The 122,061-nt window shown below is 38.6% G+C and overlaps 10 protein-coding genes and 2 non-coding genes across 16 annotated transcripts in view; 10 read left to right on the top strand and 2 right to left on the bottom strand.

Annotated features, from left to right (window-relative positions):
• The first annotated feature begins 608 nt into the window (after positions 1 to 608).
• On the top strand, positions 609 to 15,113 carry chp1 (calcineurin-like EF-hand protein 1). The gene is made up of 7 exons (XM_057342662.1): positions 609 to 935; positions 6,481 to 6,553; positions 8,819 to 8,899; positions 10,430 to 10,557; positions 12,208 to 12,269; positions 13,048 to 13,170; positions 13,573 to 15,113. Exons 1-7 carry the CDS (start codon positions 869 to 871, stop codon positions 13,624 to 13,626), a joined length of 588 nt encoding a protein of 195 aa, XP_057198645.1. The 5' UTR covers positions 609 to 868; the 3' UTR covers positions 13,627 to 15,113.
• Positions 15,114 to 18,035: 2,922 nt separating this feature from the next.
• khdrbs1a (KH domain containing, RNA binding, signal transduction associated 1a) lies at positions 18,036 to 25,785 on the top strand. Of its 2 annotated transcripts, XR_008963571.1 has the most exons (11): positions 18,036 to 18,292; positions 19,959 to 20,083; positions 20,385 to 20,501; positions 20,601 to 20,747; positions 20,872 to 21,002; positions 21,199 to 21,451; positions 21,675 to 21,748; positions 21,964 to 22,022; positions 22,548 to 22,719; positions 24,857 to 24,910; positions 25,561 to 25,785. XR_008963571.1 is itself a non-coding variant. In XM_057342501.1 (9 exons), the coding sequence occupies exons 1-9, from the start codon at positions 18,184 to 18,186 to the stop codon at positions 22,649 to 22,651; spliced, it is 1,119 nt and encodes a 372-aa protein (XP_057198484.1). In that variant the 5' UTR covers positions 18,036 to 18,183; the 3' UTR covers positions 22,652 to 24,850. The 2 variants fall into 2 exon arrangements, 1 of the variants encoding a protein (XP_057198484.1); XM_057342501.1 differs by lacking the exons at positions 24,857 to 24,910; positions 25,561 to 25,785 and having other exon boundaries at positions 22,548 to 24,850.
• A 3,442-nt stretch (positions 25,786 to 29,227) lies between these two features.
• On the top strand, positions 29,228 to 39,974 carry LOC130559096 (butyrophilin-like protein 1). The gene is made up of 4 exons (XM_057341984.1): positions 29,228 to 30,082; positions 37,526 to 37,873; positions 38,210 to 38,482; positions 39,811 to 39,974. Exons 1-4 carry the CDS (start codon positions 30,034 to 30,036, stop codon positions 39,969 to 39,971), a joined length of 831 nt encoding a protein of 276 aa, XP_057197967.1. The 5' UTR covers positions 29,228 to 30,033; the 3' UTR covers positions 39,972 to 39,974.
• Positions 39,975 to 42,900: 2,926 nt separating this feature from the next.
• zbtb8os (zinc finger and BTB domain containing 8 opposite strand) lies at positions 42,901 to 48,936 on the bottom strand. Its single transcript, XM_057341986.1, has 7 exons — positions 48,745 to 48,936; positions 48,042 to 48,066; positions 47,829 to 47,950; positions 46,882 to 46,964; positions 46,740 to 46,792; positions 45,793 to 45,829; positions 42,901 to 43,012 (listed from the first exon to the last, which is right to left on the bottom strand). The coding sequence occupies exons 1-7, from the start codon at positions 48,824 to 48,826 to the stop codon at positions 42,926 to 42,928; spliced, it is 489 nt and encodes a 162-aa protein (XP_057197969.1). The 5' UTR covers positions 48,827 to 48,936; the 3' UTR covers positions 42,901 to 42,925.
• A 97-nt stretch (positions 48,937 to 49,033) lies between these two features.
• LOC130559097 (gastrula zinc finger protein XlCGF49.1-like) lies at positions 49,034 to 51,191 on the top strand. The gene is made up of 2 exons (XM_057341985.1): positions 49,034 to 49,332; positions 49,726 to 51,191. Exon 2 carries the CDS (start codon positions 49,756 to 49,758, stop codon positions 50,572 to 50,574), a length of 819 nt encoding a protein of 272 aa, XP_057197968.1. The 5' UTR covers positions 49,034 to 49,332; positions 49,726 to 49,755; the 3' UTR covers positions 50,575 to 51,191.
• A 920-nt stretch (positions 51,192 to 52,111) lies between these two features.
• On the top strand, positions 52,112 to 55,598 carry glo1 (glyoxalase 1). 2 transcript variants are annotated; one of them, XM_057342798.1, is made up of 6 exons: positions 52,112 to 52,263; positions 53,838 to 53,920; positions 54,032 to 54,172; positions 54,299 to 54,366; positions 54,854 to 54,943; positions 55,270 to 55,598. In XM_057342798.1, exons 1-6 carry the CDS (start codon positions 52,195 to 52,197, stop codon positions 55,359 to 55,361), a joined length of 543 nt encoding a protein of 180 aa, XP_057198781.1. In that variant the 5' UTR covers positions 52,112 to 52,194; the 3' UTR covers positions 55,362 to 55,598. The 2 variants fall into 2 exon arrangements, with proteins under 2 accessions (XP_057198781.1, XP_057198782.1); XM_057342799.1 differs by lacking the exon at positions 52,112 to 52,263 and adding an exon at positions 53,191 to 53,379.
• Positions 55,599 to 55,735: 137 nt separating this feature from the next.
• On the top strand, positions 55,736 to 62,819 carry btbd9 (BTB (POZ) domain containing 9). The gene is made up of 11 exons (XM_057342797.1): positions 55,736 to 56,535; positions 57,012 to 57,215; positions 57,359 to 57,722; positions 58,198 to 58,465; positions 58,595 to 58,817; positions 58,908 to 59,027; positions 59,112 to 59,221; positions 59,855 to 60,044; positions 60,126 to 60,233; positions 60,315 to 60,393; positions 60,573 to 62,819. Exons 2-11 carry the CDS (start codon positions 57,031 to 57,033, stop codon positions 60,750 to 60,752), a joined length of 1,827 nt encoding a protein of 608 aa, XP_057198780.1. The 5' UTR covers positions 55,736 to 56,535; positions 57,012 to 57,030; the 3' UTR covers positions 60,753 to 62,819.
• An 818-nt stretch (positions 62,820 to 63,637) lies between these two features.
• LOC130559609 (uncharacterized) lies at positions 63,638 to 65,404 on the bottom strand. Its single transcript, XM_057342800.1, has 2 exons — positions 64,897 to 65,404; positions 63,638 to 64,780 (listed from the first exon to the last, which is right to left on the bottom strand). The coding sequence occupies exon 2, from the start codon at positions 64,662 to 64,664 to the stop codon at positions 63,702 to 63,704; it is 963 nt and encodes a 320-aa protein (XP_057198783.1). The 5' UTR covers positions 64,665 to 64,780; positions 64,897 to 65,404; the 3' UTR covers positions 63,638 to 63,701.
• Positions 65,405 to 65,853: 449 nt separating this feature from the next.
• trnav-aac (transfer RNA valine (anticodon AAC)) lies at positions 65,854 to 65,926 on the top strand. Its single transcript has one exon. It is a non-coding gene; the product is annotated as a tRNA-Val (tRNA).
• Positions 65,927 to 66,129: 203 nt separating this feature from the next.
• trnav-cac (transfer RNA valine (anticodon CAC)) lies at positions 66,130 to 66,202 on the top strand. Its single transcript has one exon. It is a non-coding gene; the product is annotated as a tRNA-Val (tRNA).
• Positions 66,203 to 77,033: 10,831 nt separating this feature from the next.
• zfand3 (zinc finger, AN1-type domain 3) lies at positions 77,034 to 99,352 on the top strand. Of its 2 annotated transcripts, none has more exons than XM_057342547.1 (6): positions 77,034 to 77,373; positions 93,210 to 93,250; positions 93,359 to 93,538; positions 93,819 to 93,881; positions 94,979 to 95,140; positions 97,878 to 99,352. In XM_057342547.1, exons 1-6 carry the CDS (start codon positions 77,303 to 77,305, stop codon positions 98,030 to 98,032), a joined length of 672 nt encoding a protein of 223 aa, XP_057198530.1. In that variant the 5' UTR covers positions 77,034 to 77,302; the 3' UTR covers positions 98,033 to 99,352. The 2 variants fall into 2 exon arrangements, with proteins under 2 accessions (XP_057198530.1, XP_057198529.1); XM_057342546.1 differs by having other exon boundaries at positions 93,816 to 93,881.
• Positions 99,353 to 119,521: 20,169 nt separating this feature from the next.
• LOC130558992 (MAM domain-containing glycosylphosphatidylinositol anchor protein 1) overlaps positions 119,522 to 122,061 on the top strand; it is a 161,204-nt gene continuing 158,664 nt past the window's right edge. For both annotated transcript variants that reach the window (XM_057341788.1, XM_057341787.1), the window contains exons 1-2: positions 119,522 to 120,273; positions 121,540 to 121,629. In XM_057341788.1, the coding sequence (XP_057197771.1) occupies positions 121,563 to 121,629 (67 nt within the window). In that variant the 5' untranslated portion in view covers positions 119,522 to 120,273; positions 121,540 to 121,562. The remainder of the gene's footprint in view (positions 120,274 to 121,539; positions 121,630 to 122,061) is intronic.

Raw genomic sequence — 122,061 nt, 5'->3', positions numbered from 1 at the left:
TACGCAAATAAAAACTTCTGGCAAATGTTGTTTTCTATTATTTCATCTGTTCCCTTAGATAATATCGTAATAATATCACTTGTGTATTGTACTATTGAGATTCAACTTTGATACTTTTATGTTTATAAAAATGTAAGATTTAAAATTTACAAAAATTAGCGTGTGCAGTAGTTAAAATCAGTTGTTCTCTTTTAATCCAGCAGATGGCGCTGTTGGAAAACAGTTAAAACGATGCAAAATCTAGCTTTGATGAAAATGTTACAACACTCCTTGATCTTCCCTGAAAAAATAAACACAAAAAAGTCTATAAAAAATGTTTTAAAGCATATAGTTTAACAGACTTTAAAGTTTGTAATGCGTCTTTGTATTTTAAAAGGTTTTCTTTTATTTCCGGCAGTAGTTATGTTGTTGTATGTCGTATAGTATCATTTTCCGTTCTATTATAACTTGTATCCGTTTTATTGTATTTTTAATTAATTGCCTTATTTTCCAATGTCACCGGAAACCACACGTCTTTCTCTTTAAATCCCACCCACTGTACGCACCGCCACGCCGGCCAATCCCAACGCTTTATTTCTCAGCAGGCGTGTCCACGGCCTCGTGAGTACAGAACTGACGTGCGTGCTGATGTCACACAGTTTATTCTCCGACCTGTGCTTAGCTTCAGAAACTCTACCTTTATTGATCCAGTTTTGATTTCGACAACGTTTAATCCGGTTATATTTTATAGACAGGCGCAAAATAAAGCCGGACGAACACCTGCGAGCGCTGACAGTTCACGTCATATCTTTATAGAAGGGTTTTTTTTATCGGTTAGCGGTGAGTTTCTTGTGTTAGCTTGAGCTGATCTTCAGTCAGAACTGCAATCATGGGCTCCAGAGCTTCATCTTTACTGAGAGAAGAAGACATTGAGGAAATAAAGAAAGAAACTGGTTGTGAGTATCAGTTTAGCGTGGGGTTTTTTCTATTGTTGGTACACATATGAATGCCATGTGCACTGATGTGGTTTTATAATGTTGAATGTCTCATGTGTGCAAAGTTGACATGTTGCAGTGGGATATGGGTAACGTTACACTTCTCATTTATTCATATTTACATGCATTCAAATTTTAAAACATTGTACTGTTTACTGACATGTTATGTGTCATTTACCCTTATAACCAAACTGATTCAACCTCACATGTCTAAATTTACATCACTGAGAAAATGAGTTGTGCGTGTGTGTGATATGAGCCTGTAGGGGTAACAGATGCATATCAGTGATTTTCAGAAGCTGTTGCTGTCTTTGGGTGTGTCAAAGGTTATTGTGATTAAAATAAGTTTCAAACAGCAGACAGGACATATTTACAAAGCAAACATATAGCATCCTCATCTTTTACATGTAACATTGTGGCTTGAAAAACCGAAGTGTGAAATTGGGTATGATTGGGCCTAAAAATGTTAATAAGGTAAGGCCACTAATTGCCAAATGAGCAGGTGAGTCAGTTCTTCTAGCACCTTGCATCACACAAAAGCAAAGATTCATTGTATTATCTTTTCTTTGGTCATTTTTTACTGTACTGAATCCTATAAAAATTCCCTGAGCTTTGATACATTATTCGGCCATTGAAAAGACTAACCTTAAAGAATACGGTTTTTACGGTTAAACCCTTAGCTTTATAGGGATATGTCACCCCATAATGAAAATTCTGTCATCATTAACTCACCCTCTTGTCATATTAAACCTGAATGACCTTCTTTCTTCTGCAGAACACAAAAGAAGATATTTTGAAGACCGTTGGTAACCGAACATCGGTACTCATTTACTTTTATTGGTTTTGTGTCAATACAATAAAAGTGAATGCCAAGTACTTGCTATTGTTTGGTTACAATTGTTCTTCAAAATACCTTCTTTTGTGTATGTCTTATGTACTTATGTACAGCTGCTTTGTAACAAAGAAAATTGTAAAAAATTTGTAAAATTGTAAAAAAAAATGTAAAAAGCGCTATATAAATAAAGTTGAGTTGAGTTGAGTTGTGTTCTGCAGGTGATAAAAAACTCTTACAGGTGTGTAATGCCATTTTTGGGTGAACTATCACTTTAAAGAGTAAGTAGTATGAGATCATGTAAATTACATTTCATGCAGTGTGTTATGTTGCCGTGTTTGAAAGTAAGCTGTCTGCCAAGTTGTAAGTCTGAAGGTGAATAAATAACAAAGTTATTGGCTTGTAAAAATGGGAGTCGACGCTGAATCATGCAAACAAGACATGAGCTAGTCCGAGTCTCTAACCGCCGCATATCTACGTCACTAGACATAGTCCCCGCCTACGTTTTGCTTGGACTGCCGCGAAAACGTCACTAGTCTCCTCCCCCAAAACACTGTCGCTCGTTCGTGATGCGTGTGTATCATGTCTAGAACCTGTGTTCTACGTTGTGAAACTAAGTCTGTCTTATTTCAACTACCAAAGGAAGAATGCATATAACGCTATCATTAGCATGTACCGTTATTTCTGGGGTATTACAGTTTGTTTGTCTTGCTATTAACTCGGCTAATTTAATTGTTCAATCTATTAACTCTCAAAGTATTTATTTCAAAAACTGAGTCGAGTACTATCTGTATTGTAATAACATCTGAAGATACGAACACCGTACACTGTATGCCGTGTCAACTAGTCCAAGTATAATACTGTTACAAGAGAATTGTAAATGTCCTTTTTCTTACTGGCATCTGCAGAAGGATCAATTAATTTTCCAAATACTTTCAACGTTTATGAACTTAATAGAATGTTTTATGAAATTTTTATGACGTCCAACCACCTGTAAACCGTAATCTAGTAATGATGGTAGGCGTTCCATTTGCGACACATGATGAACGCGTTTGACCAATCACAACAGACTACACCATCTGACCAATCACATGACACTAGGCTAGCAGATAGGAGGGGATTAGACAGATGAATCGCGGAACGAATCATTTGAGAGTCAGACAAGAAGTATGGTAAGAATAACTGCCTATTATTACGACATAATAGTGTTTTTACACCTTGTATGTACATAAACTTGTTGTTGGACACTCCATAAACCAAAGTAGGACCTTAAAAATCATATGCTACTTACTCTTTAAGAGTGTCAGATCATTTTTGGGTGATATTTTAAAAATCTTAAAGATGCACTGAATCACCTTGGAGCGCGCAGCGTTATTTGATGTTTTGACATAATATCAACAGAGAGTGCGATACATATCGAGTGGCCGCTCCCCCTTTTAAAATAACCAATGGCGTTTTGTTTACAGCACAGTCAGCCTCAGCCTGGCAAAGCTGCATTTAACAGCATGATAGCCACAGTGACAGTGGTGTATAAGTCTATTCAAAAGAACAGGAAGATCAGTAATACCAGTGATGTGTCATTTGAAACTTGTTTACGTTGGTGAGTGACACTGGTGTTTGTCTTCTCCTTTACTCATCAAGGCTGTGATGTCTGATCTCTTCCATAGAGCCTTAATATTCAACATAGTACTGTATAGACTTTAAAGGGGTCACGTGCACTTTTTCTCAGCGGATTTGCGCGTATGATTGTGCATATGATCAGCTCTGTGTTATCGTGTCTCTTAACCGGAGCACACTCATGTGCAACTTCTCGCGTGACACTGATGTGAAATTACGATTTTAATGTTAATGTTTAAACTGTCTGGTTCATCCCTAATCTCCCATCTAGTGTATTATGCCTCATTCACATGTAGGACATACTAAATGTGCGAACAAGTGGCTGATATGAGGCGCCACTTCAGCAGCTCTGCTAGTGAAGGGGGCGGGACTCTTCGGATTCTAAAGCGGATTTGATTGGACAAGAACTTTGACGAGAGGCTGTAGTGTAGCGTGATGTCATGGAATTTCTCGTTTGATTCATCGTTTTTGCCGATAAATCAATAAAAAAACTATCGATAATTAATCGTTATTGGCAGGTACTGACAACCTTAGTTATCGTTATTGGCAAAATCCAATATCCGTCGACCTCTAGCTAGGGCTGTCACGATTATGAAATTTGGCTGACGATTAATTGTCTAATAAATCATTGCGATTAATTGTCTGTTTTAGGGTTTTGACGATTAATTGTCTGTTTTAGGGCTTTGACATTTAATTCTCATACATTTTTGATTCGGCTTTGAAACTTCTGCTTCTAAATATAAGACTGTTTTTTTTCTTGGAAATAGATCAGAAAATTTATATCATATATTTAAGGTTTAGGCTTTTACGTGTCAATAATACAACCACCAAATACTTGTAAATTGGGTAAATTGATCAGGGCTGAATTGAAGCCACCATGCTATCAGTCATAGAAAAGCGTCTAGTCTGTTTTTCTCACTTGCAAGACTACAATAAAATTTTACTTCTGTTAATAATAATTTTGGTTTTCACTGGTTTTCACACTGAGATTAGCTGAAATAATATTAAATTGTACTGCAGGTAATTTTTATGGTATATGCTTTAAAGTTTTTTTTTATAGTGTCAGTGATGGTGTTGTGGTGGTACATTTTACCAGTATTCCCATACTTAAGTTACTATATATACACTAAAATATGCTATATGTCTTCTATAGAGATGGGCAAAAATTGCAATGATCTGAAACCATTGCGATGAGGTCAAACAATTGCGATTAGAAGATTATTCAATAATCGTGACAGCCCTACTTTAAGCGTTAATAATTTTAAGTGTGTCATATCTAGATCTGTTTCATCTTTAATTTCAATAAATAGGTATTTAGAATGAAATGACCTGGGCTGCGTTTCCCGATAACGTTGTCTCTTAGCGCGCTACGAAGACTCTAAAGGTACACCTTGACTCAAGTTATACCATATGTTCCCCGAACTATACCTTTTGAGGTTACTTAAGGTAAACCTTCTTAAATGCGACGTTAGCAGGTGCTGTCCATGGCGGTGGTGCTGAATAGGTTGATATCGATGCCTCGAGAATCGATTGTTCGCTCTACCTTGCGTTATAGAGTGGGTAAAGTATTGAGAAAACAATGTTTATTATAAAGAAACGCTTTAGAAATAGTAGAAATTGCATTTATCAGGGCTCACTGAAATAGTATAAAGAAAGAAAGAAGTGCGTGCGTGCGTGCGTGCATGCGTGTATTTATAATTTTGCAAGTGTCCGATCCCGCACCCTCACGGCCATACGTTTTCTGCGTTAACCAGCTACATTAACTGGCTGTTTGGCTTCGCTTGTTTTTGAAAGGGTCATTTATATTCTCATAGTTTGCCATCGTGTGTTAATGTTCTCCACGATCTATGTTGATTCACATTATTGGCGTGAATCACTCATTTGAAGCCTTGATGTGCCTCCATCACGTCGTGCCTGGCGAAAGGCATACGTGTGTAATCGGTGGCATGACGGAGCAGGATGTTTGTCACTGAGTGAACGCACCGCAACACCGAGGTCATTTTATTTGTAAAATTAAAACTAAGTTAAAGTAAAAATGTAAATTTAATACTAAATAGAATTTATATTAAATGATTATATTAAATTTTATATGTGAAATTAAACTGCGATGTAGAAAAGCTTTTTGCATAGCGGTATGAACCATCAAAGCGGTCCAGACCAACCTTACGAAAGTATGACTTACAGAAGGTATACTTAACTAAGGTTTCGGGAAACACGTATTAACGATAAGGTACAGCTTAAGGTATAATTTAAGAATGACGTAGCGTTAAGAAGGTTTCGGGAAACGCAGCCCTGGTTTGTTTCTGTGCCCCTGTAATATGTATTTTAGACATTATGCAATAAATTGTGTCAGGCCTACAGACCCTGTTTTCCAGTCCCTGTGGCTTTGGCCTTCTCTACAGATGAACCACAGGGAGAAACGGCCACCCCGCAGGATCTAGAAATAGGTTATAGGTTAGAGTTATTGAAAACCTCCAGATGTTTTCTGTACTGCTTCTGAACCCAAAGGGTCGGTTAAACTGGCTTTTTTTAATGATTTGATTTAGGCTATCAGAGACATTACACTAGAGCTGTATGAAAGCTCTGTAATCTTCATTCGGTATATCTGTGTTTTAGCTCTCTTGTGTTCACTATCATGTGTCCAGTGGTTTGATTGATCACGTGGAAAAGTTCTGTGTTCATTCATTTGACTAATCTAAGCCATGTTTGTTATAGCCTGGATTGTTGAGGTTCACACAAGTTGGCAGATGCTTTTATCTACAATGCATTCAAGACATGAAGTCAAGAGATAAACTCCCTTAGGTTTGAGTGTGATTGGGCGTATGTATACTTGATCTAGGTCAAGGTCTCCTCCCAGTTTAAACCGTTGACTACACACATTCAGGAATCCAGTAAATCCAGTAATCTAACCCATCAGCTGACAATAAATAACAGTGTTGCTGTAGTAGAATAATGCTCATTATCTGTTGTCTGGACTCTGTGAAATGTGTACTGTTATCTGTCTCAGGTGACATAAAGCTCTGTGTCCGGCTAATGAATGTTTACTGTGTGTTGCAGTTTCCCACAGTCAGATCACTCGTCTCTACAGCCGCTTTCACAGTCTGGATAAAGGAGAGAACGGAGCGCTCAGGTATCACACGCACACAGTAAATACAGAACCTGTATTGTGTAATACTGTACCAACGTTTGACCTCACGGAGGAACCGGACATTGCAGAAGGAAAGCATTTCAGCTGCGTGTTCTCGGTTATTTAAGCGTTTAAGTTTAAACGTATTAATGCGCAATGGTTAACATTCATTCACACACGCCTCAGGCTTTAAACACGTTAACTTTTGTCTGGGAACAAAAACTATTACAGCTATTACACAGCTGCACAATATTGAAAAAACTTTGACTATACTGATAGATCCAACCGTGGATATAGCTTGCAGATCTTATAGATCCAAAATTACAGTCCAGTTTCACTAGTTTCACTCTCCCCGTCAGGAACTTATTAACTCTGAGAATATCACAAAAATGTAACCAATAAAATAAAAAAGAGTGAATAATAAAATGATAAAATAAGTGAATGAATATATATATACAGTATATATATATATACTGTATATATTAGGGCTGTCAAAAGATTAATCGCGATTAATCGCATCCAGAATAAAAGTTTGTGTTTACATATTATGCACAGTAAACAGATAAATATTAATTTTGTATTTATTAACACATACACATCCATGCATGTATTTAAGAAAAATCTAAATATTAATAAACATTTATATATAATTTCAATTATTGGTAAATATAAATAAATACATGTAAATATTTCCTAAATATGTATACTTGTGTATGTGTTTGTATTTATAAATACAAAATTAATATGCACAGTACATAGACATATGTTATGTAAACGCAAACTTTTATTCTGGATGCGATTAATCGCGATTAAGTAATGTATACAGACCGGCATACATTCATGAAAGTGTCAAAAAAGACAGAAAGTTAACAGCAACAAATGATTATAAGTTTATGTGGTGAACCCGGCATACTTTTGAGAATTTAAGCGTTTAGTCGATCGTGAGGAATTCTTATTGAAACCGTTGTAAACACGACAGCTTATTCATTAGATCAGACGGCTTCGTGTTGATACCAGGCGGACCGTTAACGAACGTGACACGCACGTCTCCCGTACATCCTGTGAAATTCAACCAATCAGATGACGACTTCGAACGTGCTGAAGTGTTTCCAGAAAAGTGTGCCTTATGGATCAGACGTTTAATCTTTTTTTTCATGTTAATTTCAAGAAAAACATTACAGTTGTCTCACTCACATATTTCATTATTTTACAATACAGTTGACATTACGACAAAGTGCGATCGTGCCTAGTGTTTGCGCAACAGCTGCTGCGTGTCCTCGCGACCTGGGGTCACCTCTGTACCGATGTATCTTCTCATTTGAAACAGACACGTTTGTGAAGTTTCTGTGCTTCTGTGATGTGTATTATTCTTTCTGTTTACCACATACACGGATGTCACAGCTTGTCGTGCTGTTATATTTGTGTGTTTTTAATGACAACATCATGTGTGGTGTGAAACCCAGTGAGATGATGGTCAGCCAAACAAACACAACCTGCAAGCTCAGTTGAGAACGGCTGCGTGTGTTGTTACTCCAAACATCTTTCAGACTGTGGCAAGTGATGTGGCCTGTGTTTAAATAATCAATTCAAAAATCAGGGCGATGAGGTGCGTGTCCTTCCCCTGAGCATGAAGGTTACACTCTCAATCTCACATTCTCACGGTCTGTTCAGATCATTTCTTCAGAAATCCAGCTCTGGAAAAGTTCGTTTCCAACTTATGATCTACAACTGCTTTTTATTCTGTTTGGTTATGGGGTTATTTCCCCAGTTGCACTGTCTAAACATTCATCGTGTTATTGTTACTCATATCAACTACTTAACCAGATGTATTGTGTCAGAATGTCTGTCCAACAACTCACGGTTTCTCCGAATGAAAGATTGTCGGTAGTGTAAAGCATGGCTGTATTAAACATTATATGATGTTAACTCAAGAATGCTACAAAAACAAAGAAAACCCAAAACAACCCACACAAGAAACCAAACGATGTACAATGAAGTTTGAGGACATTTTAGGGGTTCAGATTGCTTGTGCCGTACAGCACAGTTACATCTTAGTGTTATGTTTAAATTGAGAACTGTCATTTAAGCACCGTTCATTGAAATCCTAAAAGGTAAGGGCACCATTGTAAAGAAGTATCTCTTACTTTCTCTCACTATATCAATACAAGACGTCTGTTTTTTTAAGGGAACATGATGTACCCAGCACTTGTTTCCATAGAGCCTTGTGTATGTGTAATAATCACCTCTCTCTTTTTCTTTCTTTATCAGTCGAGAAGACTTTCAGAGGATTCCCGAGTTGGCCATAAATCCTCTTGGTGATCGGATAATTAATGCCTTCTTCCCAGAGGGGTGAGAACCGTCTCGTAACATTTGAAACATCGTGCAAGTCTGCTGCTGTTTGTTCCAGCGCTTATCTCCACATCCAGATATTTGAAATGCGTTCTGCACACCAAAAAGATATGAAACATTGAGCAAAAGTAACGATAAAAACATCAATTGGATGAAAACGATTTAATGATTAATGTTACAAAAAATACAAAAATATGTGGTGTGCCGTGTGCATATTTGTTTTTCTTTTCTTTTTTGTGGTCAGTCTTACGAAGACTTCAATGGGTCATATGACACGGCTAAAACGAATATTATGGTTTGTTTTAGATGTAATGCAATGTGTATACACGATTTAAGGTTCAAAACGCTGTATTTTCCACATCCCGTGCATGTTTGTATCTCCTCTTTGCCCCGCCTCTCTGAAACGCGCGGATTTTTTACAAAGCTCGTCACTCTGAAAAGCGAGGTGTGCTATGATTGGCCAGTTAACCAGTGCGTTGTGATTGGTGGAATACTACAAGCGTGTGAGGGAAATGTAACGCCTCTTACCATATTTGGAACATCAGGTTCCTCTTCAATTGTGCTGACAGGTACGTCCACCTTACTTGCGTATACATTTGGGCGGTCTTAGTCAAACCAGACCACCAACTGATGTAGATTTGTGGGGGTGTGGTTACACGAGGCGTTTCAGGCAGGTCTGGGTGAGCATTCGCTTTTAGATAGAACGCATCTTTTGTTCCCACACTTTCATTTGTGCAATTTTACGTGTCTAATACATGCATGGGCAACTTATAACACACCAAAGACACAGAAAAACACGTGTTTGCGCCATGTGACCCTTTTCAAGTTTACATATGGTTTCCATTTGCATATCTCACAAGATATTTTATGCAATTATTTATTTGGTTGTTGGTTATGTATCATGTTTTGAGTGAGTTTTATGATATTATATAAGCACATGACAGGAGCGCCTGAAGTTTGTTCATGACTCTCTTGGTGTTTCTGTGGGCTCTGATTCCTTGAACAGTCTGTAAAAAGCAGAACTTTTTTGGTTTTAAAAGTTCCCCGGACTTGTTTTTTGCTTGATGTCCCAATGGATGTTATGTAATGGTAAGACCGTTCCAGACTGATGTCTGTAAGAACTTTCTTCATGTCAAAGCCAGGCTTATGTGCTGTAGAGTAAAAGTTTTTTTGCTGGAAAGTTGATGGTTTGATCCTTGCGACAAGCAAGTCATTAGACACCAAAAACATGCTAATCTACGCAATGAACTTTAATAAGTTAATGGCCTTGTTCCCTGGTGTGAAAACCTTAGTTCATGTGATACTAGATCTAATATCATGATTGAAATAGGTGCCGGGGGGATTGTAAACATGGCCGCCGAGTGGCACAGCTTCCGTAAACAGACTTTGTGCATATAACTGATGGAAAATTGTGTAAAAAAAAGTTATGCATTTACCCTTTAAAAACCCATCTCAGTAGAATCAGATTCTAGATAGAATGCTTTATCTTTAAAAGTATTCCTTCTCATTTCTGTCTCTCGTGCGTTACAGTGAGGATCAGGTGAACTTCCGAGGTTTCATGAAAACGCTGGCTCATTTCCGTCCCGTGGAAGACAACGAGAAAAACAAAGGCCTGAGTTCAGGCGAGCCTCTCAACAGCAGGATGAACAAACTGCTCTGTGAGTTCTTCTCAAACATCTGATGATAATAACAAAGTATTTGCTAAAGCAATCATCTGGAAGACGATCTGTTTTGTAAGCATTGCGTGTGCGGGATTTTCCCCAACCGCAATAGTCTCTCATGTGTTCGAATATTTTACAGCCTCGAGTCCCTTAGCATTTGTTTTTACAATGTTTACTATGGATACATTGTAAACACAGTGTTTTAATTAGGGCTGCAACTAACGACTATTTTTATATCGACTAATCTATCGACTAATTTATCAAATAATCGATTATTCTAAATGAATCATTTTTCATTTTGAAAGTTTTAACTTTTAAATTACAAAGATAGCCGTTTTAAAGAAAAATATATACTTTTTGTAATTTATTAATAAACGCAGAACGACAAGCAGCAATGAGTTTAATATTTTTAAAAAAGGACAACAGCCATTTTAAGCTAAATATACAGTAAATTGTCAAAAGAAAATAATTAAAAGCTAACTTTTTGGGCTGTTTGGTGCAAATGAACGAAGCCTCAATACAAATTACAACGGAACATATCTGCGTCTAAATTAAATATAATTGACCAGTATATTTGTATATTTGTGCGTGCTGGAACTGCAAAACAAATACAACAAAATCTGTATATATTAGTCTAAAATATGGCATTTTCAGAAATGAATTACTCGTCGACATAGTTCTATTACTTATAATAGGTATTCACAACAATCCTACGTTATATCCTGAGTTTCTTAATCGAAAATATTAGGGATGCACCGAATGTTCAGCCACCGCAAATGTTCGGCCACCGAAAATAGCCGAATATGTGAAGTGGCTGAATAAATTTTACCGAACATGACTTGTGATACGATCAAGCAGCAACCAGCACAGAGAGAGAGAGACAGAGACAGAGACACGCGTGCGCTTTATTACTGCCGCAAACATTTTGGCAGTGCGTGTGTGTGAGTGTGGAGCGAAGACAAAGTGTCAGAGAAAGACACAGCACGGGACTTGCCGCACGGAAGTAAATTTCCGAATGAAAGCGTCTTTACCGGTCGGTAACTTTACTTCAGACGGAAGCGGGCTGTCTGACAGTAGCCCCGCCGCTCGCGACATCCTTTGACATCATACAGTGGTCACGCGTGCACACAGTTCCCTGTACTAAACAACTTGTCAAAGTATGTTCTGTGCATCCACGAGTGCACCTTCTGAGAGAACAGTCAGCTTTTGTGGGTGGAGTTTGGAGGAGAGACGTGAACTGAAATTGTTGTCAGTCAGCATCAGTCAGAATTGCTTGCATTGGATGTTTTTTTTTTTCTCAAATCATTTTACAATGTAGCCTATAATAATCCAACAGTTTAGTTTATTCGTATTTTTTATTTTATAGGCCTAATGTGGAATGACACTTTTTAATGAAGTGTTTTGTCAAAAATATTGATGTCGACTAATTATCAGCGTCGACGCAGTCGACCAGTTTTAACCAGCCCTAGTTTTAATCCTCCAAGTCTAAAACCTTCAGTCCACAGCAGCTAAATGAGTCTTCGTTCAAGAAACCAGTTTTCTTGTAACAGCCCTTACAGTGCTTCCTCATCGAGTGAGTTTACTGGTAACAGTCGTTGTTGCGATTGAAAGATTTTCACATTTGGTTTTGTCCTTATTTCCTCACAGTTGCTTTCCGGCTATACGACCTGGACAGAGATGATAAGATCTCCAGAGATGAGCTGCTGCAGGTGAGAGGATGACGCGTAATGATGTACAACAGAACTCCTTTGTGTTAGAGACAGAGAACAATCTGTACGCTGTCGCCGTGACTCACCTGCACTCGCTACCTGAAACCAGATTTCTTGGCATTTCACAGAAGACGACACTGTTAGAGCGGGTCACGGCTGAGTCATTTCAGTACATCCGTGTAGGAAATATAGATTTTCAGGATGAGTGGTCAGCTGATCGGCTGTGCAATGAATAACTGCTGGTTTGACCGCTAAGTGCTTGACCTTAAATGAAACCATTTTGGTCTGTAAATTGGGATCTCCAAAAGATTTAATCTACGCCTGTCTACTCGAATTACCCTGTTGAGTAGGCTTCAAGAGAACGCGATCACTAGGGGGCAGCAGTTAACAATGTACCATTAGCTGTGTTCGAAAGCTAGACATTCTGCGTTCCAAGGTAGGAAGGCGTCAAGGCATGTCCGAATCTAATGTTTGCACAGTTTAGATGTATCCTTCACTGCCTTTCATTTCCCATGATCCTTTTCACATGAGTCCATGGGAAAGGTGATTGATGGCGCAGGGTGGATCTTGGAAAAATAAAATGGTAGTCGAAAAGTCGGAGCACACTTTTGACGATAGGCTTTTGGTAATCACCAAGATGCTCTATCCATATACATTTTTCAACACTGTCTTTGTGTTAAAGCACTGCCTTCTGTCATTGTGTAAGAACTAAGAATCAGCTGAATAAACTTTGGGACATGTTTGTGATAAGTGACCTTGAACTTGTTTGTGTGTTCAGGTGCTGAGGATGATGGTGGGGGTGAATATTTCGGATGAGCAGCTGGGCAGCATCGCAGACCGAACTATCCAGGAGGCGGACACCAATGGAGACATGTGTATCTCCTTTAGTGAGTTCACTAAGGTAACGCATCAAAAACAACATGATCCAAAATGAAACCGCTGTCATATACTGAGAAGTGAGTGTTGTTTTAGGCCCGTGTCATCCTGAAACACAAATATTGAGCTTAGGAGGAGAATGTATGAGCTTTTGTTTCTAGTAAATGGTGATTTTATGCTGTCACGGTCAAAAAGGAAAGTAAAACACCATAACAGTCTGTATTCCTATGTTCAACATGTTTTAAATATAAACAATTGAAATATACACATCAAATCTCGTTTACACTTTTCGGAAGTAAAACCTTTAAATGTCTAAGAATGCTTCAAAGATGTTCAAAGATTCTCTTTTTGTATTTCACGGAGCGACGAAAGTAATGCATGTATTGAGTGAACGATCCCTTTAATCTGATCTCCTCCCTCCCCTCAGGTGTTGGAAAAAGTGGATGTCGAACAGAAGATGAGTATCCGCTTTCTGCATTAAAGACCGAACATGTCCTACACGCTGATTGGACAATATCCGTGTCGGTATAAATAAGACACACCCCCTGACTCTACTCCCTGTGGGCTGATTCGTCCTTCACGCTGGTCTCTCAGCCAATGTTAATCGCGGTGTTAAACGTGATCACTGTTATTTCTCAGATCAGCACTCGCTCTTTATCTTGCGTTGCTTTGGCACTGAAGGGAGTGTCCAGGTGCCTTCATGTCACAGAAATGTCTTTTCTCTCGTATGTTAAAATTGTATTTATTTCAGATTTAAGTTGATAGATGTCGTTGATGTTGGCTGATGTAATGTACCAATGATGTCATGTTTTGCTCACTAAAATGCCAAATTTGATGCTTCTGTATGAAATGCGTTCTTGAGAATTCCCATAAGAAACGGCTCTGCTTTGATGTTGATGGAAGTCAAGCATATCTCGCACACCGTTGTTGCTTTTTAGCAGGGTGGTGTGAAAGTCAGCACATGAAATGGCTAAACAACTTTTAAGCTCAAGAAACGAAGACCAATCGTGTTGTTGTATGTCTTTAAATAGATGAAAATCCAATCAGTTTTTTAGGACAAAGAGTGATTGTGTGTGCACATTTCCTTTTGAACGTTGAGCCCCTAATTCGCTGCAAAAATCAATTCTAAAATTACATCTTTAATGGTGAACTGTGTCATTTCTGAGTCGCCCACATTCATGGTTAGGTGGTTTGTAATTAAATTTGGGTACATGGCGTGACAGACATGAATAATACCTTAATTGGAGAAGAGGTGTATATTGTTTTTGGGGGGGGGGGGTTGGTTTTTTGCTATTTATAATCCCATAGATTTGCATTTACAAAGAGAGAACTGACTCATATTTAGGGACCCAAACATTTGTTTTACTTGCTACTATGAACAAACTACATAGCAGGGGCATATTTTGCTTAGACCACGACGACCATTTACATTTCTGTCATTCTTTTAGATGCCTCTGGCACAGAAATAACACATATTTATAGCTCCATTATAGTCCTGTTGATTTCATGAAACCAAACAAAGGTTAGGTGTTGTGCGTAATATCCTCTGTATGATTTGATTGAATTGTCATGCGTCATTGTTCCATGAGAAGCATCCTCGGAGCCAAAACTATTCCACATTTTTGTGCTGTCAGGCTCACAGCCTGGGATGATCTGAACTGGGCTGGAATCAAGTTTGAGCAAAATCAAAATTGTGTGCGTCTGTGTCCTCTGTGAATGTAAGCACTGTTGATTATCTGATCATATGATAATAATGAAATCTATGTATCATTTACAGGTACTCGAAATAAAGTGCAGCATTTCTTGCAGATTCTTGTTTAATGTTTGAAATACTGAATTCTAGTGCGACAGCTTCATGGACCTGCTGAAAAAATACAAATGATTAATAAGCTAATCGAACACTTGCTATGTGAAGTCTGTGATGTGTCACGTATGATTGTCATTCAAATAAAGTGCCATGAAATTATCTTTGTGTGTGTGTGTAAATGTTTCAGACCCAAAGCGCTCACGTGGGTTTAATGCTGAACAAAACTCTGGTGCTCTAACTTCATCACAATCCAGCTGTTTAGTCTGTTCCCTTTAAGCAAGCCGACTAAATGGAAGCTGTAAGGATAGCACTGTGTACCATTATATTTGTATATTTGAAATAATTTTGACGGGGTTTTGATGATGAAGTACAAAATATGAAGATTCATTGCTAAGGAGTTACTGTTATTTAGGCTACTGTAAAAAACAACGTTGCTGTTATCTTTTGTTTCTATGTATTGGGTTGCATTCCAAAGCAAGGTTTGGAAAAGTTGTGCCAAAACAAGTTGTGTTCAGCAGTGGCTAGGACAAGAAACTAATTCAGCTTCAGTCACTGGACACCATTCAAAAGTTGTATGAATGTATTGTGAGAACATTTAAAGGCACTGATATATTTCAAGATATGTCAGGCCAAGCTATTTTCATTTAAGAGAGCTCAAACATTCATTGAAATCTGGGACTAGCCTCAAGCCTTAATTGTGAAACTGGGCACTAGTGACCTAGTAATTTGCTTTCATTGCCCATTCATCATTGTACTCTCCCAGACATGTTGCAAACTGCCCCATTCCTGTGTCTTTGTCTGTACCCTGCTCACAGTCACACTCCTGTCCTGCGTGAGTTTCATCAATATGCCTCCAAACATTATTCTTTTGTCTTCATTCTACACACATTTACACATTCTTCCCCTGAATGCCACATCATGCCCCATCACCATTCTATTTTAACATCTACCCCCTCTTGGCGCTTCTTGTCTCCGGCACCTTTAAAACCCCACGCATAGAACAACTTCTTTTGCTTGTTTTATGTGCATATTTCTTGTAGAAAAAGGTCAGAAAATATATTACTGAGTAGGAATGCCTCTTTAGCATTTGCTAAAAACAGTCTTCTCTTTGAATCTTTTATTTTGCCTTTCTCTGAAAAAAAATGTGTTCAGCTGTGGTCATGCATTCGCACACTCACATTCTGTCATTGATCTGGAAGTATAATATATAAGGACACTGTACAGACCACAATCTGTCTGCATGAATGAATAAGAAATGACAAAACTACTTGCTCTTAATTCAGAATGAACTCTTTTCATGTAAAGATTTCTAATGATTTAATATTATGAAACTTGTATGTAATGTTCATATCGTTGTGTTACATTTAAGATATTTCCTTACCATCAACCATCAATATATAAAATGTTACATTTGCCACATTTGTTTCAGGTATATAGCTATAAATGACCAAATGAACTCTTAGGGGCGGTTTCCATTAGATTAGGTCAGGACTAGGCCTTAGTTAATTAAGAAATTTAAGATGTTTTTACAAACATGACTTACGAGAAACAGTACTTTTTTATTATTTTTATTGAACTTCACTATAGAGATACAAAGATGATATGTTCACATACAATGTATAAATTAGCTTAACATTTTCATATGCACAGAGTGTAAACAGTATGCTCAATATCATCAGCATGGAACATGGAAATGGCTTGAACGAAATTAAAGCAAAAAAGTAAGAAAAAAGAAAAGAGAGAAAAAGAAAACAAACAAGAGGGTAAGAATTTAAATTATACATCAGTTGCAGTACATAAATTAAAGTGCTTGCAAACTGAAATTATAATTTATATATAATAAATAATTGAAATAGAATCCAATCCAGATACATCTAAACATCTTTTAGGAAGACCAAAAACATTGGTTTGTTATTGGAAAATTGGCAAAGAAACATTTACAGAGAAAATAAATTAAATCAAACCAAACAAATATTGTTCTTAAAGGGATACGTCAACCAAAAATGAAAATTCTGTCATCATTTACTCACCTTCGGGTTGTTCCAAATGTGTATACATTTCTTTGTACTGATGAACACAGAGAAAGATATTTGGAAGAATGATTATAACCAAACAGATCACCCATTGACTAGTAGGAAAAATTACTAGATCATTTTTTTGTTCTGTTGAACACAAAAGAAGACATTTTGAAGAATGTAGGACAGCAAACAGTTCTGGGGCACTTTTGAGTACCATTGTTTTTTTTCCTACTATGATAGTCAATGGGTGTTGAGATCTGTTTGGTTATAAGCATTCTTCCAAATATCTTTCTCTGTGTTCATCAGAACAAAGAAATGTATACACATTTTAAACAACTCGAAGGTGAGTAAATGATGACAGAATTATATTTAATTTTTGGGTGAAGTATCCCTTTAATAGAGTCAGAATTGTAATATCTCAAAACAATAAGGTATTGATAAACCATTCTCAATATTCTCATTAATAAATGCACTAATATATTTCCAAAATTGTTCTGTATTATGACAGTACCCAAAATAAATGAAAGAGCATCTTTCAATATCACGTTTATATTTCACCATGAAGTGATTGACGGGGTACATTTTAATAATTATTTTGAATGACACTTCCTTTACTTTATTAGCGAGAAAATATTTCTGTTGTAAAGACCAAATCTTTTTCCAGTTTAAATTTTAATAAACTTTTCCAGTAGCCCAATAAACTATATGAGGAGCAGAAACAACATTTTGAAGAAAAGGGATCTGCCAGAAACATTACTTGTGTAATGTGTGTATGTATGAGTAAAGTACGTAAAATGGGCGGGGCCTTCCTGGACTATTGCCACATATAAAGAGAGCGGTCACATGGATACTGTCACTTTTCGCTGCGCTAAGAGGCTGGACCAATTATCGCGCATGGTTATAGGTTAAGATTTTAGTTTTTAATTATTTTATTCCTAGAATTATTATTTTATATTTAAATTAATTTCCACATTTATATCAAGATACCAAGCTTTGTAATTAATTTTTTTAGACTATTTATGATTTACCGGAAGCTTTCGTTTTATCCCTGCAAAAGCTACGTCACGTCCGTCTCTGCGAACATCCGCCGTGTTCTTTGTTACGAGAAAGACGCTTCAACACGCTTCTCCGCTTCCATTTTCCGACACATCCAACTGCTTGATTAAGTTCTTTGTGCTAATTTGTCATTAAATCTTTGTAAACCTGACCAACAATGGAAGACAAGAAAGCCAATGGCGACGGTAAATATCTGCCAGAGTTATTGGCGGAGAAAGACAGCCTGGACTCCTCGTTCACCCACGCCATGAAACTGCTTGGCGCAGGTTAGTTATTCTTCATCAGTGATGAACAGTAAACTCAATATGACCGATCAGTACTGTTTCTGACCATTATTATCTTCATTGTTTTTGAGCAACTGATTGCAAATCAGAAGTTTTATAAAGGAAACATATAACGTTACGTGCGTTTTCTGAAATGCGTGTTGCAGGCCTAGTGTCGTATTAGGTCCTTTGTTTTAAATACGCCCTATATTGTTCTGTTTTACGTTGTGCATTGCTTTGATCGTTGAATTGCGTCATTCTGCGTCATTTTATGTTATAAAGAATGTAGCAAAACATGCTTTTTGTAAATGTAATTTGTTAGGTCAGTCCACTCCAGGCCTGTGCATGGGACGAGTTCTCCGTTACATCATACATTTTATTGGTTACGATAAAGAAATCATTCAAATAATAATTTCACCCCTTTTGTGTGCACATTTTGATGGTTTAAAAAAAGCATGTACTCGTGTAGCCCAATATTTTTTTGATGCAGCCAGAGACGGGACATGTGGCCTTGCTATTAGACAAAGATGTTGTGAGGGGGTGTGTCTAACGTTACCTCTTAAAAAACAAAGTTCGTTGTAAAATGAATTTTAATCTAGCTAATTATTATTAATCATCCTGTTGCTGATGTTACAAGTTAAATTTCGCGTTTTTCAATAATTGTGTCCCTCTAAAATAATCGAAGTTGTACATTTTGTCTGTATTACGGAAGAAATTAAGACAAACGCACAAAATAAATTTTCTTTCTCAAATCTCCTTAACCACAATCAAGAAAGATTAAATACACTAGACGCCGAAGCCGTTGAATGTGAGGGTTACGACACTCGATCTCGCCGCCGTGTGGTCACGTGGTTTATGGAGCCCTTAATAGTTCCTAACAAATCGGTGCCGTCAACCTGCTTAAACGGATTTTAGCGGGACAGATAATAGCAACTATATTTGCATAAATTTTTGCTAAATATATTAGCACATTGTGCAAACTGAATACTACGTTGACTACATTTGTAGCAGCATTTTGTCTGGCGAGTAATATGAATATAAGGTATGGCCGCCAACTCGTTCAAATGTATAAACTATGCCGTTATTTCACCAACTGTACAGAAAATGCGTTTGGGAGATATTGAAATGAATGGGCTTAAGTGCAGTATTTCGAACTAACGGTCGCGCCATGACACGAGTTACTTCCGCATTCCATTCTTCCAACAGACGTCTATGTGAGTGTCGTCACTCTGTTTTTCATACCTGTACTCCACGCAAGTTGTAAAGTATTGAAATCAGTTGAGAATTTGTGTTTTATCCAGAAAAAACACAGCACCACCATTCACTTGCATGTGTTTGTATTCGAAGCTTGCCACCCCTAATATGGCGCGCCGTTGACGTAAGATCCAGCAGCCAATGAGCGGTCTAGTTATGTCTTATGTCTGTGTGTTTCTGTACAGAGTGTTGTGAACCGTTGCGCATGCGCAGAACTAAAGCGACCTGAAATTTGGGACATTGTAGGGCAATTTCAGCTTTAGAATCAACATGTATGGTGCCGTTATAGTCAGAAGAATAAACATCTGGTTAATTTTTATTATTATGTACAGATCCCTTATTGAAAGTTTTAGCACCGATGTTGGACATTGTGTGATTGATGTTCATTGTTGTTGCTCTATTTTGAATATTACAGAGATCGAGAGGGTTCAAAAAGGCGAACCCAAGAAAGAGGCAGGAGAGACGTATCTAGATCTGTTCACTGCCAAGAATGTCCGTGTGAAGGAGCGAGTGCTCATTCCTGTCAAGCAGTACCCGCGGGTAAGTGTCACCTGAGCGGATACACAATGTATGGCCCCTTACACAGAAGTCTTAAAAAATTGTGTTTTTTTGCCACTGATGAACATTGATATCTTTGGGGCTATTTTGTTTAATACTGTGATGATATGGTTTATTGAATTGTTGCCTGTGCAAAACGAATACTTGCATACTAAAATCATAAATGCCTGTGTATATTATGGACTGACGCCAATAAACTTGGTTTGGTAAAAAAGGAGCCTCGCAGTCTCATATTATCTTTAGCTGTTTTCTGTCTGCGCACTTATTTTGTATTTTTCCTCAGTTTAATTTTGTAGGCAAGATTCTGGGGCCGCAGGGAAGCACAATTAAACGTCTGCAAGAGGACACGGGGGCCAAGATTTCAGTGCTGGGGAAAGGATCCATGAGAGATAAGAACAAGGTAAACAACTAAGTGTATATATAACTAAACATGAATGCCAGTAACGGCAATCAAATTACTGTTAAGTTGTACAGTTACTAAGATCAGATATTTTTGTAGGAAGAGGAGCTGAGGAAGGGCGGAGATCCAAAATATGCCCATTTGTCCATGGAGCTGCACGTTTACGTTGAGGTTTTTGCCCCCATTCCGGATTGTTATCTGCGCATGGCACACGCTATGGATGAGGTCAAGAAATTCCTAATGCCTGTAAGTGTGAACACGGGTTAACTTGGGTTTTTTATTAGCAGTGCAGATCATCCCAAGCGTTAGTGCTTGCTCTTTTGAAATCATTTGTTGAGCACCGAATTTCATCCTTTTTGTGCCGTTTCAGGTGGATAACATTGATGAGATGCACCAGGATCCTTACATGGATCCAGGGTATCTGAATGGATCTCAGGATGTTCCTGGTCATGCCAGAGGAGCCCCTCCAGGCAGGGGGCGTGGTGGACCACCACACCCTAGGTGAGAAAACGTTTATATTATAGTTGCTTATACAATTTTGGTTGAAAGTAGTGTTGGGCGATATTCTCTATAGTCAGATCGTTCTATCGGAAACAACCCTAGTTGAAAGGCAGTATAGTTTTACTTTATCATGAGTCTTGAATACTTCAAAACCTGATCAAGGATGCAACGTTAACCTATTTGTTTTGTTCTGCAGGGGACGCGGTATGCCCCCTCGTGGCGGAGGACCCCCTGGCGGAGCTCCACGAGGAGGTCCAGGACGAGGAGCTGCAGCGAGGGGGGGCTCTGCACAACGTGGTGGTCATCCGTCCGCCGGACCAACCAGGGGAGGAGCATCCACCCGGTCGAGACCGCCAGCATCTGCTCAGAGAATGACACCTGCACCTGCTCTGTCCCACCAACAGCAGCATCATCAACACCCACCGAAACCCGAAGGCTACGCCGAATACGTGAGTCCTTCACACCAACAAATCTGAACCTCTGCTTTTATTTATTGTGTGTGGTTTTATAAAACTTGCTTTGACTCTTAAAATCTTTTTGATTGAAAGCTAGATTTATTGTTTGATGTTTTGAAGTGATGTGTTGTTGAAATAGGTTACCCTGAACATCCTGTATTTCTTTTGCATGGCTAGTCTTGGTAGCTTATGAAGCTGAACATGTTCTGTTTCTCAGGCCTATGACGAACCGTACCCAGAGGCATCTTATGAGGGATATGAAAGCTACTACAGCCAGCCTGCTTCTCAACCGTAAGTGTTTGTGGCGTCCGCCTCCATTTGTCCTGTTGACGAAAGTTCATCTGCACTGCTAAAACAAATGCTTGACACTTTAGGAATGTTTATAAGGTATTGTTACAAAGTGACAGATGTTTGCCAAGACTGTGTGGTATTCATTATTTTCGTGATTTCTGTACTGCCAATTGTAATGTTGATCCTGACAAGAATGACTTTTCCCTTGTTAACAGAGACACAGAATATTATGATTACGGTCACGGAGAGGCACCAGAGACTTACGAGTCTTACGGTAAGACGTCCTTCAGTTTCGCTTTTAATTTTGTAATGCTTTCCACAATGTGCACATGTGAGTTTTAGCGTCAGTATCCTCCCACGAATGCAACGGGGGTAAGGCACAAAGAAATCCAGTGTTTCAGAAAAAAACTCTGCTAGGAAGGTCAGTTCTTCGGCAGAACTTAAGCACTCCTTTTTTTGTAGTTTTTATTGGAAACATGTGTTAACATGTAAGCAGAATTGAATGGCATTGCAGTAAACAGGAAAGCTATTTCCAACATTAGCTAATGATGTTGTTTTTCTGAGTAAAACCCGTTTGGGTCTAATAAACATTAGGTGTGGTCGTTTTTATATGCCATGCCACTGCTCTCAAGGTTCTTTGATGTACGGTTAATTTAAGATGGGAATATTTCAGAGAAAATAGACTGGAAGTGTTAATGTTTATTGTAAATATTTGAATTAGACATCAAACCTCTGCACATTGGTTTTCTCAAGTCTTCAATTTGTAAAGAGATGTTTACGAGTATGTTTGTGTTTACAGCTGAAGATGATTGGGAAAACAGTGCTTGGAGTGGCAGTGGTGGAAAGGCAGCAGCATCCCGCCAGACTAAATCTTACCGGGAACACCCATACGGCAGATACTGAATGCTGCTCGGCACTGTGGTTGCCTGGGCAACCCCTTCCTCTTCTAACCCCCTGTAACCATCAAAAAAGTAATTCTAGTTGTTTTTGTCTGTATACCGTTTTAGTTCATATGCGTTTGGTTACTCTTATATAGAATGCTAAACAATAATTTTTAGGTTTGTGCCGTGCTTAAATTCTCTTTACCTTTGTTTTTCTCATTGTTTTTTTAAAAAATGTTTGCTCGCTGAAAAATGGATGATCGAAGGCTAGATAATTAGCAGATTACCACATGTAAAAAATGATTTGCTTTAAAAAATAAAAAACTGCCTGGCAATGTTAGCTTGCTTAGATTTGTTTCGAACACAATTTTTGTTACGGCAAAACAAAAAAACACTTAGAACCGGATGCATAAAAATACTAGTTCCTGTACAAACCAACCTGATTACCAATTTAATGAAAAATCTCATGGTTTAAAGCTAACATTTTCTTTATAAATAGTCCAAAAGTCATTTTCCAAAACCTTTTAAAATGTCAATTATTTTCCATATGCAATAGTTAGTTGTCTTTACAGGAGCAAAACCAGTTGAGCTTTGTCGTTTTACGTTAAGTCAAGTAAAAGTACAGGCCACTCAAAGCATTGTGCATACTCTATCCGAATATTAGAAAGTTTTTGTTTTGTTTATAACTTGGCTGTTAAAATATTAGCATATTTGTGTGCATTGCCTAACTAGGGACCTAAACATGTCAAAAAATGTTTCCCTATCAATGTCAATAAAGCATAGTTTTCTTTTACAGCCTTTAAAACGTTGTATTTGACTTTTGTTATTATCAAAACTGAAAACTGCATGAAAATTCTGCAAAAAAAGTTTTACTGCCCTCATGCATAACTGTTCATCATGCAAAATATATTGTGTATAAACCGTTGCTAAATACTATGCAATTACCATGAGGTTATTTGTAATCTTTTAGAAGTCACACAATGATGTCTTGTACAAGAACAATTGACAACAAAATCGAGAAAGTTTATTTGTTACGTTTGTCTCCAAATATGCAAAATTTCTCTGCAATATATGATCTGCAAAGAACTTAAAGGGGTCATATCATAGTTTATTTTTATTAACCCTTGAGATACGAGGAAAAAAATGCTGTCGCATTATAAACGTCCTTTACTTTCAACAAAGCGGCAAAAATAGCTTGCGTGTTTGGTGACATCTGGCAGGTAAATGTGTTTGAACAGACGTGTTGTTCATGCCGGTTTGACCCTGACAGTTTGTCTGCACTGTTTTGTGATGCAGGCATTGAAAACTTAAAGGTAGAACTCCAAATCCTAAAGTAAATGCAAAGAGAATGTTTACATAATTCTTGCAAGAATGTGAAAGGTCCTGTATAACAAAATTAGTAATGGCTGACATTTGAACTGATATGACCTCTTTAAAATAAGTTAATCTATTGAAAGTTAACAACGATTTATACACAATACAAGAAAACCCTGTAAATGCAATGTGTTTATACCTGTTCCAAAAGCGGCTACATCGTATCAGTCACTAAAGGCCTCTGATGTTACAGAGATTGATCTCTCCTCTTGTCTGTCATCTATTGTGAAGGATCTTGAGGTAAGACCTGCCGAGTCCCCTCTAAAAGCACAGATAGGTTTTTTTAAAGGTAAAGTATACATGCAAATGACAGGTGTATGGTCCTGATCTGTCCCTGGGCGTGTGAAATAAAACAGCGCGAGCAAAAGAAAACCGCATTAGATATTGTGCTCAACCCACAGAGACGTGCTTTTGAGTTCAAGACAAATGTTACTCGACTCTCGCTGGCTTAATAAAAAACAAAACCAGGGAAGAAGGCGTAAAGTGTAACGCAAGCTTCAGAAAGGTAATATCAACCCTAAATTTCCTCTCTTAGCACTATGTTCACACATTTGTATACAAATTAAAATGTTGTTGTTTCCAAGGTTAAAACTCACCAATATTACTAAATATGGTTAATGGATATAAAACGTTAACTTATTAGTCGGTTTGTAATCAAACTTTAGCTTTTTGGTCAAAATCTTACTGTACTTAAAAAGTTTTTACTAAATTCTGTTTTAGCTTTACAAAAAGACAAAAAGTATCCTCAAATCTAACAAGCTCATAATATGTGTAGTATAGGATTTGTTGAAATGAAACGTGTTGAGATTGTAAGCTCGGTGTATTAACTTTTAGTCTTTCTTGTGTTGCTCAGTGACTGACACGGAGAGCTTGTCTCCAGATTGACCTTTACCAGATGCTGCCACAGGTGGAGTATTTTTATCTTTTTTTCTCAAAATTAAAGAACTCTATACACACACATTCATGGGAATGATAGGGTTTTTTTTACATGCATTGGTATTTTAGTTAAATGCCTGTGGTTCTTATGGATTTAGTATTGAAATCTGGAATCACTCATGTACATCTGAACTGAAGTCTAAAGTTAACTGTATAGGTTATAATTTGTTGGTCTCTGTTATTTTGACTTTGGGATATTCACGTGGCACAGTGCTTTAGGATGTAGGCTGTCTCAGTTTTTCCTCATGTAGGGTCAGACTGACTTGATGAAATAAGATTTCTCTGTGTTGGTCATACCATTTGTTGGAGGACTTATTCATACAATTGCTTTTTTTACAGTCAGACATTTATATTGATATTTCCTACTAACGAAGTAAAGCACAAGTAAAACCTTTTGCACGAGAAAATTGACGTATTGAAGTTTAAATGTTGCTGTAAATTGTCTTTTTTATCCTTGTCATAACTAAATGCAAACTGCAGAAAAAATAGGAGAGGTTTTTAAGTTCAAGCCTTCTAAAATGACCTGTTTACTTGCATTTCAGTTTTTAACTATACAAACTATTCCATGTAATGTTGTCATGATTGTAAATGCTTAGTATTAATAGATGTTCTCTGTTGCAGGCTTTTGTTGCCGTTCACTTTGTACTGAAGTGGGCAGTGGCACGTCTTCCTTTTATGACTGAGCGATGGGTGTAATAAATGAGACAAGTGTTTTTATCAGTGATGGATTTAATGAACAAGTCTGTTTTTATGAATCTTTTAATTTTGCTACTGTTTTTATGTAAATGTGGTGAGACCTTAATAAATGATTTCATGCTCCTTTACTGGCATTGTTTTATTAACTTTCCCATGAACAGTATAACTGTAGTCACGTTATACATTTAGTAAGTGAGAGAAAAGTCTGTAGGTGCATCTCTAAAATGTGTTGATATAAGATCTATGTCATTTGCTCATCTCGGTGTCATCAAATTGCAATAAAAATGTGCTGTAGAAACTATTGCTGTTGATTAGTACATTAGCTAGCGTAATATTCACTTAAAGTTCAGTCACAAAATTTGGACTGACAAGTGTTCTCCTGTAATTAACCTAACAAGCTAAAGATCATTTGTGCTCAAGCCAGAATGTTTCTAGAAGAGACCAGTTGCTAGTTGATATTCAGGTGAGTCAAGTGTTCGCGTGCGGTATGAATGGAGGGTATGCATTGACGTCACTTTCCCACGTGAACACGCCGGGACGCTCCCTTGAGTGATAAAACTATGGCAAAATGGCTACGGGAGGAACAAAAGACCGGGGCTGCGTCCGAAATCGCCTACTTCCATACTATATAGTAGGCGAAAATGAGTATGAGTCATGAATAGTATGTCCGAAACCTCAGTATGCAAAATACAGTAGGTGAGAAATACCCGGATGGTCTACTACTACCGCCGAGATTTGTGAGTGTGGATTGGATGGACACTTATCTATCCCATGATGCCACGGGAGCAGAGCAACGGTCAAATTTCAAAAGTAAATCAAATAAATATAGCGGAAAATTTGAAGGCGGACGTCCGTTTTTAATGTAAGTGCCAATTAATTAATTTCTCGTGACAAAATTATGTTTTTATCAACTCTGACGTGTAGGTTGTTGTTAATACGTCATAGGTCAAAGAGCATACGGGTCACATGACCATAAAACATGGCGGACGCAGTATGTCCGAAATTTATTCATACTACTCACACTCATGCTATACAGAACGTACTGTTTTGACGGCCGATAGGTAGGCACTTATTCAAATTCACTACGTACTGTCACAGTATACGATTTCGGACGCAGCCCGGGACTAAAACACGCAATTATTTACTGAAACTACAAGCAGCTGGACTCGACGGTGATCCTTACGACTACCTTGACTTAGGTATTGACTTATGACTGATATTGTAACCATTCATTTTGCCAGTGTTTTACCACTCAAGCAGGCGCGTTCCGGCGTGCTCACGTGGGAAATTGACGACACGTGCATACCCAGCAAACACAGAACGTTCCCCTAACGTTAGTTTTTGGTTCCCTTTTGGTTATTTTTTCGGTAACCAAAAAATAACGTTCTAAGAACGTTCTTTTCAGGGGGGTTTTGCAGCCCGAAAATAACGTTCTCTGATGGTTATTTTTTGCAACCAGAAAACAAAGTTCCCTGATGGTTCTTTTTTGGTTCTTTTTTTGCAACCAGAAAATAACGTTCCCTGATCGTTCTCTTTTGGCTATTTTTAATGGTAAAAATATTCAAAACTGGTAAACGTCAGTGACATATGCAATACAGAAATTATAAGATCACATTAACACATGTTATACTGACCAAATGAAATGAATAAATGTGCCCTTTAATGGCTGAAAATAATAAACTAGTTAAGCTAAATGAAAATACAATCATATATATCCATGTGTATTTCTTTAGTGTGGTTATCTGTTACTGTATGTGTGTGCGCTCGAGCACGTGCATTCTCCGCTCTGCCGCGCACTCCCGTCATTTAAAAATTAAGGGTCATTTCTTTTAACACATTAGTTTAGCGGTTTATTTATTTTAAATTTTTATCAAAAAACGTACAGATTTGAGAGTAAACTTATATTTTCGTGATTTTCGATTGATTTGACACATCTAAATCAACAGACCATGATGATGTAAGGATTGAACTCAGGGCTTTTGATTATCTAAAGACTGAGCCGCGCTATACTTCTGTGGTGAGACAAGAATATTGTTAGCTTAATTAAATGTTTACTCTTCTGTCAATAAAAATCTGCTTTAAATATTGTGTTGAAGTCATTGGTTATTTTATTTCAATATCTATAATGTCTGATGTTGAGGTAGGCCTATACACATAGTGTTTTTTTTTATTAGAAATGATATACTGTGCTGTTAAAAATCGAAAATTAGGCTACTTCAGTAATGAAAAAGGAATTATTAGGCTAAAAGAATTATCTAATGCATTGATTTCATCTTCCATATTGTGTGGGATGATGTATTTTACTTATTTTAATTAGATTAGACAAGCGATGGATAAAACACAGCATGGATGTATTCATTACTGAATGAGGCCAAACGGACCGATAAAAATATTTAGGCTAACGTTCTTGGAACGTTCCCCTAACGTTAGTTTCTGGTTCCCAGAAAGTTTTTTTTAAGGTTTGTTTTTGGTTATCTTACCAAGATGGTTTCATGGTTTCTATAACGTCAGGGTAACGTTCCCCTAACGTTAGTTTTTGGTTCCCAGAACGTTATGGGAACTAGAAACTAACGTTCTATTAACATAAAGAAAACTTTCCTGGAGAACCAAAAACGAACCTTAGTAAATAACGTTCTGGGAACCAAAAACTAACGTTAGGGGAACGTTCTGGTAACCAAAAATTGTTAGCTCTGGCTGTGTCTCATTTTGTAAGGCTGTGTCCTCCAGGTCTCATTTGAAGCCTGCTACGTCATCAAGGCTGTCTCGTTTCATAAAATCAGGTAGGACTCTCCAGACACATGAGCCGGTGCTCTGCCAATTTATGCTACCCATAAATTTGTGCTACCCTCGTGTTGTGATTGGGTTGGGGGAGGGGTTATTTAGTGTAAGGGTTGGGTTGGGGGAGGGGTTAGTCCTGTTTTGTATGAAGGTAGCAAAATTTGATAGGGATGCATAAATTGGAAGAACACCGTATCCTTCGTTGCTAGAGATAACCCACAATTCTTTGCGTCGGCCAACGTCTGTTATTTGAATAAACGGCAACAGCTGCACATTCAATCAAATATGTGGTGTTTAAATGTTAACAGTTTACAATTTGTGTCACGTTTTTTTAATCTTAGCAGGCATATGTAGTAAATAGGTTTACAAGTGTTTAGTGATTTTTAAACGTTTTGAAAGAGTAAGGCAAAAATTGTATATTCGTTTAACTCTTTTGGAATTGTTTAGGGTAGAAAGTAACCAACTTCTTATACCTCTTAAATCATGTAGAAATCATTTTAATTCATTTGACAGGTGTGCGAGTGCAACGTGTTGTCATAGAATACATCCTTTTCTGCCAATATGTCCTACGAAGGATGTCTCGTTTAATTCTAAATTGAGAATCTTCCGTATACCGCATCCTAGAGGATGATGCCTCTGGAGGCCTTACGAAACGAGACACAGCTTCTATACTCTCATCTGTTCACCATGTGCGCCGACAAAAATACGCGCTGCACGCGAGGGGTGCTAAACTCCGCGCAATTACAGAAATAGTCCAGTACGGAGCCCGTCTGGTCACCAACCAACTTTATGCCAGTGAAACGAGTCAATGAACGCATGCTTTATATGCGCCACGCGCTCGTGTGTAAACACATTAGGACAATTTATATATAAAACAGTATACAACATTCGTTAATGGTCCTGTAGGAAGGAGCTTGTTCTGTTGACAGACAGAGGCTTCAATTCCGCGAGTAGGCTACAGTTTGCAAAACTGTGCGAACGGATTGCGAAAGCGTGGGCACAGATTATGAATTCGTGGGTACAGATTTCAAAAACTGAGGGGAAGGTTTACAAAACCGAGAGCTCGTGGGTACAGTTTATTAATCCGAGAGCACGGTTTTGTAAACTGTGGGTACAGTTTATTAATCCGAGAGCACGGATTTTTAAACTGAGGGAACGAATTACAAAACTGTGGCCACGGATTTGCGGGTCTTGTTTTCTTTTCTCCGAGGGGTGACCAGACGGGCTCCGTACAGATGGGCTCCGTAGTACGGAAAGTCATGATTATCCGATTAATTTAAACATTGTTGATCCCACAAAGTTGGCTAACAACCAACTTAGGCTCGCGCATACTCCTCTAAACATTGGCAACGAACTGAGGCGGGACCACCTCGCTACCTCCCACCATCGAGCTTCGGTTAAGTGGTGACTGGCTGCTTTTAAAACATTTCGGAAATACTTCTGGTGTTGCCGAGGCTGATTCTCTGACATTTTTAAACAGAGAATCCGTCTGTTCTTACGTTAAAGGAAAGGTTTATTAGTTTTAAAGGTTACTGCGCATTGGCATCGGCTGCGTGGTTGCAAGTGCGCACCTTCGAGTTTGATGTCCGTTTGTAGTTTGTTCACTTCACAGTTGTTACGATGTTTTTGGCGAATTATCTGTTCGTCTGGAGCACGCTGCCGTTTGCGGGTAAGACTTTCCTTGCTTTATTCTCGCATGTAAACAGCCCACGTAGTTTATTTCATTAAAAATGTAGGTAACTTTGATTTTATAATAGTAAAACTATAGTAACTAATTTTTTGGCAGATTGATAGTCTTTGTTATTTGTTATCATAGTAAAGTTAAACTATGGTTACTGTATTGAAACTATTCGTGGATTACTCTGGTTTTACTCCAAAACTGTAGTTACACTCGGGTCCACATGTCCTGGAGGATGCAAGTTGTTCCCACTTATTTAAGTGATCACATCTTTTTGAAACTTTGAGCAAAAAAGATAAATTGTACTTTATTTCTGGCCACAATTGTAAACAGTGGGAAGCAAAGCCATAACATTTGATGTAATTTGATCAATCAACTGTTAAAACGGTAATACTGCATAGCTACATTAGTTAACAGAAACTAACATTAAAACTTAAAGGGACAGTTCATCCCCCCCAAAATATTCTGTCATCATTTACTCTCCCTCGAGTTTTTTCAAATCTGTATCAAATTCTTTGTTTCGATAAATACAGAGAAAGATATTTGGAAGAATGCTTGTTACTAAAAAGTTCTCGGCCACCATTGACTAGGAAAAATTACAATGGTAGTCAAAAATTCCCCAGAACGTTTTACTTTCCTACATTTTTTCAGAACAAAGACATTTTTAACGAAGTTTTTCTTACTATGTTAGTCGGTGGTGGCCAAGAACTGTTCGCTTGCAAGCATTCTTCTAAATATCTTTCTCTGTGTTCATCACAACAAAGAAATGTGTACAGACGTGGAAAAACTCAAGAGAGTGGGTAAATGATGGGTTTGGGTGAACTGTTCCTTCAAGCATTATTTATTGATCTTAATTCATGTTTATGAATACATTTTTAAAATCAAAAGTTGTATCTTAATAAGTAATAACGAACAGCCAACCTGAAGGGGTTTATTTGCGATAACAACTGACTGGATGTAAATGGTCCCTCACTTAATGAAGAAGACTTTTGTAAAGATGTCAAGATGACTCAGACAGTGTAAACATGTCTAATTTCACGTCAGTGGCACTCGAGCAGTTGCACGCAAATGTGCTTTGGTTCAGAGACTGAGCAATACCATTTTCCTCTGGGTTGATTTCTTTACAACAGTAAAGTCAAAAGTAAAATCTGAAGTGTTTGTGTTTTCTCAGGGGTCACAGTTGTATCTGACACATGACCTTCCCGTGTTCCACCCATTCCAGCCCCATTATCTTGCTTTGGACAAATGACCATTGTCTAAACAAGGAAGAGGCTGCAACCATTCAGCTGAGCCGTGATACAGCACATTTACTACCAAAATATATATATTAATATAATATATATTCACCTGTATAGGTTTATTTGATCTAAGGTGACATGGCTGTGGTAATATGTAGAAAATACTGACGGCAGGTGGTTTAGAGAGTGTTAGATTTCACAGTCAGTGGACACAAACACAGGGTCCATTCATGTGGACCGAAGGTAGGAGACTGTTTTTTATGGTCTGGTAGCTGGCAGTTACTCACGTGGTTCTTTGGGTGAAATGAGTTTGTTTAATCACGGTGGAATTGTGGCCAAAAATACATTGTATGGATCAAAATGATCTGTGTTTCTTTTATGCCAAAAATAATTAGGATATTAAGTAAAGATCATGTTCCTTGAAGATATTTTATAAAATTCATAGCCTAAATATATAAGAATTTTATTTTTGTGAGTGGATGGCCTGCTACAGTGCCTCTCATTACCAACTTTAAAGACAATTTTCTCAATATTTAGATTTTTTGCACTCTCAGATTCCAGAGTTTTAAACAGTTGTATCTCCGCCAGATATTGTCCTATCCTAACAAACCGTGCATCAAAGGAAAGATTAATTATTCAGCTTTTAGATGATCTAAAAATCTAAATTTTGAAAAATTTACCTATAAGACTGGTTTTGTTGCGGGTCATATTTTGTTTTTCTAAATCTTTCGTGTAGTCATTCAAAACTGATAAATTGTGTTTTTTTCCTGTTTTTGTCACTTGTTGCCCTGGTCTTCATCTATAGCTGTTGTCCGGCCGAAAATGGATTTATTCCTTGTTTTCTGTATTTAAAATGGTATTCTGCATTTGAAACATCAAAATAGTGAGCAAGTCTGGCTCTGTAATATTGACTTTGGTAACGCCTCTATCCTGCCTTTGATCCTTGGAGATTTCCCCAAGTGTCTGGGCGTTATTTACATCAGTCTACGTAGATGACTTGTTTTTTAATTGCATATTACAGAAGCCCGTCTGGAGCCTTGGGCCTCAACAAGAGTTGATTTATGTGGGATGTTGCAAACTTGCAGTACACAAATCTGCACTCATTACCAAAAGTCTTTAAGTCAAAAGATATTGCTTCAGATTTCACTGGAAAATCTAGACTACAAAATCATTAGCGGTTCTAAAAATGTAGTTGTCTGGTTGCTGTCAGATTTATTTCCATGTTTTTCCCGCTAGTCTTAGAAATCCACATCTTTCTGGTAATGTGTTTCACATGATGAGCTCATGACATCTTCATTTGCTGATGCAGAAGCTGTTTACCAACAGCAGGTTTATGAGTTCAGAAAAAGCTTTTTAAGAGTAAACAGGTAACTAAACCCTTATAAATAATAATTGTTTTCGTATTTTCTTTAGATATTTTTCAGACATTACATAGACATTTCATTAAGCCAGCTGTGGTAGTGTTCATTTGAAGGATATATGGTCAGGGATATTATTACACGGCTCGTTGGAACGCTTGATTCTGATTGGCCAGTCGCAACATTTGCAGGTTCGTTATTCCCAGATAACAACCGCTCAAAACTAATGACACACAGTAACCTGGATGCAGCAACTCATTTTGACAAGTTAAATATAAATATGTCTTTTAATAACATATATGACATTAAAATTACAAATGACTAAACCAAATTACCTGTTTGTGACATTTGAACGTCGTTTCTTACCTTAAAACCGAAAGTAAACAGTTTTTCCTCGCGGAAGGTCTGCATTCTGTAAAAATGAGCTAATGAAATATTTAAAATTCACATTTCTTTTCCAGTTTTTTACACCCCTCCGAAGAACTGATTGCAAACTCAGATACAGTTAAATACCGTATTTGTTTTGGCCGTTTTATACTATTGTCTGAGGTCTACTTAAGACGTTCATGTGATTTGTACATTGGAAAACATCAAAATCAATAAGTAATGGGCTATTTTCTCCCCGGGTTTTGAGGCCGGCTGGAGAAACGCTCAGTTTTTAAGGGCGGGCCGCATAGAAGACTTGGGAGTAAACGCCCACTGCTATGATTGGATAGCAGCTTGCGTAGTTGACTTAGTTGGAGCCTTCTGTGAATTTGGTTACACACGTAACGTTAGGTAACTTGATTTTACTCAAATTTATGGACTTATTTCCCGGATGTGATGGCAAGGCTTTGCGTATAGTTTGTATAGCCTATAGTTGTATGGTGTTTAGTGATATATGACCGTACATGTCAGCAATTAAGACCCGCGAACCGGACAGAAGAGTTTTCATGATAAATAAACAAACTGTAGACTCCCGGCCAAAACAACAGTGTTGGCAGATATGGATATGACCCAGCACCAGAAATAATATCAAAACACTTCAAAACAGCCTCCATTATTCTCAAACGGTGGATAAAACCTTGAAAAATGATATATGAGCCCGCCAAATCACAGAGATGCCGATTACAATTAAAAATGACTAGAGGTCCCCAGGTAATACTATCAGGGCATATCAAGCGATCTCTAACAAAGCAATAGTGACGCATAGTACAAATATGTTTTACTCGCGTAAGATTGCTGCGCCATTCCTATCGGATCCAATATTGACGGCACAGCACTGCTTTGCATTTGCTGAAATGAATCGAACAAACGCTAAAAGTTTTCCCCACGTGAGCTGGATCGTCTTTAAAAATGAACTTCAACCACTCTTTCCTACTGTCGGAATCCGAAGGAAGGTTAAGCAGCGATTGTGTTCTTCCACAACCAGATACTGCACAATATTTTGCGATCTTTAACGGCATGATGCTTACACTCGCTCTATCTGGTTCCGTGCAGCTTGTGTTCAGTACTGTCATGCGTGAACCAGTGGGCGGGGCTTGAGAAGTAGGCGTTGATATTCTTCTGTGGAGGCGGTGTGCAACCTATAGGTGCATTCCAGGACCTGGCGTTCGCTGAGCCTCGTGTCAATAACAGTCGTTATTTCAGTAACAAGAGCGTTTTCAGGTCTGACACTTACAGGACGTTCGCTTGAATACGATTCCCTTACACAACAAAAGCTCGGGTTAAAATTGTGGTCCTAGTTCACTGCACCTTTAAACTGAATGAATTGTCAGATCTTAAAAAAGATTCAGTCACGTAAGCTGTATTCTCTGAAGAAAGTGTTTAATAAACCACTGGACCATAACAACAGGACGTTACGGGCGCCTGCCAGTGTGTTGCTTTTTAATTAGTTGAGATGTTTGCTACTCAGTCCTTTGTTGCTTGGGTTTCTGCCTCATTTTAGATGATTAAGGATCTTAGGAACAGAGTAGCATTTGTGTGTGAATTATCTGGCTGGCTGAAATACAAATCCAAGTCGGTGTTGTTTTTCATTTATAATTTCTTATACAGATGGTTTCAGCGTCAACAACATAAACAAACTTAACTTCCGGTAGTTTGAGTATAGTTTTAATTGAATTGAATACAATTAATATACAACAAAATATTCATCTAAATTAATATTAATGTAATATAAAATACAGTAGAAGGTAACTTCGGGCCAGGCACGTGCGTCCAAAGAAATCGTCTGTATGTATTAAACCGTTGTTTAATTTCTAAGAAGTGCTGGGTTGTTATTGACCCATGCTGGGTAAATATTGAACAGAACACACTGCTGGGTTAAAATGACCCAATGCTGGGTCAAAAACAACCCAGCACCTTTTAGAGTGTATGGTAAGTCAGAAAGGGGAATTTCTAAATCTCAAAATGTTCACTGTCTGTGTTTGGTAAAATAACACCTGTGCATATTTTTCTTGTTCTTGTTCAAGCATTGACACGCAAGTAAGATTATTCAATAAACTCTGCAGCGCGTCTCGGGCCTGCTGTTCTTCTTCTCCATCTCCGCATCTGCCTCGTGCTTGGGTAGAAGCATCACATGAGTGTTGAATAACAGACAAAGTCATTTTTCCAACTAGTGGATCTAACTTTGGATCTGTAGGACAAAGTCACAGCTGCGTATTCTGTTCTTATATGGCTTTCGTTCCTTCTTCAGTGAAGTCGATCATTTTTTGTCATATTCTGAATATAAATAGCAAACAGCGCTAACAAAAGCAGCAGAATTGTAAAGTGCATCTTTGGAATGTCACTGTCAAGTATTTTTGGGAAATGAGTCTTCCTGTTTCCTGACAGCCCTCTAAGATAACAGTGAATTCAAACTTCCACATAATTAAATGTTTGCTTAGTTCGGCTTGTTATGAAGAGATGATCAAATGGTGAAAACGGTCAAAAAGCCAACACATGAGCAAAGAAAGACATGAAACGTGTCAACATAAGTTGGCTCAACAGTGTCAAGAGGCTGACACGAGCAACGTGTATTCTATGACTCTATTCAGTTGATTTCGGCACAGAAACATTTCCTGCAGTTTTCTGTGTTGATAAACCGCTGTAAATGTGGGCTCTGGGCTGTACTGTGTATGTACTGGCTTTTTCCCATTTCAGGGATATTTTGGAACCAAAAATTAAATTTAAACAGACATTTACAGACAAGGCTGAGTAAAATTCCAGACAGTATCACGTGTTATTTCTTGGTCCTAAAATAAACCAGTGACCAACTCAGACTGTACCTGCTGTGTAAAACTCATTGCTACAATGCTCAATATAGAATACTACCGTTTTGTACATGGTTGACAACACCCATGTCATCTTATGAAATCAATGTGACTATTACTATTATTATTTTCTTTAGTTTTGCAATAATAGTGAATCGCAAGTTTGCTCAGCAAATAAAACATAAAGGTGATTCTAATTTCATGTACATTTGGTGTCCAAAGTCATTTTTAGTCTGGTTTGTTCAGATGGTGATTATTTATTTTTTTCGAAGAAATGGTCATGGATCACAAGATGTTTCAGGCCATAACATTATATTTATTTTTTAATTAGTGTCTTATAAGTCAAAATCATGATCCATATTTGTCAACTATGTTTTGTGGCATTCAACAGGGTGAACATATGATTTCCCATCATTTACCAGTGTGAAAACCAAATATACAGCCACGAAAAAATAAAGAGACCATCTCAGGGACAGTTTTTCTGATTTTAAAATGCACTATTTTTAGGTATGTGTTTAGGTAAAATTATCATTTTTGTTTCATTCTGTGAATTACTAACAACATTTCTTCCAAATCTCAAATAAAAATATTGTTTCTTTTTTGCATTTATTTGCAGAAAATGAAAACTGGAGAAACGGAAAATAACAGAAAAGATGTGTTGTATTTTTCAAATACTGTGAAAAAAAGAACAAGTTCATATTCACTTTTAAGCAATACAACAGTCATATTTCACCTGTATTTAGGAAAAGTGTGATGTGATGACCTTGACTTTTATCACAGTTTTCATGTGTCTTGTCATGCGGTCAGTCTTTCACATTGCTGTTGGATGACATTGTCACTCCTGAGGTTTGATTTTGTTGAAATTAAACAAACACTGGACTGGAATGACCAAAATACATCTAGAAATGGTGATTTGAAATGAAAATTAGGAATGGTCTCTTAATTTTTTGTATAATCCTGCTTTTCTTTTGGTGATAGATAGCTATGTTGTTTTATTTATTTTAAAGCTAACTAGTCACTTTCCACAGCATGCCATTATAAAAAATAACTTTTAGATGTCCATAAATCTTGAGTCAACTCTGTTACCGTACTCTACGTTACCTTTAAATTTGTGGAATTACAGTATCTACCACAACTATGTAAACTACCTTAAAGGAAAATCACTTTCTCTAACCGACAAGATCTAAAGCCTTGTAAGGCATGTGTGCTCTTTTCTAAAAATATTTTAATATAAGAAGTACTGGCGCCAAGAGTTTTTTTCTAATATGCCAAAACTGTTACCTCTGTTTCATAGGAAAAAAAGAACAGATCATTGATCCCAATGTAGATTATTTAAGATATTTGAACCACAATTTAATATCACATGCTAGCAAGTGGAGTTTCTGAGTAAAAAGCTTAAAAAGGTCAATTCTGTTACCAAGGTGGACATAACAGAATTGACAGATATGTGTGTATGAGAGAGAGAAAAGAGGGCGAGAGAGTGTTTTTGAAATGGAAAGTGTATATCCAATTATACAATCACCCATAAACACATTTTTAGGAGCATCTAATGTGCCTAAAACGTTTGGATAGTACTGTAAACAAATCCTACTCTCTTCTCATTTCCAGCGTCTTCAATTGTCAAAGTGCCATCCGGACCTGTTACGGTGGCCCGTGGGGCAACAGCTTCTCTTCCTTGTGAATTCACATCAGACCACGACCCCTCAGCACTGGTGGTAACATGGCAGCGAGTGGAGGACAACCGTGTTGTTCACAGCTATTACTACCAACAGGACCAGCTGGGCCGACAAAGCTCAGATTATAGAAACCGCACAGAGTTAAATCTCAAACAGATTGTGGAAGGAAATGCCACTCTGGCAATATCAAACTTTGGACCGGAAGATGACGGCGAGTACCTGTGCGTAGCAACCAACAGCTTGGGATCACATAGAGGAGTGGTGCGGCTGATCTATGCGGGTGTGTAATATAAGTTTGCATTTGATGTTAAGATAGTTGGTCTTATCTAAACTTGCTCACCGCACAGACAGCGATGGATGTCTCAGATAGCGATGAATAAGCTGTCAAAACATTGCTTTGTTTGACATGCCAACTGGCTACATAACCACATTGTCCTTTGACTCCGAATAGGACACGAGTCACACGACCATGCAGTTGTAGAAAAACAAGAGTGAATATTTAGACTATTTCACAAGTGATTATTTGGAACTTTTTTTGCCGTTCCATGTTACCGCCACAGAAATGACACGGTTCAAAACGAAAGTGTTGACCGTAAATTCTTTGTGGTTTCTTTAGTCTACTATTCAGAGCCGAGGTTAAGCATCCATCTCAACTCCAACGATGTGACCATCCAATACGAGACTGAAGGATTTCCAAAGCCAGAGGTGGTGTGGCAGGACTCAGGAGGCCAGAATCTCTCTGACCAGTCGGAGGTCTTGTCTGAAGATAAAAGGCTTTACTTCTTAAGAAGCAGTTATGTAACAAAGAATCCAGCATTTAACATCACCTTCACTCTGAAAAACCCTGCGGTTCATCAGGAGATGCAGAGACATGTGATTTTCAGCAAAGGTGAGCATAACCACATCGTGCCAAACCGCTGCGAGAGAAAAGAAACATTTGTGTAGTTCAGGGGAGCCCAATTCATGATCCTGGACATCTGCTGTTCTGCAAACACACATGGCGGTTATTCTTCTAGTAATCCTGAACGACTTCATAACCTGTTTGTCTGGGAGCTAAACTCTGCAGGACAGCAGATCTCCAAGAGCAGGAATGGGTAACCCCGGTGGAGTTGATGCCAGGCTGGTGCTTGTGTGTCTGTGTACGTGCGTGCGTGCGTGCCTTCCTGAGGTCATTACTCTATTTTCGATGTGCTGGATCAATGATGGCTAAAAGATTCCTTTTAGTCTACATCATGGTTTCCCTTATTTGGACATTTTTTGAAGTTGTCCTTTGAATGATCCTGGATTCTATGATTCTATTCATACAGCAGAGGTAATTTTAGTTCATGTTGTTTGTGGGATTTTTACCAGTTCTCTCTGTGAAGCTAGGAATAACTTTGAATAGAAACATGGAAAAAAACTACACTACATCAATCAAGGCACAAATGCTGAAAAAAGTGTCCAAAGGGGAATTGTCAAAGCGTGAAAAGTAAAAGCCTAATAGTTATTAAAGGGACAGTTCACCCCCAAAAAATCTGTCATCATTTACTCACTCTCAGATTGTTCCAAACCTGTATAAATTTCTAAAAAAGGAAGGAAGATATTTGGAAGAATGTCAGTAACCAGGCAGATAACGTCCTCCTTTACTGCCATAGTAGGGAAAATAAATACTATGGGGGTCAATGGAGGATGAGATCTGTTTGGTTATTCTTCCAAGTATCTTCCTTTGTGTTCGGCAGAACAAAGAAGTTTGAACAGGTTTCGAATAATCTGAGGGTGAGTAAATGATGACAGAACTTTATTTTTAAGTGAACTATCCCTTTATTTCTCAACAAGCTGGAACAAGAATGACATCTTTTAATGTTTCTCCACGCTTTAGAAGTCACATCTGGATGCTTGAAATGTAATTTGTGGGTTGATGTTAAGTTACTGGATGAAATAATAGTCCCACCCAGTCTCAAAACACAAGAACATAGACTGAAGGCGTGCAATTCTATTCACCGCTTTCTCAATTTACTGTATGAAGACCGCTTCAGAACATGCTGCAAGCATCAACTTGTTCAATTATGCATGTTAGGCCAGATCCAAAACAGTTTTCATGTGCTTTTATCATAGGTCTTGCCCAACTTAGAATTTTTCATGACTCAATTCCCAATATTTATTTTTCATTTAATTTTCCTTCTGTCTCGGAAGTGAAAGTGTTCATTGTGTGTGATATTCTTTCTTTTTATATTGCAGATGGAAGCAAAGGCATTCATATACCTGTTGTGATTCTTGGCATTTTGTGTGTCACCTTCATGTGCTCTACATGCGTTCTGTTATGGTTACATTGTCATAACAAGCAGAAACCACATGATGATATGATGGTAATGCCCAACTCAAATAATCATTGTAAATGAGCGAAGACATTCCTTCTTGATTCGTTTTTTGTTTTCTGCTGCTGGTCATTCTCAAACAACAGTGCCTTTCTGACCTCAAAAAGTAAAAAAGTGTCATTCAGTTTTCATGCCTAAAAATTTATGATTAGTATTCACCAGCAAGATTACATTGTTAGCAATAATAATGGGAACTTGAATCTTGTTCCTTATTTAATGATTTTATTTGACTTATTATTTGCATATTCACTGGGAAAAAAATAATAGTTCATTAAATTATGGACAGTGCTTCCACACAACAGAAATATGTTATCTCTATTCAAATAATGTATGATGACGTAAACTGAACCGAGTAAACTTAACCATGTCCAAATAACTTGAATCATTCAAGTTCATCCTACTTAAAGTATTTAAGTAGAGATAACATGTTTCCATTATGTGGAACCACTGTCCATAATTTAATTAGGTTAGTTTAAGGTAAGATACTTTCTGATATACATAGCTGTTGTTTTTAACACACACTAAATAAGATAAATATAGCTCTTATTACTAGGAGTTAGCCAGAAGTTTTATTAAAGCAACTAAAAATCTGGTTAGCAGGTCCTCAACCCAAGCACATGCTCTACACTTTACCACAATGGTAACCCCCCAAAAACATGAACCTACCAGAAACTCTTTTAAATACAAACATTAAAGAGTATTAAACATGAACAAATATCCCCATTTCATAATTTTGATAAAAGATGTATAAAATAACATTTTATTGCAACATTTACTCTCCATATTCAGCCCCGTGCAAAGCATGATGGGAAGTGGAAATCCTGTTCCTAGTTTCTATAACGCTACTTTAAAACAACTAAGCATCAAATATTATGTTGATCTACTTGATTGAAACATGTTAATTTAAAATGTAAACATTTCATTAAGCCAAAGCATTACTGTTTTTAGTCCGTTTAACACAATGCAATTGTGTTCCTAATACAATGGTGTTAAAACCAAATGAACTGTTTAATTAAAGTGAACAGTATCGTAAAATCATTTGTAACACCAGTGACAATAACACCAGTGACAAAATCCCACGAAAGGCTAATTTTCCAAAGCGATGGCTAAGTCACCCCAAAAGCACACTAAAATCTATGCATTATAACGATAAACATGTTTTTTTACAATAAAAATCCTTCATACTGACACAAACCAAAGCAAAACACCAATGATGCGTTTAAAGAACCACACCAAAAACCGACATTGTAAATAAAATGTCTAACTTATATTAAGGAAAGAGACACTCAATGGTAGTGTCACCAATGACACAAAATCAAAGGACAGATATATATTTTTTAATTATTTGTATTAATAATTATTTTGGTTTGCATTTTTATGCATTTATTAGGCCCTATACTTGTGTTTAATTGGTTAACTCAATTAAAAAAATTAATGAAAAGGAAATGTTTGTACACCATACAAAAGAGTTAAACATAGGGAGGGGGACATTTGTTTTTTTTCAAATACATATGAAATTCAAATTAATTCAGAAAAAAAAGTACAAAACTATAAAGACTTAAATAACAATCATCATTATAAAAAGGCGCAGAGTTGCGTATAAATGGCTAAATCGTGTGGATTTTTTAATTTGGAAGCTTTTTATATGCCTGTAAAGTGTAGGGACAGGTCTGTGACCATATTTTGAAAATGACCCAGCTCTTTTAGACACTCTGTAAGTGAGATCAAGTATGACACATTCCCTGTTGATTTGCATTTCACTTTTGTTTTCTGCTGCTCTTTTAGACACCCTGTAATTGAGATCATTCATTTTTGTTTTATTGTCTGCCGTGTTTGTGTGTATTTGTGGCATGGATGAAAAATATTGATGGAAGCCTTTCCGAAGTTAAGAAGTGTCATTTCAAGACCACAAACACTGCAGAAATGACACCCTTTCCTTTTAAAGCGTACAGTATTAATACGACTGAATGTACAAATGTTTCTTTTTGTCTGAAAAGTTTAATTTATTGAATGATTATGTGACCCAGACTGTAGCTGATCATGTTGGAAAAAGTTAATTGTTTCAATTCATCGTTGAAAGATTATTTTTCAAGTAAGGGATAATGTACAGACAGCCGAGGGTCTTGTATCGCACTGAAGGGGCTTATTTCGCGATAACAGCCGGCTGTTTGTACATTATCAATCAATCAATCAAAATTGATTTATAAAGCACAATAAAAACAACAGTAGTTGACCACTGTGCTGTACAACATTACTAAAAGGACAAGAATAAATTACAGGTTTTTTTTTGTATTATCCCGCTTATTACACGGCTACTTACCACATGAGAAAAAACTGAATTTGAAATATTTTATTAGCTCATTTTAAACCGAAAATGCAGAACTTCCGCAAGGAAAAGCAGTTTACTTTTCGCTATTCCGATGTCCCGAACAGGAAATTTGGTTTAATCATTTGTAAATATAATGTCATATGTTATTTAAAGACATATTTATATTTAATTTGTCAAAAAAACTTGTCAAAAAGATTTTCTGCATCCGGGTTACCGTGCGTTATTAGTTTCGAGAGGTTGATATCTGGGAATAACGAACCTGCAAATGTCACGACTGGCCAATCAGAATCAAGCATTCCAACGAGCCGTGTAATAACCTAAAATAAGTCTCAACTTGCCGGACAGGTTTGATTAACAGTATGAAATGAGATTAGAGACACGTACATTTTATACCTTCGACTTTATTAACCTCATTACAAACAATGTCTGCGACTGAGAATATAAAACTGCTGCTTTGTGAAACGTGTTTATACATATTTTTAAAATGAAATAAACATTTTAAGTTACCTTAAAATAATCAAAAGCACATATCTAAAATGTTAAAGGTAGAAAGGTTACCTTGTGTAGTGCAAAATATATTTTTTATGAATAAAGTCAACCTAAACATACAGTATTTCAGGTGTCCATTCTTCGTTAAAGGTAGACGACTTTAAATATCAATAATTACGAAGATCTCTGGTTTCTCCTTGTCATGAACCTGCATGGCAGAGTAGGTGATTGCCTTCACTTCTGTGCCCTGTGAAACAGAAATGAACTTGTCATGAACTTAAAGGTGAAGCGAGTTCAGTAACAGCAAAAATGGCAACATGGGCTCAACCAAAGGCATTCAATAGCGGAGGAATCATCTGTTTAAACACAAACTGTCATCATTTATACAGTTGTGTATTAGCTTTACCTTATAATAAACACTGTCTGTATATAACTTGAGTGTTTATTTGAGCATCTAAACATCCAGGGATATTTACATCAAGGAAAGTGAGGTCTTGAAACTAATAAATGTGTTATCAACTGCTTTAAAATGTCAACCGATTACAATGTAAAATCATTCTCACATGTGATTCAAATATGTTTTCTCGATATGAGTGCTCGAGTATCCTAATGTCTTTGTTTCAGCTCTAACCTTCAGAAAATTACTGCTTAAATATAACGACTGGTTTCTGACTGTGGAAAGATAATTCTCTACTGTTTGCATTTGGTTTGTCAATAAAGTTACATTAGTGAACGACATGTAAGGGATAATGCACAGGCAGCCGGTCAGTATCAGAAATAAGCCCCGACAGTGTAATCTTGTATCGCACTGAAGGGGCTTGTTTCGCAATAACAGCCGGCTGCTTGTACATTATCCCACGGCTACTTGCCACATGAGAAAAAAACTGGACATGAAATGTGATTTTGAAATATTTTATTTGCTCATTTTTACCGAATGCAGACCTTCCGAGAGGAAAACGTTTGGTTTTAAGGTAAGAAACGACGTTCAATGTCACAAAAAGGCAATTTGGTTTAATCATTTGTAAATATAATGTCATGTATGTTATTAAAAGATACATACATTTAATTAGTCAAAAAACCTTATCAAAACGATTTGCTGCATCCGAGGTTTACAAAATGACCTCTGCAATGAAATTAACCGGTTGAAACATTGTTACATTATTCGTAAAACCATGTCAACAAATGGTTTTAATGTTCCAGTGTCAATATTTATTCAAGAAATATGTGTCATCACATAACTAATCTTGGGAACATGTTGAAATTACAAGATAAGCCAAACCGCTCTAAAATAAAACATGCCCCAAGACCAAAAATATGTTTGAACATAAAACACTTGATAATGTTCATTGGCAAAAACTACTCTTATTCGAAAATTAAAAACTGTAGGATGCTATAGGATGGCGTTCTATACTCGCTGCCTTCAAACAGTGTGAAAAGTGATGGTTGAATGGAAATTTGCTGAAGAGAAACACCGAGGCCCGGTTTCACAGACAAGACTTACAGTATCTCACAGAAGTGAGTACACCTCAAACATTTTAGTAAATATTTTATTATATATTTTCATGTGACAACACTGAAGAAATGAAACTTTGATGCAATGTAAAGCAGTGAGTGTACAGCTTGTATAACAGTGTAAATTTGCTGTCCCCTCAAAATAACTCAACACACAGCCATTCATGTCTAAAAAGTGAGAACCTGTAGGGTTGGTAAAAATAACAGGAATTTATTGCTGATCAAATCAAAAATCAAATTTGTCTGGAGCTGCAAAATATATGTAACCTTTAAATTACTGTAACACAGGTTATGCATGTATGGTAGTAGTTACCCAGTTGGACCACTAGGTGGCAATATAGTGCGATTTTTATTGTACTTTGATAAGCAATTTATACATTTTTGTCCCTGGCAAGAAGTGAGAGTGTTGCAATAGGAGAGTAGCGTCGCGATCTTGCACGCGCTACTTTAGTTAGACTTCAGATTTTTTCGGTGAACTTTTGTTTTGCCGGCGTTTGATGAACAGCCACAAGAGACCGTCGACTCTCCGCATACAGACATCATGCATGAACATTATGAGAAGCGCGCTAGCCAGACAGGATTTAAACTATGCCGGCTAAAAACCTAAAAGTTTGGTTTAAAGACGAAAAACGTACCAAGCAGAATGTTTTACGCATACAGTCACGCAAACGCATCTGTCAAAGCAGAAATAAAGCCGTTGCTCTCTGTATGTTTTTGGGGATTTTTGGGATAACACACCTGCTCCCCATTCACACCTGAGACCTTGTAACACTAAAGAATCACATGACACCGAAAATGGCTAATTGGGCCCAATTTGGACATTTTCACTTATGGGTGTACTCACTTTTGTTGCCAGCGGTTTAGACATGAATGGCTGTGTGTTGCGTTATTTTGAGGGGACAGCAAATTTACACTGTTATACAAGCTGTACACTCACTACTTTATATTGTAGCAAAGTGTAATTTCTTCAGTGTTGTCACATGAAAAGATATAATAAAATATTTTGAAAAATGGGAGGGGTGTACTCACTTCTGTAAAATACTGTAGCTTAAGTTAAATTAGGACATTTAAGCCACTTTTAATAAAATGCCTTAGATAAAAAAATCCCTGATGTGGACCTTGAGACATAGCAGTGCTCATCTGTTCTCCCCTCATTTGGCTGAAATGTAAACGTTTTTCATCTCTTTTACGTTTAAACAACTACATTAATGCAAAGACTATTGATGCTGTTGAAGCAACCTCAGAAAACTGAAGATACCCCCACACCAATGAGTGACGGTTCACAACTAGGTATTTCTGCTGGCTTATTTTATTGGGAAATTTCTTAATAAAACTTGTGCAAACCATCAGAAATTTGACATATTATTGACTATACACCGAAGCAACCAGTTTCTCAACACGTGCCAGAAATGTCAACCTGAGAGCTACTGTTGCACCAGATGTTTCAACAAGAACCTAAAAGTGAAAGCATGTTGTAAATGTGAAACACATGTTTTTATAACAATGGCTGGTTACCTGAGGATGTTTACTTAGACTGAATTCCTCTCCCCATCTGCAATAAAAGAATGAGAGGAAATTTGACATGGAAAACAAGAGTCAGTATCACATTTTCCTCCCTTTACAGTGCAAATCAGTTTAAGAAAAGATCACAAAAATCATGCCAGTCCATTCTAAAGGGTGTGAAATATCTCTCTTTGATGCACATACTTTCGCACTATTTTCTGTCTGGCGTAAATGCCAATATTAACATTTCACAAGTGAACACATTAACCAGCGCAGGCACCCAGTTACCAGAAATTCCCGACTACACCCTTAAATGGGCACTAGAACAGCCAGGCTGGGCCTCTTCTATGGAAAACAAGTCAAAGTGAAAGCTTGTTCTGTTCTGATGTTTGTTTTGTTCTGATGGCCAGAGTAAGTTTATAGCCACAATATCAGAGAGTTTCATTTGAAGGAATCTAGTTATCTTATCTCAATAATACCTCGCGAATGAGGTGTAAGATCATATTTGTAGAGCTGCATCAGACCGGTCTATTGACTGAAATGAATTTATTCATTAATCAAAAGAACAGATGAAAAATAACAGTATTGTTCTATTTGCTGGCAGTGATCTGCATTGCTACTCAAATTTGAATGAGCTTTCAGTCCGGCTATGCAATGAATTTGAAGAATGAAGTATTTCTTCCCTGGATCATATTTGGCTTAAAACAATTAAAAATTTGCTTTGATGTTTTGACAAAATGTAATATGAATTTATACAGATTGTTGAAGGCAGATTATTTGAAGGCAGAATGAAGGTTAGAGTATTTTAGTGTTGGACAGGAAAACCTTTACTAAGGTTTCTGGAGCTATACAGGAAATATGCCATTGTTTATCCAACGCCTTTCCTTTTCCCTGACACTTTGTGCAAATTATTACCACATCACGTTATGATTGATTTTTTAAACGAGTTTACCACTTACCCTATAGAGCGAATTCTGTAGCGCATTCGGTCTATGTGCAAGACCTTCACTTCCTGTAGGATAGAGAATCAGCTTGATAAATCCCTGGAGTCATGCGATAGGAAATAAAAAGAATGACTCTCTGTCTGTGTGCGTGCATCACCCTTGGAATGAAGAAGATATCAGCGCTGAACTTAAAAAGCCAGTCATCCAAAAAATGAAAGAGAAGAGACTCAAGATCCTCTCCTGAGAAGAAAAACACTCTCCTGTGTTATGTATTAACTGTTTATATACTGTACGTATCTATACATCTTGATATCCTCATCAGACAGGGACTCATTTAACAAGCATTTAATGGGCTTATTCCAAGATTTAGAATTTATCATCTTGAAACTACATAAAAATATTTTGTCTGGTCTTTAAAGCTAAAAAAAATATTACTGCTTAAACTTTTTGTATCATTTTTCATTTATTCGTTATTGTCATTTGTTAAAGGGATAGTTAACCCAAAAATGAAAATTCTGTCCTCGTTAACTCACCCTCAGAATGAGATTGTATACATTTCTTTGTTCGGTTTAACACAAATAAAGATTTGGAAGAATATCAGTAACCAAACAGATCTCATCCCCCACTGACTCCCACAGTATTCATTTTCCCTACTACGGCAGTAAATGGGAGATGACAGCATTTTCATTTTTGGGTTAATCATCCCTTTAAATGATTTAAACTCCTAGAATTTGTTCAGCCAGCCTTACATCTGTACAGGGTTACCGTAGGGAAGATAAGCCCCAAACCATACAGAAGCTTTAAAGGTACAATTAATCTAAAAATAAAATACTTTTTTTTCTTATCCCTATTTTGGTCCTCACAAGTCCAGGAAATGTTGAGACAAATTATTACAGTGGTGTATTTAACTATGAAATTACAGGTCACAGAGCATGCCCACAAAGATGAAAGCAAGTGCCTTTCCCAGCTGTCAAAAAAGGTCCACGACAACATCTTTCTTATTTAATCCGAGTTTCCACCAGGCTGTTTAAATTGGACTTATTTAAATAGAATTCAGGTAAATTGTGTAAATATGGTTTAAATGCGTGTCATTTTCTCTCTCACCCTCTGACTCCACTTCCAGGGTATCAATGGGTTGCACAGTTTCTGTATCCGTCATGTAGCCAAACATGCCCATAGCACACTGCTCGAACGCTTCCTCCAGTGAATCACCCCATGAGTGAATCCTGCAGTAGTAAACAGGAAAAACACATTTAGACAATATTTTATCATTAACCACCACAGGAGACAGTACACGAGAAGTCAACACATACTTACTGGACATCTGCTGTGTGGTCGAGATCTAAATCACACAAAGCATGACATGATGTTAAGTCACACTCTATAAAACTAGACAAAACAGCAATAAAAAAGGCAATAAAATAAATGTCAAATGAAATAAACTGCAAACTGTGACAGTGGACAGTCACACATTAGAAAAGCACTATTCAGTTTGTATTTTCTTGTACTTTATTAGAGGAATACTTTCTTTCTAATAAAACTTCATAACAAATGTGTGCAAACATCTAGAAAAGTTCAACATAAAATAACCAGATTACTTTGACTATTTGCTTTAGTAATTTAGTGTTTTTAAAGAATATGATTAATAATTACAGCAGCAGTACCACTGCTTTACTATTTATTTACTACTATATTAATAATCTCATGAATTTAGCCTCGCGAGGGACTTTGGCTGGTCCTGGTCGTGCTAACGTAACCCGGAAACGTGTGTCACGTGACCTGGTGAATCGTAACGAGCAGAATATGAGAGCTCACATGACAATTCCCCAACAAACGTATATATTAAAATAAATAAATGCTGCTTTAAGTGAATCGTCAAACTCCTCCACAATCTTCTACTTATCTACATGTAGTGTCTATAACAAAACTTTTACGTAAATCGAGTTAAAGTTTCGTTCGTGTTTGTTATTGCTGGATTTACATGACACATGCGGAACAGACAGAGTTTGATTCCACTTACACTCGTATTTCTTGGTGATTGGAGGATATTTTGATTTTACTGCTTTTTGCGCCTCAGTGAGGTCCAGTTCGCGGTCATCCATTATTTCGACGTGAGCGATTCTTTAAGCTTGAACGCTATTTTCGCACCGACAACATGCTGTAGCGCACTTTTTTGATGCTAGTGTAGGTAGCAGTCTAGGGCATTTCAAAATAAAAGTCCCTTACTTACGACCATAGATATGTGCATGCTTACAGTGCCCGAACACGTAACGTTAATGCAAAATGAACGCTCACGCGCAACGTATATTTCTTAAGCAAGTTAAAATGTTTGAATTTGAGAATGTTTAAATATTAAATGTTTAGAAACTTCTGACGGACACTCGAACTGAAATCAGACTGTAACGGAAATAGTATTTCGCTTAAGCAAACTTTAAAAAACGTTACTATTTTTATTTTGGTATCATAATTTCCGGTGCACGCAGGAAATGGCAACATCAGTCTTCGCTCACGTCGAATGTTGCGCTAACCTTGAAATAAAGCTCAAGAAAGTGTAAAGAAAGTTGCTGAAATAAAAACCGTTTTGGACAAAAGTGAATATTGATGCCTTGTAAGTACTTAACTTTTCTGTTCCCTAGTTTCTAACTAACGTTAGTATCTTTAGCTCCAAAGGGCTTTAGTACACAAATAGCCGTAATAAACTCTTTAGCATAATTTTAGATTAAAATCTGTGTAAATTCCTACATTAACAATGGTAAAAGTGATAATATTTAAGTTCTCAATGTTGGAATGAACTCTTAGCATATTGCTGTGATGCGGTTTTAAAAAGCAAGAAGCCACTGAAAGCCATATGTTAAATGAAAGTTACCATGAGTAAAAAGGATTTTAGGTAACGTTACTCTGCTTTGAGTTAGGTTTAAGAACACCCCTTCTAAGGTATGTGGTAAAATGTACAGCCTCTCATTGCTTACTGTTAGTTAACGCTCTGATGGCTGTTTTTTAGCTGAAATCTGTGCATCCTGACCTTACTGATATGAAGTCTGTGACTAGAAAGAAGGAGCTAGATTATGGACCAGACAAATCATCACGTTTGACGCTTCAGGAGTCTTCTGTGGGAGTTCCAGGGTCAGAGTCAAGCGAGGAGGGGCCATGTCCTGCCAAAAAGAGTGTAGAAATCTTGCTACTGAGCCCAGTGGAGGAGGCAGTCAAGGGCTTTTGCTGTAGACTGAAATATGAAAAGAAATCTAATCACCTGTCAGATAAAACTCCTTCAAATCCTGATGCCAAACTTTTCATTTCTCAGCCTTCCAGCAGCAGCAAAACAAAAAAATTCAGGTGTAAGCTGTGCGGCATTGAGTATTGCCGCAGAGCAAACCTGGTGTCTCACATGCGAATACACACAGGTGAGAGTCCATACTGCTGTAAATTCTGTGGCAAGGCTTTCCGACGTTCAGACCACCTCAAGTTGCACGTTAAAATCCACACAGGTGAGAATCGACTGAGACCCAAGCCCTTTGTTTGCGAACAGTGTGGGATGAAATTTGGTTGCTCAAAATCACTTCAAAATCATATGTGGAAACACAGCGGAGAACGGCCGTACGCCTGCTCGGTCTGTGAGAAAAGATTTTTCAATGAAGGCATTCTTCTTAGACATGAAAATGACTGTCACTCATTAGAAAAAGCATTCGTTTGTTCTCTGTGTGGACATGGCTTTGCACGCTTGTATACACTTGAGAAACACACACGAATTCACACGGGAGAGAAACCTTTCACCTGTTCACAATGTGGAAAGGTGTTTCGTTATAAATACTCACTGTTTATGCACAATAAACTGCACTCGGGCAAAGAGTGACGTGTGATGCCATTTATGCATACAGAATAAAATGTATTGCCAAAATCTTTCTAGTCCTTTTGTATTGCTGAATCTCATTGCACAAAAGGAGGATTTGTCATGACAGAAGAAGAGATACCAGAAAGGAATGACAATGTAATTTTTGTAATTTCTTTTAAAAATATTTTTTTCTTTTTGTCAGATATTTAGGTGTAGTCAGTCAGGCAACAAAAGACAACAAGGGTGCGACGAGTGACTGTGTTAGTGGCTAAGTTTGATCTTTTCAGTTCAAAATCTGTTAAAAAAATTAAAAGGAAGAACAAAGTGACGTTTTCTAGGGATCAGCTTGAGGTCTTATAGGATTTTTATATGAATAATAAACAAGTCCGTAAATGGCAAAACAATGCAACGTTATGTCTCTTTTCCAAGGCTAAAGCTTATCATAGAACCGGTGTTGTGACTTGCTGCTACAGAGTAAAGTGAAACAGAATGAAGAATTTGCTAGCCAAATGAAGCAAAACGAGCACGTTTGAGTAAAAGCAACTTTTTGACAAATAAAACAAACATTAACATTTTATCAAGACTGCAATTTTTTTATTGATATACAGTACATAAGGGAAAAGATGTGCGTTTTAATCACAATGGGGTTTTTAACAGTACAACTCTTATCAGTTCTGGATGTGACAAATGAGTTTATGAGAGTACCAATGTAGTCTCTCGATTAAATTGAGATTAAGTCAAATTAATGGCATGGTTGACATTAAAAGCCTTTTTTCACCATTTGGGGTATGTTAAATCCACTACATCTATCACCTTCCCTACATGACTTTTCTCTAGTTCGTTTCTTTTTATTAATGCCAAGTAGTTTTGAAAAATTCCTAAATTGGCAGTTACTGTATTTTTTAATCAACCACAAACAACCTACAGTTGAAACAAAGAACCGCAAAACTTCATAAAAATATTATGTTATTATATTGTTGCAATGTTGTTTTATAAAAGCAACAAGCCACATAAAGCCACAGCGATTTAATAAAGGGGTTTACTTCGTCAGGTCATGCTTCAGGGTTTCTGCTTACCTCATTCTCTTATTTGATAATGTTTCTTAAACTGGCGGCCAGACATCCTGACCTCATCTAGATGAAGTCAGGAGGCCTGACATTTAAGGAGTCTTGTGGGAGTGGCTACGTCAAAGTGAAGAAGAAGGTGAATTTGGTTTTACTGCAAATAAAACTAAACAAAACACTGTTATTATTATAGGTAAACCATAGTTAATTCCTAGGGAACTAATCCAAAATGCTGGACCCCTTTATCTTTGGTCCTGCAAATTTCAGACTATCCGCTGCTAAAGAGATTGCATTCACATTTCTAAGCTTCTACATTTCTAGAACTGAATTTGTACACTATGAAAATGTACAAGTAACTTTAAACGTTGGTCATGTAAATGTATTTAGACTAAAACAACTTTGAGTTTAGCTTTAGCGCGCCATCTGGCTGAAGATATGAAGAACTACTTCTATGACCGTGCCCATACTGTCGTCACGTCGCTGACGCAGCTCGCGTGACCACGCCCCTTCGTTGTGTCTTTCCGTCAGAAATTCAGCCGTCGGCTCTCGTGATCACCTGGCCGAATCACACCGCAAAATGTCTGACCAAGGGCTGACGGACGAAGCGGCTACCGCGGCGTGTAAAGACGGAAACCCCATTACTAAAGTAAGACGATTCATTTGAGCGCAATAATTTGGGAAAAGGGCGAGGCCTGTCAATCGAACGCAGAGACGGTGGCGTCTCGCAAACCGATCGACGTATGACATCAAGGTACCGCGAGAGGGATTGGAATGCGATGCTTTCTAAACCGTCTCGCGGTACTTTGTTGCCCTATGCCGACAAGTCTGCACAGCGCCGCACGAAGTCGAACTCAGATATGAAGTTTATCGGTATTTCTGCTCCATAACTCACGCTACTGTAGGCGTTATGATCAATCACATTTCACTCATATAAATGCGATTTTATAGAAATCCTTTAGCTTTCCCTGCGTATCTTAGTTAATGCAATTTGTTTAGAAGTTTTTTGTTTGTATTGCCGAGTCATTTTGAGGAAAACATAACGTGAAATGTTACGTGTGTTGTAACTTAGATTGCTAGTTGTTAGAATGGCCCTTGACATTTTGTTGACCTGGGACTCATTGAGTGTCACTTGATATATCAAAAGTAGATGATACATGTGAACTTTTGCCTTTTATTTCACGGCTGGTAACATGGTAAAAATCATTTAAAAAGTGTGCAGAAGTGCTTTTTCTGTTATGACAGTCGATACTGGAGAATGTGTGACACCTACTGTGACAGTAGGAACTGTGATTGATGTTATTGGCCTATATGTTATACACACACACATCTGTAAAGGTATAGGAGAGATTTCAGTTTATTACTGTTTATAAATCTTAATACCTCTGTGTGAGATATCCTAGATCATGTACAGCCTGACAGATGTTTGAAACTGTATTGAAAGCATTAATTTACTATTTCAGGGTTTCCAAAATCATTCAGATCTGAATTGTAATACAGTCACATTTAAGTGATTTGAACATTATGCATTTGGCAATTGCTTTTATACAATGACGTGCATTCAAAGTATACCTTACTACTTTTCAGTTTCTGTGTTCCTGGGGCATTGAATGAACCCTCAACCTTTGTGGTGCCAACACAAAGCTTTACCAATTGAATAGGGGTGGAACGGTTCACAAAATCCATGGTTCGGTTCTATTACGGTTCTGTGGTCACGGTTTTCGGTTTGATTCGGTGAATTGAACTACAGGAATATATCTACTGTGTAAGGGTGCATGACTTTTGATTTTTTTAATTTGAGATCGCAACAAATTTGGTAATGCAGTCAAACTAGCATGGCTTTCACAAGTCTGGTGATCCTCGTTCAGCAACTGGCGTGTTTCAATACAAGCAAGAAAATATGAAATTTTGTACAAAGGATTTTATCACAAATTTGTTTACATGTGATACAATTCTTCTCATTTTGCATCATAACTAAGAATCATAAACTTTTCTGTTTAAGAAAAAAAAACAATCCTTAGCTTTGTATACTGTGGTAGGCTATATGAGACCAGTTTTACTGCACTTATGCTTTTGTTGTCCTTATGTTGTTCCAATTGCTTCTATTGTTTACCTCATTTGTAAGTCGCTTTGGATAAAAGTAAATGTAAGTTTAAATGATGGCACAGTTCAGCACTGTTGAAATTATTTTCTAACTAAAAGTTCCCCTTCCCTCTGCTGTAGGACTTCATGATGCAGCAGACAATGTTGCGGGTTAAGGATCCTGTGAAATCCCTGGACTTCTACACACGCATCCTCGGAATGACGTGAGTGCTTGAGTTTAATAGATAGACTTTTTTCCCTTTTTAAGTAGCTCACTTTAAGGAGCATTGCAGATACTTGAAATTCTCGACAAACATGAGAATGCGTTGTTGTAGGTTGCTGCAGAAGATTGATTTTCCTGCCATGCGATTCACCCTGTACTTCTTGGGTTATGAGGACAAGAAAGAAGTCCCGGCTGATGTGAAGGAGAGGACAGCTTGGACGTTCTCTCGTCGAGGCACTATAGAGCTCACCCAGTAAGAGAATGCATCAACTCCAAGAACACACAGCTGTACCATGCTCAGTGAAATATTTTGGTCTAGTTCGCAAATCTGTTTTTATGTGTTTCTGTTAATGTCATTTGTCTTTTCTTTCTTCATCAGTAACTGGGGCTCAGAGACAGATGACAGCCAGACTTACCACCACGGCAACTCAGATCCACGAGGCTTCGGTAAATACAGCATGAGCAGAGCCGGTGCTCTCTTTAAAAAGTCATGTCTTGACTTTGAGCTGTTATAAATGGTATAAAACATGCTTTTTAAATTAGAGGAACCATCAGTTCGACCAACCATTGTTGCAACGGATGCAAAGTAGATTTAAATAATTTTAGGAACTAAAACAAAATAAAAATCTAGTTTGCATATAATCAAGGTGTATTTGATGATACATGTCTTTCCATAAAGTGAACACAAGAAGAATTCAGGCAAATATTGAATCATTTTAATTGTTTTAATGATGAACACTGCACTAAAATGACAGTGATAATTTCAGTGAATTATCATCAGTGAGACATTTTTCAATAATTTTCATACTTGTATAAAAAAAATCAAAAACTGATATATTCAATAAAGTGTATATTTAGTATACGGCCAAGCCCTACATAGAGACATTTTTAGAATGAAAATAAACAGATTTAATGAAATGCATTTTTGTTATAGGCCACATTGGAATTGCTGTGCCAGATGTCTATGCTGCTTGCAAGCTGTTTGAAGAGCAGGGAGTGACCTTTGTAAAGAAACCTGATGATGGTAATTTCTGTTTCCATATAATCATACTTTATGTGATTGTTATTATATTTAATTACACAATGCTTCTAGACCAAAAATAATTAGCTAAAACTAACTTAGTTGTACTGGAAGTACAAATTTGTGTATGTTTACTGTGGCTGCATTTAAAATAGTATATTACTGATGCTCGATGGGCAGTTTATTGTGTGTTGGATCATTTTTTGTATTAGCCAAAATCTGCAGAACATATCACAAAGCATAATGTCCACAATAAAAAATGAGCAGTTCAGACAACTCTTTAAAGTCAACAACTATGTTGCTTATTATGTTGGCTTTCTGTCCTGCAGGTAAAATGAAAGGCCTGGCCTTTATTCAGGATCCTGATGGTTATTGGATAGAGATTCTCAGCCCCAACGGCATGGTGCCCATCACATCTTAAAGACTGTTCTAATGCTGTGACCTAAACATAAAACTATAGTTATAATAAATTGACGACAGTTGGTTTTTCAGAAAGGATAATTGCTCTGTTGACAACATAGTATGGAAAGGTAGACAGAAAACCCTGTCTAGGGCTGAAATATGAGAATGTGTTTTTGTGAATTCAACACTTTTGAATGCCTTCTTTGTAATTATACTTATTTGTTTACATACAAAATAAAGTGTTTATGTTGAGTAATTTTTGAGCACTTAACTCAGATTTTGTTTTATGATAAAAAGGTTTCGGAATGTTGCCTATGTAGATTCAAGTATCAAGTATAGACATGATAAAATAGAAATGTGTGAACTGTCAGTTATACATAAGCCTATACAGTATATCTCACATGCGCCGGAGTTCGTGAGCAGCCAAATACCAACAGCGCTCGCGCTCAAGTGCGGTTTGCGCGCGGTGGAGCGGAATGCGGAAAACGAAGTGTATCCGTGTCGGTGTAATGAACAGCGTAATAAAGCACACTTTTTGTGAATAGCTTATTCAAAAGTCAATACAACGGCTCAACATACAGCTTACTAATAGGGTTCAACTAAGAAAATAAAATGCACAGTAAGCAGAAAGCGTGGACGTTGGGTATAAAAACGTAAGCATGAATGCAAAATAGGGTTGGTCAAAAATGTTGCTGTGTAAGAAACAGCCCTTTGTTTTTAGTGTTGTGCAATGAGCGTGAAGCATTCACTAATTTCAACTGGAAGCGCGGGAATAAATTTCGTTTAAAGCGCCGAAATAAACGAGCAATATCAGGTGGTAGATTGACAAGGAAATAAGTAAAATACGTTGTAACGCATTTAAGACAACTGTACTATACATTTCAATATAAATGCATTCAATATGACAAAAGACTTCCCGAGATTACATTTTGTAGTATTCGGCAATTTTATCCTGGATGACTAGGACAGTAACAAGCTCTGTCCACTAGAGGCGCTGTGACGTTCACACATTTCCGGGTACTTTCCAAAACATCCGGTATCTGTTTTACAGTGGAATACATGGAGTTTTCGGCATGTACATTCGTCTGTAACATATTTCTTTATATCCTGTGATCCACTGTAGTCAAAATATCCTCGTGGCCAGATCAGACTGCTTTAGGTGGAGACGAGTTTCATCTAACTAACTTCTGTCGGTGAGTGGTGATTTATGACTGATGGTACATATGTCAGTTGTCATTATCTTGTAGCTTACAAATAACATTATTTATATAAGTATTAATGCTTTATTTCCTACAAATCATCTTATGATTAACGTTTATGTTAGTGTTGATTATGTGATTGACATGATGATTATTCATAATGATGATAATAATTCTTATTGGAAACCAGGTGCCTAGATTAAAGGATTTTCTATATGTTTATCTAACAGAATGCAAACTCGTGAGAAAATTAGTCTTGGATTTACTACAGTAACTATAATGCAACTATTGAACTTACTATACAGTTACCATAGTTTAACCATTTTGTTGTCAACCTATGGTGACTTTTACTATAATAAAATCCTGGTTAATTTTTCAAAACACCCCAGAAATAGCCATCAACATAACATCAATGTTCAAAAAATGCTCCTTGGGCTGTTCATCATTGATGAGAATGTCATGTGCCTCAGGTGTCCTCCTGCTGTGGTCATGAGTGACGGTCATCCTCTGCGGCCTGTGAGCTCTGCAGCTGAGATCGACCACCTGCACCTGCTGTCAGAGCAGCTGGGTGCTTTAGTTCCTGGTGAAGAGTACAGCGATGTCACCTTCATAGTGGAAGAGAAGCGCTTTCCCGCACACAGAGTCATTCTAGCGGCCCGCTGCCAGTATTTTAGGTTACTACTGATATCTTCTTTTCAATTAGAATTTGTTTATTTGTTTCTCAATCTCAGTAACAATGGGCTTCTCCAATCCTGTTGAAACTTCATTTTAACCCAAACTGCTTTTTTTGTCTCTCTTTCCAACTTTTCCTCTTCAGAGCTTTGCTATATGGGGGGCTGAAAGAGTCCATGCCCCAGGCTGAGGTTCGGTTAGAGGAAACACATCCTGAGGCTTTTTCCATGTTGTTGCGGTACCTGTACACGGGCCGAGCCACCTTGAGCGAAGCCAGAGAAGAGACTCTGCTGGATTTTCTGGGACTGGCGCATCGCTATGATCTTCAACCACTAGAGGCCTCCATCTGCGAGTTCCTCCGCACTTTATTGAGCACGCGAAATGTGTGTCTGGTTTTCGATGTGGCTAGTCTTTATTGTCTGAGCGGGCTGACTGAGGCCTGCTGTGCTTTTATGGATCGACACGCCAATGATGTGCTCAAGTCGGATGGATTTCTTACTCTTTCAAAGGTGTGTGTTAAAATCCTAATCTTAGATCAACTGTGGACATTTAGTTATCTACCTGAATGATAAAATTCAGATTTAACAGCCAGACATTTGAAGGCAACTCCATGCTCTCCTTGTATACTTTGCTTTGTTACTCATAGGGACAGTTCACCCAAAAATGAAAATTCTGTCATGATTTACTCACCTTCGAGTTGTTCCAAATCTGTATAAATTTCTTCCTGATGAACACAGAGAAAGATATTTGGAAGAATGCTTGTAACCAGACAGATTCCCCCCCCCATTGACAATCTGAAGAGGAAAAGTTGGGTAAATGATGAGAGAATTTTCATTTTTGGGTGAAGTATCCCTTTAAGCATGTAAAATGTGACAAAATGTGAACAAAACCTCCTTAACCGTACTAAAGCGATTAATTGCTTTTGTAAGGCGGTGACATCAACAACAACATAATAAAAGGTTTGCTTTTTATTCCTCTCTGCAGTCTGCCCTGTTGACCATGGTGAGAAGAGATTCTTTTGCCGCGAGCGAGAGAGAAATCTTCCAGGCCCTCAGCCGCTGGTGTCACCAGAACGGCGAGGGTCCTGACGCAAAGGAAGTGATGTCAGCAGTGCGGCTGCCCCTGATGACCCTCTCTGAAATGCTGAATGTGGTCCGTCCAACTGGACTCCTCAGCCCAGACGACCTGCTGGATGCCATACAGACCCGCTCGGAGAGCAGAGACATGGATCTCAACTACCGCGGCATGCTCAGTCAGTTCACACACTCTAGATACGCGTAATGCTTACAGTGTACCTAGTAATGAGCGAAAGAACTTGAAAAAGCAGCAGAGCATACTAAATCAAATTTTCCAAATATCTGTTTTATTCAAAAACTTCTAGTTCCAGAAGAAAACATCGCCACTATGAAGCACGGTGCTGTGGTGGTAAAAGGCGAGCTAAAGTCTGCTCTACTGGATGGAGACACACAGAACTATGATCTGGACCACGGCTTCTCAAGGCACCCTATTGAAGAGGAGGGACGAGCCGCAGGCATCCAGGTCCGCTTGGGACAACCCTCCATCATCAACCACATACGGCTACTGCTGTGGGACAAGGACAGCAGGTAAAGTGACATTGAAAGAATAGTTGTTCTTAAAAAAGTTCTCATTATTTTCCATACATCATTGTCGTTGCATCTTTCTTCCTCCTGCAGGTCATACTCGTACTATATTGAGGTGTCGATGGATGAACTAGACTGGGTTCGTGTTGTGGATCATTCCAAGTTTCTGTGTCGCTCCTGGCAACACCTCTATTTCCCAGCACGGGTCTGCAGGTACAAATAGTAATGTGGAAACTTGATTAAAACTTGTATATTTTAACGCAATGCTAACTGAAGTCTTTGTCTGCCCGAGCGCAGGTTTATCCGTGTGGTGGGCACACATAACACTGTCAACAAAGTCTTTCACTTGGTGGCTCTGGAATGCATATACACACAGCAGTCTTTCACCCTGGAGAAAGGCCTGCTGGGTAATGCAAATTTCCTAGTCATTGTTTTAATATAGATATGGGTCAAAGATGAAAAAGGTTTTAAGCATAAAAACAATAAGTGTAATACTGCTTTAAAAAAGTTTTTTGTTTCATTAAATTGCAATTTTGTTTTTGTTTTTATGAGCAAAAAATAAATATCATACATGTTTCCCTGATTTACAGAAGACGCCCACTAAAATGTCATTCAGTGTAACAATCTTGTCAGGCATATTTACAACAAAATTCAATTTATGACATATTAAAAGACTAATTACTTTCACACCAAATGCTAATTCGTTACATTTTTTTTAAATTTGCCACTATCCTAGGTTTTGCCCATTTGTCAATAAGAATTTTTTACTCATTTATAGCACAATAAAATATAATATGCTGCCTTATTCTTTTATATATTTTAATATGTACAAGTCAGAATAAGCATGTTGTTTGAATTTGTACATAAATATTGTGTTACACGGAATGACAATGTAACATTATTTCAACCAAATTTGGACATTTTATTCTCCATTAACTTAGTTGAAACCATAATGTAGACATTTTACTTGCATTTAATGTGTTTTTCTATGGACATAAAATCACTTTTGTACATTTCTTTTGATGGGGACTCTCCTGCAGTTCCCACAGAGAACGTGGCGACCGTACAGGCGTGTGCAAGTGTGATAGAGGGCGTGAGTCGCAGCAGAAACACGCTGCTGAACGGAGACACTAGCCATTACGACTGGGACTCGGGGTACACCTGCCACCAGCTGGGCTCTGGAGCCATCGTCATCCAGCTGGCACAACCATACATGCTGGGCTCAATGCGGTATTAGACGTTGTGTTAAATCAATGTCTCTTAGTATTTCTTGTATACATGCTGATGCTATATGACTTTTTCTGTTTGTAGATTGCTGTTGTGGGATTGTGATGATAGAAGCTACAGCTATTATGTGGAGCTTTCTACAAATCAGCAGCACTGGGTGAAAGTCGTCGACCGTACTAAAGTTGAATGCAGGTCAGCATCTGCAACTTTATCTTTTAGCAATTGTCCCCCAGTTTTATGATGTGTTAATGTTCTTGAATGTAATTCTTATAGGGCATGGCAAACTCTGGTGTTTGACAGACAGCCTGCATCCTTCATACGAATTGTAGGAACTCATAACACAGCTAATGAGGTGAGAGCTCTCAGCGGCCTTATGGACTCTATAACATGCTTTATTAAAATCTAAAAGGTTGTGAAAATGATCCCCTTGTGCAATATGTGCAGACTCCAAAAGAATGCATACGTAGCGCTTAGTCTGCTATATGACTTTTTGTGATGATTGATGTGATTTTCTCACTCTGTCTCCGCTAGGTGTTTCATTGTGTTCACTTTGATTGCCCAGCACAGCTGGACACAATTGTCAGAGAGGGAAGTCCTGGACCGGATAAGCCAAAACCGGATCAGCCCAAACCGGACTACAGCACGGAGAATTCTGTTACTCAGAGCCCGATCAACCATAAATCCCCCTCGTCCTCCTCCTCTCACACATAGACTGTGGATAAGTGTTCTGTGCTGTTCACTTGCATAAGTATGACAAAACACACTTGAAGCGCTCATCTTATGAGCTTGTTTTCTTATGTGCTGCTAACTAAAGAATTCTGTGTATTTATGAAAAAGATCTATCGTTATATAGTCTATATATAGTAATAACTTGATGGTGAGGTAATTGACTGTCACGCACACCTATTTTCCTATGTTCAGATAGCTGCAAGACCATAAAATAAATTTAAATATCACTTATTCTTTTGCAATACTGTCTTTTTTGTAAAAATGTTTTGACTGGTTTTATTTTGAGAACCAGAACACAGTCCAAAAATGCCTGTTTTAAATGTATTAGTATTAAAACGACCTGCATCTGTATAAACCTGCATACTATGCAAAATGATTAACCTGAATGGGAAGATTTTGTAAATGGATGAACAATAGCAGACGGGTTACTTATCAACTTTAGCATTTGCGTGTTTCGTATTTTGATCCAATTTTGTGATCTCACGGCACATTATTTTAAGCACAAGCGGTTTTTATGTAGCCATCGACCTAATTTGGCAGTGCCAGATTGTTTTTTGTCTACGTACATCATAGATACACAGACTTTTATGTCCACAAAAATATATAAGCATTTACTCCTTACTTTTTTTAAAGCTGAAAGGTCTATTTACTTTGCTTTCCTAATGACATTCGATTACGTGGTTGCGTTCTAGTCATATTTTCAGTGTGTCCCACAGTCAAAATTGATTTATTTGCAGGTGATAGCAAGACAGATATTCAATGGACCAGATGGAGAGAGTGTGTGCAGAATAGCCTTTTCAGTTAAATGAACATGCCTCCATCTCTAAGGGGTACAATAAATCCTGAGTTTCAATCAGCCATAGAAGGTGACTGACACAATAATACCACCTTCATTAAACAACCAGAAACAGACGCGCGCTACAAAACTTCCTCACCGCAATCACGAGAGCTCCCTGAGGACTGAAAGAAGAGAGACAAGCAGGGAGAGTTTGACGATGGGGAGGAAAACTGGGACACTGCTGTGCTGAATTTCAAGGCTGGTTTATGCTGCTCTGGATGTTAGGTCAGCATAGCTGGTTCACAATCACCCACTGTAACCATTTTAGACCTTAAACAAAGAATCTAAATACCACAGTTTATGTACTTATGCATGTAGGATAGCAACACAAACAGTCTCATTACATTTACGGTGTAAATACCACAGTTTATGTACGGTGGCCCACACTCCAGTACAGTAGGTGGCTGATATGCACCTCAAACGTAAGTTGCCACCCGCCATTGAAAAGGAACAGAAGAAGAATTATGTCACATGATCACGTCAATATGCCGTACGACGGCCGCATTCAGGCAAAACATTACGTACCCATTTAGCCTTGTTAAGTAGGTACTTACTGAAATTTAGTACCTAATCATTGAGTATGCCATTTCGGATTCAGTCACAGTGTTTGGGGGAAAAGAGTGAAGTTTTCGCGGGCAGTCCTAGCAAAACGTAGGCGGGGACTATATGTAGTGACGTAAATCCGCGGCGGTTTGCGAATCGGACTAGGGGCGACTCGTTTGCGTGATTCTGAGTCGACTCCCTTTTTTCCAAGCCAATGACTTTGTTATTCATTCACCTTCGGATTTACAACTTGGCAGACTGCTTACTTTCAAACACGGCAACATTACACATCGCACGAAATGTAATTTTCATGATCTCATGTTATGTACTCTTTAAGAGAGCCACATCATACCACGTCATCATTAACGTCAGTTAACTTTTAGAGTCATTACATCACCCCGACAGAACAGGGCCAGTCGCACGTAGGTGTAGAGCGCTGACTAGCCAATAGGAACAGGGGAATGTCCCGAGAGGCGTGACGAAAAAAATACACACAATTAGAGGTTCGAATCCCACCTCGGCCACAAATATCAAATGAGCTTGTGATCATTTTTCTTATCTCTATGCACTCAATGCATTAAAAAAGTAACATTGTGCACAAGACTATAAGTAATCTTGTAAAAACTACTTGTGTATGATGTCCCAAATGTAAAGGAAATTTATTCTGAATAAACTATTACATTATAATAGGGGTTAGTTATTATTGTTTATTTTCTATAAAATATTTGAATGTGAATAAATGAAATGATTGACTGAATGAACATTCTTATCATGTTTTAGAAACATCAGTCATCTTTATTTGTAAATATCCATTCACTTTATTTTGGATTCATTTGTAAATGGTTTTTAAAAAGAAATATGTACAAAAAACAAAGAAAATGTGTTTTTTATTAACAATATTAAGGAATGCAATAGAATATTAGGTGATCATGGTTTCCTGTCTTCCTGTGCCAAATTTTTATTTTGATAAGTAATTAAAAAATGATCATTATCCATTCATTGTGGTTCAGAACAAAAAACTCTCTCAGTTTTGAGCTGCATTGGGAGAATGGGCAGTGGTAGTGTTCTCAGCATCTGAATTACTTGTTTAACTGTTTTTGTGTATTTGGAACGGCACTACAATGCTCTGTTCCCTTCCATGCCTACATGAACACATTGAAATAAAGGAAATAAATAAATATTACAAGTGTAACAATATGTTTATTTATATATACTGTACATACATACACAAAACCTTGCACAAGCAATGCCTTTACAGTGTACATGAACAACTTGAAATAAAGGAAATAAATCAAAGTAAATAAATAAATATTAAGTGTATAAATATCAACATAAGTGTAACAATATGTTTATTTATATATACATACACAAAACCTTGCACAAGCAATGCCTTTAAAGTGAACATGAACAAATGGAAATAAAGGAAATAAATAAATATTAAGTGTATAAATATCAATTTAAGTGTAACAATGTGTTTAACTATATACATAAACTTAGAGTCTTTGGCAGTCTGATATGACATGCCCAGACTGTGTTATGTAGCAGTCAAGTCATTTTTTCTTATCCTCTATCCACCTCTGCTTCTCAGCCTCATAGAATGGAGACTGCTGAAAGTCTCTCCATGACATTTCTGCAGTCATTCCCTGAGCCTGATACAGGGAAAACACTTTAGCAGGACAGTAAATGTATTTGCCTGCCACTCCAGGGAAACCAGTGTGAATATGAGGACTGTTCGGTCCTTGTTTCAGTGGCTGGTGGCAGAATCTGCAGAGACGACCAGTAGGATGCTCCACTACTGACTTCCTCTTGCTTCTCTCCTCAATCACCCTCTTCCTCTCTGCCCCTCTCTGTTTTGAGGCCTCCAGTTCACGCTGAAAGAAGGGAGTGCTTGCAAAATCTTCAAAAGACATTCTGGGATTTGTCAAGCCTTCTGCTGAGTATTTGTCAAATACTTTCTTGGAGCAGAAGTACTTAACATCACCAGCCTGATAAAATAAATGTACTGAGGAGCCATCACCCAGGTAACGAGACTTTGGCTGGCCACAAGCTAAACAAGATCTAGATAGCGTTTTTTGGATCTGCTGCTGCTGCTGTTGTTGTTGTTGATGCTGTACTGCCTGCTGCTTCTCTACAATGTCCTTTACCATCTTCTCAAGCATTGCCTTGTCCAGGGGGACAGCCTCAGGAACGCTCTTTGCTGGTGGATTAAATGGGGCAGGTGGCAGTGTTTTCACTGGAACACTAATGGTTTCGCCTCCTGAGTGAAGACGCTGCCATAACTGCTGTGTCTCAAGAAGCTTTTCTGGGCTGGTGTTGAGAGAGGCATTTGTGTTCTTCTTTTTAGCAAGGTGTTTTATGTACCTGCTTATGTGCTGCTTTGTGGTTGGGTGTAGAAGGCTGTTGGGGTCAGTGCAGGCACTCTGTACCATAGCAGCATATTCTGCACCCACCTTTTTAAGGAGATCCTTGCTCCCATGGTGGTTGGCCAGCAAACCATCAATGGCATTTCTCATTGGCTCTGGCCATCTGTTATGGTCCAACACAAAGACTCGACCTCCTGTCTTAATAGGTACAGTGCGGGCTGCACGAGGAGAAGCCGCAATAGGCAGTGGCGTTGTGCTCGGCAGTTCTAAAGGAGATTCACAAAATGCCAAAATTACTGAAAGTATTAGGGTCTTTTTGTGCATACTGTATATGAGGCAGACAGGTTACACACATGAATGCCTGTGTCAATAATGTAATTACCTCCATCCGAAAGAAATTCCTCAGACCTTTGTTCCTTCACTGTCACAGGACTTGGAGTAGAAAATGGTTGAAATAAGACAGTCTGTGGGGTGGCCTCTGGTTCTGCAGCAAGAGGGGTCTCAGCAGAAGAGGGATCATCTGAGCATTCCTGAAATTGAGCAAAATTCGTGTAATAAGTTTCTGAACTATAATGCGAGTCTGAAGACTTAAGTAATGATGCTGAAAATGAAACTTTGACATAACAAGAATAAATTACATTTTATTTGTGTGTGTGTGTGTGTGTGTATGGGTAGTTTACAAATAATCCATACATGTCCTACTCCTATGGTGTGACATAGCAAGATTTAGAAAACATAATACATATTAATAGGACACATACACACTTATTTGTCAACTACTCATATGTATGAGATAGATAGATAGATAGATAGATAGATAGATGGATGGATGGATGGATGGATGGATGGATGGATGGATGGATGGATGGATAGATCTCTCTCCGATCGCATTCTCCGATTGTAAAACGGGTCTCCTCTCCTCCACACAGCAAATGACTGACAGATGACTGTTCCGACACTTAAATGCCCCGCCACGGAAGAGAAGAAACAGCGCCATGAAATTTACATGTGGCCAAAAATATATAGCATCCGTAGTGTTAAGCACTACCATAGAGAATGAATGGGAAAAGTTAAGGGAAGTTAAGATTAACCATTTTCGGCTCCGGCGCGCGAGGTCCTCGTTTCGAAACCGGGCGGAAACAACGTTTTCGTTTTTTATCTATAGTTTTACATACATTTTCTCAAGATCGGTACCTTTCATTCCTACATTCATTTGTTTTATATGGCTTGTAAACTATGTGAAACAAAAATACTTCTATACGACCACTTAGAAGTATATGGTTATCGTCAGTGGGCGAACGGTTTATTGCGTGATACCGCCTGGCGGTTATACATGAAGGTTTCCGTAGTGTAGTGGTTATCACGTTCGCCTAACACGCGAAAGGTCCCCGGTTCGAAACCGGGCGGAAACAACGTTTTCTTTTTAGTTTTTTATCTATAGTTTTACATAAATGTTCTCAAGATTGGTACCCTTCATTCCTACATTCATTTGTTTTATATGGCTTGTAAGCTATGTGAAACAAAAATACTTCTATACGACCCCTTAGAAGTATATGGTTATCGTCAGTGGGCGAACGGTTTATTGCGTGATACCGCCTAGCGGTTCTACATGAAGGTTTCCGTAGTGTAGTGGTTATCACGTTCGCCTCACACGCGAAAGGTCCCCGGTTCGAAACCGGGCGGAAACATAACTTTTCATTTAATTTACCTAAATACTAAACGATCCCATCTGACTTCTGCCACACCGTCAAATGTTTTACTGCTTCAAGCACCAATTTAAAATAACATTTTAGGAATGCTTTTTTGGAACGATTATAAAATCTAATTTGATTCCCCACAAGATGGCGCACTAGAATGCCATTCTGTGCGCTCAGTCATATTCTCATCATCTGTCTAGCTTGTTTGAATGCACTGCACTTTTAAATGCACAGCGCACTTGACCCTCCTAACCGCTCTCTCACTTCTATCTGTCCATGCACTCTGCCATGTTTAACTCATCTCCCATTTATCCATTGTATTTGCCAAAGGTATTTCTCAGTATTCTCTTTGATCTTTTCCTTCGTGCTACCTTTCAGATACTCTAACAGGCCTCCTGCTCCTGCACCAGATCACTCATAAGCCACGGTCATTTTCAAGTGACCGTGTGGACGTGTGCTGTTCATTTACATTTCTTCTTGTCTTTGGTTTGACACTGAGAAGGGTTCACACACACCGAGAGAAAAAGTCTTCTAGTTTCCGTGTTTTTTTTGCCAGAAATATTTTATGTATGCAAATTGTATAATATCAAAGGTGCACATGTCTAGTAATTGTGCAGTTAATTTTCATATTGTAATTTCAGAAAGTTTTGGAATATTTATTCTTCCTCTCCCCAAATTGTGTCACTAACCGAAACACAATAATATATAATTTAATAAGAGGGATATTATTTACATATTAAGATTTTGTTCAAATCTACATTTTAAATATTTTTTGCTATTTAAAAAAATGTTTTCATATGTAAATCAATAACAGTTACAATTTTAACAATATTTCAAGTGTAATTTAAGAGATTTGTTGTATTTTGAATCCAATCTTTCTTTGTAAAAGGCATACAATTAGGGATGTAACGATTCACCGTGAGCCGATTGAACAGCAGGGGCGCTGTTTTTCTGCAAACTTGGTAAACGTGGATTTGCTGATGTTTCTTAAAAAGGTAAAAGTTAGTAAAAACACAAAGTCTTAGTTTGTTTATATTAAATAATAAAAGGGCAGTTGTTCATTTTTAATTTTCCTCAACTTTTTTTCCCCAACAGTTTACATTGAACCAAACAATTATCATAACATGATGTTCAATTAACAAAGTTCGGGAGGAGCAGATAATCAGCAGCTCGGCTGATCCGCTAAACGCAATCACAGCATCTACCCTATCAGCTCAAGCGAGCTCTCCTATAACGGTTAAATAGACAAAGCTGTCTTACCTGCGTTCTCTCTACAGCTTTCAAGCATTGGTCCACCCAATCGCCAGCGCTACTCTGAGAACGAAGCCCCCGACCACCGAGCTCCAGACCGCAATTCTCCCCAGCGCGGCGATGGCCACCACCGGCCCAAGCCGTCCCGGCAGCGTGATTACGACTCCGCCAGCGGCTCAGCCCCGACTAGTCATACCAGACTCTAGCGCGAGGCTGCCTCCGCTAGCGGCGCAGGCCCACACGACCTTCTCTCACCCCGCTTTTCATTTTACACTTCGCTACTGGGGCCGAAACAAGCGTGAGGTTGCCCCCGCAAGCCGTTCCGACCCAGTATGTTGCAAACTATAATATGTCGTATTCTTGCCTTTCAATGACGTTGATGCTGTTTGCTATGACAATAGCAAGAGCTTTCCTAATATCAGCACAACTGCACAAGCGATCGATGTTATACAGTTCAACAAACACGAAGCTATATAGCATTAAATAACTGTTTTTGCGCCACGTCGCCAATTCCAACAGCTTAAAACAGAACGCTTGCGTTTGTCTGAACAACAACAGCTGCGTTTTGTTTTGAATGAATCCTCGTTTGGAACGATTCGGGCGATTCAGCGAGTCACCGAATCTGTTTTGAACGAATGGGTTGAATGTTTCACTGCTGTAACTTACTGGCCGTTTTGCTTTAACGTTTAAAGTAGGCCTATCATTGCTGTACAGATGAACTGTTGCACATTTAATTAATTCCATCCGTCACAGTGTCATAGAAATACTTTAGAATTTACGTAAAAATTAGTAAAATATTTAGGCTTATATTTGGGTAAATCTTGGTTTATTTTGTAGACGTAAATGATGAATCACCACAACTTTGCTCACATTGTGATACAATTTGGTACCGTGATACTCCTGCTGTTACAGTAGGCTATCGTAAGACGTGTTTATGATATCGTGACAACCCTAGTCTGTGCCATACTACTCTGTATTTTGTTAATACATAAAACAGCCAATGCTCAATAAATCTGTTCTATTCACTCACTTCTTTGTTTTTGTTGGCAGACTACAACAATATGAAATGGCGAATGAATGCAACCACTAAACGGTACACATTAACCATCAGTCACTTCAACTGAACCGCAAAAAAATCCATCCGGGTAACACTGTGCCTATTCGTAGACAAGCCGCGTTCATGTCTATCCATGCAGTCATATAGGCCTACGTTCCCGTTGCTCACTCCACCCCTCTCGCCCGGATCCATTACAAGTAAAATTAACCAGTTATTTTCCGCATCCAGCAAACATCAACGTCAGCTCCTCGTCCTCTGATTTCTATAAACGAAATTCCACTTCACCCCTAACAGTCAAGTCTGCATCAGTTGTCATCCAAGCAGATGTACAAGGCAATGCCGCCGTTACATGCATTGGTAAATTTGTGGCGTCGCTCGTGCCAGCACTGAACGCCCCGTCCAAAGCCTCTAAATAAGGTTAAATTACTTGTCTCCACAATTACGTGAATATTTCTTGTGTCTTCTGAATTGCCTCATCAACCTGAAACTCTGATTTTCCAATGTACCCTCTCAGACACAGCTTTAAACCCAACGTCGAAAGCCTCACATTCTACAGCATTCCTTCTGACTATGCTCAGGCAAAAACGCCTAATAATCGATCTCTCAGCCCGTGCAACTTCCTGTTTCCAAACATAGCCTTATCTCACTCTAAGAATTTTCTCTACAATATCACAGGATTGACTAAGCCACCACCTTGACCTAAACATGGGTCGCGGCGCTTGGCTGGCCAAGTCGACATCACTTCTGCTTACATAGTGATGTCCATTCATCGTTGGCATTTATTCGGCATACGCTGCCCAGGAAAACGTTCTTTTTCCGTCTGCCTAACTTTCAGCCGCAGAAGCAGCCCAAAAATTCTTGAGGATCAAAGATCCCTCACTAGCTCATGCTGCAACGAGCTCAGTTTACAGATAACCTTCCTTAAGGAATGGAACAGGCTATCCTTCTTTCATAACAAGCAGACTACTCTCCCCATATATTCAACTATTCACCAACGCCGCTCCTTCTTTCGGTTTTGGGGGACTTGACCAAGGCCGCAGGTTCGCATCTACGTGGCCCCCCAGCTATTGGATATACCGCAGTGAGTCAATAACATCCTCAGCTCTGTTTGAGTCGTATCCTCTGATCGTCTCAGCCTTCCCTTGGGGGACATAACGATCCACCACCAGCATCACAACAGCAATAAAGCAACCGTGCATTACATTAATAAAAGCCGTTCCCATTTCCTCGCACTAATGTCTTTCCTCTAAGACACCTTATTTGGATCTCAGCCAGTTCTTCATAACGTGAACACACCACTTAACATCAACAAATCACCCATAGCCCAACATCTCTGCCTTAACCGTCCCAGCAGCAAGAGCGTGCTTCTACCGGCGGCTCCGGTCCACCCACTGCCCTTCCCCACCTTCTCTTCCTACGCCCCCCCCACCTGTGGCCCGCTGCCCCTCCGTCCAACTCTAGCAGGAGGTTGCCTCCATTAGTGGCGCAGGCCCAGGCTTCTCTATTCCTCTCCTTCCCTTCCGCCTCTGCCCCAGGAGCCAACCCTAGCGTGAGGCCACCTCCGTTAGCAGCTCCGGCGCTATCTCTGGTCTTCCATCCTCGTCCTTCCTATCTCCCCCCAGTCAGTGGCCTGCTGCCCCTCTGTCGAACTTAAGCGTGAGGCTGCCTCCACTAGCGGTGCAAGCCCTGACTACCCTCCCTCCCAACTTTCCTTCTACATTTGCCCCAGGAGCCGTCTCAAGCGAGAGGCTGCCTCTGCAAGCTGCTCCAGCGGCCGCCTTTCTTCCTCTCCCTCTTCCTCAGGCCCGCCCTTCCTTCATGTTGTCTACAGCCACTGCGATGCCTGTCCCATCGAATGCCCTGGCTCTGGAACCACCTCCCGACTCTAGCAGCAGCAGAACGCAGATATTTGCAGTAATTCAGGCTGCTGGCACCTACAAGCCAGCTCAATTAAAGGCCATCTAAGCGGTATGCAGAGTTTTCCACAAACTCTTTTTTGGCTCACCCTCCCTGGCAGTAGCCAGCTCGCAAACGTCCATGATCATCAAGGGTATCCAAAGAGCCCAACACACGCGCCCAAACTCCAGACAACTACTAACCCTAGAGATATCAACCAAATGCATTTACACCCTCCGCAGAGGCTATCACTCCACTCATACCGCACGCACGCACGCTGGATGCCATGTTCATCCTGGCCTTTTTCGCTTTCCTTAGATGCTTAGAAATCACCACCTCTACCAGCTTTAACCCAAAGCCCACCCAACTATTTCAGACCTGTCAGTACTCGATACAGAAACAATCTCCTACTTCATCAAACAAGCAAAACGGATCAAAACAAAGAGACCACTTCATCTACATATTTAATCTTCAGTCACAAATTCCACCCTATCAAGCCCTCCTAGCCTACCTGCATTTCAGAAGACCACTGGTTAAATTCTCAACTGATCCACTCTTCATGGATGACTCTAATCGACCCAACACTAATTTCCGGTTCCAAAAAACCGTCCGTTGCTCATATCTGGCATCCCTGCTGACCATTTTTTCCATCCACTCTTTCCGCATTGGCGTGGCAACCATAGCTGCCCAAAAAGGCCTCTCCCAGCCGCAAATCCAAGCTCTCAGCTGCTGGACAGCAGAGGCATTCAAAAGCTACGTCCGGTCGGACTGCTCACGCATAGGAGTAGGCCATCGGACCCTCATCTCCCGAATCATCTAACTTCAGCTCGCCCTCATCTCTCTAATGCCAACTGAACATATTTGCTCTAAACGGCCGCAGCGACCACTCCGTGCTTCCATCTCGTGCTCTGCCGCAGCAGACACCACTACCCCCAAAGCCAGTATCGCCGCAGGGGCCGTGCTTCCATCTCATGCCTGCCGCAGCAGACGCTTCTCCTCCAGAAGCAAGTATCGCCACAGCGACAACCCCCCACACAGGGGCACGCACCACTACTCTCTGCTGCCTCAACAGACACTGCTCCAGCAGGAGCCCGCACCACTACTCTCTGTTGCATCAGCAAGCACCGCTCCACCAGCAGCCCATATATCTTTTCTCCACTGCCTCAGCAGTCACCCCTCAAACAGGAGCCCGCATCTCTACTCTCCACTGCCCCAGCAAGCACTGCTCCAGCAGGAGCCCGCATCTCTACTCCCTGTTGCCTCAGCAAGCACCGCTCCCGCAGGACCCCACATCTCTATAACCGCAGCCTCAGCAAGCACCGCTCCAGCAGGAGCCCGCATCTCTACTCCATTTTGCCTCAGCAAGCAACGCTCCTGCAGGAACTCACATCTCTATTACCAAAGCCGTCACTGCCCCCGCAGGGCTCGCATCTCTATCCTTCGCTGCCGCAGCAGACACCCCTCTTGCAGGACCCTTCATCTTCTCCCACTACCGCAGCAGCACTCCCACCCTCAGGGCCTAAATCCTCCTTATCACGCCCTACTCTGAACGCAGGCTACCACCTCCGCAGCCTCAAGCCTTGCCTCTTTTGGGGGTATGCATCACCCGGCTGCTGTTCTTCATTAATTGCGCCTTGGGATCGGGCCGGTGCTTCGAACAGGGCTGGAGTGCTCTGGGTTTGGTAGGAACTGGCAAGCTCGGAGCCCGCTCCCCGGACAGTTGTTATCTGCATAGGCGAACTCGTGAAATATTAGTTGATAATTTATTATACTTTATTTTTGAAAAAACCTCCCATGTTTCGGTCATGACACACACATTTTCAGTAGTGATTGTAATGTTTTGGTAGTGATCACAATATTTAATTTGCACAGCTGAATCAGGCTTTCAACATTTTATTTTATGTACAAATAACTAACTACTGTATGTTGCACATACACAGCCAGCACATATAGCAGACACACATCTGATAGTAAATATATAATAGAAAACCTACAGCCCACATACTATATCACTACTAAAAAATACTTAAATACTAATGATTTGCATAACTATTTTTGTCACTACCGAAACGTAAAAATTGTTTCGGTAGTGAGAAAAAGGAGCACTTAATCCTTTATTTTGGGAAATAAACAAACTCTGCACAGTTACTGTATGCAAATCATTAGTATTTAAGTATTTTCATAGTGATATTGTGGTGATACACTGGTTTGGGTAGTGACAATTTTGAATACTTTTGAGCCTAGCTTAACGATGCTAACCAGCACATGGTTAGCAAGCACAGTTCTGAACAGATGTACACACACAAAAACTAAATTTTATGGAATAATGCCCAAAAAGTTTGCTTAATTGCAAAAAAAAGATGTTTGGTAGTGATGTTCCTTAAAGTTACACACAGATTTTCTGACTTTTGAACACATTTACATCAAAATGGTAAGACAGATCTATTCACCTTGTAGCTTATTAGAGAGAGGGACAGTAATGATTCTTGATCCAAAATGTAGGGGTAAGGCTAAAATCAGTCTCAGCCAATGGACCAAAACATACACTGTTTTGGTAGTGACATGAAAATCTGGGACACATTTTTAATCATTTAAAAATAAAAAATAAAATAAATATTTTTTGAACTTCACTTTCTTAAAAACATCAAAAAGATATCTTTAAAAACAACAATGGAAAAAAATGCAAACGTTTTTTTTAATATAATTTTCATAAGTTGAAATTTAGGGGTTTGGGACACCCATCTCCCAATCGAAAGTACCCAGTAAATGATGATTTTATATATATTAAGCTTACTGGTATTATAAATATTATTGTGGGTTTCAATAGATAATAGAAGGATTTTAGTAAACAACTAAGATTTGAATACTCGAATGCTTTTTAAATGTGTTTTTTTGATGTGGGACAGCAGTTTGCACGAATTCTGTAGAATGGCCCATATATATAATTCAGTGCGATCCAATCTTATAAAAATCTGTGCCAGACTTAAGTCAATCAATCTCTGCATTGATATTGTTTATATTTTACCAGGTAAACATTTATAACTCCAATTAAAGCCCAAAAGCAGGTTTTAAAAGAACACTAGCTATGAAGTATTGAGAAATGTAGTGCTTGCTTATAAAAATTATTGTAATAAATTACTATAGCAATAAAAAAATTCTTGGTATGTTGAATTGTATGTGGTAAGTGGGGAATATTGTTAAACACTACACCACAAGCCCATTATACATTACTATAGACTTTCCATTACTGTCTATGGCTCTATGACCGCAACAAGAGCTCAGTCCAGTTATAACAAGATTAATGTTTCTTATAAGAGGGTTGCTTTCTGTTATCTTATCCACAACCCGATAAACACTAAAACACGGCTGGCCCGCATTGTCAATAAAGCCCTTCGCTATTTCTTGGGAAGGAATTAAAGGATAAGAGAAGCAGTCGTTTATGAGGAGACATGCCCAGCTAAAGATTTCCCATCAAATCCATTGCTGTTTGTGTCCTAAACATTCCTCCTTTAAAACTGGCCCTTATGAATCAAGCAGCTGTATTGACTCGAGTTTCTAGAGCAGCTAACCCTAACACATGCGGTGTCTGTCGACTGTCTGAAGGTCTACAACCTTTAATTTAAACCTTGTATTATTAATTATACATTTGTTGATTTTTTTTCCAACATTTGAGTCAGTTTGCATAAATGAAAGACAAATCTATTTAATGCAGATTTGATCCTATAAAGCCAGAAATGTGGGAGAAAATCTTTCAGTAGACTTTATAAGGTGCTTTGGTTTCACAAAACATAATAAAACATGAATCCTTTATAAAAGTAAATCTTAATAAAGCAAGCCTTGTAGATTTTGTAGATAGTCTTTCTTCAACTGGAAAACAAAGAGTGTTCATGTTCAAGTTGATGTAATCTCTCATTTATGTGTCCATTTGTTCCAGATTGACTGATTTTTGGTTGTGTGCAAGTGAGGGTGTAAATCACTGTGCAATAAAGCAAATCTGTGTCATTCTTTACATGCTCTAGCAACACAGTTCAGTCATCTTTAAAATAATTTCTCATTAATTCATAAAGTTCTATGTGTAGAATTGATGGGAAATGTATCTTTGAAGTTGTGAAGTAGAGTCACGGGAGACCTGGAGGCTTCAGGCTGATGGAGATGTTGATTTGAAAATGGAAACATTCTGGCCTGAACTCATATTCTTGCCTACAGTCAACATTCACATAACAATACAGCAGCTAATGCTTTGATAGGTCGTTAAACATTACTTGTAATTGTGCAGACAATATTAAAGGAACAGTTCTCCAAAAAAATGAAAATTCTGCCTGCATTTAATCACCCTCAAGTTGTTTCAAATCTGTATAAATTTCTTTGTTCTGTTGAACACAAAGAATGCTTGTAACCAAACAGTTCTTGGCCACCACTGACTAGAATAAAATGCTTTATAAATGACTTTGTTCTGTTGAAAACAATAGAATATTTTGAAGAATGTAGGAAAGCAAACAGTTAGAAACTGTTTGACTACCATTGTCATTTTTCTACCTAGGTAGACAATGGTGGCCAAGAGCTGTTTGGTTACAAGCATTCTTCCAAATATCTTTCTCATGTGTTCACCAAAACAAAGAAATGTATACAGATTTGGAACAACTCGAGGGTGAGTAAATTAAGACAGAATTTTTATTTTTGGGTGAAGATTTTTGGGCTTGGCTTTAAGATTTGTATGTTAAATATTTAAACAGAATACACAAAGAAAGTAACACTGCCTTAACCATAACCATGAGTTCGAGCTGTGCTCTTGTCCTTGCTCTTTACATAGAGTAACATGTGAGAGTTGTGACATTTTTGTTGAGCCAAGAAGTGTTTTTGGTGTTGTGGTGCGATTTTTAGATTATGGTGTATGTTGGCCAAAAAGAGTTTGATACGTGTGTGTTACATACAGTAATGAACATTTAGGTTCCCACCGTGACTGTACCTCATGCTATTGCTGCTTGTTTTCACTGCAGTACATAATGTGACCACTAGCACCAGCCTTAAAGAAAATCAGGTTTTGTTTTTGTATATTAATAAAAAAAAAGAAAGAAAATGTGAACATAAAATATATTGTCCAGTGTTCCATCAACAGCTTTATCCTGTTTATTCAGTGTCATATCAGGATATAGCAAAAATCTGGCAATAGATTCATCACAAAATGTATGATATTGGGCAAACAGGCTCTCAGTTGCAAACATCTCAATAAATATAGATTTAGTTTCCTATCTTATATATCTGTTGCTTTTGATGTCTGCCAGTTTTGTCACTTTGAAATGCATGTCTTAGATGGATTTTTCCAAATACACAAACCTATTTTATACCAAATATTTCATTTTAATGCCTCGAGCTTCCAAAATACTACATCAACTGAAGTCGGCACAGACCTCCAGCCTGTTCTGTCCCATTGGGCTAAGTATTTTGTAAGTGTCTGATCAGACCATTATTGCAGTTTATAAAAAATCCCAATATATGTCAAAGTTTAAGGTCTATAAATCTGGCTTTGTTCGATTTTTGACACGTCCATGTCAACTTCATTTAAAATGTGTGACCCTGGATCACAAAACCAGTCTTAAGTAGCACGGGAACATTTTTAGTAAAAGACAAAAATACATTGTGTGGGTCAAAATTATCGATTTTTCTTTCATGCCAAAAATCATTAGGATATTAAGTAAAGATCGTGTTCCATGAAGATATTTTGTAAATTTCCCACCTTAAATATATAAAAACTTTATTTTTGTGAGTGGATGGCCTGCTACAGTGCCCCTGATTAACAACTTCAAAGGCGATTTTCTCAATATTTTGATTTTTTTGCACTCCCAGATTCCTGAGTTTTAAACGGTTGTATCTCAGCCAGATATTGTCCTATTCTAACAACTCACATATCTATAGAAAGTTTATTTATTCAGCTTTCAGATTATGTAAAAATCTCAATTTCGAAAAATTTACCCATAAGACTGGTTTTGTTGTCCGGGTCACATGTGTCCTGGCAAACAAGCTTAATTTACTTTCCATTTACCCGTCGCCTTTTTAGTAACACATAGGCCTATGCCCTGAATATTTGCAACACTATTCACAATAGGCTAAGTCATTTAAAATGCACACATAGAATACATATTGTGAACATAGAATTGAACATATCTCCCATTTCAATGGAGTGGAAGAAAGAGACTACTATGTGGCCCTGAGCCAGTGTTTTTTCAATGTGTCATGTAGGTTTCAGCAAAACTTGGTATTTTTAAAGTAGTCGTTTTGTGTCTTGCTGAATGTGTTTTAGGCAAGGCCATTGTGAGCAGATCATCGTATGCATAGCCTGTAGCAGGTTTTGTACTTAAACAGCTTTAAAGCTCAAATCCCCTTTACAAACAAGGAATACAGCTTGGATTCTACCACTTTCTTTTCGGGGATCAGTGGGTCTCTAAAACGTAACGAACACGGTATATTAAAATTTGTCTGCTTACATTTGAACATCATACTAATTGTATTTATCAGTTATAGGAAAGTATTGTGTTGAAATGGACAAAAGTCCAATATTGATCGCGGAATCATTTTTATCCATGATTAAGAACACCTATTCATCAGTTGGTATCTTCTACTCGCCAGCTGATCGGCCTTGACTCCCGGTGCGGTCCGTCGGACTGTACGCGGCCGTTAAATTATTGTATATTGTTTAAATTAAGTCAAATTCATTTTGGTGGCCGCTCGTGTCGGCATTTTGTACTTTTACGCTGCATTTTTCGGTGTGGGATTGCGTTGTAACCCGTTTTTTAGACAAACGTCAAGCCGAGGAATTCCCACACAAGCAGTAGGCCGTAAGCGAATCCCTGGTGTTTCCTGCAGCAGCCCGCCGCTTTTGCATCGTCGCCATGGGGGACACAGGGAGCGAGCGCAGCAAGCCGCCCAGTATACCTCCCCGCTGCCCTTGCGGATTTTGGGGGTAAGATTGTTCATTTAATACGTAAATATGATTGTTAGGCGAATCTGATGCGGATATGGTGATAAATGTGAATGAAATGTGTAGTGTTTGTTGTTCATTGTTGTAGGCCGATGGGATGGGGGTGGGGAACAACCACTCCTGTTTTTACATTCACAGCTGGTGTTCCCCCTCAAACACACAAATATAACAAGCACTTTCATCAAACACACGACACATTTTAATAGAAGGCCTCCACTAACGTAGAATTTAGTTGATCTGGTGGTTTTAATGAGTCTTGTGAGCAGGACTGACAGATGACGGGTATCCTCTATCAACAATCATTTGCTGTGTCTCACAGTCGTGTAAGCGACGTTAGATATAAAAACAGCGTTTTTGGAAATGAAGATGTTTAGCATGTAAGGATATTATTTTTGGACTATTCCAAATCCTACTTGGGCAGTATAATGTTTTTCATAACAGGGGTCCTTTTTGTTTATTTTTTGGTGTATAACATTTTCGGGCATCATAGGTTGCTGTCAGTTTTTGGCATTATATGTGGGATAATCTTTGTGCAGCATCACAAAATTTAGTAGCAATTTGGACATTACAGGAGAATAAATTAACTAAAAACCTAGTGATCTGTCTTCCTAGACAGCATGTTTAGAAATCATAATTGCATGCAAAATTTCCTGGCTTTCAAAACCTAGTGTGCTACCAACCTAGATAGCAGGGGTCCTGAACTGTAATGAGCATGTTTTTTTTAATAATTTGTCAAAATGTAGTATGCTGCCTACTTAGTGTGTTTAGCATGATGGCCATGTGTAGCATGTTTGAGCCACTGTAACTGGATCATGTTAATGGTGCATTTCAAAATGATGTTAATTGACGTTCTAAACAGTACATTAAAGCATCATAGGCAGTAAAGTGTGTACTACCTCTGATGTGTAGGGAGGCAGCTCACTAGTTTTTGACACCCATCCGTTGTGTCCATATAGACTGATGAAGGAATCATGACGGATTAACTTTTCATTGGGTGTGACATGAATCAGGGCTTTAAAAGCATTCGTCAGACTCAAATATGCATTTATTTACATGGATTATGTATCAAATCATTGAATCATGGTCTGTTTGATTTAATAATAATACAAACGAAATATAATTGAACCAACGCCACCCTTATATTCCTCAGTAACTAATCTATTTTAAAACAGGTCTGTTTATACAAAAATTGAATCTTGTGTATTCTTTTGGTTAGAATTTACAACTGGTCTTTTTTACCCACGTGTTGTGGTCATGTGATCTGTTCCATGGCATTCCTATATTGTATTAGTGGTGTTGTGCTTGTTATTCACATTGGTGTCTTGTTAAAAATGTAAAATAAAAATATGTCTTAAAAATATGACGGAATACAATTTATTGTAAATGCATATGTTGGTGATGGCATTTTTATGTTTACATTCGCATTTACACATCAACAGTCACAAGTTGGTTGTGAAAATGTGTAGGAAGTTAGATGCTATTATTCCCAAATGCCAAAATGCATGCCCACTAATACGAGTAAAACATAGACAAGTCTGCATATCCTTATTTTGTTCTTGGCTTTGTATAGGACCTGATCCTCTGCATATCCGTCCTTCTAGAGAAAGTAGTTGGCATGTTTCAGCATGGATTGTTATGTGAAGTTGTAACAGTGTAATGTATGTAATCTTTTAAAAGTAAACCCACTGGCTGTGAATGAGCTATCATATCGAAAAGCTTGTCTTAAGTAAGCACAGGTGACCAAAAGGGCGGGGCTTAGCCAAGGGTCAACTCAGTACAATGTTATTCATAGAGTTGTCGATTGAAGTCTGCTTCCAGGTATGTGTGTGTACATAGGCGTGTGTGGTGGGGTAGATAAACACGTTGACACATTGCGATTAGCTTTGTGCAATGTGTCAGTTTCAACGTTCAGTTTCGCAGCTTTCATCACTTGAATCCAATTCAGAAACTAGCTTTATATTGCATCATGGCAGAAAGAACCATATCTTCTTACCGTGTTTTGTTTTACATATATAGGTGACTATACATTAAGAGGCCTGATGAGACATTTTTGGTTGTGGATCTCACAGATTCAAATCACAGATCCTCTTTCCTTATTCAGTTGTGATTCGAACAGTTTGACTGGTTTGCGCGGATAAATTTGAAATCCTACAGTTTCTACAGGAACAATGTCTGCTATATTTTCCATCAAATTTATTTTTAGCATCTAGCACTATTTTTACAAGGAGAAGTGTAATTGCTGATGGTTGATGATGTTTGGACATTGCTGGTGATGTAAAGTTTAGCAGTTGTAAAAACTTATGATATGCTTTTTATTTGGCCATTTTATAAGTAGGGATGCACCGAATGTTCGGCCACCGAAAATATGTGAAGTGGCCGAATAAATTTTACCGAACATGACTCGTGATACGATCAAGCAGCAACCAGCGCAGAGAGAGAGAGAGAGAGAGAGAGAGAGAGAGAGAGAGAGAGAGGAGAGAGGAGAGGAGAGGGGGAGGGAGAGAGAGAGAGAGAGAGAGAGAGAGAGAGAGAGAGAGAGAGAGAGAGAGAGAGAGAGAGACGCATGCGCTTCATTACTGCCGCAAACATTTTGGCAGTGCGTGCGTGTGTGTGGAGCATTTTAAAGTGTCACAGAAAGACACAGAACGGTACTTGCCGCACGGAAGTAAATTTCCGAATGAAAGCGTCTTTACCGGTCGGTAACTTTACTTCAGACGGAAGCGGGCTGTCTGACAGTAGCCCCGCCGCTCGCGACATCCTTTGACATCATACAGTGGTCGCGTGCACACAGTTCCCTGTACTAAACAACTTGTCAAAGTATGTTCTGTGCATCCACGAGTGCACCTTCTGAGAGAACAGTCAGCTTTTGTGGGCGGAGTTTGGAGGAGAGACGTGAACTGAAATGGTTGTCAGTCCGCATCAGTCAGAATTGCTTGCATTGGATGTTTTTTTTTTCTCAAATCATTTAGCAATGTAGCCTATAATAATCCAACAGTTTTAGTTTATTTGTATTTTTATTTTATAGGCCTAATGTGGAATGACAGTTTTTAATGAAGTGTTTTGTTGTAGGGGTACAGAGTAACTTACATTACATTCTTTTAGCAGTCAGTTATAGGTAGGGCTGCACGATTAATCGTATTTCGATCGTGATAACGATAAGTGGGACACATGATTAATTAATTGAAATCTTCGCGATATTAATGTGTAAGGGAACAAGCACAAATCAAACAGTCTAAAATCAGCAAACTGTTTGTTGTTCTCAATTGGCGGAGTAACGGATGATAGACTGCGTCACAACTGAGGTGACAGCGTTTAGTTTGCGAGCGCGCTCTCTCATATTTGTAGAAGCTGGCTTCGCGGGATTGACAGATACGTTAGACAGCTTGAATGAACATAATGGCGGAGCAACAAAAGAAAGGCGCAGAAGGACGTTCGTTAGTTCCCAAAAAGGCGTCATACTCCGCTGTTTGGAACTATTTCGGGTTCGACGAATGTGATGTTGATCAGGTACGAGTCTTGTGCAAACTGTGCTCCTGTGCCGTCAAAACGTCCCAAGGTAACACAACCACCTTAAAAGCCACCACAGAGTACAATATCAAGAATTTCAAAGGCTGAAGTCAAAAAGAGGAACAGTTTTATTTTTACCAGAGTTAAAAAATCTCTGTTAGAAGCCTCAATATTATGTTCTGACATCTCTGTTTATAGCCTAATGTTTTATGGCTGTAAAATGCAATAAAAAAAGTTCTTAACTAAAAGAGTAATCGTTATTATTAATCGAGATTAATTTTTTGAGCAAAATAATCGTGATTAACATTTTTTCTGTTATAGTGCAGCCCTAGTTATAGGCCCAATTAATATAGGCTATTCATGAAGGGAGAGGTCTCAATTTTTTGTTTGAATTTACTTTGTTTTGCTCAATTTTATATTAAGTTGTATTGTATTTTATTGAAAAGCAAGACAAATTATTAAAAGCACATTTTGACTATTCAGTTTGTGCAATAGTGAAAAAAATAGCTTAATAAATAGAAGAAATGCGAAAAAACATGTTTGGTGTTCTTCGGCCTTCGGCCAAGTGTTTCACATCATGTTCGGCTTCGGCCAAGAATTTTTGTTTCGGTGCATCCCTATAAATCAATGTGGCGTACATCATTGTATAATGTTTTAAGCTGTGCAGTTGGCTCGTTGAATCAGCGTTACACTGTACGTTACACACCTAGTTCGCCAGTTTGTGGACTGAAAAGTTAACGTTATTTGAAAAGGATAAAAAGCTTTATTTGATTTGAAAACATTTCTGTTTGGTTGAATACAATAAATGTTTTATATAACTTGATAATTGTAATTTTCATGTAATTGTTATGTTTTAATATGTTAAGTGTTTGGTTAAGCCACTTAAAGGTACGAAAGGCCTACACGTGCGTGTACAAGATAAGGATGGCACCACCTCCGCCTCATTTTGAGCCAGGAAAAACCCTGATAGCTTCTCAGTGTGATAGCAAAAGTTATATTTCTGTCTGTTTCAATAAATGAAAAAATATATATATTTAAAAATGTCTTGTGCTGATTTAGTAAAAAACAGTGTAGCATCATATACCAGGGTCCTAACTGGGTTTTTACTGTCTTTTTGCACTAAACATTTTAGCCATATTGTATTGCTTTGGATAATTTGCAGCTAATCACAGTACAGTATAATCTTACTGGGATGGTCAAACAATCCCAATGAAAGCCCACTTAAACCATTTAAAAATCATCTGCTCATGAATTTCATCAGGATTGTGTTTTTGTAGCAATATTTCTCTTGGTTCTTATCAGCCCTATTATGAGGATTCTCTTTCTTTAATATCTCATTATAGGATGAATGGACTAATGTGGACCAAATTACAGTTCACTTATAATACGGATGGTGTGTGATGTAAGTAATGACAGTGGTGTCAGGTATTTCCCATTAAAAACTGTTAAATCTGAGATCTGCATAAAACTACATGGTTAGGGTGGTTATTTCGATAGGTTTTATATTCTGCCCTATTTAATAAGCCTATGCTTCAGGAAAAGTTTCAGTTAACCTGTTTTACATTGAAATCCATTTCTAAAACATGTGAATGGCTGTGTAACTGTGAACTTTGTGCAGACTTGCCAAACCCTGGTGTTAAATAACACAAGCAAATGCTGCTGTTTGGATAACCTGTGTCAAGAAACCTGATTTGTGCAACGGCACATGTTATTACAAATGATCAGAATCTCATTGCTTATTGTGTTTCATATGAGTCTGAAACAAGAGAAGACAAATGAGAAACATTTTGCTAAAGCTTATGCCTTTCAAAAAGCAAATCTGTTCAAATCCACCAGGATGTCAAGATTGATGGCTTTAATGTTTGGTGCAGGTTATCTGGAAATGTAGTTAACTATTAGATGGCATCAAAGGGAGGACAGCTGTTAAAATGTCAACAGGTGCTGCTATATATCCTTTCTCCATTGTAACTTTGTGATCAAAACATTGGTTTAAAAAAATGATAGATACAGGGCTCCAGACTAACTTTTTTACTAGGGGCCAGTGCCGATCCTAGAAGTCTGGGGGCCCTATGCAAACCGTTGTGAGGGGCCCTTGTCATAATAGTTCAAATGAGATAACTATAAGAAATAAAAATAATAAATCAATTAACACACTTAAATGATTTAAAACTGAAATAAAAAAACATTAAACTGACATTAAGAACAATTAAGTATTAAATTAAATTCACATTTTGATTCACATGTAAAGAGTCATTTACTTAAATTAATACTTGACTCTTGAACCATCTAGCTTTTTATAAACCAAGTGAGTTAATAACAAAAATAAACATGATAAATATAGTTTAGTCAAGAAAGCAAAGCATACAAAAACACATCAATAATTCTCTAATTGTGAAGACACAAAAATTACACATTGTCATGGGGCAAACGAAATACAATGGATTGTAGTGGTGTGCATTATAGCCGAGACTCACATGAACATTGTACAGGTTTTGTGACTGTAAGTCATTCCCTGTAAACGCTATTGAAGTTAGAATATTAATGTGCATGTAACTTTGGAGACGGTCCCTAAATCCACGACTATCGAACATCCACAGTCAAACCAACTGTATACCAGTCGACAAATACTAAATTTGTAAATCTTTCTGTACTTGCATAATTTGGCAAAACTAAATAAGACTTTGAAATAGTACAAAACACATGCCTTCTTGTTCTTTTTGCTTCACGTTGTTGCCGTTTTTCCGCTAGACGGATAGCTTCGTTTTGAAGCCATGGCCATGTGTAAAGATGCATCATAACATTATGCGCATGTCATCACCTGCGCGCACTGCATGATGTCCGAGTATGTCACAGTAATTAAATAAATTAAGTATTAAAAAGGAAATTTCCAAATGACGAAGGCAGAAATCCGCGTCTTGTTTACATTATAATGTTTTTCATCTGTACTCAAGGAGGCCCCCTGGTGGTGCATGGGCCCTACACAACTTGCGTAGTTTGCGTATAGGAAGGATCCGCTCTGCTAGGGGCACACCTTAAATCAGCCTGCAATGCAATTATTGACATTTCTCCCCAAAATAGCTGTATTACTGACAAATACTTTGATAATAAACAGTCAACTCATAGAAATTACAATGTGCAGTTTTATTTTAATTTCAGAGGGATATAACATTATTCAATACCAGGGACATACAGAGTTTTTTTGTTAATTCTGTGCAAAAATGTTGAAAATTTTTGTTTTAAATGCTTTTACATTTGTACAGAAGTGTAAATATGTGTAATTGTGTTAAAATAGTTTTCAAATACTACCTGTCTATGCATTTAACTGCAGTTGACAGTGGTTTGCTTCTGTTCATCATTTAAAAGGAGGCAGAGCCTACAGAGAAGCTTTAAGGGCTAAGTAAAGAGACTGTATAAACTCTGAATACACCAGAGGAAAAAAGTGCATGTCATTTTGTATGAAAAAGTATATATTTTATTGGATATAGTGTTAAAGCAAAACAAAAGGCCTTGTCTTAATACATTCTTATGATGATTTTATTGTGTATTAAGGACATTTTTCATCATGTTCACAACACAATGTAAAGATAACTTCACATAAACTTAACTAGAGCATTCACCTGTCGTTCATTCTTGTTGTGAACGGATTGGAAATGATTCAGTAGGGATGCATGATAAATTATCGGCCATATCTGTATCGGCCAATAAATGGTCTTTTTAATTAGGGTTGGGGCAATAGACATTGACATCGTTCATCGCCGATAGCTGACAGTCGTTACAATGTCGGGCCGGCACAACGGGTGTATGCGCGAGACAGAGACTGACGTAGAAAGTGAAAGCAAACAGTGAATCGTAGTAATGCTCTCACGTTGTGTGCGTGTAAACTTGTCAATGACGACCTGATGGTAATTCCAAATTTGCAGGTTGTACATGCGCGAGTTCTTTTAAAAATGCTCACGCTGTCTTGAAAATTTGTCGCGAAATGTGATTTGGTCGCAGTCTGGAGCCCTGATATAATTGTTTTTAATGTTTTGGCAGATGGTCATCTAGCAAACTGATATAACCCTCGCCCCGCCCCCCCGATGTCATCGTCCATCGCAATGTTTCACTGTAGGAATCGTCCGATGCCAATTTGGTAGACATCGCCCAACCCTAATTTTAATGTTATCGGTATCGGCCGATAATAAAATTTAGGCTGATATATTATAGCCGATAAATCATAAATCATTTCCTCTGCTTAAACTTCTTCAGCTGCACGCTGCTCAAAGTTAAAATACAGTACAGTACTGTCTTTCTGTCATGATCATTCACTTACTGCTATTAGCAAAACATTGTTAATGTAGGTACAGCATGCAGATACAGTATTTATGAATGTGTAAATTATAGGAACAAAAGCATATGCTTTCTGTCTTGAGACCTGTTAGACATGTGGCTGTTAAGAATTTTTTTTGGGGTTGCACTTAGGGGTGGGAATCACAGGGTACCTCATGATACGATTCGATTCGATACATGGCTCACGATAGGGATCAACGCTAAGGATTTTTTCTACTGGCCTGGTCGGGCAAGTGATTCTCATTTTTACTGGCCCTGCCAAAATTTTCACTGGCCCCACCACAAAAAAGTATTAAATAATATCTAGTTATTTGTTTCTTGTTTTTCACCTATGGAATTTTTAATAAATAAGGGTATGATACCATAAAAACTATTGGCCTATAACTCAAAATTTCAAATATTTTTGAAGACAACTAATCCGTAAGTAATAAAATAATATCAAGTAATCAAAGTATGTGCAATAGCACAGATAAATGTAATAAAGCAAACATACAAATAATCAGTGCATTTTAGGTTGGTCTAATAATAGTAGTTATCAGGTATACTTTATAGTCTTCACAGTATTCAATCTAATATTTATTTAACCTTACTAAAGTTAAAATTTAATCAGTGAAGAGCAGTGAGTGTTTTTTGTCTTTGTTGTTTGATGAACAAAACTGAGACATTTATTATGCTGCTGCCTCTTTAAGACATAATTGATTACTTTTTTAAGGATAATTGGTAATATTGGCATAATTTTGTGTCGATATGTCTGATTAAGAGCAAGAAGACGTGAAAGAGAACTCAATTCAGTATTTTGCGCGTTGTCTGATGCGGCATTCCGTCCGCGCGCGTATCTCAAGCAGCACGTGAGAACCGAATCCAGTCCTCTTTTGCATCTTCTTGGAAATATTTAAATAGGCAAGTCTTAAAAATGTACAAATTATAATTTTCCATGACGATACAGCACTGGCCCGATCGGGCAAGTGACAGTTCTCTCAACTGGCCTGAGGATCTCCCATGCTCCACAATGCACCGAATTTGCGATTGTCAATGTCTCGCTTGACAATCCTATAATGATACATCACGATATCTATGACTATGAAAACAAAATGCCCATGAAAAGGTTAAGTGCAACATTTGTCACTTTATTTAAGTTTTCAGTAGGTAAATTAATAGCATATTACCAACAACATTTCAAGTAAATTAAAGATTTTATGCTTAAATTTAAAGCTTATCGTTGTGAACTGACACATTTTTACTCCTTAAAGAATCCAGGTACATTTATACATATAACAGCCTCTTATTTAAACCTGTGAACCTTTCAGATAAACTTGAAAACATCTCAGTGTTAACCAGCTTAATCAAAATAAACCTGAAAACATCTCAGTGCAGCAACTTTCATTAAACCTGTGCACATTAACGGTCATTCTCATATATGCACGGAGCATCTATTATTTTATGAGCACTAACTGCCATCCTAAACTCTTTCTCTGACTAGTTAACGTTTGTTCACGTTTCCCTCATTCATGTGTTAAGCGCCAACCAGTGGAGCCAATGACAAACTAATGGTTACCTTGTTTTCTGCAGTGAATGTTTTAAAATAAAAGCTTTTTGCATTTTGTTTAAATCTTATGGAATTTTATATTAATATTTAGATACTGTATATTGGCCAATATATTGGTTATCGACTTCCAACGTTTAAGAATTATCGGTTATCATTATCGGCCAAAATTTACATATCGGTGCGTGCCTAGTCTCAAGTAATAAACAGATAAATGGCGTATTCTGAACTCCTCCGCGGTTTGTTTAGTTTAGAACTGCTCAAATTTCAAATCGTTCGTCCTCAGGCTCAAAAAAATCCGTCACAGCAAACAGCGAATTGTAGTAATGTCACGTTGTGTCTGTAAACTTGTCAATGATGAGCTGAGCTGTGACCGACGCGACGACAGCGAGATACATCAGTCACCCAGCCGTGCACAGCGCTCAGCTCTGGACTCCCCTTCTCACACACATAGACTTACACTGGTGGGTTCGCAATCTACTCGTCTTTTCACATGAGATATAACAACTAGAAAAAATCAAAATCCTAATTGGCAGGTCGCACATGCACGAGTACCAAAAACCGTTCGCAAAATGCGACCATTTAGTCGCAGTCTGGAGCCCTGAGATAATTAGATTAACAGTTGACCCAAAATCATTAACTCACCCTTGAGTTGTTCCAAATCTGTATAAATTTAATATTTGGAAGAATGCTTGTTACCAAACAGTTCTTGGACCCATTGACTACCACTAGGAAAAATGACAACGGTTGTCAAAAGTGCTCAGTACGATTTGCTTTTGGTACATTCTTCAAAATATCTTCTTTGGTGTTTAACAAAACATAGACATTTATAAAGCAGTTTTCCCTACTATTGTAGTCAATGGGGTCCAAGTTTGGTGACAAGCATTCTTCCAAATATCTTTCTCTGTGTTCATCAGAACAAAGGAATTGATACAGATTTGGAAAAACTCGAGGGTGAGTAAATATGACAGCGTTTCATTTTTGGGTGAACTGTTCCTTCGTCTTCTCATTTTGATTCTAGGGTAGTTTTACTGACATCAGATGTATGAGGTTTGCTATCGTACCAAAGTCATTTCTTGGCATGTGCAGATAGAGGGCAGAAGTGTGAAGGGCAGCTATGGAATTTCATTTTTCATTTCCATACTTCCATCTGACACCTACATTTTAACACCTGTTAGCACGTCGGTCTTCTCATTTTCGAGCGTGCGGTATCTTTTGGGAGCTGGTGGCAGGGACAAAGGGTAGATAGTGAGATCATCTGTTGTGTTTGGATGCGGCGTCCCCTGCGATTGACACATAAATTATATTAATATGACATTGTATTGACAAATGATTCAACCAAATTGCCTTTTCGTGACATTTGAACGTCGTTTATTACCTTAAAACCGAAATTAAACAGCTTTTCCTCACGGAAGGTCTGCATTCGGCAAAAGTGAGCTAATGAAATATTTCATGTCCAGTTTTTTTCTCATGTGGCAAGTAGCCGTGTAATAGGCGGGATAATGTACGAGCTGCCAGCTGTTATCGTGGCATAAGCCCCTGAAAGTAAAAATAGGGCTGTTCAATGATTAATCACGATTAATAGCTTCCCAAATAAAAGTTTGTGTTTATAATAATAAATGTCTGTGCCTATTTATTTTGTATTTCTAATAGGGCTGTGCATGATTAATCGCAATTACCACTAAATCCTGCTGAAATTGAGCTGTCTGTGATTATGCAAGGCATTTTTTTTATGCGTAGCTTTGTCCGCCTGTCCAGGCTCTGGGAACAGTAGGTTATTAGGGATGCACCGAAATGAAAATTCTTGTCTGAGACCGAAGCCGAAAAAAATGTAGATATTTGGCCGAAGGCCGAATACCGAACACTGAACATGGCTTTTCGTATTTCTTCAAATTTTTTCACTATTGCATAAACTGCATGGTCAAAATGTGCTTTTTATATTTTGTCTTTCTTTCCAATGTGATGCAATATAACTTAAAATAAAACTGAGCAAAACAAGTAGGCGAAAAAAAAAAAAAAATGGAGCCCTCTCCATTCTTGAAGAGCCTATAACTGACTGCTGAAAGAATGTACTGTACTCTGTACCCCAACAACAAAACACTTCATTAAAAAGTGTCATTCAACATTATAAGATAAAAATATGAATAAACGAAAACTGTTGGATTATTAAAGGTTGCACTGCAAATGATTTAAAGGAAAAAAACCATCCATGCAAGCAATTCTGACTGACAACCCTTACAGTTCACGTCTCTCCTCCAAACTCCGCCCACAAAAGCTGACTTTTCTCTCAGAAGGTGCACTCTTTGCCGGGATGCACAGAACATACTTTGACAAGTTGTTTAGTACAGGTGTGCACGCAACCACTGTATGATGTCAAAGGTTGTCTCGAGGGGCGGGGCTACTGTCAGACCACCCACTACAGTCTGAAGTACACAAGTTACCGACCAGTACAGAACTTCGCTCATTTACGTAGTAAGACTGGTTAATTATTGCCTGAAAAGTTAGTTGAAATTTTTCAACTTTTCTGTTCAGGTGAAAAAATTGAATGTTTTATAAACTTATTAGTTGTCATTTCCATCCAATTTTTAGAACTTTAATGTAAGTGTTTTGTTTAGCTACTTAAAGGTACGGTAGGCCTAGTACATGCGCATTGCACCACCTCCGCCTCATTTTGAGCCAGGAAAAACCACACGATTCTGGATAGATTGAGAATCACGATACTTTTGTTTCGAGATTGCAATTCTTTTACGATTCTGAATGATGACTAAAAGGAATACATCATTTTCTAGAGGTTCTGACAAAAAATAGTTTATTTAGATATGTAATATTTAGGACTTTGCTTCAAAATTATTACATATTTCATGGTTAACCAGGGTTTTTCCTGCATAGAGAAATTGGAGGCGGCCGCCTCCGTCAAATGTCGTGCCGCCTCAGGCTCTCGCCAAAATTATGTTGCGAGTCTTCACAAGAAATGCTGCGTGCATTTAACAGTTGCGACATTACGCCACAGTGGAGGCGCTGTTTCGTAATCAGCACACTGAGGCTCTAAAAAGAGTTCCAGAACAAGAGCCAGCCTGTGTTTCACGGCTGTTTGTTTTGCATCCAAGTACGTTTAATTTCTTGAAATTTATTAAATTAACATGACGTACATCATTGTAATGTCTTTAGCTGTGCAGTTGGATCGTTGAATCAGCGTACACTGTACACAGCGAGTTCGCCAGTATGAACGCACATTGCGTTTAGAACGACTCGAAAATGAATGACTCATTTGAACCGATTCATTTAAACTATTGAACTTTTCAGTCACTAGCGAATATAAGAGATCATTGAATCATTTAAAGTGAACCACAGAGAATGCAAGATGTGAATGAGCTTTGCTCATTTAGAAAGACTGGTTAATTCAGTTGGCTGAAAAGTTAGTTGAAATGATAAAAAAGCTTTATTTGATTAAAATAACATTTCTGTTTGGTTGAATAAAAGTAATGTTTTATATAACTGAATAATTGTCATTTTTATCTAATTTTATTAGAACTTTTAATATGTCAAACTCAGTCACTTTGGTTAAGCCACTAAAAGGTACGGTAGGCCTACATGTGTGTGTACAAGATCAGGATGGCACCACCTCCGCCTCATTTTGAGCCAGGAAAAACCCTGTTAACCTACAGTAAATATAGCGAGATTTGTTTTACAACAAAAACCATAGTAAACTAAAGTGGTTCATTTTTTAAAGTTTTACTTTAAATGCAAAAGTTTAACTTCCTAAAAAGTATTAATGCATTGAAGTAACTTGTATATGAAATATTTCCATATATTATATACAGTAAAACAAATTATTAAGGTGACACTTGCAATTAAAGGTCTTTAGAAAGATTTATCAATTTTCCTTGCATATTCGACTGCTTGAAGAAGTCTTTAAAGAAAGACAAAACTGATAAACATAACACAGTATTATCACCTGTAAACAGTTTAAATAACCTGAAAACATGAAATGCTGGCCAACTTAATGAAAAGCTCTAAAAGCGCAGCTTCTCTATTAGCGTTTTTACAGCTATAAGCGCCACACACGCTCATGACCAGTTTTTACCGTAATGACAGAGATAAGCGCGCATTTGGATTTGTGCAATTGTTTTGGAACTGCAATCGTTAGTCTTGTTTCAAACCTGTCCACTTTATATGTGAAGCGTAATCGGAATAAAGTTACACAATCCTGAAAGACATCCATAAGAGCAGTTCGTTGCCAGTCAGGTATTTACTTTGTTGGTTTGTTATTTGGTGTGAGATTAATTTGGGCAGACTGTGAGCTTGTCAACTCGTACGCATGAGACAAGCGTTTACAACTCTCTGCCTTAATCCCAGTTCTTCTGTGATCATTTGACACAGAAATAATGATAGTGTGTGGTTGAAAAGACTGTTTCATACCTAATGATGATAATGCTTTCTCTGCTTCGGCTGCAGCACCAACACACATTGAAGTGTTATGATTTTAGTCGGAGGTGTAATGGACACACGAGAACCGTTGAGGTTCATTAATGAGATCGTGTGGTTGTTTGAATTGAGATCGCGATGTTTTAACGATTAACCGTGCAGCGCAGTCATGTGACCACGATAATATTGATAGAATTTTGCTATTGCGATAACACGATATCGATAATATTGTTACATCCCTAATAAAATACCAATAATAATTTTTTTTAACTTAGATTAAAATGAAAGATAAACGTATAAAATAAAAGTTTAACAAGTTTAAAACGAAAGAAACAAAAATGTTATTTTTTATACTGTATTTGTTAAAAATGTTATTTTGAGTTTTACAGAATAAATGTAGATGTCAGTTTAAATAACAAAGGTGAATAAATTATTTTTGTGCGGTTTTTTTTAAAGATGTGTTGTTGATTTGTTTGATTCGTCAGGTTGTTGAAACTTTCACTGTGTGTGTGTTGTGTGTTCATGCTGAAGTCGTGATTGGGCTCTTGCGTCTCTTCATAAGCTGTAATTGCAGGTGACATTTAACAGGAGATGTCACATTAATCCGCAGAGAGGCCGGCTTGATTGGTTTGGAGTGATGTGATGTGACAGAAGACCACACACTGAAACATAGATGTGGTTTTTCCCCAGCAGAGTGAAGTTGTTTCATGAACTCTTTTCTAACTCCAAACTTTAATGTTAACATCAGAATTAACACAGTTTACTTCATAATTGTTATTGGTCTTAGACTTGGACACAGGCATATACCGTTCTTGTAGCTTTTTTGTTGGGCATTGTAAGCAGTTGGTGTCCAAACAACATTGGCATTGACTTCCATTGTATGGACGCAAAACCACTGAAACATTTCTCAAACTATCTTCTTTTGTCATATACAGGTTTTGAACAGCATGACGGTGAATAAATGATGACGGAATTTGTATTTCTGGGTGAACTGTACAGCGCTGTGTTGGTTCATGTTGTGTCAAGATTCATAAAGGATTTGGTGTGTTTTGTTGGTTTATGCCCAGCCAGTGTGACTTCATCATTACTAGATGGGTTTCCTGCTGTCAAGAACATTGATGGATCATCTGGTTTAACCGTTTCCTCGCTGTCAGGAACTCATCATCTGTCAACACGCATCATAATTCAGCTCATCTCCATGGCAACCCAACCTTTTCATACACGCGCAACCCGCCCCTGTCAGCGCGTTCATGTGGTGATGTTGCCTTCGGATGCGCTCATCTGCTTAATATGCATTATTCCTACCCACAATACCCTGCTTCCTCCCCATGCTTCCTTCCGCCTCCTTGATTGGGCGCTGATTATGATTGCGATTGATTGTGCTGAAGAAGGTCTGTTGATGTTGTTTTCAACCTGTGTCGTCCCAAGGGAGAGCTCGGAGCCGGTGCAGGAAATGCGACGGCTGTTTGCGTTATGTAAATAAAGTGTGTGTGATGTATAACCATCCTCAGGCTGCAGGTATAGAACAGTGAAGAGGCCGATTTGTAGGAGATTCTGCGCGTCGTTTTGCAAGTGTTGACGTTACATTTGTTTGTTCGGGTGATGTGGTGAATATTTAGAGTATCAGTTACCAGAGTAATGGTTTCAAAAAGGTATTTGTGTTGTTGAAAAGTCCTTTTAGAGGCAGAACAACTTTTTACGGACAAACTTTTCTTTTGCATTAGGAATAGCATGCATGCATTGTGAGCATGTATTAACAAAATAAAAAGTGAAATGTTCCATTTTTCCTCTGATTGTGTCTATCAGGACAAATTACAAATTGGAATATTTTACTTTTTTAAATAACGTTTGTTCAGTAGAGTATTTGACTTGTCTGTGCTAAAGAGATTGATATGTACTGCATTGATTTAGAGAAGCTTCACATAAAAAAAAACACTGGAAAATATTGATTTCTCACCAATAGTGATGCACGCGATAAGCTGCAATTTAATATCTGTTTCCGCTTCCTCTCCAGGTCCAGCAAAACCATGAACCTCTGTTCCAAATGCTTTGCTGGTAAGTGTTTGTTTTGCATTTCAATCACTGTGGCTATTTAATAGTTTTTGTGTTTGCGTAAATATATGTGTATAAGAAATTCTCACACTGTTCTGTCCTTTACAACAGACATACAGAAGAAACAGCCAGACGAGGACTGCACTCCAGAGCCCGCCCCCAGCTCCAGCAATAGCCAATCAGCAGTCTTCTGTAATGAGTCGAGCAGCAGCAGTAGCCAAACCCTGTCCTCCAAGCCAGCCAGCTCGGAGGAGCCTTCATCAGAAGCCACGCCTCTTCCTGCACAGGATGGTGAGGGCACACGGTTACTCGCGCTCATGTCATTTCAACCTCGTATTAGTTTCCTTTTTTTGTGAAACACAAAAGGAGAAGGATTTGTAATATAGCTTACAAATCATATTGTGTTTCATGAAAGTTAGATGAGTTGCAATGACAAAAGGGAAATTAAACGAGTGCTTAGTGGTCAGTACAATATAGAACACCACAAATGTAGGAATGATCTCTGACAGAAGGAGCTGAAAGTTATTAAAGTTGAGTAATAATGATATCATTGTCTCTTCTCTTCCAGAAGTCTCCAGTACAGACACAGCTCGCGGCACCCTATCCACTCCTACAAAACGACCCTGTGACTCAGGTACACCTCATCACCAACCCTGTGTGTGTGCGAGACGGCTTTTAATAGTCTAGCACATCACACCAAAGGAAATCTGAGTTGTAAATGCAACTACAGTTTGAAAGTCTTTATTTAAGCTATTCAAGAGCAATGCATATCTCTAGAGTGAAAATTTGCTTACAAATTGTTTAAAAAATGGTGTTTCATATTTTAATCAGATGACCAAACAACTGCTGTCGCCCAGTAGATTATTTTTCCCCAAAATATATTTTTACCAATTTTTTGAATTTTGAATCTTTCAGCGCATGTTAATGATGTTTTATATTTAAACTGCAATATGTGACTTTTTTGGGTAAAAATGAACAAACCAGTTATTGAGAAAGTACATTGAAGTAACTCTTTATATTACCACAACTGTAAGCTTATAAATAGTAATTTATAAGTTGTCAGTTTAAGGTCATTCAATGCAAAGGTAAGCACATAAAAGAATCTCCAATTTTATATTCGACAGAAAAACAATTTTTTTTACAAATAGATATTTTATATCTCCTGTCTTTGCAAGTCAAATTCTTTCACTTAGAAATTGTAGTAGTTATGTTTACAGGACTTTGGTTGCTTTTGCAATGCTTAACAGCTTCACATGTCTCCATCCTTGGACAAACACGTTTTTAAGACTGCGTAGGTTAAATGTACTAAAGGAGAAATTCCGTTCAAGCCGTAAAGAGGTTTTAAAAATCCTCTTTAAGTTTTCTGCAGTGGTTTCACGTTGTGCCACATCTGCACAGGTCACCACTGGCTGGTTGCCAGTGCCCTAGCAACCAGCCAGAGCACCATAGTAACCCCCTAGAACAGCATTTAAAGTTTCTAAAAGCTTCAGACGTCAAATCTGACTGCCCAATTATTTGCGCTACATAAGGACTATATAATCTTTATATAAACTGTGTGAAGCCTCCACTTAAGGTCAACATTCAGAGCTTATCTTGAGTTTAGTTAAGGTGTTTAATGAACGGCTCAAAGCACAGTTCATTTCGGCCGTTTGATCGCGCCAGGTATTCCAGCAGAAGTAATGCACATTAGACTTCACAAGAGTGTAAAAATGTCTATGCGTTTGACTTTAGGTTCAGAGAGCGAGTCGTCCCCAGAGAAGCGTGTTCGGCTGGGAGAGGCCTCATGTTCTGAAGGTTCTCCACGAGTGCCCAAGCAGAAGAACCGTCGGCGGTGCCACAGCTGCCAAACCAAACTGGAGCTCGTACAGCAGGAGCTGGGGTCCTGTCGTTGTGGTCAGTATCACAGTCATCTCTTTCAAAAATCGACATCCTGAGTGATGCGACGCAACAAAACTGTAATGCTTCTAGGCCTGCGTGTTTATCTGCAGTGGAAGCATTGTAGTTCAGTCACGTTGCATCGCTCGGGATCAGACGGATTCTCTGGACTTTCTTTTACATTACCAAACATTCTTACTCGAATGGCATTCATATTCAGGGGCGTTCTGTGTGCGCTCATCTCTCACCTGTCTGTTTCTGCAGCGGTTGCAATTTTGGCAAGAACTTTGAGATCCCTACAGAACCGAAAGAGAGGATATTTAACCCCCCCTCGGCCATTTCAATTTCAGATGCTAACTGTAGGTAATGAAATAAAGTGAGCGGTTAAGCATAATTGCAGTGTGAACAGCAGTTCATCTTGTTTTGTTGAACTGAAGGTGGTATTGTACAGCAGCAGTCAGAGTCATCAGTCTGATAGCGGTTCCCACTGATCTGATAATACGCTTATGAATCCGACTGTTCTCACATCTGAGTCATTATCTCTCTGGGGTCTGTCTGAAACGGCACTCCTGCAGTTAGTCGACGCTCAAAATTTCGTAGCTTCAACTCGTTGGGGTTGGGAAAGCTGTGTCTGTGGAACGCCCGCAAGCGTTTATTCCTGTGTGGGTTACCCGGACCCGTTACATCTGCCATCAACATGCGCTTTATCAGTTTTTTATGTTTTCAAACAGGCCAAACTTAGTCCTTTTCCAAAGTCACACTCAAATTAAAAGAGCAAATGTTTTAATAGCATTTTTGGGAATCGCCCACTTACGGTCATATCTGCATATTTAACCGGGACAGGAGAACCTGTATTACAAATGTACCTGTTACAGTGTATTAGTTCCCAAATTGAACAGCAGGTTGTGCTGTGTCGCATGCAGTTGTTTGTGTGCGTTTGTATGTGTCGTTCTGTGGCTGCTGTAATTGAAGGATTGAATGCTTTTAATCATCTCGGACTCATTAAAAACGCAACGTGTATTAATGAATATATTAAACTCTTGGTAATGAGGCTCTTAAGCCTAAATGGATCCTCCTTTTAGTGCCGAGCAAGTTTTATTTACTTAGAAATGATCATCATGTTTGTGGTATGTGTTGTGATTTACTGCACTTAATCTCTCTGGAAAAAGCAGGAGAATGGATAAGATGTGTTGACATTTACATTTGCGGCTGCATGCATTTATCCAAAACAACAAAACATGAAGTATGAATGCAGATTTTTTGTCGTGCCTATGAAGCGTGCCGCATTAAAAACGTAAATCGATTTCGGAGATTGATTTGCACAACCACTCAAAACACTCCAAGCATCACGTGTCAAGTTTTGCAAACCCTACTCAAGTTTTCCTTCGAAAAAGTTAAAAATATGGTTTTATATTTATTTGAAAATGATTTAATATCTGTATAGTTTATTTTTCCAAGCATGGTAGCTTATCAGAATAAACAGTCGGTGACATGAGAGCTAGTTGTTGTCTTAAAAGCAGCAGTAAGTGGATGTTCTCTCAACTCATGCTGGTAAACTGAGTGTGCTGTTAAAATGCTCCTTAAAGATGAGGTAACGCATGCAGTTTCGGCCAATCTCATATTAATCTTGAGTACCTATAGAGTAGTATTGCATAGTCTTTAGTTTGATCAAATTGATGAAAAACAGAGACAGCTGTACGATTATTTCCGGAAAAAGACGAGTGCCTGGAGGCGTGCGGGAGGGGGCGGAACTACAGCACGAGCTTACAATACATCATCGCATTGATTCACTATAAGTTCGTGTTGTTTACATTATGCACGTCCACGCCGATTGCCAACAAAACAGACTTAGTTTGACTTGCTGCGTGCGGTTCATGTCCGGCATCTTTGAGCGCTGGGACCGCACCATCTATCAGTTTCAAATGATCTCCAAATCCAGCGAACATTACTGCGCATGCGCACTCTTGTGACTCCAACTGAACTTCCGGGACACATTCACAAACAATAGAGTGCCTGTAGATGATTTCTGATAACAATCAAAAGAAACATAGAAGAACCGTTACTTGGCTAAACTTGAATCTGTAATATTTTGAATTTAGACACTGATACGAAGCTCAGCCGCTAGATGTCAGTGTACCATACGGTTTGTTTAACTGTCACCGAACTGCAGGACCCATTCAACTAATTGTTTATTTAATAAAATGAACTAAATTCAATTATTATATAGTAAATGAGTAATACATATAATATTAACATGAAATAAATAAAATATAAATAGTAATATTATTAGACACTAGCCAAACAACTACATACGGACTACATAACATTCATCACCGAAATGCAGTGAGCAAACAAACACAGCTAAGCTTCCGTCAGCCGTGTGAAGCGGCATTGATGGGCGTGCTCTTTCTCACGCTGGCTGATTGACGCGTGGACGTGCTCTTTCGCTCGCTGGATGACGCGTGGGCCTGCTTTTCTGGGAGAATTGTCCAATAAGGGACTAAGAACCCTTGTTACGAAACGGGAATCCATGTTCGAAAACAACTTTCCAAAACCTGTACGAACCCTGGCGGAGTGAATCGAGCACAGAAATATTACATCATGCGACAAGTTGACCATGTTGAGCTTGAGAAGCCAGCGCGTTTAACAGTGTAAGAAGTCGTAATGCATGAAATAGCATGTTACCTTCGCTTTAAAATCAACCTTGAGATTATACAACACCTCTTATCTCTGTCTCTCTCTCATCCGTCCTCAGGTTATGTGTTCTGCATGTTGCACCGGTTGCCGGAGCAACACGACTGCATGTTTGACCATCTGGGGCGTGGCCGAGAGGAGGCCGTGATGAAGATGGTTAAACTGGACCGCAAGGTGGGCCGAACCTGCCAGCGCATCGGAGAAGAGTGCTCTTGAACGCCCCCCAGTCCCTTCTCACACACACACACACACACACACACGCACACACGCACACACACACACACGCACACACACTGTAGTCCACTTATCTGACACGCACACAATCACCCACTAGTGGCATCTTTATTTCTCCAGTACATCTCAGTGGACCCCACACCCTTGCTTGACCTCTGACCTGTGTCCCGTTCAGTAGCCTCGGGCTCATCACACACACAGAGCCTTAATTTTCTGATATCTGCCTCCACCCCCCAGTGCAAATACAGGTCAGCAGGTCACACGAACTACCCTCAAGGTCACGGCGGAAAGGACGCAACCTCTTCCCCACTCCCAAACCGTCTGTACTTTGGAGAACTGCTCTTTCTCAAATGCTGCGATCGACTCCATGGGAAACATGCCGATCGATCCAGACCTCTGGGAATTTCTGTTCCACCGCTGGAAGTCTCCTGCATCACGTGGACGTTTTTTTTTTTTTTGAGGGAGGAGGGGCAACCTGGATCACCCAAGTCACTCTGCCCCTTTGCTTTTCTGCGTACGCGGCGGCTCTGCTGCGGCTCAGAGAGAGATTTCCCGTTTTACGCTCACACACTCGCTCATATGCACTTTCAGCCGCGTTCTCGACGCTCGGTCCGACACGAGGACTGAAGCAAAATCAAACGGTACCCTTTGGATGTGGTTCAGCTGGGAAAGGGCCGCCCACAGCTCGTCTGGGAACTGTAGTTCGTTCAGGTCTGAATAAACACACTCTGTAACCTCGTGAAACTCCCATCAGCCCTCGCAAAATACTCTCTGCCTGTTTTAAAGCAGCTGAAAGGTTTTCTGCCATTGTTCTTGCTTTCTCCCGTGTCATTTTTGCCCTCCCGACAGTTTCTCGATAGTCTCTAGCCTGCTCATGCTAACCGTCCTTTCTGCATTCTCTTAATTCTCTCTTTCTCTTTTTCTCTCCTCCCTGCTGTCCGTGGCATTGAGGAGGAGTGTGTTCACCGGTGGTGGGAGCGAGGAAGTCAGAGTCTCAATTTACCGGCGCTTTTATTATCATTTTGTTTTTTTACTGGTTTTGACTGGTTTTCTGTTGAGATGTTTAGAAGGACAGAACTGAAGAAAAGAGATGAATATTGTGTATCTTAAGAAAAATCCTTATTTAACCTCCTTTGTGTTTCTGGTTAACTCACTCTAGCATAGAGCTGCATTACTTTGCCCTTTTTAGGTTAACATAAAAACATACAAAAATATGGATAAGATTAAAGATTCTGTAGCCTTTTTTCTTTGTTTTCTTTTCCTTTCCTCTTTTGCTGATAAAGAATAAACTGGATTAGAGGATGTGTGGCATTTTTTATTTTATTGACCGTAATTGCATTCATACACGCATTACAAAGGCTTTACAATAAGGTTTGTTATTTGTTAACGTTATTTAACGTGTTGAATGAATCTTTATTGTAAAGCGTTATAAAAAAGCTTTAAAGCTACACGGGTGTGCCCTTGTAGAAAAATTATTTGCGGTAAATGCACCAAAATTCTGGCAGTCTGTTATTTTTAAGCTCAGTTTTGTTTTTGTTTTCCAGTAAAAATATCTAAACATCATTTCAACAGGCAATTAACACAATTGCAAAAATAAACTTCTTTTGAATGCAGTTTTTTTACCCCATTAGTACTTGGTGTGTTCTTGTTTTACACATTTACACATCAACTATATTTTATCCTCATTTATTCTGAGCAGTTATGCTATTGTAATTCTCACAAGTAAATTAAGTCAAGTTTATTTTTACAGACTGTTTTAGTGACGACAACATAAACGTTATGTCTCAGACTTCCGGTAGACCACCGCAATAAATCAATAACTGTTGAGTAGTTTTGATACAATTTAATGCGACGAATATACGGTAAAATATGAACTTAAATGAATATAAATTCAGTATAAAATAAATTATATTATATGCAAACACAGACTGGAAGTTAATTTCAGACCAGCCAGTCTGTAGCGCTTTTTATCATTTGCATTTTATCAAAGCAGCTGTACAGGGAAAAACATGTGTTAAACCAAACAATGGACAAATAACAAAGTTAACATGGCTTGATTTTAATGTTTTTTTTTCTTCATTTTTTACTGGAAAATAAGACCGATACTAAGCTTGAAAATGATTTTTGCATGGAAGGAAGTTTTACGCTTTATAAGAGCCAAGACGTTACCTTTGTCATACAAGCCTACTCGCAACTTATACATTTAAATATTTGTAATATGAGTCAATACCTTTAGTGTGATTGTGTATTTGTGTTCACAGGTCTTGTAGGTAATGTTTGTCTCGGATCTAAAGGGGTCAGTGATTTGTCAGTTCTTGACTGTGAGAAACGACTCATTCCGGCCCACAGACCGAGTGATAATAATAAATGTGCTGGATGTTGTTGGAGAGTGGGCAGGGAGTTGAGTTCCTGACACTGTTAACTCTCACCCGATGACCATTAACACAGACTCCCTATGACTCTACACGAAACTAATGTCTTTAACAGACTAATGTACAGTTTATAGCCTGATTTGAGCTAAATAAGCACTGTTTATGAGACTTGTTCATATTATGGGTTATTTAAAGTGTTAAGCATAACCAACAGCTTTGGAGATTCCTGAAAAGACTTTGTTAAATATAAACTTAATATAAGCGTATTATATAATAGCATATTACAGAAAATTCAAGGCTAAACTTCGCGTGAATTAAATTGTGTTTATAACATAAGACAAATGAAAATTTAGGCTTAAAGGGATATTCACACAAAACTATTGTTGTCCGTCATCGTTTATTCACGCTTATGTGGTGGAAATTCTGTATGTGCGACTTTCTTCAGTGTAACACAAGAGAAGATATTTTGAGAAATGTCTCAGTGGTTTTGTGCATACAAGGGAAGTCAATGGGGACCAATGTTGTTTGGCTACCAACTTAAAAAAAATATCTTCTGTCGTGTTCTGCAGAAAAAGGAAGTCATACAGGTTTGAAATGTGAAACGTGCTGAAAGAGTGAGCAAATGATGAAAGATTTTACTTTTTTTTTTTTTTTGAAGGACTATCCCTTTAAATGCCTAAAGCACAACCACAGGGCACGCAGAGATACGTGCACTGAAGGTATGGCTTTATACATTCTGCTAAATGGAACCAACACCTGTGACCCAGTTTCAACAAACTGCATCATGAGTCCCACAAATCTGAGCTTAAACACAAGTGATTTATGAATGGTCTCCATCACACACAGTGACGTGTAACCTGTAACCAGCGTGATAAAGAACATGGTATGAGTGGAAGTCGAGGTATGAAGTCTATGGAGCTGTGCCATTTAATACTTTATACTCAAGGTAAGAAGGCTGCCAGACTCATTTAATATTCGTTTAATAATTCACTGTTACCTGGCACGTAGAAAATGTACTTTGACATGCAAAAAATATTTCGGAGTATATCTGTAAATCACAGGTGACTGGATATGATGGGTCATTTCTTAATTTATGGTCACCTGACAAAAACTCCAGTTTCCGAGATAAAGAGGGCAGCGTGTTTTATATCATTCTTTCTTACACATGCAGTTTTCACAAACCGACCCGGTGAAGGCATCTGAGCGGACAGAATGTTGCATTTAGTTTGGATACTACATTTTGTTTCCATAGAACGCCTATTTAATACACAGCCGGTATATGTACTAACCAAGAGGTAAACATGGTGACTTATAAGGCCAGAAAGATGCAAGTATGCAAATGCAGAAACAAATGTTTGGTCCATGCATTGCAAGCGTGCAGACTGCAGTAGTCAAGGATGCAACACAAAAGAAGATATTTAAAGAAATGTGTCAGTGGTTTTGTGTTCATACAATGGAAGTCTGTAGGGTCCAATGTTGTTTGGTTACCAACGTTCTTCAAAAAATCTTTTTCAAAGGGTTGGAATTACATGAGGGTGAATAAGCTGTCTTTAAACTGAACATCTTTATTTTGTTGTCCTCAAAGAGAATCTTGTTGAAGTAAAACTACTCTTCTGCATGACATGAAAACGAACTGTTCAATGCTCCTTACAGTAATACTGAGAATGCACTGCAGTTTGGGCAGCTGTGTGCGTTGCGGTTCGGATTTGATGAGTGTTCAGTCTTGTCAGACATCAGTCTCTCACTTCTGTGTCAGCAAAGAGAGAGATGTCTAATCAAATAGCGCCTTCAGACTCGCTGCTTGCCAGACTCTGTGTGAGAGATCCAAACAGAGCTCCTGCAGTACTGCCAGTCAGATCTGAAGGCAGATGGGCAGATCAGTCACATCCAGAGACCTAATATTTCTGATAAATATCGGGTTTATTTTGCCAAATTACACATGCATGTTTTGCAGTTTAGTTAATTATTTCCTTCAACACATTTGGCAGACAATTTGATCCAAAATGACTTGTAGTGCATTCAAGATATATTTACATTTATGCATTTGGCAGACGCTTTTATCCAAAGCGACATTGCATTATACTAAACGTTTTTTTGTTTCTAAAGTCTGTGGCATACTTCGTTTCTTTACGCGTACAGACGAACGCACAGCCTTGCAAAGTATACTGCTTTTGACTCATACGCGTACACACGGGTTTTGACGCATGCGCATTACGACATATTGCAATATCTCCAGATTATAGAGATGGGAGGGTCTGTAATTCTTTCAATTGGAGAACCCGTAACGGCTAACAAAACCCATTGACATCCATTCAAAATCTAGCATCCGGTCTCCTTTCCTGCATTCCGCTGAAGCCAGGGCGTTAGCATTAGCGTTACGGTTTTTTGCCTAATGGTTGCAGGCTTTCCTTTTAAAAGGGCTTTGATATCTCTCCGGGTCTACAACCTTGTTGGAAAAAAACGCATATGCTGGTTTGGTATGTTTTGATGCTGGTTTAAGCTGGTCATGTGCTGGTTTAAGCTGGTCAAACCAGCATCAAAACATACCTAACCCAGCACATGCTGGTTTTTTCAACAGGGAATGGTCAGGTTTTCTTCTACTACCTTGAATCGATGCTCCCAGGACACGGTTGCCACCTGGTGGTTACTGCAAAAAAAGAATGCGCTACCTGCGAGGTTACAAAAATTCCGGCGGTGCGTGTACAGTACGCGCGTACTATTCTGATGACGATCGCGTGAAAAGGGAACTATACTTCGGGCTTAAGTACAGTATGTGCAATCCCTCGAGTCGAACCTATGACCTTTGCGTTGCTAACGCCATGCTCTAACCACTGAGCCACAGAAAAGCAACATATTATAATCAAAGAGCTACAGCACCATTTATTCAACACACAATATTAGTCAGTTTTACTACACAGCATATTTTGTAGCTCAGTGTGCTAGCAACGTAAAGGTCATAGGTTTGAGCCCCACTTTGGGCTCCTGTATGTCTTCATATATTTCATTGAATTATACTCATCAGTCCACATCAAAGAGACTCTTGTAGTCTTATCTTGATGGGATATTGCAGTGCTGTAGAACAGCATTAACAGGGATTTAAGGGTTCTCAAATCCACCTCTAATCCACTCAAACCCTTGTCCTCCACCGGCTGGCCAGCCATGCGCGAGCGATCCACGGATTTCAGTGCGGCGTCCGGTAACAGCCTTCCCACCGTTTCCTAATGCTGCGCTCTCTCTCAATTAGCCTCATGTTTCTCTAACATTTCTTGCAAATGTTTTCCTGAGACAGAACGATTTGTTCTGGGTGATAGCAAGTGAAAGCAAATTACCACTGGATTAATGGCGTGTGTGTGCGTGTATGCGCATCTCGCTTGTGTTGGCCTTTGCGAGCATGAAGATGTTTTTCTAATGAAATTAAGACGGTCAGCAGTGTGCATTGTTATTTACTGTCATTAGTCAGATATCTGGGTGGAGGATGACTGCAGAGTCTTTGGGTGTCTGATGTGATTTGTGTTAATAGAGTCGAGCTGAAATTACATCCTGTGTTAATACACACTTTGCCCACTCAGAGGTTTAAATGAGCGCTCAATCTTGGGCTTTTAGTGTCGACAGTGTCCTCTCTCTTTTTAAATGGTCTTCCTCGCATTCTCTTTTATTTCTGTACTTCTGTTCCCGTCATTTAAAGGAATTGTTTTTCAGTTTAACAATGACATTTCGCTTATTGGGATCATAGCTGTCTTTACTACAAAATGTAAAAAAAACACATTTTTCCTTGGCTAAAACTAAAATGTTCGATTAACAGGTTATATCCTGGTTCACCATGACAGAAATGATTCAACTATGGGATAAGGTTTAGATCAAGGTTAAGGTTGCAAAAGATCTCCCTTTGTCAAGAAAACAGCAATAAACATCCGCAGCTGTATATGTTTTTTCTTCATTATTGCAATTTGCAAACTCTAGGAGAAGGGTGGCTATGCTTTTAAGATGCCAGGATATAACAGGTATGAGTTTGCGATTTGGAAGTTATTCCATAGTTTTGATGAGTTCCCTATATTTTCCAAAATGAGAATATGTAAAAAGATTAAGTGTTTTAAAACTTTTCGAAAGTAGTGCATACGAATGAGTGAATAGGCGTTAACAACACATCGTTGCTGCTTTTCTGAAACCTTGTATGTCCAAATTCGCTGTTTTTCAGGAAATAGAAAAAAACACGGTAACACTTTACAATAAGGTGCTATTAATTAACATTAGTAAATGCATTCGCTAACATTAGATAACAATGGACAATTTAGTTTTTCAGAATTTATTAATCCTTGTTAATGTTAGTTCATGTCAATACAGTTATTCATGTTAGTTCATGGGGCATTAACTAATGTTAACAGTGACCATGTTTGATTTTAATAATGTATTAGTAAATGCTGAAATGAACATGAATTAACATTAATAAGTGATGTATTAGTATTGTCCATTGTTAGATCATTTTAGCTAATGCATTAACTAATTGTTAATAAATAGCACCTTATTGTAAAGTGTTACCTATTTGCAAAACCCAGTGACCAACATAAAGGGTGACTAATGGTAAATATTTATGTCAAAAAATGAAAATCACGAAATATGGAGATACAAGGTTTTAGAAGGACAGCAGATACTGTAAATTCGAAACGGTAAGTAAAACACTACACAAATGAATAACTTTATTCTCGAGAAAATTTCAGTCACTCTTTTAGGAAACTCATGCTTTATACTGTAGGACTGTACAAAAGTAAAACCTTTCTTGTATTGGGATGCATGTCCTTGTTGACATCACAAACCAAATAAATGCCTTTTACTAGACACATTACATTCCCCGTTGTCCTAATCCAAATCAGACCTCATTCAATTTTATTGTGGTACTCCAGCCTTTTCCCCATTTTTCTCTTTGTTTGTGGGAGCAGATTGAGCTCTCAGCAGGTAAGAAACTCTGAGGCGTGAGGAGCATCGTGTCCATTCAGTGTATTATGAGCAGCTCAAAAACCGTGCTGTTCGTCGAGTGTGAAAAACTGGACCGCTTTCTTTGAACACTTAAGTCTGTTTTCTAGCTGTTATCATCTGAGTTCTCGCGTGTTCTTTGGGTTGGGTTGTCTGTGGACAGCTCAAGAATAAACTAGTGACTAGTAACAACAGTGTATTAAAAAGTAAAATAAAGGATTCGCTGTCAGATGAAGTATTGTAGCAAGGGTAATGACTAACGATTGGAATAGGAGTGATATGTGCGGGAAAGTCACGTCAGGATGATATATGATGACTCCGCTGCAGTCTGCACATCTGATCCAGGAACAGTGCTTGATTACACATGAGGTATTCATTTTACCATTACAGTCTTAAAATACATGATTGTCTTCAGTTGTGAAATCAGTGGTTCACTGCGATTTCAATGTTTTTCTAATCTGTCATTTTTATCATTTAATCTGTCAGAATAAAAAAAAACAATTATGTTTTTAGTATGGTCTAATAGATCATATTCATAGCATATCACGCATGATATTTTTAAGTGTAAAAATGTGATTACAAACACAGTGAAAATTAGGTGAAGTGTTCTGGTGTCAACACATCAGGTGTGTGGACAGCTGTGTTGTTGCTGATCTCATGATGTCCAGAAATGATGTTGTTTGAACATTTTAATTTCTCCTGTCTCTTTTACTGTCTCTCTTCTTGTCGGGGTGGCTTCTGTTATTGATTTTCTGTCCCTTGGACTCCTAAAACAAACCAAAGTGGAGGAGATTGCGCTCCCTCTCTCTCTCTCTCTCTCTCTCTCTCTCTGACAGGGGGTCTTTTCCGGTGTCTATCTGCTTTCTGTTGTCCGTGAGCTGAGAGGGCACCAGTGTCACGGAGAGCTTTAGTGTTTGGTGTGTTTGGAGCAAACGGCTTTGGAATATCAATCAGACGCTCGGAGTGAAGCAGCAGGAAAAGTCAGAGACTCATCTGATGGCAGACTGATGGAGAGACTGTGAACCTCAGCCCACAGGGACACAAGCCCTGCCCCGCCCACTTACCTCTGATTGGTGGAGAGTTAAAGATAGTTCTTTAACCAACTATGACCACATAGTGAATCTATGAACAAAACCCTTTTGAGAATAATCTTTGACATTTTTATTTCTGAATGATAATTTTGTGATCTCTGTCTAATTTTTGATATTGTAGAGCAAAAGATTGTGGGTTTGATTCCCAGGAAACACATATACTGTATATCGTAGAGGTCCGCTGTGTATTTTTTTGGAGGATCTATTGACAGAAATGCAATATAATATACACCATGGTGCAATATTTATACACCATGAAACGGTATGTTTGCATTACCTTAGAACGAGCTATTTCTATCTGCGTACACCGCGGGTCCCCTTACATGGAATTCACCATGTTGTTTCTACAGTAGCCCTAAACGGACAAACTGCTCTACAAAGCGTGTTTCATAAATATGTTATCTTCTAGCGACATCTAAGTTCTGTGTCAGCCACCGTAGTGCTTCAGAAGGGAGGTGGTGAAGTGAGCCGCTGGTTGCAATTTGCATCCTCACCACTAGATGCCGCTAAATTTCATCCACGGGACCTGTAAAACGCACTGTAATTTGCTTTGGATAAAAGTATCTGTGTGGAATGTGTAAATGCAATTTTGGTTTCCAACGTGACCTCTACAACTTCTCCCCGTCTGTCATTGTCCCATTACCATCCACCTCACGCTGCTGTGTGCACATGCACCTGCTTCTGTATTTACCGTATGTTCAGTCAAATCAAAATGTATTTAACATTTCTCACATTATCACTGTTTATTATAGTTTAGAAAATGGTAATAAACTGTGTCAGAACAAGTTCATCTCGATAATGTCAGATAACTTTGATTGAAAGGTATGAAATGGATTAGATTGAATAGCTGTCAGCTGTTAAATTAAAGTGCACAATTAGATAATACCAATTTAGGGCAACCAATTACCATACAATGCTTAGTTTGGTTTAGTCTGTGGTGTAAAAAGGGTCACATTAGCAAAGAAAAAAAACACTTAAGCAAAACACGGTCAGGTCGAAGTGTCTATAATTTGGTCTGAATAATTTTACTGGTGGTCCACTGTATGAATATGTCACGGTTTACTTTATTTTGCTATCCTCACCTACATAAATGAGCTGTAGTGTCCTGCATCCACTATAGTAAAAAGCATCAAAAATTATATCTGGTGTCTGAATAATTGTTTGTTGTTTGACTGTATGTGTTTATGACAGTAAATTTTTATTCACCAGTTTTGGGGGTTCCATTACCAGTAAACAGTTAAAATTTCATGCATGCACGCACACACACATGCACACACACACACGCACACGCACAGATTACAGAAGCAGGATGTTAAATTATGCTGTATTTATATATTGAGTAATCGCATTATATTCTTTGCCGCTGTTAAAAATAGCAACATCCTAAATATGAGAATGAAGGTATAGAAAGGGGTTTATTTCTGTAACACTAGCCTCAACAAATAAAAGTCCAAGATGTTTACACTTTTAAAGGTACAAAACTAGATTTCCTAAAAACTTCCCCCAACTTTCACTGGTCAGACAAGCAGAGTTTTCTGAGATTTCTGTTAGCCCTGGTGCTAAATGATTTTGGCTCGGAAAATGAAAAGATTATCAGAAGCTCCTGTTGGTTTAGTCCTGCTTATTTTTAGTCTGAACTCTTTTATGCTCTGTCAGTCTCTAACTTTTCACTTCAAAACAGCCATGCGTCAGAGCTGCGGTGCATTCAGACTGTCAAATTAAACTCAATGTCCTTCACTCCGCCCACAACATCTGATTCTTCCCAACGAAACAGTGTGAAAGATGAACTAGAGGAGATTGATTTGCTTCTCACGAGTGCCGTTGATTCATTTGATTGTAAACAGCCATTATGCTCTGTCTTGGAACGATTGTGATATGAAATATAATGCTGTATTTAAAAGCATTATGTCAGAAATTGAATTACTGGCTCACTCTGCGTGTGGATATTCTCTGTGGTGTTTAAAAAAAGGATGTAACTGCTTTAGGTTTGGTTTGGATCTTTAAATGAATTGATTTTAACTCTCATTTCAGGTCCATCAGCAGTGCGCTTCAGGATGAAGAGATGCAGGAGGAGGGAGACAGCTGGACGGTCCGAGCGTGACCGGCTCACTGAAGTGTAGCACATCACACGAAACACGTTGACATTGTGTGCTCGGGTGTCAAACTGATCTAGTTTTGCGCTTCTGTAATTTGATTGACAATAAGAACGAAATATGATTATTCATTTGCCTATGTATAGATGCGTGTAAGTGAGAACTAAATCGACATAAATATGTTTTTGGGATGTTGTGTTTGGTAAATCATATATAATATTCTCTTAGGGTTAAAGCGGGTTAGTCTACAGTACAGTAAGTACAACATATACGAAGAATGGAAGTCTATGGTTTGTCCTCATCGGGACAGTTGGGTAAACGTGTGCGTGTGCTGGATTGAGAAGTTGTGATGGAATATGTCAGCGAGAAGAGCGAGTCCATCACTCTTCACCACCTTTACTCTCTCTCAGGAGAAGATCTGTTTGATTGAATGCAGGTTAGTGAGAGAGCAGAACTGGTCATGCGTGTGTGTTTCTTGTTTTCCAAGCCTCAACTTCCAGTCTGAGTAAAATGCCAACAGATCTTCTCAATAAATGCCACCTCCAGGGGATGGAGGCAGGAACACAGGAGATAATAAACAGATGATTACTAATCATCTGTTGAAGACTACAGAAGCATGATGTAGATGAACGTGTGTTAGGTGGTTGCCATGGTGTTGTGTGGATGTTTGTTAGGTCCATGTCAGAAAGCCTTTGATTAGCATCACCATGGCTAACGCTCATATTTATATTGACAAATTGTCTATCAGTCTACCTGTCTGTCTGTCTGTCTACCTGTCAGCCAATCTGTCTGTGTGTCTGACTACCTGCCTGCCTGCATGTCTGTCTGTCTTATCTATCTGCCTGCGATCCTACTGTCTGTCTGTCTTATCTATCTGCTTGCCTGCCTGCGATCCTACTGTCTGTCTGTCTGTCTGTCTGTCTTATCTATCTGCCTGCCTGCGATCCTATCTGTCTTCTATCTGCCTGCGATCCTACTGTCTGTCTGTCTTATCTATCTGATCTATCTGCTTGCCTGCCTGCGATCCTACTGTCTGTCTGTCTTATCTATCTGCCTGCCTGCGATCCTACTGTCTGTCTGTCTTATCTATCTGCCTGCCTGCGATCCTATCTGTCTTCTATCTGCCTGCGATCCTACTGTCTGTCTGTCTGTCTGTCTGTCTTATCTATCTGCCTGCCTGCGATCCTATCTGTCTTCTATCTGCCTGCGATCCTACTGTCTGTCTGTCTGTCTTATCTATCTGCCTGCGATCCTACTGTCTGTCTGTCTGTCTTATCTATCTGCCTGCGATCCTACTGTCTGTCTGTCTGTCTTATCTATCTGCCTGCGATCCTACTGTCTGTCTGTCTGTCTTATCTATCTGCCTTCCTGCCTGCGATCCTACTGTCTGTCTGTCTGTCTGTCTGTCCGTCCGTCTTATCTATCTGCCTGCGATCCTACTGTCTGTCTGTCTGTCTTATCTATCTGCCTTCCTGCCTGCGATCCTACTGTCTGTCTGTCTGTCCGTCCGTCCGTCCGTCTTATCTATCTGCCTGCGATCCTACTGTCTGTCTGTCTGTCTTATCTATCTGCCTTCCTGCCTGCGATCCTACTGTCTGTCTGTCTGTCCGTCCGTCTTATCTATCTGCCTGCGATCCTACTGTCTGTCTGTCTTATCTATCTGCCTGCCTGCGATCCTACTGTCTGTCTGTCTGTCTGTCCGTCTGTCTTATCTATCTGCCTGTGATCCTACTGTCTGTCTGTCTGTCTTATCTATCTGCCTGCGATCCTACTGCCTGTCTGCCTGTCTGTCTGTCTTATCTATCTGCCCGCCTGCGATCCTACTGTCTGTCTGTCTTATCTGCCTGCGATCCTACTGCCTGTCTTATCTATCTGCCTGCGATCCTACTGTCTGTCTGTCTGTCTGTCTGTTTTATCTGTATCTTTACCAGTGAAGCAGCACACAAAGATGAATACACTGTAAAAAATGATTTGTTGTTTTTTGTTGTTTCAACTTAAAAAAATAAGTTACCTTGTTGCCTTAAAATTTTAAGTTAGTTCAACTTAAAAATATTAGTTCACTTAATGAATATGTTGCAAACTCGTTGTGTTGACTAATATTTTTAAGTTGAACTAACTTAAAATTTTAAGGCAACAAGGTAACTTATTTTTTTAAGTTGAAACAACAAAAAACAACAAATCATTTTTTACAGTGTATGCATATATATTTTTCTTTTTCCATGGCAAAACACGTCCAAGTTTGTCTCCTGAGAGAGAGAGAGATGTTACGAGACGTTTTCACAGACTCTAGGAATAGCCGGACGATGTTCTCTTCATTTCTATTTCACTGGGACATGAGTGATCTCGTCATTAGCACAGCAACACTGTCAGACAGAGAGATGGGGGGGGGGAATGGTACGAGCATGTGTTTAGCGTGTGGCAGGAAGTGCTGCTCTACTAACCGTGTGTGAACTCCTGTCGTGCGCCGCATTTCCTCTATTACACTGAGATTCAGAAGACACCTGTCAAAACGTCTCGGCCAAACAGGAAGTCATCCCGTGTTCGAGTAAATGAGTTATATGAGAGTCAGTTTTGTCACTATTCTGGAATCTTTTCTGCTCATATTTAACCCTCTGCTGTATAAGTACATTTTAAAATGAAGGTTAAGAAATGATAAAGAAGTATTATTTAAAGCCGCTTCACATGTTAACAAATACAACCTTTTTGTTTATATCCTTAACCAGTGCAGTGTAAAGTCATGTGGGCTGGTGTTCTGACTCATATCTGGACTTGAGGAAAGCTGCTCAATGCCTTCAGCGCCCTTAAAGATCTTTTGGCATTACAGTAATGCCTGTCATACAATACGTCTCACGAGTGATTTCAGTTTGTGGTCGGTTTGAGGCGTTCCCCACCAATGCGTTGATGCCCTGAAGTATGTCATGTGCCGTAGCGCAGCAGAATGTTCTCTGTGCAGGCTCATTGTACTCCATTCTGTTAATTGGTCTTTAAGACCATCTGCAGGCTAATTGACTGCCGGCTGTTCAGAAAATGCCATTAACTTCGCAACCTTTGCGCAGTCAATTCATCAATAAAAAGTCGTCGGTTATATAGTCTCCATTCAAATATAATGAGCAGTCTTGATGGCTGGGCTCTGGGTAGAGGAACAATGAGAAGCAGGCTGGAACTTAAATGGGATATAGTTCGGGTAAGGGTTGCCGTAGAAATGCGTCAGCCGGTAGCGATTGCGCTCTACGTAGTAGATATACAGTACTTGCCTTCTATCGGTGGACAAGACTTGAAGTGAGTGAGTCGAAGTGACTGATGAGATATTATCTGAGTTGGATTTAGCTTTGTATACTGTTTATGATGACTCTTGAGGCAAAAGTGTTTGCTAAATGAATAAATGTAAACGCAGCTTGCTTTATATTGAATGCAACTGATGTGATGTCACATGCGCCGTTGCGTATCCTTGTGTGAAACGTAGAATAATTATCCACTAAAACCAATTTGTTGAAGAAAAACAGATCATTGTCTGACATTTCCAAGATGCTCAACAAACTTAATCTGAAGTGCTCTGGGTCTCAGCTCTGCCTGGCTCATGTTTGACCGTATGTTGGTATGAATAATCCCTGTGTAAACACACTTTGATGGCTTCTTCATTAGCACACTGCGTGGTCACACACAAACACACACGCACAATTCCCAAAGGTTCTGCTCTCTCATTTACTCTCGTCGTGGCTTCTTTTGAAGAGTCTTAAGGTTTGTGATGTGAAAGATTCAACGAGAAGAAATGTGCTCGGTGTGTCTTCCTGCTCGAGTCATTTTTATGTTGTTCATGTGGCATGTCCAGACTTAAAAGGTTAAAAATACTTGTTGAGACCTCTTGAGCTCCATTCAGGTAGGCTCCATGTAGCTGTTTGTGAAAGAATGTGTCCTGTCTGTTTGTACGCTTCCTAAACCAGCTGTTGATTTAAACCCATGTCTTGTTTATTATTGGTCCCTTGTCTAACTTAAAGGAGCAATGTGGAGATTTTAGCGGCATCTGGTGGTGAGGCTGCGAATTGTAACCAACAGCTCACTCCACCCCTCCCTTTCGAAGCGCTACGGTGGCTCTCACAGAACTAAGATGTTGTGGCGTTTTCGCTTCTTTGCCGAAGGAGATAACATATTTACAAAAGCAGTTTGTCCGTTTAGGGCTACTGTAGAAACAACATGGCGAATTCCATGTAAGGGGACCCGTGGTGTATGTAGATAGAAATATCTCATTCTATTATAATGAAAACATAACGCGTCATTAAAGTCTTTATACACCTCTGAAGACATAGTTATGTGTATTATATTGCATTTCTCTTAATAGATCCAACAAAAAATGACACATTGGACCTTTAAAAAAGTAATTTAGAAGCCACGTGGATTCGCGTTTGAGCCTTTATTCCTTGTTGTAGGCTATGATGATAAAATATGGAAATTATTTAAATTTTACATTTTCGTAAATTTACATTGTCTGTCCATAGAGTGGACTTTGGGAATATTTCTGATGTACTCAGGGTTTAAAAAATGTTTCAGGGTTCATCTATAGTCATTTTAAACCGTATATACAAACTAGTGATGTGCCCATTGCGATAGCCAAAGAAATGTGTGTGTGTTTTTCTTCAAACGTACGCTTAGCTAAAATCACAAATGCATTGTGTTCTTCATGGAAAAGATGGAAAAAGAACGGGCATGTGACATGTTGTCCTTACAGCTTTACTTTGAGATGTGTGAGGTTAAGCACAACCACGGTGCAAACCCATCACAAAACAGCCCACATGCAGTGAGATATATATGATAGATAAACACACATTTCTGATTCCTGAAACATTCGGGTTCAAAAGCTCGACTCTTCAGACAGGTTCGTCTATCCACTGTAAGCATCTTCACAAGACCGTCGCCTTAGCCATCCTCCACCTGTTTGTTCTCTTCCAGCAGCTCTCAGATCAGTGAGATCAGGCAGGAGGGCTGGTGCTGTGATGTGGTGTTAGAAGCACAGACATTATCTCTGAAGATGAATCTATAATCTGTGATGTTGAAGAGTGGCCGTCTCTTATCAGAGATGCACACAAAGAGACGGCCGTTCGGGAACAGAGAGTGTACATTAGGAGAACCAAAGTTTGCATAAAGGGAGATAAGAGGAGTGTGTGTGCATGCGTGCGTGTGTGTGTGAGAGGTGCATTCAAAATCTGCATGCATTTTTCATAATGTGTGAAATGTGTTTCATTAATCAGTATTTTGGCTTTTGAGTAAGGTTAAGTAAAATTTGTTTTTCTTACCCGACAATAATCCAAGCAAGTAAAATAAACTTTATTCAAGATTTGTTCTCTGATAAACCTTATCTTATGCGCTTCTCAAGTGAGTTTACATTGAGTATATATCTTGTTTTAAAGGGATACTCCACACGAAAATGAATATTCTGTCATCATTTACTCCCCCTCAAGTTGTTCCAAACCTCTATACATTTCTTTGTTCTGATGAACGACAAGTAAGATATTTAGAAAAATGTTAGCGACTGACATATCTGGGACCTCATTGACAACCATAGGAGAAAGTATTGTATATTTTTTTTGTTCTGTTGAACACAAAACAAGACATTTTGAGGAATTTAGGAAAGCAAACAATTCTAGGGCACATTTGACTACCATTTAAATTTTTCCTACTATGATTGTCAATGATATCCCAATAATCTCAAAGTTGCTAACATTCTTCTAATCATATATCTTTGTGTTCATCAGAACAAAGAAATTTATACAGGTTTGGAACAATTTGGGGGGAGTAATTAATCACAGTAATTATTTTTATTTTTAAAATATCAACATGTCGCCATATTGAATAAAAACATTTTTTACATGCATTTAAGTTCCGTTTTTGTAGCTAAACAAACAAAATAGAAAAAACAGCAAATTCAAATATTGCAATAAAATTTTGTCTTGTCTTTTGTGACCAGTTGCCTTTTATTTCATAAGATACACAAGAACCAATGAGATTCAGTAGTATCCATATTTGTATTTGGTCCTTGTTTTGGGTTTAATTAGGCTAATAAACTCTTGCTTATACATGTTGCGTCAGAAAGATTTAGGAAGTCAAAGACATCTGGGAGAGCATGAGGGTTATATATAACTAATCCCATAAATAGTCAATACTGTAAACCCCGATAAATTAAGATAACTCAAAACATTTGTGGTAACTTATTACCACAAAACTTTTAAGTTGATAACTCAGTTATTTTGAGTAAAGAACACTAAACACATAAGTATAGTAATCTCAAACTAATTCATTTTGAATAAACTTCATTTTACATTTACTTGAGTTTCACTTATCAATGTTGTCATGAAGGAACATCAGCCAATTACAGCTGTAGCATTATCAATGTAATGCCTTTACATAAAATTTGAAATGAGTCTGTTTTCCTCTTAAGCAAATGCTGTACTCGTCTGCACAATGGTTACCTCATTAAAATCACTAATGTCCCCAAACTCTTTAAATAACAGAATAGAACAGAATACTAAACATGTATAAGCCTCCTCCCATTGTAATTTTGATATAAATATATAAAATAACACTATATTTCAAGATTTACTTCCATTATCCAGTCCACAGAAAGCATGCTGGGAATCGCTCTGACGTCATTGGATACATTTTTTTAGTTAAGTGACTTATTATTTTTGTGTCCCTGGAACTCAAAATATCAAAATAGTTAAACACACTTAAAAGTTGTAAGTTAAATGAACTTTTTCACAGTTTTGAGTATAGTTTGCTTATTTTTGATGAGTAGATTATACTGTTCGGGAATACAGTGTGTAAGAATAGTTTTGGATTCACCCAACATTCCTCACGCTTTCTTGGATGGGTTTTTCTTGAGCTTGTCATTCTGGAACTGCTTTCTTTGAACACCTTTTTTATTCAATCGGAAGACACTATAATTTTATAATATCATACAGTATAGGGAATCATTTTCACATTCAAGTTTGCTGTTATGTCGGGTGGAGTTTTGGAGAGAGGAGGCGCGCGTGTGTGTGGTTTAAGTTTGCAAATTTACCCCTAAGGCTAAAGTTCTAGAATCTCACTGCGGTTTTCCTTCACCTGTGTGTGTGTGCGTGCGTGCGTGCGTGTGTGTGTGTGTGTGTGTTTTCTGAAGTATCGGAGCAGCACTGCAGACTTCTGTTATTAGATCTTTCAAGGCTCTGTGGATCAATACTCAACTACCAAATGAACGCTTGTTAATGAGAAGAACAAAATAACATATATACAGAAATTGTCAGTGTCTGATGCAGTGCTTATGGATTTTCAAACCTATGGGATTTTTTTACAGACTCGTTTTCCCGCTCTCTCGTGCTCCCATTCTGTCTCTCTCTTATCTTCTTCTCGCTCACTGTCTGTGTTTCTCTCTTTGCTGTATATCTCGAGTGTCTAAAACCTGTTTAGAGATGTGAAGGAGTTCCACTTTTACTCTTAGCATGTCTTCTCGTTTTTTAGGAAAATATCTCTCCTACATCCCTTTAATAAGTTCAAACTACACTTTCAATGCTCTTTTTATCACTTGGGGGGCAATTTGAAGTTCTTAAACTTCTTAAACGAGCTGTGTGTGAACCTCACAGCTCAAGGTAAATCCGATTCCCCTTTAAGACGTGAAACTGTCCATTCCCGTCTTTATTTGCTCCTCTCCGCTCCTCACATTGCCCTCCTCCTTTCTCTGCACTTGTGTGTCCTTGGAACTGATATCCGAGTGTTTATGTCTCCGACCCCCCCTCCCTCATCTAATGAGGATCAGTGTTGTTTTAAACATGAAATCGGAGCCTCGGCTGAGAGCAATCAATACACGCCCATTACTCCTCTCTGTGATGAAGCAGTCCGTCTCTCTCTCTCTCCTCACAAACCCGTCTCTTGTCTCAGCGTATTTTCTGGTATCGGATATTGGCTTTGAAGGGGTTATGAATTGTTGGCTCCCAAGGGCATCTCTGTGCCTCGCTGTGCCAATTACCCTTCTGAATAATGGCCCCTGCGGAGGCGGCTGACGTGCCCCAGCTGGAGTCTGATACACACGTACGAGAGAAGGCGACCAGACCTGATCAGACCTGAAATGAGACCGCATCAGACCTGGCGTCTGAGCATCACTAATATGAACATAGAGTTAAAGGTAAGGTGTGTGTACCACCATAGCATCACCGACTGGGAATTATGATGATTGATGATTAAAGTCTCATCAGGTCTTCCAAACAGATCCCAAATGTTGCTGTCAGTCAATGTTCACACTTTTTCAACCTGTATTTGTAGAATCTGTATTTTAACATTGGGAAAAGTAACATCTTACCCAAAAATACTTATTATTCTGACCCTGTATTATATTCTTTTGTGACACAAAATGTGATTTGGCACAGAATATCTAATATGAAATATGAAAGTGAACAACGATTTATACTGTCAAGACCCCAAAAAGGACATAAATCCAACCTATAAAGTTTTCAGAACCCATGCGATAGCTTTGCATAATAAACACTGAAATTTCAGACGCTATTCTAATAATCTTCCTCTTTTGACATCATTTACGGCCACTTGTTCTTGCGTGCCGCGTCATTGACTGTGACATGGCAAGTTTAAATATATACGTGACTGCAAAAGATATTTGAGAGATGATATTTCAGAGAAGAAAACGACACGGTGAATCAATAAACAACTTGCATTTCAATCCGTTAAGCTTTAGTATGGCTTCAGAAAAATACAGCACATGAGTTTACTTTCATGAGATGTTTATGATAATGCTTTTATCAACGTTTCTTTGTTCTGATGAACACAGAGAAAGTTATTTGGAAGAATGTCAGTAACCAAACAGTTCTCATCCCTGCCATAGTAGGGAAAATAAATATGGGAGGCAATGGGGGATGAGATCTGTTTGGTTATTGACATTCTTCCAAATATCTTCCTTTGTGTTCAGCAGAACAAAGAAATGTATACAGGTTTGGAACAATCTGAGGGTGAGTCAATCATGACAGAATTATCATTTTTGGGTGAACTGTTCCTTTAAGCATCAACATCTGGCAAAATCTTTAAACCTTCCTTCTATTAGATCAGTCCAGCATTAGTGTTCTGGCTGTGGTCTGTGTGCTTTAAGCCCAAATTCACAACCAATCCTCATATACAACCATTTACAGTATTTACAGTTTCATCCAGGTGCTACATTACATACTGAGCTTTAAGACGTGGGTTCTTAAATGCAACGTGTAGCTTTAGTATTTGGATCAACATTTATTCATAATCTCCTCCTTTTGTGTTTGCAGCAGAAAGTAAGTCACATGCATTTGGCACAACGTGAGGGTGAGTAAAACAGCCAGAATTTTAGTTTTCGGTGTGTTAAAGAACAGCAAGCTGAAGTGTTTTTTTCGTGATCGTCCCTTAATGCACGTTATTGGCTGTGCAACAGATAGTACGGTAACTGTGATCTTAATTAATGTCCCGTGAGAAGCGTACTAATGTGTGGCTACTACATGAGGAATCTGGAAGAGCGGACATACTCCCACACAGTGCTCGTTCCCCTGGTTCACACACTCACTTGGACAGAATATTTCTCTGGATTACAGTGAGATCCAGTGAGCCAAGTTCTGCTTTCATGTGCCATCCACTGGCCCTGGGCGATAGAGTACAGACCCCGGGGGCACGGCGGGCATGTCAGTCGCCGGTCGGGCTACGCCGGTCTTTCACATACATTTACTGTGATGAACAAAAGTAAGGATGATGTTCACTTTACAATCTATGCCAAGCAGGGCTGGCCGTTTCCCAACAGGGGAAGCGAGGTGGGGGGGGAGATTTAGACCGGATGCCGTTTTCTTCCACAGCGCACCTTGCATTAGAAATTACTAAGAAATCGAGCATGTTTCTAAATTCGACCTCTAAAATTTCTTCTTTTTTGGTCCTGGCCAAGAGATATTCCCAGGGGATTTGAAAGTATATTAGTTCTGTTCAGGTCACACCCCATACTGTCCAAAGCCAAAATGAGCAGTTTCTACAGTGATTCTACTTGATCTATAGGCTACCCCGTGAGATAAAATGTGAAATTTGTGGCGTAAATTCTTTTTCATAGCCTACTTATGTAACTTTGAGTGCATCTTTATGCTAATGTTTTCCTGAAGCAGATGACACATTGAAAATGCTTTCAATCTTTCCGTTCAGGGAAATGGATGAAAATATTTGATGACTCATCTTGTCTGCAGGGCCATATACAAATTTTTGTCCAATAAAATGCCCTCAGAATGTCTCCTCCCCCGAGTACAACCGGCTTGTGCAGGAGCCAGTAGCATACATGCGCCTCATCCAGGAACGTCTAATTTATCTGTTTTTATTTAATATGACTCGATCAAGATGTTTCTGCAGCTCATTTGGTAGAACATTGTGTTAACAACGCAAAGATCGTGGGTTCGATCTCCATAGCGAACACGCATATACAGATAAAAAGATGTAGGCCTATAGATTGAATGCATTAAGTCACTGTGGATATAAATGTGCATATAAAAGATTCACAGATTTAAGGTATTTAAAATAAATAGTTCACCCAAAAAAAAGTAATTCTCTCATAATTTAATTTTAAAAAAAAGTTTTAATTATTTAAATAGGCTTCAAAATGTGCTTCCCTTTATATTTGTTCCCTTTTGATATTAGGTTGAAATGTCACCTGGCCATGTTTTGTGAGATTTTCCGCCAAACAAAGACAATTCACACAAGTGTCTTGAATGCTGAGATGTCTTGAGGTAAAATCTGCACGTAATACTCAGCTCTTGAATACACGACCTCATACAAGATGTGTTTGCTTATCATGAAAAGGGTCAAAGTTGACGGCGAGCTCTCGCTTGAATTATAATTAGCTCAAACACGCCGCCTAGCGGCCATCAGATCAGTGCACCTTCGGTGACGACAGACAGTGTGAGAAACTGATGGAAGGGGAGATGAGAGGGAGAGGAGGACAGAGAAAGGAACAGACAGGAGGGGTGGCAGAGACATTTGTGATTTTCTTTCTTATTTAATTGGTCCTCCGGGATTCAGGGCGAGCCCTCCGCGCGCAGCAGCGGAGCTTTAATTGGCTGGAGATCCACCAAAATACTATTGGAAAAAAGCGCAGAGTTTATACAGTTCAGACCCCCGGTCCGTTCTCAAAAACACACTCATTACCAAGTCTGGCCAGAACAGGAGAGAGACTCTTCAGAAGCCTGTTCAGAGGTCAGACGCGCATCCATCCGCCCCACGGCACGGACTATAAACTGTATCGGACCATCACCAGAAAGATCTCTGCGCGCATCTCTTCTCCGCCACTGGCAGCGCGCAAAGACGCGCAAGCTCTCCATCGACGAACGCGCAGCTGATAGGAAAGCATCATAGTAGAAGAGTTTAGACCAGTCGAGCAGAGAGATCGAATCGCATTCCGACCGCCGCTTTCCACGAAGACGCCGTTGGACGCGTGGACGTGTGCTGGCTTTCTCGAGAGTTTCACATCAGCTGAAGTTGCCTGTGAGAATGTGGTGGGATTTTGTGCTCGTTTTCTGGACGGAGATGCATCAGGAACACGCATAGGAAGTACATAAGCATCTGGAACTCCAGTGCGCTACTGAAAGTCTTGTGTGATCGCTTTTATTCTAAAAGGGAATTAACTATTTAAGTATTTATTCGCTCGTTGTGAGCAGGCTGAGCCCGCGCATACGAAGGTAGGCTACACTTTAAATCTGTATTTCTTCTATTCGTTTGCATCTTCAACGCAAAGACTGCGCAAAGTGTCCACACCTAAATGTCCAAAGCTGTCAAATGTTTTGGTGGAGTAACCCAAGTTATTTTAAGGAGAGGTTTTTAGAGTAGCTACAAATAGTTCCTAATGATAAAAACTGCACATTGTAACTAACTATGCAGTAGACACAGACCCAGGAGAGAACTTTTTCTCTCTGATCAAACGAGTTAGACGTGTTTGTCATTTTAATCATGCAAACAGAACTGTTTAGACATTTAAAGTGAACAACGGTTAAGTGCTCAGGAATTTAAACTTGATTCGCATATCTTTCTAATGTTGGACATTACATTTTTTGTGACGAATTTGCAATTTGCATGATGATAAAGGAAATGACAAGAGCGACTCGTGTTGTATTTCCTGACGAAGTCTATTGTCAAAAACATGATATTGATATCATGATATTGGTAAATGCTCGGTGCAGAATTTGAACCGTTTACAAGCCCCGATCTATGTCACAGTCAGAACACCGCATTTTTGGAGAAACTGTGATTTATGCATGGAACTGCGAGAAAAGCTCATCTCCAACTCACAGGGTTGCAACCAGTTTAGACACGTCTCCTAAGTATTTAACTTGTTTTTTACAGTTAATTATTATTACATTTTAACTAGTGTAATGCAATGTTCTAGACGGCGCGTAAAAGTATTCAATAATACGCGCGCATAGTGCTGTATTTTTAGTAAGTAGATGCTCTTCATTGGTTGTAGCAGTAACACAAATAGGTATCAGTCGGTGCGTAAAAGTACGTTTCTCTCTCTGGTGAATGCATGCAACCACGCGCAATCGGATCTTTTGCATCGTGCACCCTGTGCGTTATTCTCGATCTGACCAACTTCAGATAGAATTAATAAATCATGTATCTGATCGTCCTTAACCCCCCACCAATTTCAGAAATAACCCGCGATTGCTGCATTCAGTCCCATCAAACCACAGCACTGCTTCTGTAATCTGCAGATAATCCAAGATTGGGAAAATGAATTGTGTGCCCTTTAACCCCCCATCCGCATGGATGCACTGGTAAAACGCAGGGATAAAAGCATACCTGAACTGGCGAATAGTGTGTTGTTAGGCGACTTTAATCTCTGATAGAGATGATTATGAAGATGATGGGATGATTTCTGGCTGCAGGAGTTGTCATTTGCTTTGGTGTCGTGCGCAGGTGTGATTGTGCGTTTTTCTGGTTTCCCGCAGGTAATGAGGCATCGCACCTGAAGATGGAGCTTTTCTGGATTTTATTATTTTCGGTCCTACACCGGTACGCGCGAGCGCAAGGAGTTTACGGTAAGAACCTCACCGAAAGATCCGCGTGCGCTCTGGGACGCACCCTGTTCTAGAACAATATGCACACAGACGTAGCACTCCATAAAATCATACCTTTATCAAGTAGAATGAATGGTTATAATAAGATGCCTTGGAAAGATTAAAGTTCCCTCATGCATTAAATGCATTCCTAATGCAAATGCTTTGAATGCATGTGCAAAGATTCATACTGCATAGAATGCGTTCCTAATGCAAAGACACCTAATGCATATTGAGCTTCTAAAGCAAGGTTTCCAAATGCATTTTTTGCATTCCTAATTCATTTGGTTTTCATAATTAGACACATTTTCTGCATGTATTTGCCGTAATGTGCAGCAATTTATTTGTGACATGATACTCATTGCATCACCTCGGCACTTGCCAAAAATAATTTCTTCTTTGCATAATTAATCT

This window comes from Triplophysa rosa, linkage group LG9 (genome assembly GCF_024868665.1).
Source record: "Triplophysa rosa linkage group LG9, Trosa_1v2, whole genome shotgun sequence".
Taxonomy (NCBI): domain Eukaryota; kingdom Metazoa; phylum Chordata; class Actinopteri; order Cypriniformes; family Nemacheilidae; genus Triplophysa; species Triplophysa rosa.
This window is presented reverse-complemented; position numbering and strand designations above follow the sequence as displayed.

What these genes read in the sequence shown, in the direction of transcription:
- chp1 (XM_057342662.1), top strand. Translation starts at nt 869, where the DNA reads ATGGGCTCCAGAGCTTCATCTTTACTGAGAGAAGAAGACATTGAGGAA. An exon ending in GGAGAGAACGGAGCGCTCAG is followed by an intron (nt 6,554 to 8,818) that starts GTATCACACGCA and finishes TTTCTTTATCAG; the next exon opens with TCGAGAAGACTTTCAGAGGA. An exon ending in CAGGATGAACAAACTGCTCT is followed by an intron (nt 10,558 to 12,207) that starts GTGAGTTCTTCT and finishes ATTTCCTCACAG; the next exon opens with TTGCTTTCCGGCTATACGAC.
- khdrbs1a (XM_057342501.1), top strand. Translation starts at nt 18,184, where the DNA reads ATGGAAGACAAGAAAGCCAATGGCGACGGTAAATATCTGCCAGAGTTA. An exon ending in CATGAAACTGCTTGGCGCAG is followed by an intron (nt 18,293 to 19,958) that starts GTTAGTTATTCT and finishes TGAATATTACAG; the next exon opens with AGATCGAGAGGGTTCAAAAA. An exon ending in CTGTCAAGCAGTACCCGCGG is followed by an intron (nt 20,084 to 20,384) that starts GTAAGTGTCACC and finishes ATTTTTCCTCAG; the next exon opens with TTTAATTTTGTAGGCAAGAT.
- LOC130559096 (XM_057341984.1), top strand. Translation starts at nt 30,034, where the DNA reads ATGTTTTTGGCGAATTATCTGTTCGTCTGGAGCACGCTGCCGTTTGCG. An exon ending in GGTGCGGCTGATCTATGCGG is followed by an intron (nt 37,874 to 38,209) that starts GTGTGTAATATA and finishes TGGTTTCTTTAG; the next exon opens with TCTACTATTCAGAGCCGAGG. An exon ending in ACATGTGATTTTCAGCAAAG is followed by an intron (nt 38,483 to 39,810) that starts GTGAGCATAACC and finishes TTTATATTGCAG; the next exon opens with ATGGAAGCAAAGGCATTCAT.
- zbtb8os (XM_057341986.1), bottom strand. Translation starts at nt 48,826, where the DNA reads ATGGATGACCGCGAACTGGACCTCACTGAGGCGCAAAAAGCAGTAAAA. An exon ending in AATCACCAAGAAATACGAGT is followed by an intron (nt 48,067 to 48,744) that starts GTAAGTGGAATC and finishes TGTGTGATTTAG; the next exon opens with ATCTCGACCACACAGCAGAT. An exon ending in TACAGAATTCGCTCTATAGG is followed by an intron (nt 45,830 to 46,739) that starts GTAAGTGGTAAA and finishes CTTTTATTGCAG; the next exon opens with ATGGGGAGAGGAATTCAGTC.
- LOC130559097 (XM_057341985.1), top strand. Translation starts at nt 49,756, where the DNA reads ATGAAGTCTGTGACTAGAAAGAAGGAGCTAGATTATGGACCAGACAAA.
- glo1 (XM_057342798.1), top strand. Translation starts at nt 52,195, where the DNA reads ATGTCTGACCAAGGGCTGACGGACGAAGCGGCTACCGCGGCGTGTAAA. An exon ending in CTCAGATCCACGAGGCTTCG is followed by an intron (nt 54,367 to 54,853) that starts GTAAATACAGCA and finishes TTTTTGTTATAG; the next exon opens with GCCACATTGGAATTGCTGTG. An exon ending in TGTAAAGAAACCTGATGATG is followed by an intron (nt 54,944 to 55,269) that starts GTAATTTCTGTT and finishes TCTGTCCTGCAG; the next exon opens with GTAAAATGAAAGGCCTGGCC.
- btbd9 (XM_057342797.1), top strand. Translation starts at nt 57,031, where the DNA reads ATGAGTGACGGTCATCCTCTGCGGCCTGTGAGCTCTGCAGCTGAGATC. An exon ending in CCTGGAGAAAGGCCTGCTGG is followed by an intron (nt 59,222 to 59,854) that starts GTAATGCAAATT and finishes ACTCTCCTGCAG; the next exon opens with TTCCCACAGAGAACGTGGCG. An exon ending in CTCATAACACAGCTAATGAG is followed by an intron (nt 60,394 to 60,572) that starts GTGAGAGCTCTC and finishes TGTCTCCGCTAG; the next exon opens with GTGTTTCATTGTGTTCACTT.
- LOC130559609 (XM_057342800.1), bottom strand. Translation starts at nt 64,664, where the DNA reads ATGAGAAATGCCATTGATGGTTTGCTGGCCAACCACCATGGGAGCAAG.
- zfand3 (XM_057342546.1), top strand. Translation starts at nt 77,303, where the DNA reads ATGGGGGACACAGGGAGCGAGCGCAGCAAGCCGCCCAGTATACCTCCC. An exon ending in GCCTCTTCCTGCACAGGATG is followed by an intron (nt 93,539 to 93,815) that starts GTGAGGGCACAC and finishes CTTCTCTTCCAG; the next exon opens with AAGTCTCCAGTACAGACACA. An exon ending in AAAACGACCCTGTGACTCAG is followed by an intron (nt 93,882 to 94,978) that starts GTACACCTCATC and finishes GTTTGACTTTAG; the next exon opens with GTTCAGAGAGCGAGTCGTCC.